At 48.6% G+C, this 144,179-nt stretch overlaps 1 protein-coding gene across 1 annotated transcript; it reads left to right on the top strand.

Moving 5' to 3' along the window:
• Nucleotides 1–23,981: 23,981 nt before the first annotated feature.
• Nucleotides 23,982–94,288, top strand: mchr2b (melanin concentrating hormone receptor 2b). The gene is made up of 2 exons (XM_072511948.1): nucleotides 23,982–24,515; nucleotides 89,205–94,288. Exons 1-2 carry the CDS (start codon nucleotides 24,100–24,102, stop codon nucleotides 89,842–89,844), a joined length of 1,056 nt encoding a protein of 351 aa, XP_072368049.1. The 5' UTR covers nucleotides 23,982–24,099; the 3' UTR covers nucleotides 89,845–94,288.
• Nucleotides 94,289–144,179: the final 49,891 nt, after the last annotated feature.

Raw genomic sequence — 144,179 nt, 5'->3', positions numbered from 1 at the left:
GGGAGGGGTAAGATTGCACATTATGGGATGCGACTGTCATGGAGAGCGCCAGGGTTTTCGTCTCCGCCAGTTCGAGCGTGGCCCCTTCTAGTAATCGTTCTCGGATGCGGTCCGACGCAATCCCCTTCACGAAAGCATCACGAACGAGGAGATTTGCGTGTTCGGCGGCCGTAACGGCCTGACAGTCACAGCCCCGGACGAGTGGAATTAGGGCCCGCCAGAAGTCTTCGATGGACTCACCAGGTAGTTGCGAGCGGGTGGTGAGTACATGCCTGGCGAAGAGCGTGTTTGCCTTCTGCGCGTAGTGTTCTTTGAGGAGTTCCATTGCTTTTGTGTAATTCGTGGCATCTTGGATCAACGGGAACACGCTGGAGCTCAGTCTGGAGTACAGGACGTTTATCTTCTGAGCCTCCGTTGGCTCGGGGTCCGCAGCCTTGATGTAGGCCTCAAAACATGCTAACCAGTGAGTAAAGTTTTTTCTGGCGTCAGGTGAGTGCGGATCCAGCTGCAGGCGATTGGGCTTAATTCTGATATCCATTCTGTGGAAAAATCTGACTGCAATAAATTGATGCGCAATCAATTGCTCAAAGACGCAGATTGGGTACAACTGTGGCTTTATTACAGTCAGATGCGTGGCCTCCTGCTGCAGCTGGCGAAATGGCAGGGCACTGGAGGCATGCATATTTATACAGTTCTTAGTGGGCGGAGCCAGCCGGCAGGGGCTACCGGCGAACCTGTAGTGCAGGTCCTACCTTACAACCCCTAATACAGTGGTTCACCACAATTATATTTTAGGTATTTGGCGCAGTCAGGGTTAAAAGCCTGTGTTAGTGTGTATGACTGTTGCAGAATTTTTAAAAATATCCTGGTTTAAAAGACACACTTTGGCTACAAGCGGTGCAATTAAATCATCTTAAAAGTTGGGCTCATGGCATTTTGATTATAACAATGTTTCCTGACGGCCGTGACTGGGACACTTTGCCAAGGTGACACTTAGTGCTGGTTTCAACAAATATGGACCAGTCAGAATGGCACATGGATGGGGGGTCTCCCAGGCCATTTGAGACTTCAGGGTAGTTGGGGACAGGGCAGGGTGACACCCTGGGACTCCCTCTGGAACCCAGGCACCTTGGCACTACTAGCCTGCTGTTATGGGTCAGAGTTTAGAGAACCCCAAAGTGCAGCATGGAGTTCAAGTGACCCACAACTTTTAATAGATTGTGGTGTGGGGAGCACATGGCGCACTCTACAGGTGTGATACAGCATAAATGGACAAGTGTTTTTTAAAACAAGACCATGTTTATCCAATCAACTCAAGTTAACCTTTTGAAAACAATCATTGGATATCTTAACACCAATTAATTCAAAGATAACCCCTAAAGACTAAGTAATCATTTCAGCTGTCCTTTTAACATCCAAAAGACTTAACCAACCTTCAAACAGGAGCACATTAGGTTACATTCAATATATACAGTGAGTAAAGGTTCAGCCGTGCTGCTGCTTTTGGTTACTTCAGCTACAGCCCCTTTGTTTCTTCATGCAGCTCACTGGAAACACACAGACACACCCAAGCTGCTCTCTCAAACTGAAACTCAAAAAGCAGAAGTGAGCTCAGCTCCCCCCACCCTCTGGCATCACTTCAGTAACATGATCAGCTCCATTTCATAAAGCTACATTGCTTAAACATCCATTTCTTAAAGGTACTCTCACATGACACTGCCATCCGGACAGTGCCAATCTGGCACTGCCAGGATTCTAGGGTGGCATTGCCAGGCTGGCAGGTGCACTGCCAGATAGCCTGAGTGCCAGGTTAACACCTCCAGAGATCATGCCCAGTGGACCTTACCAGGTGGAAGGGGGTGTTCCTGGGGGCTACCCCGAGGTTGGGGAAAGGGATGGGCATATCCGGGGGGACTAAAATGGGGGGGGGGGAACATCATGTCAGCCAGACAAAATGGTACCCCAATATGTGAGGAGCCTTTCCTGTTAGGCTCGCCAATAGTAAATGACTCAAGTGCAGCCTCGGAAGAGAGAAACTACCTGAGGCCAAAACAAAAACAGCAAAGTGCTGTTGAAAGTGCTGCAGCCGCCGAGAAATACCCTGCTAAATGGGCACAAAACCGAACATAGATTATTTCCCCATTGAATTACGTCCATTGTGTTTAGTTTAGTGAGATGGTGTAGTTAATGGAGAAGCCAGGGGCTGAAGCAGTCAGGTGTTGAGTTCAGATTAGATCTGTCTGCCAATGTATGGCCAGCCAGCATAAGTTGTTCATGATGAAGCTATGATTTCATCTGGTCTTCCACTTGGTAAATTTTACCCATTCTATTATTAAGTTTTTGCAAACACTGAAATACAAATCAAATGCTTGGAGGACCATCTCGTAAAAACTTGAAGTCTCATCAACTCCCTGTCTCACCATTATGCCATTGGCAAGAGTTGTAATTGTATAAAGTACTGATCTGATCCTTTTATTCCTTTTTGTGCCAATCAGAAGTGGTTCTATACCTGGAAAACCTCTTTCTCCAGTTGTCCCAGTACTGAGCTTGTTGTGAGCCTTCAGCACTTCAGAAAGGTTCTCGAAGTGGAAGTGTGGATTGCATGCTTGTACCAAGTTCTGGACTTGTGCTGACTCTTGGTGTTGTTTGCTGGTTCTGATCTATGCTCACTGCTGTTCGGACTCTGGGTCTGTGTCTTAGCTTGAACCTATTGCACATGTGATGCTCTGACTTTCTGGTAAGTCTGTTAATATGTTCCTCTTGTATTTTTAATGATTTCTTCATTTATCAGGTCTGTAGCTGCTTCTTGGAAGATTTTTTTGGATCATTTACTCGCTCTCCGCTACCACGTTTAATTGTTGTGTTGAGGGTCTAGATATAGTTCCGCAAGGTTTATCGACTTTCCTTATGTATATCTTAGGAACTCTGTACAAGGTTGGAATTCTCCACCTTTCATGTCTCTGTTACTTAGTCATGTAAAGTTACATTCTATAGTACATCAGCACCTGGTGATTCTGATGTTAACCCTTTACTCTACATCTTCCCCAGATCTTTATTGCAATTATATACATCCTCCTACCTCTGCAATCGCCTCTTCTAAAACCCCAGAATGTTGCTGCTGTATTGCGAGACAAAGCGACGAGGCAGTGTTAAATCACAACGGTGATTTATCTAACTATATAGAACTTTATATACAGATCAGTACAACTACTACACAGGTCTAGTCCCCTCGACTCCCAAGCATACTCTGACCAAACTCCAACAGCCAGGTCCATGCCGAAACACCTGATCGGCTAATGTTTGCACATTCCGTCCCGATAGACTGTGGGCCGGTTACGTAGCCCATGAAGGATCGCCCCTTCAAGTGGCCACACTACCACATTTGGTCACGTGTCCAGGGGATTTGTCAGCTTTTAATTTTAGTAAATTATTTACCAATGTTAATTACTTTAGGTACCTCACTTTCATTATATCCCTGGTTCCCCACAATTTCTGGTATGCTCTTCTGCTGTGAATGCAGACATGCTGAACGACTCTGCTATTTTCTTATTTCCCATTGTAATTTCACCATTCTCTGGCCATAAAGTTCAGTTGAATGGTTACGTGTCCACTGGCTTTGGAAGCCGCAAACTCAAACAACACTGGCTGCAACCCTGATGCGGTGCATGATCTGCCATTTTGGGGTGTCAATGTCTCAGTCATGCCCTCTCTTAATCATTCCAAATTGAGTATATGTTCAGCCGCCTGAGAGAACGGTGGCACAGTGCTTAGCACTGCTGTCTCACAGCGCCAAGGATCTGGGTTTGATTTTGGCCTTGGGTGACTGTGTGGCATTTGCACGTTCTCCACCATCTGCGCGGGTCTCCTCTGGACACTGTGGTTTCCTCCCACAGTCCAAACTTGTGCAGGTTAGCTCGATTGGTCATGCTAAATTGCCCCTTAGTGTCCAAAGATGTGCAGGTTAGGTGGGGTTACGGTGATAGGGCCGGGGAGTGGGCCTAGGTAGGGTGCTCTTTTGGAAGGTCAGTGCAGACTTGATGGGCCTCAATAGTCTAATTCCTTTCCCCCCCCCCCCAATATCCTTTGATCCCAATCACCCTAAGTGCTTTCCTGAAGCAATGGTTTCTCTGTCTTGGCAGCTCAGGGGGGCCTCTCTGATACTTGCTGGAGCCTGTCCAGATTCCTGATGGTCTGTTGCATCCTTTGCAACTTTACTCTCATGAGGGTGCAGCCAATGCACACCAGGACTTCAGAAGCCAACTCAGGAGGAAGAGGAAGAAAAAGAGGAAGAGGAGGAGGAGGAAGTAGGGGAGACAGCCAGGACAACTCCCTGCCTGATGAGCAGTCCGTGAATGAATACCCAGACTGGGGTTTGCATGAGATCTCATCCTAACATCACAGTTGCTCCCAGTTCCCCAGCTTCCAATCCATCTGAGACAGACCATCACAGCATCCTTGTTGGACAAGATTCTGAAATAAAACATAGGCACAAATAACATTGTGTAACATCACTATCCAACATTTCCAATAATCCATACAAAACTGAACTAATTGTAAGCATACATTCCCTGTCCTGCAGGTACTCTGCCTGTCCTAGTGCTTCTAAGCAGTACTATCCCAGTAAGGTCAGGTAATGTTGCCATAGTCCCAGGTGACCATAGTGTGCTTTCCCCTTTGAGGGCGAGAACTAACTGATGGTAGTTTAACCTGAGGATCACCACACCCAGGTGAGGGGCAAGTTTGAGAAGGCCGGCCTTCATGAGTAACCCCCCAGTACTATCCCAGTTCCTTCAGCATAGCTGCTGGAAAGCTGTTGATTTTTACTGGGAGAGACTGCAGATAATCTTGTTGGAAGACCTTAAGCATGCTGAGCTTTGTGGATCTGGCTTTGAACTGGTCGACCTTAACATGGGAAGTGGCAGCCTGGGCTGAGAGGCAGCCACTTTCCAGTGTTGGAGTGGAAGTGGTGGGAGTACAAATGCTATCTCCCTGAGAGCGGACACAATGTTGTGCCACTCCCCTGGCAGTGCCAGGAGAGGTTACTGGATTGCTGTGAAACCCTGCATGACCCTTTGAGAACTTTGAGCTGTCTGCAGCTATGGTGGTTGCATTTTGATCAGCAGTGGCACCAAGCATGGATCGCATGATATCAGACTAAATTTCCACAACAGCACTGAGACTTAGGTCAGCAAACATTGCATCCAAGTTGGGTTCGCAAACACTGATCACTACTTGCGCACTCTAAAGAATGGATTCCAAGCTCTGTGCCACGTTGGAGTCTGCCTCTTCCATGCTCCTTAACAGTGACCACAGGCTAAATGGTGATCAATGCCCAAGCCTCACAATTTGAATTGCCATTTGTATTCTCCTGTTCTCTGCACATTGAAGTCCTCACATAAACTCTCTTGTCTTTGATCTCTTCCTCTGGGGAGCTGGTACATGGACTATCCATCTCTCGTCCTGGCTGCAGGCCAATTGTGCCTGGCAAAACGCCAGGCACCAGTCCAGACTCAATATTACACCCTAAGGCAGTGTTTTTCAAATGTTTGTCCCACGTCGGCCGGCCTTCATGACCCACGTCAGCTGACGATCATGATCCATGCCTGCCAACCTTCGCGACACATGCCATGTCCACTTATCTTTAATGCTATAGGGGAGCCTGCTGGGTCCTCACGATCTCACACTCCAATCAGGTTCACAGGAGGAGATGGCAATGTGCATATCAGGTGCAGACTTCAGTCAATTCCTTTGTGCCTTCTTCATCTTTGTGAAAATGTAAAATCCACCCTCGCACATGTAGGTCGTTGTGAAGGGCAATAGCAACAAAATTCTTTTTTTTTTACCCAGCACTGGATACTCCTGGGAGATGTTACTCCAGAATGCTGACAGCCTCATGGGCTTTTGGCATGTTTTTAACGTGGTATCGCAGTTCAGATACAGCATTGCCACCTTTTCATTTGGAGTCAGCTGTAAGTTAATAACTGACTCTGGGATCTCAACCTCAAAAGTAATTTTTCACCCACCAATTCTCTTTCAAAATCTCAAACTTCTCCTCTCATATGCCAGTACTTCCCTGCATATAACACATATGGGATTTGCATCCTTATTTGCATTGGCACAATACACAAAAATATAACTCAAGAAATCGTCTTCATACGACATTGTTCCCGAGTTAAGTTTCTTCTTTGTAGGCTGTTAACCAGAGACCCTGGAGCTCTGTACAGAGCTAACAATTGCACTGCTCTGTCCTGTCCTGGACTCTCCTGGGCAACTCTCTCCAGCAGAATCAGTTATGAGATCCTGTCCAATAGGTAGCTGCCTATTTGTGTCGCTCGCCGTCTCTTACTTATAAGAAACTGAATCACCTGCACAGTCCACTTGCCTTTCCTGTCAGCAGCAGATCTGGCAGCAAAAGCATATGCATAGAGGGCGCTTGACGTCACGTGTACATGCAGGGTGCGTGACCTGCTCACTGCTGCCACATTTGGCCAGAAGACTGCACACAGCCATATTTCTTTCTCATTTAAAAGGTGGCACTGTCTTCTTGTATGGTTCACACCTTGTCCTGCATGAGAGAGGGAAGAATGCCAGTGAGTGTGCTGCAATTAGTTTGGCTGAAGAGCTGGAGCTATGTGGCAACAGCAAGAGGTATGCCCGAGGCTGGCAGCATTGGTAACCATGTGAGGGTGTGCTGGAGAGCCTGAATTTTAGGCATGAGTTTTAATTGTTTGGGATTGCTGATGGGTGAATAACGGGGTGGGGGGGATGCATTGAGCAATGTGAGATGTTGGTGGAACCATAGGTAAGAAATTCCTTTGAAGATACATTAGCTGACTTTTTAAAAAAATTGAGAGTACCAAATTCATTTTTTCCAATTAAGGGGCAATTTATTGTGGCCAATTCACCAATCCAGCGTATCCTTTTGGGAGTGAGGCCCACACAAACATGGGGAGAATGTGCAAAGTCCACACGGACAACGACCCAGGACTGGGTCCTTGGTGTAGTGAGGCAGCAGTGCTAACCACTGCACCAGCATGCTGCCCACATTAGCTGACCTTGACCACTTGTTTGAAATCATTTAACTTTTTCTGCCATTGCTGCCAGCTCCTTAGAGCTAGGTTCTGGGTATTGACCTCCCTGGCCACTTGCACAGATTCCTTGAGGGTCCTCCTCCTTTTGATATCCATTATTAATGCCTCTAATAATTTTTAATAATCTTTATTGTCACAAGTAGGATTACATTAACACTGCAATGAAGTAGCTGTGAAAAGCCCCTAGTCGCCACATTCCAGTGCCTGTTCGGGTAAACAGAGGGAGAATTCAGAATGTCCAAATGATCTAACAGCACGTCTTTCCGGACATTTGGGAGGAAAGCGAAGCACCTGGAGGAAACACGGGGAGAATGTGCAGACTCCACACAGACAGTGACCCAAGCTGGGAATCGAACCTGGGACCCTGGAGCTGTGAAGCAACAGTGCTACCCACTGAGCTACCGTGCTGCCCTTGTATCTATTATCATGTTCAATGACTTACAGTGCTTCTCTATGCCCTGTTATTCCATTTAGAACATAGAACATTACAGCGCAGTGCAGGCCCTTCGGCCCTCGATGTTGTGCCGATCTGTGAAACCACTCTAAAGCCCATCTACACTATTCCCTTATCGTCCATATGTCTATCCAATGACCTTTTGAATGCCCTTAGTGTTTGCGAGTCCACTACTGTTGCAGGCAGGGCATTCCACGCCCTTACTACTCTCTGAGTAAGGAACCTACCTCTGACATCTGTCCTATATCTATCTCCCCTCAATTTAAAGCTATGTCCCCTTGTGCTAGACATCACCATCCAAGGAAAAAGGCTCTCACTGTCCACCCTATCCAATCCTCTGATCATCTTGTATGCCTCAATTAACCTTCTTCTCTCTAGCGAAAAAAGCCTCAAGTCCCTCAGCTTTCCCTCATAAGATCTTCCCTTCATACCAGGCAACATTTTGGTAAATCTCCTCTGCACCCTTTCCAATGCTTCCACATCCTTCCTATAATGCGGCGACCAAAATTGCATGCAATACTCCAAATGTAGCCGCACCAGAGATTTGTACAGCTGCAACATGGCCTCATGGCTCCGAAACTCAATCCCTCTACCAATAAAAGCTAACACACTGTACGCCTTCTTAATAAGCCTCTCAACCTGGGTGGCAACTTTCAGGGATCTATGTACATGGACACCGAGATCTCTCTGCTCATCCACACTGCCAAGAATCTTACCATTAGCCCAGTACTCTGTCTTCCTGTTATTCCTTCCAAAATGAATCACCTCAAACTTTTCTGCATTAAACTCCATTTGCCACCTCTCAGCCCAGCGCTACAGCTTATCTATGTTCCTCTGTAACTTGTAACATCCTTCCGCACTGTCCACAACTCGACCGACTTTAGTGTCACCTGCAAATTTACTCACCCATCCTTCTACGACCTCCTCCAGGTCATTTATAAAAATGACTAACAGCAGTGGCCCCAAACAGATCCTTGTGGTGCACCACTAGTAACTGGACTCCAGTCTGAACATTTCCCATCAACCACCACCTTTTGTCTTCTTCCAGCTAGCCAATTTCTGATCCAAACTGCAAAATCACCCTGAATCCCATGCCTCCGTATTTTCTGCAGTAGCCTACCATGGGGAACCTTATCAAATGCTTTACTGAAATCCATATACATCACATCAACTGCTTTACCCTCATCCACCTGTTTGGTCACCTTCTCAAAGAACTCAATAAGGTTTGTGAGGCATGACCTACCCTTCACAAAACCGTGTTGACTATCTCTAATCAAATTATTCCTTTCCAGATGATTATACATCCTATCTCTTATAAACCTTTCCAAGATTTTGCCCACAACAGAAGTAAGGCTCACTGATCTATAGTTACAGGGGTTGTCTCTACTCCCATTCTTGATCAAGGGGACAACATTTGCTATCCTCCAGTCTTCTGGCACTATTCCTGTAGACAAAGATGACTTAAAGATCAAAGCCAAAGGCTCAGCAATCTCCTCTCTGGCTTCTTAGAGAATCCTAGGATAAATCCCATCCGGCCCAGGGGACTTATCTATTTTCACACTTTCCAGAATTGCTAACACCTCCTCCTTATCATAGGTATCATAGATATCATAGAATTTACAGTGCAGAAGGAGGCCATTCGGCCCATCGAGTCTGCACCGGCTCTTGGAAAGAGCACCCTACCCAAGGTCAACACCTCCACCCTATCCCCATAACCCATAAATCCCACCCAACACTAAGGGCAATTTTGGACACTAAGGGCGATTTATCATGGCCAATCCACCTAACCTGCACATCTTTGGACTGTGGGAGGAAACCGGAGCACCCGGAGGAAACCCACGCACACACGGGGAGGATGTGCAGACTCCGCACAGACAGTGACCCAAGCCGGAATTGAACCTGGGACCTTGGAGCTGTGAAGCAATTGTGCTATCCACAATGCTACCGTGCTGCCCGAACCTCAAGCCCTTCTAGTCTAGTAGCCTGAATCTCAGTATTCTCCTCGACAACATTGTCTTTTTCCTGTGTGAATACTGACGAAAAATATTCATTTAGCACCTCTCCTATCTCCTCGGACTCCATGCACAACTTCCCACTACTGTCCTTGACTGGCCCTGCTCTTACCCAGGTCATTATTTTATTCCTGACATATCTATAGAAAGCTTTAGGGTTATCCTTGATCCTACCTGCCAAAGACTTCTCATATCCCCTCCTGGCTCTTCTTAGCTCTCTCTTTAGGTCCTTCCTAGCTAACTTGTAACTCTCGAGCACCCTAACTGAACCTTCCTGTCTCATCTTTACATACGCCATTTGTTGGCCTATTCCTACTACCAAAGCCTTCCACAAACTGTTCAAGAAGCTCCTTTGCCATGAGTGCCCCTTCCCTTTAAGAGGGACAGATTGCCTTTAAGAGGTGCAAGATGAGGTCCCCTGCTGAGCTTTCAGCCAGCCAACAGTGTATTCAGCACTGTCCTGCAAACAACAATCAGTAGTCAATACAAAGTTTGCATGTTACCAGCCTCAACAGCAATGGCAAATGTATCAAAAATTCATGGAATGCATTTGATTCCCACATCCAATCTCGGGCCTAAAACGATTTTCCCTGCTCTGCCTCTAAGTTTTGTTATTTTCTTCCTCTTTACATGCTTGTAAAAGCTCTTAAAATGTATTTTATTATATTTCATGGTAGTTTATTCTCATATTCTACTTTCTCCCTGTATATCAATTTTCTGTCAATCCTTTTTTGAATTTTGAAATCCCCCCAATCCTCAGGGTGAAGACATTTTTTGGAATCATGAGGAAGTCTTTTATTTTAATCTAATACTATGCTAACTTCAGTGGTTAGCCATGACAGTGCCACTTTTCCAGTGGAGTTTTTGTCCTTCAACCAAATTAATGTTTATTATATCCTGATTTTTAAAAAACTGTTTGCCATTGCTTATCTCCTATCATATTTTTAAATCTAGTTTCCCAACCTACCTCAACCAATGTACCCTCCTGCCTCCATAATTGACTTTGACATAATTTATGTCCCTAGTGCCTGACTTAACTTTAATACTCTCAAACTTAATATGAAATGTTATCTTATGATCATGCTTCCCCAGAGGACACTTCAGTAGAAGGTTAGTTATTAACACTGTCTCTTTACACAATACTGCATCTAAACTAGCCTGTTTCCTAGTTGATTCTTTGACACATTGCTTTAGAAAATTGTCTTGGATGCTTTTCAAAAACTCACTGAGGTTTTTTTTTGTCAATTTCATCTACCCAGTCATAATTGAAGATTAAAGTCCTAAGTGATTATTGCACTATCACTGTAATATGCGGCATGGTAGCACAGTGGTTAGCACTGTTGCTTCATAGCGCCAGGGTCCAAGGTTTGATTCCCGGCTTGGATCACTGTCTGTGCGGAGTCTGCACATTCTCCCTGTGTCTCCGTGGGTTTTCTCCGGGTGCTCTGGTTTTGTTGCCAATTAATAATGATGCTCTTTAGAGTCTCCAGGTATCAAATGATACCACCACAAGGCTTTACCGGATATCGATCAAAGGACCACACAACCAGTTGGTCAGTTCAAGTTCAAAGATGGTTTATTTACACATAAGGTTTACTTCAACATGCAGCACAAAACACTACAAGTTAAACTACACGTAACAACTACAATAACCTATACTTAACTTCAGGGCAACCAGCTCTATGCAGATGGACAAGGCCTTTGTCCGAATCTTGCGTGGCTGGGTGGAAGAAGTGGCTCTGTTTCTGCTGGGCTCATCCGCCTGGTAGCGATCGTTGGTCTTGAATTTTTCTGTCTGGTCGTAATGCTGGACTTGGGTTGGCATAGGCTGGATCCAAGAGAGACTGAGCACATGGCTGTGTCTCTTCTTATCCCTCTGGAATTTCGTGCTCTTTGGGGCTGTCCTTAACTTGGACCCAATAATTCGACAGGCTTTGGTCACTGCCTTCGATTTTGGCCAATAAAGGGGCAGGTGCCTGGATGGCTGGGCGTGTCCTTAGCGGTCATTGACCTTGGCTGTGTGGGCTTCCTGAGTAAAGTGAGTGGCGCCGATTAGTCTGTATCTGTATCGGTTACCTGAGTACAATTCTTTCATTCTGGGGAAATGGGCCATTAGAATGCAAAAGAGCGGGGGTTTCGATCACGTCGAGCTATCTGGGTTGCAAACACACACACAAGCTCTGAGTCTGTATGAGTCCTTGGTTGGCCATAATTCCCATGGCCCTTTGCAGGTGGCCATCTGAGATGGCTACAGTTTTCTCCCACAAGGCCCGAAAGATGTGCTGTTAGGTGAATTGGACATGCTGAATTCTCCCTCTGTGTACCCGAACAGGCGCCAGAGTGTGGCGACTAGGGGATTTTCACAGTAACTTCATTGCAGTGTTAATGTAAGCCTGTTTGTGAAACTAATAAAGATTATTATTAACTAACGAACATCACTAAGACACATTGGGTGGAATTTAACGTGCTGGAAGGTGTCAGGTGAAGGTGGTGGGACCGTGAAGGGGGTTGGGGGGTGGGGTGGTACCTTCTCATCTCTACTCAGTTAAGCTCGAGGTGGGAAGGGTCCAGGATGGCCTTTTTGACCAAGGCCAATTGAGGCCCCTAACGCCATGGTAAAGGATGATTAGTGTCTTTCAGCAGGTCCCTTCCATGATGCTAGTGCATTCCCTCTGTTGGACTTAGGATGCCCTCTAAACTATAGGCATGCCAACCACAGTTTACCTGACGGCTTGCGTATATTGCATGGCCTCCATCCACCACCGGTGGCGCACTGAAGCCCCTAAAGTGACACCTCGCCTTCCATCTCACCGGGGCCTCCCTGACATGGCCCAGTGATTCTGTTCCTCTCACCTTTATCCAGGGGCTCCAGTGATGATGCTCCTCTTCAGGCATATTGCAGTACCATCAGTGGCTACCACTCTTAATGATGCCAGCATTGGATAGCTGCCAGCCTCTGATTGCCGCTAGTGGAGCTGAGGACCCCACCACCAGTCAATGGGACTCCCGGAAATGGCTGCAGAAGTGTTTCCACTGGTTCTTCTTCAATGCCATGGCAATTGAATTCTGTCCATTATCTGGTCATTGTCCCAGTCCAGATTTTATGGTCAGTGGTGAAGGATGGGTGCCCATCCCTGACCTCAAAGATAGCCTTGGTGAGGGATCCAATGATATCTATGGTCAGAATGTTTTTTATCTTGACATGCAGTTGATTGTGGCGTTGTTCACTGGGATTCCCAGCGTGGAGCTGCAGTGATGTCATCAAGCTGTGCAACTAACCAATTACATTAAACAATTCCCACAGACAGCCAACCAGGGAATGAAAAGCACTGATAATCAAATCAGTACTCCAACATTTACAGAGAACAAAATAAAGATTCAGACATACACAATGGATTGAGGTAGGTGCTGAAATACTATAAACAAACTACATTTCTTTAAAGTATTAGAAAATTGTAGTTTTAAAAAAATCTAGTAATTAATTATAATGGAGTCAGCCATTTAGCAATGTTCCACAATGTATTTACTTAGTTCCAGTTTTGTTGTTCAGTAAGTTATTCAGATCATGGTTAAAACCGTTTATGCCTCCTACTGGGCAGCGAATGTGGAGAAGGTGCGGAGCTGGGTAAGAGGGGTTGATTCCCAGCGGGTCAGAATGGAGGAGAGTTTGTGCAGGGGGTCAGGATTGAAAGCACTAGCAACGGCCCCGCTCCCGATAGCCCCGGGAAAGTACTCAGGGAGTCCGGTAATAATAGCTTCATTGAAAATTTGGAGGCAGTTCCGCCAACACTTCGGGTTGGGGGCAGGGTCAAGGGAAATGCCGATTCAGGGGAACCACAGATTTGAGCCAGGGAGGTGGGATGGAAATTTTAGGAAATGGGAGGAGAAGGGGATTAAGACACGAAAAGATTTGTTTCTTAGGGGTCGGTTTGCAGGATTGAAGGAGCTGGAAGCGAAGTATGGGCTGGAGCAGGGGGAAAAACCACGTTCATATGTTTTGGTCCTGTCCCAAGCTAGAGGATTACTGGAAGGGTTTTTTTAGGATAATTTCTAAAGTGGGCGGCAGGGTAGCACAAGTGGATAGCACTGTGGCTTCACAGCTCCAGGGTCCCAGGTTCGATTCCCCGCTGGGTCACTGTCTGTGCGGAGTCTGCACGTTCTCCCCGTGTCTGCGTGGGTTTCCTCCGGGTGCTCCGGTTTCCTCCCACAGTCCAAAGACGTGCAGGTTAGGTGGATTGGCCATGCTAAATTGCCCTTAGTGTCCAAAAAGGTTAGGAGGGGTTATTGGGTTACGGGGATAGGGTGGAAGTGAGGGCTTAAGTGGGTCGGTGCAGACTCGATGGGCGAATGGCCTCCTTCTGCACTGTATGTTCTATGTTCTATCTATGGTGCACGTGAAACTCCCGGGCCCCCGGGAGGCCATATTCGGGGTGTCGGACCAGCCAGGGTTGGAAACGGGTGCGAAGGTAGATGTTGTAGCCTTCGCCTCGTCGATCGCCCGAAGGCGGATCCTGATAGGTTGGAGAGCAACCTCTCCACCCTGCGCCCTGGCGTGGTGGGGGGACCTGTTGGAATTCTTGACTCTTGAGAAGGTTAAGTTTGAACTGAGGGGAAGGACAGAGGGGTTCTACAATTCATGGGCATTATTCATTATGCACTTTCAAGAACTGGATAACATCAAACATTAGTTGGGGTGGGTGGGTGGGAGGGCTGGGGGGGGCGATGGATGTTAATGGGGGCTATGGGGGATTCCTGATTCCTTTTTGTCAGTTGTTTATGTGAACATGTGGGTGAATGTTTTGGGTTTGGTGGGAGGATGGGATTGTTGTTATTGATATGGGGATTGACATATTTGTTACTGATTATTGTTTATTGTTGGTGGGTGTAAATTGGGGAGAAAATGCGAAAAAGGAGGAGAATAAAGAAATATTTAAAACCGTTTATGCCTCATCCAACAAGGCGTAGACTTTTATGGGGTTTGTAACAGTGATTGGAGTATGGAAAAGGCCAGGATCTGGCCAAATAATAGTTGGGTGGAGAGTGGAGGCATTGTCCATAGTGTAGCCCAGGTATATTCAAAGTGGGGGTCACGACCCACGGGTGGGTCATGGGCGGGTGTCGAGAGGATCGCAGAGCCAGCCATCGTGGCATTCCCAATCGCGGGAATTCCCGTGCAGCAGCCGGCTTTTAACAATGCCGGCTGCGAGCGGCTTTAAAAATGGCAGCTGCGACCAGCTAAAAAACTGGGGGCTTGTTTTTGACCACAGAATTGAATGCTTGGCAAGGGATATAATGACAGCCATGGGAAATCATCACATTGCCACCCTCTGTGTACTGGAGGGTGGCTCTCAGTTTTTTGCTGACCTTTTAGACTACATCAAAGCATTGAATCGAAACAGTGACCGGTCAATCCCAATGACGGTGGACTTCATATGCTTGAAGAGTTACTGTAATGATCAGTCAACAGGGGAGCTACTCAGAGTTTACGAACTGAGGTACAAAATCCACGCTTTCCTCCGCGAGAAATTGTCCCCTCTGGCTGATTCATTTGCTGATGAAACTTGGATACTAACCATGTCTTACCTCTCCCCCTCTGAACCGGATTGGAGTGAGATTGTGAGGACCAAACAGGCTCACCACTCGCATTAAAAGTAAGAGAAAATAGTTGGTCATGAAGGTTGGCCGGCGTGGGTCGTGAAGGTCGGCCGGCATGGGTCGCGAAGGTCGGCTGGCGTGGGTCGCGAAGGTTGGCCGGCGTGGGTCGCGGAGGTCGGTCGACGTGGGTCCCGAAGGTCGGCCGGCGAGGGCCGTGGAGGTCGGCCGGCGTGGGTCCCGAAGGTCGGCTGGTTGGTAAAAATGGGTCCCCGGAAAAAAACTTTGAAAACCACTGGTGTAGCCCATGGTGATGCACTGCATGGCAGACCACAACTTCAGGATTTCTGTATTCAACATACACATCAACGCCTGGGAGGCCCTTGCTCAGAAGAGACCTACTTGGATGAACCTCCTGATTCAAGGAACTCAATACTCCGAGGGCACGTAATGGCAAGAGGAAGCACGGAAAAGGAGCCTGAGAAAGGAATACCAGCGATCTAGAGTCAAGGACCAATCCCTCCTCCAGGAAATGCCTGCACGGTCGAAGATGCGGCTCTTGGATCAGTCTCATCAACCATGCAGCGACACACAGAACCCATGACCAGTAATACGGAGAATCTTAGGTGAACAATCGCACTCATTCGAGAGTGATTGCCAAAGAAGAAGATTAATCTGTCAGTGAGCCATCAAAATCTGCAGAAACTCTGGGACTTGATTGCTATTGGGAATTGGCTACCTCACATCCCACAGTCCAACACAAATACACTTCAAACATACTTCAATGGTGGGAGGGTACTTTGGGATTGCCCCAGGAAGGAATGGCAGGTGCCACATGAATGTTATTCTTTCTTTCCCAAAAGGCTCATTTGTAATTTGGAATATTTTTCTGTGTTCTGTCAAAAGCCAATAAATAAGGTCGAAGCTGTTTTGCACGATCTACAGGGCAAGTCGGTCGCGAAAATGAACGGGCTGGTTAGATAGCGGAAGAGGCAAAAACCGGTCAGGCACCAATCGGTTTCTGATCTAACTGGCCCGCTCCAGTCGGCGAGATAAGGATCCCACATGGCAAGAAACCAATAATCACCAATTAAGACAAATTTCCATCCCATTAACGGGAAGGACTCCCTATCAAACTGCCTCCCATGATTTAACTGCCTCTCCAGTGAGCGCTCAAATGCGGGTGCTGTTTCGTACACCTATTTTAAAATGTGAAGCTAGCGAGATGGCTGCTGTGCGGACCTGAGGAGACGAGCAGCCATCTTCAAAATCAGGCAGTCAGCCTGGGGGGACCAGGCCGCTGCCCAATGCTCGAGGGGTTGTGGAGAAGCCCCCCGATGGAGGGGGGGGGGGGAGATGATCTCGGTTGGGAGGGTGTGCCGCCATCGTAACGGGGGGTTGGCACTTGGCTGGGGGCGAGGGGGCCCAGCACCTGTGGGTCCACCATGCCACCCCACCCCCCGGATCATATATCCATATTGGGGGCAGCTTTTCCACCGAAGACCCCCAGGACAGAGCCCCGTCCATGGTATTATGGTAAAGCTCATTTAACCCCTGCCGACCAAGGAGGCCATCAGCCGCAGAGCTGAAGGCTATTGCAAATGAGGATTTGGCAATTTTAGTAATGTGAGCACTTCACAGCGGGTGGGTGTGTGGATCGGAACTGGTACCAGTGCTCCATTCAGGAAATGTATTCAGCAAGTGTCTGGGGTACAGGGTCTAGGGTCCGGTGCCCAGGGACCACATATGTGGCTGGGGGTACATGTGCAAGGGCTTGATGGCTAGCACCCTGAGGGTGACAAGGGATGTGAGGGTGGGTGAGGCTTGGGGAATCCAAGGGTGCGGGGGTGGAAGCCATTGCTGATGGTCGATCTCTCGCCCTCTCCAATTCCACATTATGGATGATATCTTGGACCCTGCAGAGGTTTCCCTCGGGGTGGCCCAGGTGGCCAGATGATAGAGAAGATGGCGGCAGCAGCGTCGACAGAGGCTTGAGTCGGCGGTCCATGTGGAGGGCCCTGCCCCTGAGGACCCAGCCGCCCATCAGGCAAGGGAGGGACCCAGAGGGGGAATGCTGGCGATGGCTAGTCCCTTAAACAGACAACGGACAGCATGTACCGCAGGAGGTCTCAGTAAGGGGATGTTGTGGCATCTGTGCCATGTCCTAGCGGACTTGGCACCACTTGTCGGAGAAGGATATCCGCTCCCGGTAAATGCCTCAGGATCATTCCCGGGCTCGAGCGGGGACCTGTGCGGCATTAACGAACCAACAGCCCACAAGTGCATCGGTGAATTCACGGTTTCCCGGTTTGTCCAGGCAGCCGTCTACTTCAATTTTGACCTGGACCAAACACATCAAGATGTCCGGGCAGCAGGATTCTCTGCCATGGCCAAGTTGCCCCAGTTCCAGGGGGTAATAGATGGCACGTCTGCCATCTTGCACTCACCGGGTTGCCCAGGAGTGTTCTTCACCAACAGGAAGGGATTGCACATAAGTTGGACATTTAGGGAGTGGAATCCCTTCCACTCCCTAAATGTCCAACTTATGTGCAACCACCACCTGAAGATCATGCCGTTACATCCTCGGACAGTCGGAGATCCCTGGCATCTTTGAGGGACATCCCAGGGTGACTGGATGGCTCTTGGGGGATAAAGGGTACCCAATTAGGATCTGGCTAATTATACCAGTATGGAGGCCAATGACCAATGCAGAGACTCGAAATAACGAGGCCTATGTGACCACGCGTGCTGTCATTGAGCGGTGCACTGGACTGCTTAAAATACGGTTCCAATGCCTCGACCGCACTTTGGTGCACTGCAGTACACCCCCCAGAGGGTCATACGCTTTGTGGTGGTTTGCAGTGCCCTCCACAACCTGGCACAGCACAGGATGAGAAATGCTGGAGGTGGAGGAGGAGGAACATGCGGCCACTTATGAGGAGGAGCCGGGCCAGGAAGGGCTGGAGGACAAGCCTTGGGTGGACCTGCTTGAACAGCCAGAGGGTTGGGAACATGCAGCGGTGAGGCTTTGACATGTCAAGAGGCCCAAGGAGGCCCTCATTCCCACCCGTATCTCATAGGACGTAGCTTTGTCCGCCATCATTTCTCTCCCCTTCCCATCCACCAGCCCCCTGCACCCTTGCCCACCCCACAACCACCCACCCATTACCTGCCCCTTCTCCCTCCCCCTCCCCCTATCGCCCTGTTCCACCCTCCCAGGGTTTGTGTTACGTCACTCCAGGGTGATGGGCTTGTGTCAGCACTGTCAGCGGGTCAATATACAAGCCAGGAGGGTGATGATAATGCGCTATGAGCTGAGCTCTGGTGCTCCTCAATCTGTACCACCGTCTGACTCCTGTCTGTCTGCTGACTGCGTGCTCACACTCATCACCTGCACACAGTGTGCCTTGGGCTCGGGGTGGGGGAGGGCAGGTCTAGTAGCAGAGAGCCCGGGGCCTGGGGTCAGGGAAGGGTTGAGGGCAACTAGGGGATGGGTGTGCAGGCCAGCCCGCAGTGCGGAATAACATTACAGAGGTTTCACATGTCTCGGGTATAACGTATTTTAATGTTGTACAATCGAGACCCCAACTGTCTCTCGCCCGCGATGGTGCCACCTCCCTCCTCCCCAGTACCCTCTCAATGACGACCTCTCAGGCGACCTGATAGAGGTCTACAAAATTATGAGGGGCATAGACAGAGTGGATACTCAGAGGCTTTTCCCCAGGGTAGGGGGGTCAATTACTAGAGGACGTAGGTTTAAGGGGCAAGGTTTAGAGGAGATGTACGAGGCAAGTTTTTTACACAGAGGTTAGTGGGTGCCTGGAACGTGCTGCCGGAGGAGGTGGTGGAAGCTGGGACGATAGTGACATTTAAGGAGCATCTTGACAAATACATGAATAGGATGGGAATAGAGGGATACGGACCCAGAAAGTGCAGAAGATTTTAGTTGAGACGGGCAGCATGGTCGGCAGGGGCTTGGAGGGCCGAAGGGCCTGTTCCTGTGCTGTACTTTTCTTTGTTCTTTGTTTGTTCTTTGATCCTCCAACTGCTTAGCCCTCAGTGCTATGCCAAGGTGTCTATGTATTTCCCCAGGATACACATTGGAGACAGGGGCAGCCTGCTGCTTACAGCGTCCTGAGCCCCTGACGGGCTTCCTCCGGAGGGCCTGGGGCCGAAGGATCCCATCCGGCTTGGCGGTGGCACATAGCTTGCTGTGCCACGCTGTTCCGCATGCTGATCCCGAGATGTGCTATTGTTCGGAGGGAATGGACTTGGGAGAGCTGATGACCACCATCATCGCCCATAGGGAGGTTCTGGGTCAGCCTCCAGTGGTCCTTCCTTCCAATCGGTGCGCGTAGAGCACCTTGGGGGTGGGGTGGGGGGTGTCACCTTGGGATGGAGTGGCAACTGGATTGAGCTCTGGATGCCCCTGCGTCATCTGGCTCTGCCATCCCCCAATATTTGTCTCATGATATCAATGCCCTCATCGAGCTGGCCATGCTGTGCAGTGCCTGATCTGGGACACAGTCCTCAGCAACTGGGGCATACTCTGGAGCGCCTTGGTAATGTCCACCTGAGACTGGAATATGCTCCGCAACACCCTGGCAATGCCCACCTGAGCCCGTAGTCTCTGAGACTCCTCTAATCGGCTATGGACCCACTGGAATTTCTCTGACATCCCCCTCTGAATCTCATGGCTGCATCCTCTCAACTTCATCAACTCCGAGATAGCCTGGTCCAGAGGCTCAGCACCTGACAGGGACTCAGCCAGGTCCTGGGGTCCACTGGACATTCCTGCCTCCACCTAATGAGCGTCTGCAACTGTGTGGTTCTCCGCTACTTTCGCGCCGACCAGTTGTGCCGCTCTGCGCAAGCAGAGAGCAGGGATGACAGCCATGACACATCAATAGTGGCATCCTTGGAGCTCTGCTTCGAGGCGTTCTCATGGGAGATGGGGATGGGGTAACCCCGGGTGGGCTGAAGCCATTAGATGGAGATCCTGCGGGAGAATGGATATGTGGTCAGTGGGAGGGAAGGATCATAATCCTGGCATGAACAGCTCAGGCGTGCTAGGTCATCTGGGTGGGGGCCAGTGGATACTCACCCCTGTGGTGGTGGCCAATCTCAATGTCGGTGACCAATCTGTCCTCCACTTCCAACACCTCCCTTTCCAGACACACTTTCTGCTTTGAGATTGTGTGTGTATGAGTGGGTGGGTGTGGGGGTGGGGGGGGGGGGGTGGGGGGGGGTGGGGGGGGGGGGGGGTGGGGTGTCAATCAGACTTCGGTCTCAAGCACCTAGAACATAGAACATAGAATATTACAGCCCAGTACAGGCCCTTCGGCCCTCGATGTTGCGCCGACCTGTGAAACCACTCTAAAGCCCATCTACACTATTCCCTTATCGTCTATATGTCTATCCAATGATCATTTGAATACCCTTAGTGTTGGCAAGCCCACTACTGTTGCAGGCAGTGCATTCCACGCCCTTACTACCCTCTGAGTAAAGAACCTACCTCTGACATCTGTCCTATATCTATCTCCCCTCAATTTAAAGCTATATCCCCTCATGCTAGACATCACCATCCGAGGAAAAAGACTCTCACTGTCCACCCTATCCAATTCTCTGATCATCTTGTATGCCTCAATTAAGTCACCTCTTAACCTCTCTAACGAAAACAGCATCAAGTCCCTCACCCTTTCCTCATAAGATCTTCCCTCCATACCAGGCAACATTTTGGTAAATCTCCTCTGCACCCTTTCCAATGCTTCCACATCCTTCCTATAATGCGGCGACCAGAATTGCACGCAATACTCCAAATGCGGCCGTACCAGAGTTTTGTACAGTTGCAACATGACCTCATGGCTCCGAAACTCAATCCCTCTACCAATAAAGGCTAACACACTGTATGCCTTCTTAACAACCCTCTCAACCTTGGTGACAACTTTCAGGGATCTATGTACATGGACACCGAGATCTCTCTGCTCATCCACACTGCCAAGAATCTTACCATTAGCCCAGTACTCTGTCTTCCTGTTATTCCTTCCAAAATGAATCACCTCACACTTTTCTGCATTAAACTCCATTTTCCACCTCTCCGCCCAGCGCTGCAGCTTATCTATATCCCTCTGTAACTTGTAACATCCTTCCCCACTGTCCACAACTCCACCGACTTTTGTGTCATCGGCAAATTTACTCACCCATCCTTCAACGCCCTCCTCCAGGTCATTTATAAAAATGACAAACAGCAGTGGCCCCAAAACAGATCCTTGTGGTACACCACTAGTAACTGGACTCCAGTCTGAACATTTCCCATCAACCACCACTCTTTGTCTTCTTCCAGCTCGCCAATTTCTGATTCAAACTGCTAAATCACCTTGAATCCCATACCTCATATTTTCTGCAGTAGCCTACCGTGGGGAACCTTATCAAACGCTTTACTGAAATCCACATACACCACATCAACTGCTTTACCCTCATCCACCTGTTTGGTCACCTTCTCAAAGAACTCAATAAGGTTTGTGAGGCACGACCTACCCTTCACAAAACCGTGTTGACTATCTCTAATCAAATTATTCCTTCCCAGATGATTATACATCCTATCTCTTATAAACCTTTCTAAGATTTTGCCCACAACAGAAGTAAGCCTCACTGGTCTATAGTTACCAGGGTTGTCACTACTCCCCTTCTTGAACAAGGGGACAACATTTGCTATCCTCCAGTCTTCTGGCACTATTCCTGTAGACAAAGATGACTTAAAGATCAAAGCCAAAGGCTGAGCAATCTCCTCCCTATCTTCCCAGAGAATCCTAGGATAAATCCCATCAGGCCCAGGGGACTTATCTATTTTCACACTTTCCAGAATTGCTAACACCTCCTCCTTTTGAACCTCAAGCCCTTCTAGTCTAGTAGCTTGAATCTCAGTATTCTCCTCAGGAACATTGTCTTTTTCCTGTGTGAATACTGATGAAAAATATTCATTTAGCACCTCTCCTACCTCCTCGGACTCCACGCACATCTTGCCACTACTGTCCTTGACTGGCCCTACTTTTACCCTATTCTTTTATTCCTGACATATCTATAGAAAGCTTTAGGGTTATCCTTGATCCTACCTGCCAAAGACTTCTCATGTCCCCTCCTGGCTCTTCTTAGCTCTCTCTTTAAGTCCTTCCTAGCTAACTTGTAACTCTCAAGCGCCCTAACTGAACCTTCATGCCTCATCTTGACATAAGCCTCCTTCTTCCTCTTGACAAGTGTTTCGACTGCTTTAGTAAACCACGGTTCCCTCACTCGACCACTTCCTCCCTGCCTGACAGGTACATACTTATCAAGGACACGCAGTAGCTGTTCCTGGAACAAGCTCCACATTTCCATTGTGCCCATGCCGTGCAGTTTTCCTCGCCATCCGATGCATCCTAAGTCTTGCCTCATCGCATCATAATTGCCTTTCCCCCAGATATAACTCTTGCCCTGCGGTATATACCTGTCCCTTTCTATCACTAAAGTAAACGTAATCGAATTGTGGTCACTATCACCAAAGTACCTCCAAATCTAACACCTGTCCTGGTTCATTACCCAGTACCAAATCCAATATGTCCTCACCTCTCATTGGCCTATCTACATACTGTGTCAGGAAACCCTCCTGCACACATTGGACAAAAACGGACCCATCTAAAGTACTCAAACTATAGAGTTTCCAATCAATATTTGGAAAGTTAAAGTCCCCCATAACAACTATCCTGTTGCTTTCGCTCCTATTCAGAATCATCTTTGCAATCCTTTCCTCTACATCTCTGGAACTTTTTGGATGCCTATAGAAAACCCCTAACAGGGTGACCTCTCCTTTCCTGTTTCTAACCTCAGCCCATACTACCTCAGTAGACAAATCCTCATCAAACGTCCTTTCTGCCACCGTAATACTGTTCTTGACTAACAATGCCACCCCTCCCCCTCTTTTACCACCTTCCCTGAGGTTACTGAAATATCTCAACCCCGGCACCTGCAACAACCATTCCTGTCCCTGCTCTATCCACGTCTCCGAAATGGCCACATCGAAGTCCCAGGTCCCAACCTATGCCGCAAGTTCACCCACCTTATTCCGGATGCTCCTGGCATTGAAGAAGACACACTTTAAACCACCTTCCTGCCTGCCGGCACACTTCTGCAACTTTGAAACCTTACTCATGACCTCACTACTCTCAACCTCCTGTCTACTGGAGCTACAATTCATGTTCCCAAGCCCCTGCTGGACTAGATAAAACCCTCCCGAAGAGCATTAACAAATTTCCCCCCCAGGATATTGTTACCCCTCTGGTCCAGGTGTAGACCATCCCATTTGTAGAGGCCCCACCGACCCCAGAATGAGCCCCAATTATCCAGAAATCTGAAACCCTCCCTCCTGAACCACCCCTGTAGCCACGTGTTCAACTCCTCTCTCTCCCTATTCCTCGTCTCGCTAGCACGTGGCACGGGTAACAACCCAGAGATAATAACTCTGTTTGTCCTAGATCTAAGTTTCCACCCTAGCTCTCTAAATTACTGCCTTACATCCCTATCCCTTTTCCTACCTATGTCGTTGGTACCTATGTGGACCACGACTTGGGTGACAACAAAAAAAAACAGCTGCAAACCACTTGTCAAAAGTGGATCTCTCACAAGCAGCCCTCCTGCCCTGACCGACGGATTCGATCAGCAGCCCCCTTCACCACCTCCCCCACTCGAAGAAGATAAAACAAGCGGCAGCGACTTTCCCAGACTCGTGTCACTCGCAAAGTCTTTCCAGTGGGCAAGGCAGCGCGGGGATCCCTCAGGCAGAGGCTGGTAACTGTGGGGGATGCGCCATTCCACACGATTGAAGCCGGCGCCGTGTTTCAGCTTCTGAAGCTGACCCCAGAACTTGATTTCGGAGAGGGTTTGGAATCTCCCTCCCAGCTCCTCTGGAGCGCTGGGCATGGAGAGCTGGAACCGAACCGGCGGAGGGAGCTGGCCGCCGGGTGCCCCTGGCGGCTGGGGGAGCGCGCCCAACCTGTCCTCGGAGCAGGGCGCCGGGCAGCTGCTGGACAACACCACCGTGATGCACATCCTGCCCTCGGTCTACGGCGTCCTGTGCATCGTCGGCGTGGGGGCGAACAGCCTGGTCATTTACACGCTGCTGGCCTGCAAGAGCAAAGGGGTGTCCGACATCTACGTGCTGAGCCTGGCCACCGCCGACCTGCTCTTCCTGCTGGGGATGCCCTTCACCATCCACCAGCTGGTCAGGGACAGGCAGTGGGTCTTCGGCCAGTTCATGTGCAAGGCGGTGACGGTCCTGGATGTCACCAACCAGTTCACCACGGTGGGCATCGTTACCGTCCTGTGTGTGGACAGGTAAGAAAACTGGGACGAGGTGGGGGGCGGAGGGGGGGGTTCAAGTTTCAGATGATCACCCACCCCAAATCTTTCAAGTTTATGAACCAGCGTTTGAAGTTGAATTGGAGAGTTTTATTGGACCCGAAGCAGTGTTTCTGTTCATCCTGTGGTGTGAAACGTCTGTGGACAGGAACTAACAAGACTGTCTAATTCATGATTAATATCCTCTTTCCCAACCACACCGGATCATTTATATTCATCGTTTATTTTGTATTATTATTGGATAGGGTTCGGGTATTGCACCTAAAGCCAACTCTGCAGCTTGTTTGGGATGACATGGGCTGTGACCTGGACACCGCTTTCTCAAAAGCAGGCTGCCAGTTTCGGTCTCTGGATCTGAGCAACACAGTGAAGCTCATCAGTTAACAGGGTCAATGTGAAGATTTTACTGCCTAGGACCAAGAAAGAAGCTTGCCTCTGCTGATCGAATTCGGATCCTCAAGCAGTTTCTTTACCAGGGAATCTCATGGTTAGGGGAGGAGGCGGGGTAAATTAAGGCCAGATTCTCTGTCTCGCATCGGGCTTCTTTCTTATTTTGTTTTGACTCACGAAGGAGTAATGTCGGCCGCTGTATACCGGAGGAGAACTTTTTGCAGTCAATTCTCTGCTCGGCTGTGTGGCCCCCTGGCTGATACTTACAGAATTTAAGATGTGGAGCTGCCGGCGTTGGACTGGATGGTGGGCACAATAAGAAGTCTTACAACACCAGGTTAAAGTCCAACAGCTTTATTTGGAATCACTGGCTTTCGGAGCATAGCTCCTTCATCAATAAACCTGTTGGACTTTGGCAGCACGGTAGCACAGTGGTTAGCACTGTTGCTTCACAGCACCACGGACCCAGATTCAGTTCGCAGCTTGGGTCACTGTCTGCATGTTCTCCCCGTCTCTGCGTGGGTTTCCTCCGGGTGCTCTGGTTTCCTCCCACAAGTCCCGAAAGACGTGCAGGTTAGGTGAATTGGACATTCTGAATTCTTCCTCTGTGTACCTGAACAGGCACCGGAGTGTGGCGACTAGCGGCTTTTCACAGTAACTTCATTGTAATGTAAGCCGACTTCTGACAATAATAAAGATTATTATTATCAACCTGCTGTTGTAAGACTTCTTACTGTGTCCAGAATTTAATCTTACAACACCAGGTTAAAGTCCAACAGGTTTGTTTCGATGTCACTAGCTTTCGGAGCACTGCTCCTTCCTCAGGTGAATGAAGAGGTATGTTCCAGAAACATACATATAGACGAATTCAAAGATGCCAGACAATGCTTGGAATGCGACCGGTGATTAAATCTTTACAGATCCAGAGATGGGGTAACCCCAGGTTAAAGAGGTGCAAATTGTATCAAGCCAGGACAGTTGGTAGAATTTTGCAGGCCAGATGGTGGGGGATGAATGTAATGCGACATGAATCCCAGGTCCCGGTTGAGGCCGCACTCATGTGTGCGGAACTTGGCTATAAGTTTCTGCTCGGCGATTCTGCGTTGTCGCGGGTCCTGAAGGCCGCCTTGGAAAACGCTGACCCGGAGATCAGAGGCTGAATGCCCTTGACTGCTGAAGTGTTCTCCGACTGGAAGGGAACATTCCTGCCTGGTGATTGTCGCGCGATGTCCGTTCATTCGTTGTCACAGTGTCTGCATGGTCTCGCCAATGTACCACGCTTCGGGACATCCTTTCCTGCAGCGTATGAGGTAGACAACGCTGGCCGAGTCGCACGAGTATGTACCGCATACCTGGTGGGTAGTGTTCTCACGTGTAATAGTGGTATCCATGTCAATGATCTGGCACGTCTTCCAGAGATTGCCATGGCAGGGTTGTGTGGTGTCGTGGTCACTGTTCTGAAGACTGGGTAGTTTGCTGCAAACAATGGTTTGTTTGAGGTTGCGCGGTTGTTTGAAGGCAAGTAGTGGGGGTGTGGGGATGACCTTGGCAAGATGTTCATCGTCATCAATGACGTGTTGAAGGCTGTGAAGAAGATGACGTAGTTTCTCTGCTCCGGGGATGTACTGGACGGCGAAGGGTATTCTGTCAGTTGTGTCCCATGTTTGTCTTCTGAGGAGGTCGGTGCGGTTTTTCACTGTGGCACGTTGGAACTGTCGATCGATGAATCGAGTGCCATATCCCGTTCGTACGAGGGCATCTTTCAACGTCTGTTGATGTCTGTTACGCTCCTCCTCGTCTGAGCAGATCCTGTGTATACAGAGAGCTTGTCCATAGGGGATGGCTTCTTTAATGTGTTTAGGGTGGAAGCTGGAGAAGTGGAGCATCGTGAGGTTATCAGTGGGTTTGCGGTACAACCGACAGAATACCATTCGTCATCCAGTACTTCCCCGGAGCGGAGAAACGACGTCATCTTCTTCACAGCCTTCAACACGTCATTGATGACGATGAACATCTTGCCAAGGTCATCCCCACACCCCCACTACTTGCCTTCAAACAACCGCGCAACCTCAAACAAACCATTGTTTGCAGCAAACTACCCAGTCTTCAGAACAGTGACCACGACACCACACAACCCTGCCATGGCAATCTCTTGAAGACGTGCCAGATCATCGACATGGATACCACTATTACACGTGAGAACACCACCCACCAGGTACGCGGTACATACTCGTGCGACTCGGCCAACGTTGTCTACCTCATACGCTGCAGGAAAGGATGTCCCGAAGCGGGGTACATTGGCGAGACCATGCAGACGCTGCGACAACGAATGAACGGACATCGCGCAACAATCACCAGGCAGGAATGTTCCCTTCCAGTCGGGGAACACTTCAGCAGTCAAGGGCATTCAGCCTCTGATCTCCGGGTAAGCGTTCTCCAAGGCGGCCTTCAGGACGCGCGACAACGCAGAATCGCCGAGCAGAAACTTATAGCCAAGTTCCGCACACATGAGTGCGGCCTCAACCGGGACCTGGGATTCATGTCGCATTACATTCACCCCCCACCATCTGGCCTGCAAAATCCTACCAACTGTCCTGGCTTGACACAATTCAAACCTCTTTAACCTGGGGTTCCCCCATCTCTGGATCTGTAAAGATTTAATCACCTGCTAATGGTCGCATTCCAAGCATTGTTTGGCATCTTTGAATTTGTCTATATATATGTCTCTGGAACATACCCCTTCATTCACCTGAGGAAGGAGCAGCGCTCCGAAAGCTAGTGACATCGAAACAAACCTGTTGGACTTTAACCTGGTGTTGTAAGACTTCATATTGTGCTCACCCCAGTCCAACACCGGCATCTCCACATCCAGAATTTAAGGAAGGGATCCTTGGAAGAGTGCCAACATCTGCTGTGGGACTCCGAGAATGCGCCGATAGAATCACAGAAGGGTCGTAGCGCTGAAGGGGCCCATCCTGTCTGTACTGGGTCTCCGAATGAGCGGTTCGCTTAGTACCACTCTCCTGCCTTCTCCACCTCAACCCCGCACATTCTTCCTTTTCTGATATCTATCTAATTCCCCATTGAATGCCTCCATTAAACCTGCTTCCACCACTCTCTCAGGCAGTTTTTCCTCATGTTGTTTTTGTTCTTTTGCCAATTCCTTTAAATCTGTGCTGTCTCATTCTGGAGCCTTTCATGGGCGGGAACAATTTCTCCCTGTCTGCTCTGTCTCGACCCCTCATGCTTTTTCAAGGAGGTGACTAGGTGGGTAGATGAGGATAGTGCTGTTGATGTAGTCTACATGGACTTTAGTAGGGCTTTCAACAAGGTCTCGCCTGGGAGACTGGTCAAGAAGGTAAGAGCCCATGGGATCCAGGGGAATTTGACAAATTGGATCCAAGATAAGCTTAGTGGCTGGAGGCAAAGGATGATGGTCAAAAGTTGCTGTTGTGACTGGAAGCCTGGTCCTGTGCTATTCTGCAGGGATTGGTGCTGGGTCACTTGCTGTCTGTAGTGTACATTAATAATCTGAATGGGAATATAGGAGGTATGATCAGTAGTTTCGCAGGTGACACAACATTTGGTGGTGTGGTAAATAGTGAGAAAGAAAGATTTAGATTGCAGGATGATATGCATGGGCGGAACAGTGGCAAATGGAATTTACCCATGTAAAGTGTGAGGTAATGCCATTTGGGAGTATTAAGAAGACAAAGAAATATACAATGAATGGTAGGACCCTCCAAAGGATCAGAGGGACTTTGGGGTGCATGTCCATAGATTATTAATGAACAGTTTGGCAGTGTGCCAACATTTGCCAGGGGACCCCAGGAACACGCTGCTAGAGTGCTGACTGCGGGCTGCATTAAAGTGGGAGTTTGGTATCTGAGGGTAATTAAGGGTTCATTTCTATCTAAAGTCTAGTCTTTATTTAGTAAATTAACTTAAAAGTTGCTGTTTGGGTTGAACCTTTTATATGGTGTTACTACTCTAATTTAACGGGGAAAAAGAAAAAACATTTTTGTATATGTGTTTTGTCATTTTTATTATTTTTTTGTTTTTGTAGTGTTTCTTTTCGTGAATTGATGACCTGTACGTTTATCTACATGTACAGGAGTTAAGCCAGCATCCGCCACTGACGCTGGCGTGGTGCTGGGTGTGACAACCAAGCAAAGAACATAAAGTAACAGATGGATAAAACAAAAGAGGGGAGTGCCCCAAAACAACGAGTGGAGCACAGCCCAAAAAGTACGAGAAAGGAATCAACAACTTGTCAAAAACCCGTCAAATTAAAGTGCGAAAATCGGGGTCAATAAGGCAATCCAACCCCTGCGGTGCCCACCGAGCACGGAAGGCCTCGAGTGTGCCCATTGACACCGCATTCACCCGCTCCAGGGACACACGGCCGCGAACGAGGCCATGGAAGATGGGCAGATAGTCAGGCTGGACGACGCCCTCCGTCACCCGCTGCCTGGACCTATAAATGGCAAGTTTGGCCAGGTCTAGGAGCAGGTTCTCGAGGAGGTCCCCCGCCCTCCCCACCCCCCTCTGTACCGGATGTCCGTAGATCAGGAACATGGGGCTGAAGTGCAACGAAAGCCCCAACAACAACGCTGTCAAGAAAACAAAAAAGGAGTGCAGCCTAAGACAGACAACATAAACGTGCTCCACGGTCTCCACCAGGCCGCAAAATTGACAGGTCTTTGGCAAAGCCGTGAAGTGATTTAAACGATGGTTGCATGGCACTGCCATGTGTAGCCACCCTCCACCCCAGGTCCCCTAGTTGTATGGGGAGGTCGCCTCCATAGAAGGACCTCCAGTGGGGACCTCCGCCGCCGGACGGCAACGAGGCACGCCAAGGCGTGTCCGGGTGGCGGCCGAGGAAGGTGTGCAACAGCAGGCCATACAGGAAACCCATCCGCGCAGTGCGAAAAGGCACAAAGGGTATTTCCGCGAGGCGGCTGGGGCTGTGGGGGGGGGGTTTCCGGGGTTTGGGACCAATGTGGAATTCCGTCCGAGCAGGGGTCCGCTCAGACGGGATGCCACAGCACAACCGCGCCGTCTCGAGTCCAAGTGTGCCCACTGGGCCGAGCACGACCGTTTTGAGGCTTGGATAGCATTGGCTGCGCACCGGACAGACAGCGCTCTGTGCCTGGCAAGCTCGTAGGGTGTCATCCAGCCCGCTTTTGAGTTTGAAGGTGTCTTTGAGCACTTGGAGCTCCTGAGTTATGAGATCCCTCCATTTACTCTGGCATATGTTCTGGTGGCCCATCCCATTCGGGTGTGACCGGATCCTCGTCGCTCTGTGTGTATCACATAGCCTCAGTTTTCCTCTCCAGACTTTTACTGGCTCTGCTGTCTTTTCGGTCCCTCGGGTTTTTGCCTGTCATGCCTCCTTCATTGTGGTGTTGTTGGAGGAGGGTGGAGGTTTTTCTTCTGCGTTTAATGTTCCATTTTGGACTAAAAGTGCCTAATTTGAAGTTTCCAGGAGGAGAGCCACCTTTTGTGTGTCTACTCAGCATATCCCCGTCACCAGAAGTGCCAGGTTTTCACATCTTGCATGCGAAATGCGAGTTCTGGCAAATCACGCCCAATGAAGAATCCTTGAAACTCACTACACTCATGTCTCCTGTAGGCAAATACCATTTTCACCGCATGCCCAATGGGATCTCCAGTAGCATCGGCTTACAGTAACACTGCAATGAAGTTACTGTTAAAATCCTCTACTCTCCACAGTAAGGTGCCTGTTCGGTACACTATGTGAGAATTCAGAATGTCCAGTTCACCTAACAAGCTCGTCTTTTGGGACTTGTGGTCGGAAACCGGAGCACTCGGGGGAAACCCACGCAGACACGGGGAGAACCTGCAGACTCCGTACAGACAGGGACCCAATCCAAGAATCAAACCCATAAAAGTTTATTATTATTATTGTTACAGACACATAATGGCAAAAGCCTGCTTCTGCACTGTAACAATTCTGAGCCTACTATATGCTTTATTAAATGCCCTCCTGTCACCTTCAGTGACTTATGCGCATATATAATCAAATCTCGCTTCTCTTGCATCCCCTTTAGAATTACAACCTTTGTTTTATATAATCCCTCCACATTCTTCCTACCAAAATGAATCAATTTACATTTTTTTGCACAATGAACTTCATCTTCATCGTACGAAGTCTTACAACACCAGGTTAAAGTCCAACAGGTTTGTTTCGATGTCACTAGCTTTCGGAGTCTTCAGTCTTTAGACTGAAGACTACCCAGTCTTCAGAACAGTGACTACGACACCACACAACCCTGCCATGGCAATCTCTGGAAGACATGCCAGATCATCGACATGGATACCACTATTCCACGTGAGAACACCACCCACCAGGTACGCGGTACATACTCGTGCGACTCGGCCAACGTTGTCTACCTCATACGCTGCAGGAAAGGATGTCCCGAAGTGTGGTACAATGGCGAGACCATGCAGACGCTGCGACAACGAATGATGGTCGGCGCAGACAAGATGGACTGATGGGGTTCTTTTGGTACTGTATGACTGTGGGATATCCTCTCTTTTTAGCACTGCACTGCTCTCCTTAACCAATACCTCTACCCCCCCGCCCCATTTATTTCTGCACCAACTTTCCCGGACACCCTGTACAGAGCAATATTTAACACTCAATTCTGCCCTTCTTTGAGCCAGGTTTCTGTTATATTTTAACATGGCAACCTGTTCCTGTAACTCATCATAGAATTTACAGTGCAGAAGGAGGCCATTCAGCCCATCGAGTGTGCACCGGCTCTTGGAAAGAGCACCCTACCCAAGCCCACATCTCCACCCTATCCCCGTAACCAGTAACCCCACCTAACCTTTTGGACACAAAGGGCAATTTAGCATGGCCAATCCACCTAACCTGCACATCTTTGGATTGTGGGAGGAAACCGGAGCACCCGGAGGAAACCCACGCACACATGGGGAGAACGTGCAGACTCCGCACAGCCGGTGACCCAAGCTGGGAATCAAACCTGGGACCCTGGAACTGTGAAGCAATTGTGCTAACCACTGTGCTACCGTGCTGCCCACAATCATCAATCATAATCAGCACACTCATTCACAAACATGCGCATAAAGCTCGATTTAGACTTTTATCACCTTCTCCTTCACTTTGATGCCACCCTAATAACTTACTACTCCCTACTCCAGTGCTATCTATTTCTCCCAATATTCCGTGCCCTTGGTACTCCTCTCCGATATTAACTCCGGTTCCCACACCCCTGCCAAGTTAGGTTCAATGCTCCCCAATAGCACAAGCAAAACACCCTGCAAAGAACTCAGTGGCCTGTACAGGTCCCATCTCTCCAGAGCCAATGTTTTCAAGGGGATTTTAGGGAATGTCCTGAAGAGAGAGAGAAATATATGTGTATAATCATATCGCTGAACTCAGAGACCAGTCAAGATGTTCAGCATTTTACCAACAGTAACATCCATTATTGCATCTAAACCCCAAAATAACACTTTTTCTCCTCCTAGATCAGAAATCTGACATAAAAGGAAGCGAATCTACTTGTGCCGGCTGAAAAAGAGCTATCCAGTCGAATCTTACTTTTCAGCTCTTGGACTGCAGCCCTGTAGGTCAGAGCACTTCAAGTGTACATTCAAGTGGTTTTTAATGTCATGAGGCTTTCAGTCTCTGTAACCCTTTAGGCACCGTCCTCTGTGTCTCCTTCTCCCTCTGATCTTTCTGTCTATTACTTTGAATCTATTCTCCACTGGTTATTGACCACTCTGTACAAGAAATTGATCCTTTCATTTCACGCTATCTAGACCCCCCACAACTGTATACACCTCAGTTAAATGTACTCAGCCTCTGTTCCAAAGAAAACAAATACAGCTTATCCAATCCCTCAGAGCCAGTTTTCCAGTCCTGGTAATATCCTCAAAACTTTCTTTTGTACCCTATTGAGGGCTGAACAATAACATATTTCTCTCAGTCCAAAGATGTGCCGCTTGATGCACGATCAATTGCACAAAGACTAAAGTTGGGTACAACTGTGGGTTTATTACAGTCAGATGTGAGGCCTCCTGCTGCAGCTGGCGAAATGGCAGGGCACTGGAGGTCATGCATATTTATACAGTTCTCCCTGGGCGGAGCCAACCGGCAGGAGCTATCAGCGAACCTGTAGTGCAGGCCCTACCTTACATCTCCCATTACAGTGGTTCACCACATTCACCCTCTATTAAAAATGAGTCCGGTGGGGATGATGTGAAACTACATATAATTAGTGCAATTATGTACAGTGGCAGGGAAAGAAAACTCCATGTTGACGGTCCGGAGTCCGTCAAAGGTTCAGCCGGTCCGGTGCTTTGGTGCTTCGTTGGGAGCAGCGTAGCTGTGGCGGCGAAGTCGGTGCTGGCGGTGGTGGAGGTGGCACCGATGGTGGTGGTGGCGGTGCTGATGCTGGCCAGTGATCGGGGAACACCGGGAGCGTGCAGAAGTCCTCTTCGTCCTCTTGTGCGGAAAAGGGGAGGGGGTGTGTGGTCTGGTGGAGTCAATATTGGCGGCGTGGTGGGGTGGGTGGGGGGGGCAAATTGGTGGGGGTGTGTGTTGGGGTGGAACCTGACGGTGCCAGGTCCCTGAGTGAGACAGTATCTTGGCGGCCGTCGGGGAACTCAACGTAGGCATATTGAGGGTTGACGTGGAGCAGGTGAATCCTGTCCACCAAGGGATCCGCTTTGTGGAGTTGGACGTGCCTACGGAGAAGGACCGGTCCTGGAGCAGCGAGCCAAGTCGGGAGCGACATCCCGGATGTGGACTTCCTGGGGAAGGTAAAAACACGTTCGGGGTGTGTGTTATTAGTGGCGATGCACAATAGTGACCGGATGGAGTGCAGAGCGTCAGGGAGGGCCACCTGCCAGCGAGAGGCTGGGAGGTTCCCGGACCGTAGGGCCAGCTGGTCAGCCCTCCAAACCCGTCCCATTCTCCCGTTCTACTTACCCGTTTCCCCGGGGGTTGTAGCTGGTCGTCCTGCTGGAGGCTATACCCCTGCTGAGCAGGAACTGACGCAGCTCATCGCTCATGAATGAGGATCCCCTGTCACTGTAGATGTAGGCGGGGAAACCGAACAGAGCGAAGATGGTGCTGTGGGCCTTGATGACGGTGACAGATGTCATATCGGGGCATGGGACGGCGAAAGGGTATCTGGAGTACTCATCGACCACACTGAGAATGTACGTGTTACGGTCAGTGGAGGGGCCCTTTGGAATCCACTCTGAGGTGTTCAAAGGTGTGGGAAACCTTCACGAAGCGCGCACGGTCCGGCCGGTAGAAGTGCGGCTTGCACTCCGCACAGACCTGGCAGTCCCTGGTGACTGTCCTTACTTCCTCGACGGAGTAGGGCAGATTGCAAGCTTTGACCAGATGGTACAATCGAGTGACTCACGGGTGACAAAGGCTGTCGTGTAGGGCCTGGAGTTGGTCCACTTGTGTGCTGGCCAATGTACCTCGGGAGTGGGCATCTGGGGGCTCGTTGAGTTTACCGGGGCGATACAAAATCTCGTAATTATAGGTGGAGAGCTCGATTCTCCACCGCAAGATTTTATCATTTTTGATCTTGCCCCGCTGTGTGTTATTGAACATGAAGGCTACCGACCATTGGTCCGTAAGGAGAGTGAATCTCTTACCGGCCAGGTAATGCCTCCAATGCCGCACAGCTTCAACGATTGCTTGGGCCTCCTTTTCGACGGATGAGTGTCGAATTTCTGAGACATGAAGGGTGCGGGAAAAGAATGCCACGGGCCTGCCTGCCTGGTTTAGAGTGGCGGAAAGGGCGACGTCTGAAGCGTCGCTTTCTACTTGGAAAGGTAGTGACTTTCCACTGCACGCATCCCGGCCTTGGCGATGTCTGCTCTGATGCGGGCGAAAGCATGTTGTGCCTCGGCCGCAAGGGGGAATTGGGTGGACTGAATGAGTGGGCGGGCCTTGTCCGCATAGTTTGGGACCCACTGAGCGTAACAGGAAAAGAACCCCAGGCAGCGTTTGAGGGCCTTGGGGCAGTGGGGGAGAGGAAGTTCCATGAGGGGGCACATGCGGTCGGGGTCGGGCCTGAGAAGTCCGTTTTGGACTATGTCGCCGAGAATGGCTAACCGGGTCGTGCTGAACACACACTTCTCTTTGTTGTAGGTCAGGTTGAGAAGAGTGGCAGTGCGGAGGAATTTATCAAGGTTGGCATCGTGGTCCTGCTGGTCATGGCCGCAGGTGGTGACATTATCTAAGTACGGAAAGGTGGCCCGCAAACCGTGCTGGTCAACCATTCAGTCCATCTCTCTTTAGAAGACCGAGACCCCATTTGTGACACCGAAAGGGACCCTAAGGAAGTGGTAGAGGCGACCGTCCGCCTCGAAGGCAGTGTATGGCCGGTCCGACTTCCGGATGGGGAGCTGGTGGTAGGCGGATTTCAGGTCAATTGTTGAGAAGACTCGGTACTGTGCAATCTGATTGACCATATCAGATATGCGTGGGAGGGGGTACGCGTCGAGCTGCATGTACCGATTGATGGTCTGGCTGTAGTCCACGACCATCCTGTGTTTCTCCCCAGTTTTAACCACTACCACTGCAGCTCTTCAACGGCTGTTGCTGGCTCAATAACACCCTCCTTTAGCAGCCGCTGGACTCCGGACCTGATGAAGGTCTTGTCCTGGGTGCTGTACCGTTTGCTCCTAGTGGCAATGGACTTGCAATCCGCAGTTAGATTGGCAAAAAGGGCGGCGGGATCGAGCTTGAGGGTCACGAGGCCGTTACGGCCGCTGAACACGCGAATTTCCTCATGCACGGGATGAGGTAAGGGGGGGGTGAGGCCCTGGAGGTTGCACTGGAAGTCCAGGCCCAACAGGAGTGCAGCGCAGAGATTAGGAAGGACATAGAGGCGGAAGTTACTAAATTCTACGCCCTGGACCGTGAGGGTGACTGTACAAAAGCCTTGGATCGGGACGGAGTGGGATCCGGAGGCTAGGGAGATCCTTTGATTGGCAGGGTGGACCGCGAGGGAGCAGCGCCTTACCGTATCTGGGTGAACAAAGTTTTTGGTGCTCCCGGAGTCCAGCAGGCACAAGGTCGCGTGGCCGTTGATTTTAACCGTCGTCGATGCGGTGGCCAGGTTGTGCCGGCAAGATTGGTCCAGCGTCATCGAAGCAAGCTGCGGGTAGCCATCGGATGCTTCGGGTGGCGAGCGTGTGGGGTTCCGATGTCGGGATGTCCGGAGACCCTGTGGGGAACAAGATGGCGGTGCCCATGGTGCGCACATTGAGGGATTGGGACAAGATAGCGGCGTCCATGTTGCGCATATTGCATGGTTGGGAAAAGATGGCGGCGCCCATGGGGCGCACGTGGCCGAAGGGGGACAAGATGGCGGCGCCCATTGGTCGCACATGGACCCGGGAGGAGAAGATGGCGGCTCCCATTGTGCGTCTGGCGTGGGGGAGGGGGTGATGGTGGGCGTGATCGCAGCGACTGCGCGGGCCTGGCACACCACTGCGAAGTGGCCCTTTTTACTGCAGGCTTTACAAACGCAGTGCGGGCCGGATAGTGTTGGCGGGGGTGCTTCTGCTGACCGCAGAAGTAGCAGCGGGGACCCCCGGCATGCGGCGCAGGCGTATTGGGAAGGCAGGGCCCCAGCTGAGGAGATCGTCGGCGGGGTCCCGGAGGGGTAGGAAGGAGTAGAAGGGTGGGCAGCGCGATTGCATGTTACGGGATGCGATAGTCATGGAGAGCGCCAAGGTTTTCGTCTCCGCCATTTCGAGCGTGGCCCCTTCCAGTAATTGTTCTCGGATGTGGTCCGACGCAATCCCCATCAAGATGGCATCGTGTATGAGGAAATTTGCGTGTTCAGCGGCCGTAACGGCCTGACAGTCACAGTCCCGGACGAGTGGAATTAGGGCCTGCCAGAAATCTTCGATGGACTCACCAGGTAGTTGCGAGCGGGTGGTGAGTACATGCCTGGCGAAGAACGTGTTCGCCTTCGGCGCGTAGTGTTCCTTAAGGAGTTCCATTGCTTTTGTGTAATTCGTGGCGTGTTGGATCCACGGGAACACGCTGGAGCTCAGTCTGGAGTACGGGACGTTTATCTTCTGAGCCTCCATTGGCTCGGGGTCCGCAGCCTTGATGTAGGCCTCAAAACATGCTAGCCAGTGAGTAAAGTCTTTTCTGATGCGGGCGAGTGCGGATCCAGCTGCAGGCGATCGGGCTTAATTTTGATATCTATTTTGTGGAAAATCTGACTGTAATAAATTGATGCACGATCAATTGCACAAAGACTAAAGTTGGGTACAACTCTGACTTTACTACAGTCAGATGTGTGGCCTCCTGCTGCAGCTGGCGAAATGGCAGGGCACTGGAGGTCATGCATATTTATACAGTTCTCCGTGGGCGGAGCCAGCCGGCAGGAGCTACCGGCGAACCTGTAGTGCAGGTCCTACCTTACATCTCCTATTACAGTGGTTCACCACACCGCTTAAGTGGGTTGGCCATGCTAAATTGCCCCTCAGTGTCTAAAGATGTGGGGTGATGTATTACAGGGATAGGGCAGAGTAGTGGACCTAGGTAGGGTATTCTTTCAGAATGTGGGTGCAGGCTTGGTGGGCCCAATGGCCTCTTTCTGCACTGTAGGAATTCTATTCTATTCCAAGTCACACCAATCTGCAGTCAGCCCTAATGCCTATTATGACTCCGTTTGGGTTGTATGTTACAATATTGTATCAGATGAAGTTTCTCATTCATTACTATCTTCCATGAATGACACATGCGACTAGCTAGGAGAAAGGCAAGGAATTTGCTAAATATGCATCTCGACAAGAGCTCCATCTCTATGTGCTATATGTAGGAACAGAAGCTTGGAAGTGTGTTCAGAAAGGTGATACATTGAAGAACTGAGATAATACTGATAAGCTACTTGAGTTCTGTTGTCACAGTAAATTTTTAAATATAATTTTGTCAGCACCTACACAAGATTTAAATTAAATTCCTTGCTAGTCGTATATAAGCCAGCAAAATATTGGCAGAAAGACCCGTAGAAATACCCAACAGTGCCAATTACTGAGTGTCAGGCAGCTGAAGGAATGGGAACTAAGGTGAGGAATCTTTATGCCAAGGGGGAATTCAGCAAGAAATGAGAAAGTAAAGAATTGAGAAATCCGTCCAAAAGGAATTGATCAGGAAGAATGAGGAATATCAAATTGAGAGACAGTGTGAAGCAAACAAGTGAATAACACATGAGGTTAGACATTGCTTCCGTGGCTTTAGTTGCTGCAGTTTTATTTTGTGATAATAACTCCTTTGTCATTCTTTTACAATTCCTTTGGCTGTCTGACACTGTGAGATCAGCAGTGTGGTTGGCACACAGCTCAATGTACACAGCTCCCTGCTAATTGCGATAGTGCAACCTCTGCGGTCAATATGCTTGGCTCCTCTTGTCACATGGCACAATTTCAGTCAGCCGGGAGCATCGTGAGTTGCCAAGTAGATTGTCATTCCACCATGTTAATTCGTTGTCAGCAGAAGACAAATAATTAAAAACACACTGCACGGCTGTGTTCAGTACGTGACCCGGGTGGGCTTTTTTGTTGGCTGGGATCACTCATCAGTCTTTACCCAACACAAGCTGCCAATGACAGTCTTTCCAATATTAGATTTGAGCTGGTAAAGTGCCCTCAGGCAACACACATAAATATTAAAGCTTTTATAAGACGATTAAAAAACTACCACTGACTTTTCCCCAGCATGCAGTCAATTGAGTTCTCCAGGATGAAAAGTTTGTCAAATCCAGAACTAATGATAACTAGATTGGAAAGATTGGAAAGAGCCAATTCTTCTTGGCTGGCTTGCCCCACAACTAGTATACGGCTGACCACATTTTAACCGGCATGAGGCAGGATGACCCCTCACCAAAAGGGAGCTCCAACTCCAAGAGCAGCTGGTCGATGGGAAGGCCAATAGCTCTCATGCCCCAGTAGCGCCAGAGGGCGTGGGACCGCAGCAAGGCTGAGAGGACGATGTTCAATGTTGGAGCTGAGGTGGACAATGATTCTGGGGCCAGATTGGTAGAGCCTAATGAGGGGTTGAGGGGATGTGTGGGGCATGAAAGGGCAAGGGGTGGATTCAGGGGGATGTTTCATACCTCTGGGATTTGTGATCCTACAATGGGTTTACTCCCCTGCCATTTGTAAGATTGTGGTGATAGGTGGTAGCAGGTAGGCACCGGGAATGGAACTGCTGGCCAATTTTACAGCCACCCCACCTGCCAATCTTGCGTTCAGGGTGGTGTGGAGGTGTGTGTACAATCCCTCCTTATGACACTATGGCTGAGATTCTCTGATGCGGCTCCGGGTCGGAGAATTGCCGGGGGAGTGCACAAATCCTGCCATGTTACTCTGACGCCGGGACTCCGATGCTCTGACCCGGGAAAAACCTCGCCAACAGGGATTGCGCCGCGCGGGCCGCAGAATCGCCAGAACTGGTGAGACGTGCTGGTCCCTGGGCCTACTGCGAATCTCCGGTCCGGATGGACCAAAGTCCTGCCGGCGTGACCTAAGCTCACGCCAGCGTAAATCAAGCATGCTTTTTAACAGCGTCAACCTGTCGTGCTGGCTGACGCCGACGAAGAAGGAGGTAGGGGTCTGTGTGGGGGGGCCGCCACATGTCGAGACGGCTAGGCTCGGGTGCGTTTGGCAGGGGCAGAGGCCGCCCAGGGCTGGGGGTGCCGGGCGGTTTCGGGGTTGGTGTCTGGGAAGGGTGGGGGTGGGGTGGGGTGTGCCGGTGATGGGGGGGGGGGGGGGGTGTTTGCATGGCCAGGTGCCACCTGTCAACAGTGGTGACCATGCAGCCCATGGCACCTGGTTGTGGAGGGAGGTATGTGCAACAATGATATGTCATGTACCCCCACCCCCTGCAGACCGTTATGTTTGGCCATCACCCAGCAATGTTGGCCGCCGTGGCGGGGGTCGCTGCCCTGCATGTAGCCCTATGGGAGCTGGAGCAGGGGCGTGCCAGGGAGGCAGCGGAGGCTGCCGCAGAGGAGCGTGCCGCAGAGGGGCAGGTGGCAGCCGCCCATACCGGAGGGCCACCCGCCTGACAGTACGATAGGAGGAGGAGGAGCCACGGTGATGGAGGCGCCCAATGAGGCCCCGTGTGTACCCGCGCCGCATGTCCTACCAGGACCTCATGGACTGGGTATGCAGGAGGAGACTCCGGATGAGGCTGGAAACCATCACCCATATCTGCCACCTGATGGCACACATGGCACCACGTGGGACTGGGGTGGACACCCTCTCCCGGTGGCAATGAAGGTTACGGTCGCCCTGAACCTTTATGCCACGGGGTTGTTCCAGTCGCTGAGTGGGGGTCTGTCCGACATCTCCCAGACATTGGTGCACAGATGCATCCGTGCAGTGACTGATGCCCTGTACAACATCGCAGACCGCTACACCCAGTTCCCTGTGGACCGCGCCCACCAGGATGCCCGGGCAGCGGGCTTTGCCACGGTTGCCAGGATTCCCATGGTCCAGGGGGCGAGCGATGGGGTGCACGTCGCCATGCGGCCACCAGCGGATAACAGGGCCATGTTCATGAACAGGAAGGGGACCTACTCCATGAACGTGCAGGTGGGTCTGTGACCACCGGATGAGGATCCTGCACGTTTGCGTCCGGTACCCGGGCAGTGTGCATGACTCGTTCATACTGGCTCAATCGTTCATCTCCGCCATGTTCAAGGGACACCCCCTCTCCCCCGGCTGAGGGGCTGGTTGCTGGGTGACAGGGGTTACCCGTTGCGGTTGTGGCTGATGTCGCCGATACGGAGGCCACAGATCGACGCGGAGACCCACTACAACGATGCCCATGCAGTGACCAGGGGTGTGGTCGAAAGGTGCATTGGGCTGTTGACGATGCGCTTCAGTTGCCTCAACCACTCTGGAGGGGCCCTCCAGTACCCGTCGGTGAGGGTCGGCCACATAGTTGTGGTCTGCTGCGTCCTGCACAATACAGCCCAGCAGAGGGGCGATGTGCTGGAAGCGGAGGAGGAGGAGGAGGCGGGGGAATACCACGAAGGGCAGGCCTCCCCAGATGAGGGATGTGGAGGTGGGTGGCAATGTACGGGACATACAGAATGGACAGGGACGTGAGGCTACCCACCGATACCGGTTGGGCCAGCTGGTATGGGACGAGTTGATAGCCGCACAGTTCACAGACTAGGGGGGGTGGGGGGGGGGAATCGCTGAGCATGGGCATGGACAGCACAGTACCGCATCACGACACCACCCTCACCCCCATTTCCTGGGGCGGCCCGGCCTGGATGGGCCAGGCTGCGCCTCGGGCGAGTGGGATGGCGTGCTGCCAGCCTGTTCTGCCCGTTACCCACCAGATGCACCTGGGTCGGAAGGGGGGGGGGAGTCCGAAGTGTTGCGGTCTTCCGGGACCTCCTCTGCAGGGCCCTGCACCTCCTCCTCCCTCGGGGTGCCCGATGGTCCCCGGAGCTCTCCATGGGATGGGGGTGCGAGCGGATCCAAAACCCGAGGCACCCCTGGCACCTGGAGCTGCCAGTCCTGGAGGCCCGCCCTGGTATCGACGAGGGTCTGCAAGTTTGCAGCCATGGAGCTCAGGGAGTTGGCCATCCCTGTCTGTGTCTGGGCGACGCCGGCCAGCACCTGGGCAACGGCGCCGATGCCCTCAGCGATGACATGCTGAGACTGGACCATGGCATGCTGAGACCAGACCACGGCGTTGAGCCCCTCTGTGATCTGCAGTTGGCACTCGCTCATGGCTGCCTGTGAGAGGGCAGCCATGTCATGGGCCACGGACACCGCCTGCACAGAAAGCCTCAGGCCTTGCATACCGCTACCCATGTCCGACACCGTAGGCGCCACACATGTGGTTTCGGCCTGGGTGCCACACATGACCAGCACCACTCTCTGCTCCTGCATGCGGGTGGACTCCTGCACCTGCGTCTGCAGGTGCTGCAAGCCGGCTGTCACACCCTCCACTTGTTCCATGGTCCCCGACTGCTTCGGGTGTATGGGTGTGGGAACTCCTGGAACCCGGGACCCGTCTGGGTGGCAGCCGGTTGCTGGGGCTGGGCTGCCCTCCGACGTCCAGCCCCTCGGCTGCTCCTACTCCACCTGCTGTACCAGTACGGCTGTGTTGTGCGCACCAGTGAATGTCCCAGATGTCTCATCACTTAAGTGCCCAATCAAGGTGAAAGTCTCTGCGATGATGGAGGGTGTAGGAGATAGCAGTGGCGTTCTGTGGAGATCGTCATCGGACCCGAAGACCGGGGTCCCCTGGGATGGTGTATCCTGTCCATCTGTCTCCTGTGTCTGACTGTCCTGTCTGTCCGTCCCCTGTGTCTGACTGTCCTGGCTGTCCGTCCCCTATGTCTGACTGTCCTGTCTGTGCGTCCCCTATGTCTGACTGTCCTGGCTGTCCGTTCCCTATGTCTGACTGTCCTGCCTGTTCGTCCCCTATGTCTGACTGTCCTGTCTGTCCGTCCCCTATGTCTGACTGTCCTGTCTGTCCGTCCCCTATATCTGACTGTCCTGTCTGTCCGTCCCCTGTGTCTGACTGTCCTGACTGTCCGTTCCCTATGTCTGACTGTCCTGCCTGTTTGTCCCCTATGTCTGACTGTCCTGTCTGTCCGTCCCCTATGTCTGACTGTCCTGGGATTGTGTGTTCTGTGTCTGACTGTCCTGGGTTTATGTGTCCTGTGTGTCGGTGTCATCGGTGTGGGTGCCCTGTGTCGTGGTGTCTTACGTTGACTGGGATGGCGGCTTGTTGGTGTGACTGCCCTCCCCGTCGCTGGATGAGTCCCTACGTCGTGGCCGCACAGGCACTGGATGGGGGTGGCCTCCAGCGGATGGCCCAGGTGGGCCCCCGGCTTGTGGTCGCCCTGGCACGGCCTGGGGGCGGTCTGCATCGGCAGGGACGGGTGGATCACCATGTGGTCCTGCAATACACAATACAGCATGCATGGATACGCAGACGGGGCTGAGGGGGTGGTGGGAGGAGGGGGGGAAGGGGGCATGGGAGGAGGGGGGAAGGGGGATGGGAGGTGGGGGGAAGGGGGGATGGGAGAAGGGTGGATGAGAGGAGGAGGGGTAAAGGGGAGGTGGGAGGAGGGGTGATGGGAGAAGGGAGGTAGAGGGGGGATGGGAGGAGGGGTGGGTAAAGGGGGGATGGGAGGAGAGGGGGGTAAAGGGGGGATGGGAAGATGGAGGTAAAGGGGGGATGGGAGGAAGGGGAGGGGTATAGGAGGAGGAAGAAGGGGGGTTGGGAGGACGGGGGAAGGGGGATGGGAGGAGGGAGGGAAGGAGGGATGGGAGCAGGAGGGGAGGGAAGGGGGATAGGAGGAGGGGGCAGGAATGGGGAGGGGCAGGCAAGGGGGGTCTTACCCAACCTCTGCATCCGCAACCTCCCGGTCCTCGGGTCGGTCTGCGAGGTCCAGGGCCTTCTGTTCATGAATGGTGAGAGGGGGAGCAATTCAGGTGGACCCCCTCCGGTCCTGGCATGCTCCCGATTGTTATAGGCGCACTTCTCCTGGGTGGAGGCGGGGGGGGGGGGGGGGGGGGGGGGGGCGGTGGGGGGGGGAGGAAGAGAGAAAGATCATTGTTAGGTGGACATATACTTGCAGTCCAGAGGTTGGTGTATGTTGGCATAGGTCCAGGGGCCATCCTGCCAATGCAGCTTGCATGGGTGGGTGCAGCCATGTGGGTCTCAGCTAGGGCTGTACCACCCATCATGCCGAGGGGGGGCCGTGCCACATGTGTGGGGAGTTGAGGGGTTGGTGCCATGGGCACAGTGGGCGGTACTCTGGATGCCCTGACTAGGCCATTGATCGTCTTGTGGCACTGGCTGCCTGTCCTGGGGGTTATCCCCACGGCGCTGACAGCTTCTCCCACCTCCCTCCACAGGCGCCGGCTGGTGTTGACTGTGACCCTATGGCCGTGTCCAGGGTACAGGGTCTCCCTCGTCCGCTCCATGGTGTCCAGGAGTGCCTTGATGTCCCGGTCCTGGGACCTCGGTGCTGCATTGTGCAGCGGGCGGCCATTTTTCCGCGTTGTTCGGTGTCTCTGCTGTTGCCATCCATATAACAGCGACGTGGCGCGCCGTCCATTATGCATCGCGCGTCTGTGACGCCGTTCCGGGTCGCACCGTCGCGCTTCCTGTGATGCCTGTGCTGGCCCATTGCATGCCGCAGAATATGCGCACTTTTGCTGGCCTTGACGCCGGAGTCGTTCGCGCCACTTTTGACGCAGGCGTCTGAACTTGGCCGCGGGATTGGACAATCCCGGTTTATGTCTGTAATACTGAACCTTAAGGTTACACTCGCTAACATTAGGTGCACTCATTTGTCTAAGTACTTGAGGATATTGAAGGGGGAAGGGCAGCATGGTAGCACAGTGGGTAGCATTGTTTTTTAAAAATAAATTTAGAATACCCAAAAATTTTTTTTCAAATTAAGGGGCAATTTAGCATGACCAATCCACCTACCCTGCACATCTTTGGGTTGTGGGGATGAAACCCACGCAGACACGGAGAGAATGTGCAAACTTCACAGGGACAGTGGCCCAGGGCGGGATCGAACCCGGGTCCTCAGCGCCGTCAGTTGCAGTGCTAACCACTGAGCCACGTGCCGTCCTGTGGGTAGCACTGTTACTTCACAGCTCTAGGATCCCAGGTTCGATTCCGGGCTTGGGTCACTATCTGTGCGGAGTTTGCACGCTCTCCCCGTGTCTGCGTGGGTTTCCTCCGGGTGCTCCGGTTTCTTTCCACAAGTCCTGAAAGACGTTCTATTAGGTAATTTGGACATTCTGAATTCTCCCTCTGTGTACCCGAACAGGCGCTGGAATGTGGCGACTAGGGGCTTTTCACAGTAATTTCATTGTAGTGTTAATGTAAGACTACTTGTGACAATAAAGATTATTATTAAATATAAAATGAACAAAGCACGATCCAATAACTTTAACTGGAACGTGAGTACTTTGCGGATAATAGTTGAGGGCTGGGTCAATCCTATGATCTGCTGAACACGCATTTGAAACAGGAGGTGAGAAAACTGGGGGAGGACAGAAAACTAAAGTGAGCAGCCATGTAATTATAGCAGAGATTAGTTTAACAAACAGACAACAAAAAGATAAAGAGAGAAGAAAGCCAAACTAACAGATACTGTTAATCTGCTGTTGGAGTATATTGGCCGGTATTGTGTTGTGAACAATTTCAAGTACCCCGTTATAGGGAATAAATGGAAGAAATTGGAATGTTACAGTATAGTTGCGTTACTTTAAATGAAAATTTACAATTATGAAGAAATACTTGGGAGGCTAATGCCTATTTGACGGGAATTGTCAAAGATCTTCAGGATTGTGAAACAGGATAATAAGGCGAATAATAAAAGACTATTTCTGCAGATTGACAAAATGGTAATAGTTAAGGCAATCACAAAAAGAATGGGTAGACACAAAAATTCATTATAGACCGTGATGGGTTTCTGGATTTCTCTGCCACAAACTGTTGTTGAAGCAGAGCTCATTGTCTTACAAAATAAAATTATATGGTTGCTTAAAGGTGATTGTTAAGGATACTTGTTTTTATTCATTCAAGGGACATGGATTTTGCTTGCGAGGCCAGCATTTATTGCCCATCCCAAATTGACCTTGGGAAACCAAGATAGTTTGTGGGTTGGAGAGGAACTTCCAGGTAGTGGGGTTCCCATGTATCTGCTACCCTTGTCCTTCTAGATGGTAGTGTTTGTGGGTTGGAAAGGTGCTGTCTAAGGAGCCTTGGTGAGTTTCTGTAGTGCATCTTGTAGCTGGTACTGTGCATCGGTGGTGGAGGGAGCGAATGTTTGTGGATGAGGTGCCAAACAAGTGGGCTGTTTTGTCCTGGATGGTGTCAAGCATTTTTGAGCAATGTTGGAGTTGCATTCATCCAGGCAAGGAGAGAGTATTCAATCACACTCCTGACTTGCGACTTGTAATTTGTGGACAGGGTTTAGGGTGTCAGGACACGAGTTGGTCTCCACAGGATTCCTAGTGTCTGACCTGTTCTTGTAGCCACAGCACTTATTTGGCTAATCCAGTTCAGTTCCCGGTCAATGACTGTGGGGGGGGGGGATTCAGTGATGGTAATGCCAATCAATGTCAAGGGGAAATGTTTAGATTCTCTCTTGTTGGAGATGGTCATTTCGTGGCACTTGTGTGGGACAAATAAGAATATGGGGAGCAAACAAAAGAGTGCGGTTAGTTTTGGTGTCTCGTAGGGAGAAACACAACTTCCTGATGGGCTGAATGGATTATTTCTTTGAATATAAAAAAGGAAAATGATTGTTGGCCCATCCAGTCTATCCCATTCAGCTGTGTTGCAAATAAACATTCTGTGCTGTAAAATTCTCTGATTCTGTCATAAGATTGCCATGTAATAAGTAGAGCCATGGACTGATTCTGGTTTTAGCCAATTGCCGTGGTTTTGTGGGGAATGAAAAGCACAAATGAAGTGAAGGTACAGCAGCAACATGCTCATGGTCACAGAGGTTTGTATAGGTCAACCTGACTTTAAAACTAAACGATGAGTGGTTTGGTGTTCATTTCTGTTAGGTGCAATAAAAGCAACTGCATCACACGTCAGCTGTCACCAGAGGAAAATGAAATTCAAGTAGATCAGAGCTTGGTGAAGACATGCTGACAGAATGCTAAAATGTGACAATCATATTAACTGCACTGGTGGGAACTGTGGAAGTAACGCAGTAACTGATAAATAAAGTGATCCCTTGCACCAACAAATTGGACAATTCTACCGTGCTAATTCAGATCAATAGACTAACTGTTACTTAAAGAACGTTTGGATTGGATAAGCAGAGGTGCTATTTTTCCTGATACTGAGTTGCACAGACCAGAAAGGTTACAGTTCTCGCCTGTACTTTCCACCAGAAATGATAATGGAGTAGAATTGAGGCCAGGGATGGGGGCCCATATTTGTACATAGGGCAGCTGGCTCATTGCCTCCCAGACCAATACCCATAATCCTCTTATCCTGGTCAATATTTATCCATCAAATGCTCCTAAAACAGATGATCTGATTGTTATTACATTGCTGTTTGAAGGACCTTGCTGTGTACAAATTGGCTACTGGATTTCTAACATTAAATGTTCTTAATTGGCTGTAAAGCACCTAGCAAAATTTCTGAGGTTGTGAAAGAGCTGTATAGATGAATGATCTTTTTTCTTTGACTTGGATTTCACTCAACTCCTCCAAATAACATGTATTGCTGGAGGAGCCTGCATGGTTCCTATTTATACCTTCCTCTTTGTGGGGCATGTGGAACATTCTTTGCCCAGAACCAATTCAGGTCCCCTTCCTCACCTTTTTTCCCCACTCTAGCATTGGTGTCACAACTTGTTCTTGTTCTGAAATGGGAATTTCACCAACTTTCCTTCCAATTTCTACTCTTCCCTCACCCCTCTCCAATTCTTCCCTTTCTTAATAACTCCTTCTCCCTGGGAGGAGATGGGCCATTGACCAATATCTACCTCAAAGCCACCGATTCCCACAGGTACCTTGAATATTTCTCCTCCCACCCCCCTCATGGGTGACAGGCACTCAACTATGTCTATTCCATTTCCTGTATTTCAGCTTTTACCATTCCACAGCCACATTAGGATTGCCCTTGTCCTCACCTTCCACCACATCAGCTTCCATATTCAAAGGATCATCATTTCCACCATCTGCAACATCATGTCACTAAGGAACATCTCTCCCCCTCTCTTTCTCCATTCCGAAGGGATAACTCCCTGTACAAAATCCTGCTCCAGTTTTCAATCAGCCTCAATAACCACCCATGCAAGTTCAGGAGATGCAGCACTTGCTCTTCTCCCTTCTCATTATTCCCCCAAACACTCCGTTCAGGTTAAATGGAGACTTTTGTGTACTTTGTTCAATTTAATACGCCATATTGGCCACTCAGCATACAATCTCCTCCACTTGGGGGAGACCGAGCGCAGATTGAGTGATCGCTTTGTGGAACACCTCTGTTCAGTCTGCAAGTATAACCCTGAGCTTCTGGGGGCCTGTCATTTTAATTCTCCACTTGTTGACCGAGACCTTGCTCCAGTCAATTGATAGACACAACTTTATCTTTAAATCAAATCCCGTCTTTATTGAACACAATATAAGATTCCAATACTGTGCGCTACTACAAGAGAGATTCTATCATGCACTGCATCAAAAACATAGAAATTATTCTACTTTCCTTTGTTGCTACTAGAAGTTGACAAGCATAGATTAAACTGTTAATACTTTATAATAATCTTTATTAGCGTCACAAGTAGGCTTACATTAACACGGCAATGAAGTTACTGTGAAATGCCCCTAACCGCCACACTCCGGCGCCTTTTCGGGTACAGGGAGGGAGAATTTAGAATGTCCAAATTACCTAACAGCACGTCTTTCGGGACTTGTGGAAGGAAACCGGAGCACCCGGAGGAAACCCACGAAGACACAGGGAGAACGTGCAGACTCCACACAGACAGTGACCCAAGTCGGAATTGAACCTGGGACCCTGGAGCTGTGAAGCAACAGTGCTAGACACTGTGCTACCGTGCCGCCCATAATCTAACTTCTAGTAAATTTCTGGAGGCCGACACTACCCAATTGCACTTGGCTGGGCACAAGTTAGAATCGGACTCTGTCTGCAAGCTGGAGGCTTCTTTCTTCTGCAGTGTTGTTCCTCAAAGTTACGCCAATGAAATCTCTTTGTCCCTCCTTTTGCAGATCTCGCTGGCACAGATCTCATGCTTCTAGTCATGTGCTCACAGGACAACACTAATCAGTCCCTGTCCTTTAGTCACAAATGTTCAAAGAGTTGTGACTTACTCAGGGGTCGTATTTCTCTTCAAGAGCATGACACACAGGGATCTGTGTTTAATCACTGTCTGTCCAAGGCATTGTCCAATCACTTCCTCTGCACTCCCTGACTGCACATCCTGTTCTTCACTGCAGACCCCTACTGTTTATGCTGATACAGAGTTAGCCTCTTTAACCATTAGGCTTTGCTGGTGTCTTGACTTTGCTGGTGCCTTTACGAATACCCATCAGGCTATAGTGTCTCTTTTAACTTGGCCAGATTTCCCAGAAGGCTTAGGACCAGGGTGACAAACTCCACCCTGACCTCTCTGATCTTGGCCTCCCACACTGAGGCTCAACAGAAGCTCGAGAAACAACATCTCATTTTTCGGTTAAGCATTTTTGAGTTCAGCAATTTCAGATTGTAGCCATTTTCGCTAGATGGCAGCTGATGATAATCATACAATTTGCAGTGCAGAAAGAGGCCATTCGGCCCATTGAGTCTGCACTGGCCCTTGGAAAGAGCACCCCATTATGCCCACACTTCCAACCTATCCCTGTAACCCCACCCAACCTTTTTGGACACTAAGTGCAATTTATCATGGCCAATCCCCCTAACCTGCACATCTTTGGACTGTGGGAGGAAACCGGAGCACCCGGAGGAAACCCACGCAGACACTGGGAGAACATGCAGACTCCACACAGACAGTGACCCAAGCCGGGAATCGAATCTGGGACCCTAGAGCTGTGAAGCAACAGTGCTAACCACTATGCTACTGTGCTGCCCCAGTTATTGATTCCGTTGTTCCCATTCACACCTCCTCTTTTGTTTCTTGTTCATTTACCATTCCCTTTTACCTTGCACCATCCTCCTTTTGCTATTTCATCTCCCCTGATTTCCAGTTTATTACCGGATCTTCCTTCTCGTCCTTTCTCCCCTGCCCATTTAACCCTGCCTCTGTAAATGCTTAAAACCTGTTACAACTCTAATGTTTCCAGTTCTGCTAACGGGTCATTGACCAGTAATGTTTGTTAGCTCTGTTTCTCTCCATAGACTTTGTCAGATATGCGCTGCATTTCCAGCATTTTCTGATTGTATTAACAAAGGATCTCCAGCTTACTTGCATCAAGCTGCCCAGCAGCATGATTTGTGTCAATTGTATTCAGCGGTTGCAGCTTTGAACTTTTCTGTCTCGTAGTCTCACCCTCAGCAACCTGAAATTGCTTCATGAACTACATTACCATGTCTGCACATTCAACATCTTCAAGCTTGCTTCCACAATCTTGCCAGCTATTTTTTTATCTTAAATTATATAAAATGTAAGCTATTTCTCCAATCTATTATTTCTGAATTGCAACATTCCATTGTCTATGTCCTGAAAAATATTAAAATTTGCAATCAAAGATCAATGCTGACAGCTCTCCTCATCAGATGCATGGAAACTTTTGCACACGATTTCCAATGGGGTGGTCGAGTGTGGGCATGTGCGCACATATATGGCCGGTGTCACTGTGTAGAACCAGGAGGCCAAGATGGGTGGTCAGCGGGTGCGCAGCAAGATGGTCGGCGTAATGGCGGTCGGTGCCTGGGCACCGCCCCACTCCTGTGGGAGGGGCACCCCGGCTGCTCGGCCTGTACCCTCCCTCCCCCAGCCTTGCGAGGGGCCCCCCACCCCAGCCAGCATGCCAGTGTCCGGGCCGGAAGCTCACAGTCACTCCACTCTATGTCCTACCTCCTCTCCCTCTCTCTCAGCAGGCATGACACCAGGATCACGATTTTTGAGACCACAAGTGAACCCACCATTGGGAACTCGGCCCATCGGAACCGGTGAATCGCGAAGGCACCGGAAAATAGAGGATTAGGCCTGCCAATGATATGCCAACGGTGTTTAAATGCCGCGAGGCGAGCGATGCATTTACGCCATTTTCGGGGTGCCTGAGGATCTCGATTTGTGTGTCGGAGGCTATTCTCTGCCCAATCGCATTTCGCGATTTTGCCGTTGGTCAATGGCGAATCCCACCCTGTATCTTTTCTATGGTATATGCCCCATATCTCTTTTCCTTATCCCTCTTTTATTGAATGAATATACAAGATGCCATATAACGACATTCTCCTCACGTGTTTTGAGTGTGTAAAATTAACTAACCCTGTGATGTTACCCTATCTTGAGTTTACTGTGGAGCTGATAGAATTTGGAACTCCAAACCACAGGGTTGGGGAAAATACACCAACACTTACAAAGGGAGAAATCAAAATCAAAACACCTTTCTGTTTCCAGAAGATAGTGAGAGGATTGTTTAAATTAAACCCCCTCCTGTTTGTCACACCAATCAATCAGAGTTCTCTTCTCGCAGTATAAATTGTTGTTGCTTTTACTATTGATATTCTTGTGAACAATCCCGATGAGTGCAAGAAGAAAACCTTTGACATAGTCTCTCTTTTTGCAGCAATACTGAACTGAGAGTTGTTTGGTTCAGACAGGATGCAGATAATTTTAACTGTTGGCGATGGTGTTTTGTGGGTAATATTGCATTCGCACTTGCTATACACCTCTACTGATCTTCTTTTCAATAACTGCATGAGATAGAAGGTGGGGCGGGGTGGAACTTGGCAATATCATCTGTTCTTTATCATGGTTGAAATGACCTCTTGAGAGATTCTTTAAACAGATCAGAGGAGCTGAACACCACATAAGAAATCATCACTCCTTTATATTACAACTTGCATTTTGTAATAATCATTCTTGGCATTTATATGTGGGCATTTATATGTGGTTGTATCATGTGAAAATGCCTGAAAGCATTTCACACAATGAATTATTCAGTGAAATGACTATTGCTATGTAGTGAAGATGTTCTGCATCAATAATGACTTACAAACACCAATGAGATAAATGATGAACTCCTCCAGAGTCAGTAAGCCTTCTGAATAGAATCAGACAACTATAGAATGGTTTCAGCTTAGAAAGAGGCCATTCGGCCCATTGGAGCCCATGCTGGCTCTCACAGTTAGCCCCACTCCTTTTGTCTTTGGCACTTATCTAGTTTTTGAAAGCCATGACTGACTTTGCCTCCACCATTCTCTCAGCAGGGCATTCCAGAGTGTGTAACCACTTGTTACATACAAAAGCGTCTCTGGTTATTTTATCAATTGTCTGAAATCTTTGTCCTTTCATTTATCCCTCCCACTATTGGGAACAGTTTCTCCCTTTCTCCTCTGCCTAGGCCCCTCAGGTTTTTTGAACTTCCCTATCGAATCTCCTCCTCCTTAACCTTCTTATCTTCAGGAAGGACAAGCCCAGCTTCACAAATCTTTCCATGTAATTTAGGTCTCTCCTCCCTGGAACCATTTTCTCCAAAGCCTTCACATCCTTTCGAAAGATTCAAGATTGGACATGTTGCTGATGTGATCTCCGAAACTGTTTTCATTCTTCTGAGGGGATTGGAGTGTAATTGGCCAAAACCTTTTTCTTATGTTGTGGGAAAAATCAACCACTTCAAGAGTCAGACTTGCTGTGTTCAAATCAGTGCAGTTTTATTGTTACACAAAGCTTTGGGAGAAAGCGTACGTACCCCGCGGTACGGTAGCCAGCCTTTCTCGTGGTTTGAATGCCAGTCATTCATTTTATATTTTGGGTTCACAATGGGCCCAGATACAAAACAATTATCACCTTGTTATCTTTAAACAGCCACTTCGGGTTCACAATGAGCCCAGATACAAAACAATTATCACCTTGTTATCTTTAAACAGCCACTTCGGGTTCACAATGAGTCCAGATACAAAACAATTATCACCTTGTTATCTTTAAACATTTTACAGATTGTACATTGCTATTTGTAAGCATTTTGCCATTTACAAATGGTTATAGTTAAAGAGGTTTTACAGGTTACAGGTAGCAGCAGGAAAGCAGTATCGATTGTCCCTTTGTTTTAGGAAATGGCCCAAGACATTCGTATTAGCATATCATTGTGTACACCTTGGCTGAAGTCAGCTTTATTCAAGTGGTGTCCCGTATTTATGTATTTCTTAAACTTCCTGTCTGGCTCCCTTTGTCCTGGATCTGTTCCTAGCTGTCCCACTGGCACCCTGCTGGGCTCCAGGCATCAGTTATGTCTGCTTTATTCTCTGTGTCTCCATCTTGTGTGTCAGGCAGCCATTTTCTGTGCCAAGTGCCCTTCTGAACCATTTTCCACTTCAACTCCTCCTTTTGGTCTGGGCTGTTGTCGCCCCAACAGCCCCGTAGACTAACACCACGGTACCTCTCATAGGTACAGGTCCGCAACTTCCCGTCTTTCTCTGCATCTCCTGGAGTCTTCGGGGAATATCGTGGTTTCGTTAAGGGTGACACTGGCTCCTGACACAACCTTTGTTACGGTACTACAGCAGATTTTTAGTCACCCAAAGCTAAGGCAGCACACCAGTGTGACCGATATGAACATGACCAGTCCGTGTATTAAATAGGGTCCCCAGATATTTCCCACTAGCCACTCTCGCCAGCTACTTCCTTTTGTGGGTCCCTGTCTGAAGTTATCCAGTTGTTCCCTGATATTGTGAATGGCCGCTGTAATATTATAGGAATCGTCTATGACATGGGTTATACATTTAACTCCTATGATTGTACACACTCCCTTGTTGGGCTAACTGGTAGTTACTGCATACCATGTCTGTTGTACATATAATCTGAGTTCAGCCATTTCTTGGTTGACAGCCTCTAGCGCTTTTGAGGTACTGTTTCCCAGGATTGTTAATCCACAAACAATTATATTTCTATTCTTAGAACTAATCACTCCTGCTGCTCCCCCCAGAGATAGAGTCCCGAGGAACCCGTACCCCAGGGATGATCCTAATGTGCCCGGGGTTTCCCAATCAGCGCAGAATTCCTTGCTGATAGCCCGGGTCACTATTCTTCTCCGAATATGTCCCTTCTGAGGGCATAGTACGGTGAGTGGTTCCCACTGCAAAAAGGCCTGGGAGATCTAGTGTTTCTGTCACGTGCGTTCCATTGAAGAGGAAGACGCACCCCTCCTTTGCCCGGTAGCATGTAGTGTCCTGATTATGAGTCTGCCTGTATTCCCAATTTCTCGGTTCCCCTGACTCCCCGTTTGATTTCACCACCTGGTAAGTATCAAATGGGTATGTCCATGTGACTCCCACTGCACTGCCCACACATGAGCTGTCTTCCTGCAGTTATGTTCATGCATTTTAGTTCATTGCAGGTGCAAGTAAACTGCCCTTTATTAACCCGACAATGCTGGTGGATGCACTGCGTCCGTGTGCAGGAATTATTTGTGGGGACCAGGGCATAGGCACATCCCCATCCCTGCCCTGTGAAACAAAGCGGATAGCTTGCTGTATCTTGACTAGCTTTCCCTCCCTCCTTTTGGAGCTCCCCACCCCCAGAGTCGGTGGGATTTACAAGATTCACACATCTCCCCTGTATCCCCTTTTTATACTTTCCGATTTCTCCCTTACAGGGTGCACCTGCTGTATCAACTATATATAAATTGCAAGGGATCCACCCAGGGGTGGCTACAAATAGGGCTTTTACCGACTGTGCTAATGGGTAGCATACAGTTCGATTCCCGTGTAAGTTTATGTGGGCTTTGTAAAATAGATTATCCTCTAGTCCAGTCAAATTTACAGTCGCGACAACGCAAAGTATCATAATCACACCCGTGGTTACACACATTTTTTCAACGAACAAGTATCAATTCTAACATTATAGTTTATAATCTGTCTGTATGCTTGGTAGCAGAACTGTTCTACACTTTCCTCGTGGTCTCCTCCTGTGTTTGCGGGAAAGCAATTGGATTAGTTCATTCATGTTCAGGTTAATACAATTTTAGCTAGGTTCAGTGTTTCCATGTTCCCTTCCCTCTTATGTCAATACAGGCACAGGTGTCTCCACTAATTATGACTTCATATGGCCTATTCCATTTTGGGGCAAATCCTGGCTTAAAAGGTAGTATTTTTATTAGGACGTGACTTCCCGCTGCTGGGACATCAGGGAATATTTCAAGCTCCCTTTGTTTGTCTTTTTGTTCCTGATTGTCTTTTACGAATTTTCGCATCCCTTTTAGCTGGCTGCTCAGTTCCGAAACATATCTCCTGATTCTGTCTTTTAGCGGACCTACATCGGTCCCACCTGTTATGATGCTTTCTGATAATTGCATCACCCGTCCTGTCATTAGCTCATAAGGGGTTAATCCGGTTGTCCGGTTTGTGGTAGCTCTTAGTCTCATTGGTTCCAACTCCATCTACAAGTTTGCTGACGATACGACCATAGTGGGGCGGACCTCGAATAACGATGAGTCCGAATACAGGAGGGAGATAGAGAACCTAGTGGAGTGGTGTAGTGACAACAATCTCTCCCTCAATGCCAGCAAAACTAAAGAGCTGGTAATTGACTTCAGGAAGCAAAGTACTGTCCACACCCCTGTCAGCATCAATGGGGCCGAGGTGGAGATGGTTAGCAGTTTCAAATTCCTAGGGGGGCACATCTCCAAAAATCTGTCCTGGTCCACCCACGTCAACGCTACCACCAAGAAAGCACAACAGCGCCTATACTTCCTCAGGAAACTAAGGAAATTTGGCATGTCCACATTGACTCTTACCAACTTTTACAGATGCACCATAGAAAGCATCCTATCAGGCTGCATCACAGCCTGGTATGGCAACTGCTCGGCCCAGGACCGCAAGAAACTTCAGAGAGTCGTGAACACCGCCCAGTACATCACACAAACCTGCCTCCCATCCATTGACTCCATCTACACCTCCCGCTGCCTGGGGAAAGCGGGCAGTATGATCAAAGATCCCTCCCACCCGGCTTACTCACTCTTCCAACTTCTTCCATCGGGCAGGAGATACAGAAGTCTGAGAACAGGCACGAACAGACTCAAAAACAGCTTCTTCCCCACTGTCACCAGACTCCTAAATGACCGTCTTATGGACTGATTTCATTAACACTACACCCTGTATGCTTCATCTGATGCCAGTGCTTTTGTAGTTACATTGTATATGTTGTGTTGCCCTATTATGTATTTTCTTTTATTCCCTTTTCTTTTCATGTACTTAATGATCTGTTGAGCTGCTCGCAGAAAAATACTTTTCACTGTACCTCGGTACACGTGACAATAAACAAATCCAATCCAATCCAATCCATTAGTATAGTGGGCAATACCTCTGTCCACACTTTTCCTGATGTTTGCATGGCTTTAGCTAATGTATTCTTAAGTGTTCTATTCATACGTTCCACCATCCCAGAACTCTGTGGATGATAGGAGATATGGAATTTTTGTTTTATCCCCATCAGCTTACATACTGTTTTCATCACTTTCCCAGTGAAGTCTGTCCCCTGGTCCGAATCAATTTGTAGGGGCACTCCCCATCTAGGGATTACTTCCTCTGCCAATATTCTGGCTACCGTGGTAGCAGTACAATTTCTGGTAGGGAATGCTTCTACCCACCGGGTGAATTGGTCTATGATGACCAGACAATAAGGTTTTCCATGGGATTGTGGTAGTGGCCCTGTGAAATCCATTTGCAGGTGTTCCCAGGGTCCCTTGGGTCTGGGTTGGTGTCCCATTTTAATTTTGATGGGTTTACCAGGGTTGTGTTGTGCACATTTCATGCATCGGTGGCAGTGTCGGGCTACGTCTCTTCCCATCCCTTTCCACCACCATTCTCTTCCTAAGCTGGTTATCATGGCCTCTCTACCCACATGCAAGAGCCCATGGTGTAATTCCAATAGGGTGTTCTGTATGCATTCCGGTGCTATCACCTTATCCTCTCGTCTCCAAACATTATCAGCCCCTTTGGCTGCACCCTGCGCTTCCCATCTCTCTCTCCTCACTTGGGGTGTTCCCCTGAAATTCCCTAATATCTATATTTTCTTCTACTGGTTCTGTAGCTGCTATTGGTAGCTCGCTAATTGTTTTTTTGTTCTAGAGCCAGTTGTGCTGCTGCATCAGCTGCTTGGTTTCCTTTGAAATTCAACCAATCCAGGTTGTCTCTTCCTGGCTCCTTCTGGTGCGCTTTAATTTTGATTACTGCGGCTTCTCGGGGTTTCTCACTGGCTTTTAATAGCACCTTAATTCTTTGCTGACGTTTGATAGGGATTCCGCCAGTGGTAATGAACCCTCTCCTTCCCCATGTTGTCATGTAATCATGTATAATTCCAAATGCATATCGGCTATCCGTGTATATGTCCACGGTTTTTCCCTCAGATAACTCTAGTGCCTGTGTGAGCGCCACTAGTTCAGCTACTTGCGTGGATTGACCTCCATCAATCCTTCCTGACCTTATGGTTTCCAAGTGATTGGTAAGTTTTCCTATTTTAGTTTTCCGACCGTCCTGTCTTGGCCAAATCAATTCTCCATTTCCACAATCTATTAAAACTTTATATTCCTTCTTTAAATCATTTCCCATTATTGTACCCTCGTTATTTTGGCGTACATAGAATCTCATGGGTATATACAAATTATTTATTTCTACTAATGTGGTTTTGCTCAGGTAGGCAGGTGTTTTGTTCCCTCCTATCCCGGTTAGGTGAATCATTTTGTTTGTATGGGGTAAGGGTAGGTTGGTAACAGATCTGGACGCTCCTGTGTCCACTAGCATCTCACATTGTCTGCCCCCTACTGGTGCAGACACATAAATTCTTCCCTCCTTTTTACCCTTGTGAGTGGGGGCTGCAGACAGTCAGCCCTGCTGACCTCAGAGGTTCCGTGATCCCTCCGGTTCTGTGGTGGTCCTGGATCGGGTCGGGGGGTCTCCCATGCTTCTCCCAACACACTGCCTCTGAGTGTCCATACTTATTACAGTGACTGCAATGCTTCCCACTGTCTCCCGGTCTGTCTCCTTTCTGTGGGGCCCCGCAATCCCTCGCATCGTGCCCTTGCCGGCCACAATTGTGGCAGGTCAGTTTCGGCTTGGCCCAGTTCCCGTTACTGGGGGTTGCTACTGAAATGAAATGAAATGAAAATGAAAATGAAAATGAAAATGAAATGAAATGAAAATTGCTTATTGTCACAAGTAGGCTTCAAATGAAGTTACTGTGAAAAGCCCCTAGTCGCCACATTCCGGCGCCTGTTAGGGGAGGCTGTTACAGGAATCGAACCGTGCTGCTGGCCTGCCTCGGTCTGCTTTCAAAGTCAGCGATTTAGCCCTGAGCTAAACAGCCCCTCTTCCTGGTCTTTCTGGTCTTGCTACTCTTTCTGGTCTTGCTCTGACCTGGGATGTCTCCTCTGCCTGTACACCGCTAGCCAACTCTACCAACACGTCGTAATCCTGGGACATAATCACTCCCATTTTTAGGATAGCCCTGGTGGGCACTAGAGAGTCCATCTTTAAAAGCTTGGATGAACGCCCGATTCCCACAGCATGGGTTCCCTTGCCCTGAGCACTCTTTGTACACGTGGAACAATCGTTCCCCGTATTCAGAAGCTCCTTCCCCTTTCTGCTGTCTTGTGGCAGTGATCTTGCTCCAGTTAGTGGGAGCGTTCCCTAACACTCTCTGGATTTCCGTTTTAAATTGGGCGAAGGGGTCCTGCTGTGCATCTATCGCTGCTGTTAAAGTGACGGCATGTGTCCACTGTCCCCCGTTATAATCCTGGGCTGCAGGAGTGGCGGGTCCGCCAGCTACCTGCCTCCACTTATCTGCTGGACAGGCTGCCCTGACCAGCTGGTGTACGTCTCTTAGGTGTAACTGGTGTCCTACCCAGATTGTGTCTAATTCTTCCCAGAATTTGGTGTTTGCGCTTCTCGGTTGTAATTTGCCCAGGGAAGCCATTATCTGCTGTCTCTCACCTGGGGTAAAGGGTTTATAATTCGCTTTTGGCTGCGCATCTGTTCCCCCTCGGGTTACTGGCGATAAATTGTATTCCAATGCACCCCACCCTGCGGTTGGCCCCTGCTGTGTGGGCTCGTAAGGGGGTAGGGGATCGGTTTCCCCGCTCCCTTGTTGTTCTCTCAACACGTGGTTGTGTTTCTCCAGTTCTCTTAATCTAGATTCTAATTCCCTGATCTTCTCTTTGTCTTCCTTCCACTTTTCAGTAGAGGTGCCTGCTTGTTCAATTAGTCCTGCTAACAGATGTACGAACATTATCCCTATCTTTTTAGTCTTGTTTCTCTTCTCTTTGTCTATCCAACCCCTCTGTTGTTCTAAGGTCTGGGAAGTGTCACAGCCATCCTTCATCTGTTTTATCAACGCTTGTCTGTCTGTCATATATGTCTCGATAAGAGAACCTGCAGATCCCCTTTTTATATCATTGCCTGCCATCTCGCAGACTTCAATACCCCCGGTTACTATGAGTAAAGTGTGCTCTCTACTGGAGGGACTTCACTACCCCCCAGCCACTATTACTACCCTAGCACCGTCTGTACGGCCGCAGCTGCCTCTTGGCAAAGTGTGCTCTCTACTGAAGGGACTTCACTACCCCCCAGCCACTATTACTATTCCAGCGTCACGCTATCGCTTCTGTCTCTCAGGGTTTGACTTATACTCACGGTGTCCACTATTGCCATCTTGGCAACGTGCTTCTCCACTGGAGTTCGGCTCTAGGTCAGAGTTGATCAGCTCCTTTTCCGCACCGCTAATAAGACATTTGACAGCCCAGTACCCAACTTATGCTCTACTTTCATACGAGAACTCTGCGTTTGTTCGCCACTACAGAGTTCGGGGTTAGCCGATTTCTGCCACTTGTGCTTCACAATCCTTAGTGCCTTTGGTGCCTCAATACCCACTTCAAATCCTGACCTTCACGTGGGAGATTCCTCCTCTTGACAGCCAGTCTAAGGCTGGGCGTTTGAGGCAGCACTACCTTGTCCATTGGTTGATCAGCACAAGCCACAAATCCTTAAAACTATCAGCAGTTAGTACCAAACTTGATCTATTATCATGTCACTGTACAGTCAAGACTTACATCACTATGCTTATCACGATAGGTACCTTATTTTAAACGGCACCTTTTGACCTGTCTGACTCCTGCAGATTCGAAACGATCTTTACCCTGGTTTTCCGATCGAGGCCTTCGATCGGAACTCACCAGAAGTAAGACCCTGCCAGACTACGCCAATATGTTGTGGGAAAAATCAACCACTTCAGGAGTTAGACTTGCTGTGTTCAAATCAGTGCAGTTTTATTGTTACACAAAGCTTCGGGAGAAAGCGTACGTACCCCGCGATACGGTAGCCAGCCTTTCTCGTGGTTTGAATGGCAGTCATTCATTTTATACTTTGGGTTCACAATGGGCCCAGATACAAAACAATTATCACCTTGTTATCTTTAAACATTTTATAGATTGTCCATTGCTATTTGTAAGCATTTTGCCATTTACACATGGTTATAGTTAAAGAGGTTTTACAGGTTACAGGTAGCAGCAGGAAAGCAGTATTGATTGTCCCTTTGTTTTAGGAAATGGCCCAAGACATTCGTATTAGCATATCATTGTGTACACCTTGGATGAAGTCAGCTTTATTCAAGTGGTGTCCCACAATTATGTATTTCTTAATCTTCCTGCCTGGCTCCCTTTGTCCTGGAACTGTTCCTATCTGTCCCACTGGCACCCTGCTGGGCTCCAGGCATCAGTTATGTCTGCTTTATTCTCTGTGTCTCCATCTTGTGTGTCAGGCAGCCATCTTCTGTGCCAAGTGCCCTTCTGAACCATTTCCTACTTCACTTATATTATCCTTGTCTGTTTTTCCAATGTTCTCCCCTCTCCTAAGGGATCACAGAGATTGTAAGAAAGCGTGTAGAGGTCGGAAATATGGAGCCCTGTTTCTCTGGGCATCAGGTGTGTGGGGCAAGTTGATGGCCTTTCCTTTTCTGAAAATTTCATTAGTTTGCTACTGTAGCTCCTTCAGGATGAATCCCTTAGTGTTTATGGTCCGCACATCCCCCGACTCCGGTCTTAAGATCCATTGTACACATACACAGTTGGAGATAGTTGCTACAAAATGAAATGTATGCAATCACATTCCAATAATTTCTGATTATAAATGCGATACAAACTGAGATATGCTTTTAGGAGATGCAAGTTAAAGGAGACAGCCATTAGCTTTAATTTTAGTTCCAGTTAGGAAATTGTGGTCATTTTCAGTTTCTTAACTTGATGGAAAACTTTGAAAGAAGCGATTAGAAAATGTTGAAGTGTTGGCAATTTCTGGCAGTAACTCCAACCCGAGTGACCCCTTTCAATCAGTGGGGCTGCTGAAAGGATGGGAAACCTGATATAAACATAGAGAAGCAGATGGTTAGCTCACAATTTCCCACATCAAGCTCACCTCAGTCAAGGCACAAATAATTGTTTCAAATTGAACCCTATGCTAAGTGACTTCCGAGTCTGTGCTAACTTGGCAGCTCTTTGCCTCAGTATAAGCAATCAATGGAGAGGCAAAACACAGATCAGGTTTCTTGGTCCTGATTGCTATCTGGACTTAATTCACAGCATCACAGAATGACAGAATAGTTACAGCACAGAGTGATGCCATTCAGCCTGTTCTTTCTGCGCTGGCTCTCTGAATGAGTAAAGCACGCCGCACCATATCCCTAATTTCTCCCCACAGCCCAGCAGATATTTCCTTCTCAGATAATAATCCAATTCCCTCTTGAAAGCCTCGACTGAACCTGCCACCAACACAATCTAAGGCTGTGCGTTCCAGAAATTAACCACACATTTATTTGTCTGGGTAGATAGTAATTGAAGATAGGATTGGACTATGAAAAAATTGCCCTCGGGATATGCATGTTGGTATGCCTCAATCTATTGGCAATTGCCTGCTTTGGCAATTACATTGTTAGGCCGGGATTCTTCAATGCTAGCGAGGGCGGAGAATTTGGTGCTCAGCCAAACATCCCATTCACTGCTGCAGGATAGAGATGCCCGCTGCTATGGATGGACAAAGAATCCCGCCCTTGAGCTATTTGCTTCATTACAGGCAGCTGATGATCATTAGCCCAACCTCCAAAAGAATATAAGTGGACACAACTTTAACACTTGGGGTTGGGGGGAACCATAAGGGGATTGTAACTCTACTGAGCTGTATGAAGAACAAACTTGCTGAAGGTATTATTTCTTCCCCATATGCTATCAATGATCTAAACCAAGGTTCCCAAGCTGGGATCAGTGCGCCGTTGGTGGTCTGCAAAGGGCTTTCAGGGGATCCGCGGAGCTGGTGGTTGCCATGTGAGCAGCAAAGGCTGATTTAAGCTCAGGAGAACCTGGTCATCCTATCAGCATCCACTGCTCCGAGAGGCCTTGCTCTGATCGGCTCGTTTGATTTCTTCCATCTCTCTGTTGCTGGGCAGAAAAACCAGTGGCCAACAGCGAGGGTTAGGTGGGCACTGGCAGAGAGGAGTTAGAGAGAAGTGGAAAAGAGCTGGGGAGAGGCAACAGCTTGGTCTACAGGTGGCATCAGGTCCTGGGAAGAGTGGGGGGGTGGAGGATTTGGGTCTCGGAGAGAGGGATGTGTGTGAAGGGGATGGGTTTGCGGGTGTGTGTGTGTGGAGGGGGAGGTGTGTGGGTGTGCGCTTGAGAGGGGTGTGGGTGTGTGAGAGGGTTACATAGATACATAGAAGATATGAGCAGGACAAAGCCTTTTGGCCCTTCGAGCCTGCTCCGCCATTCATCACGATCACGGCTGATCATCCAACTCAATAGCCTAATCCTACTTTCTCCCCACAGCCTTTGATCCCATTCTCCAAAATTTGAGATCCCCCCTCATTCTTCTGAACTCCAGCAAGAACAATCCCAATCTAGTCAATCTCTCCTCATATAACAGTCCTGCCATCCCTGGAATCAGTCTGGTAAACGTTCGCTGCACTCCCTCGAGAGCAAGAACATCCTTCCTCAGAGAAGGAGTCCAAAACTGCACACAATACTCATCACAATTTACCCTCCCACCTAACTTGGTATCATCTGCAAACTTTGAGATGTTACATTTTGTGCCCTCATCCAAATCATTAATATATATTGTGAATAGCTGGGGTCCAACACCGATTCCTGTGGTACCCCACTGGTTGCTGACTGCCAATTTGAAAAGGACCCATTAATCCCTACTCTTTGTTTCCTCTCTGCCAACCAGTTTTCTATCCACCTCAATACATTTGCCCCAATCCCATGCGCTTTAGTTTTGCACAATAATCTCTTATGCGGGACTTTGTCAAATGCCTTCTGAAAGTCCAAATATACCACATCGACTGGCTCCCCCTTGTCAGCTGTACTGGTTACATCTTCAAAGAATTCCAACAGATTTGTCAAGCATGATTTTCCCTTCATAAATCCATGCTGACTCTGCCACTGCTTTCTAAATGTTTCGCTATAAAGTCCTTGATAATGGATTCAAGCATTTTCCCCACTACCGATGTTCGGCTTACTGCTCTATAATTCTCTGCTTTCTCTCTACCTTTCCTTTTGAATATTGGAGTGACATTAGCTACCCTCCAATCTGCAGGGACAGTTCCAGAGTCTATAGAATCCCGGAAGATGACCACCAATGCATTCACTATTTCCAGAGCCACCTCCTTAAGCACTCTGGGATGCAGATTCTTAGGCCCTGGGGATTTATCCACCTTCAATCCCATCAATATCTCAGCACCATTTCTCTACTAATGTTGATCTCCCTCAGTTCTTCCCTCTCACTAAACCTTTCATTCTCCAGCATTTCTGGTATCTGATTTGTGTCCTCTTTTGTGAAGACAGAACCAAAGTATGTATTCAATTGCTCAGCCATTTCTTTGTCCCTTATTATGCATTCCCCTGTCTGTAGGGGGCCTACATTTCTCTTTACCAATCTCTGTCTCTTCACATATCTATAGAAACTCTTAGTGTCAGTCTTTATGTTCCCTGCAAGCTTCCTTTCATACTGTACTTTCCCTTTCTTAATCAATTCCTTCATCCTTCTTTGTTGAATTCTAAACTGCTCCCAATCCTCAGACTTATTATTTTCCTTGGCCAATCTGTATGCTTCTTTCTTCGATCGAATACTATTTCTAATTTCCTTTGTTAGCCCTCTTACCCCCTTTGCTTTTCTGCCAGGCAGGAATGAACAGTTGCTGTAGTTCCCCCATGCGTTCCTTAAATGTTTGCCATTGTCTGTCCACTGGCATCCCTTTAAAGTAACTCTCCCCAATCTATCATGACCAACTCACGTCTCATACCTTCATAGTTTCCTTTATTAAGATTTAGCACCCTCATCTCCGAATCAACTACTTCACTTTCCATCTTGATAAAAAATTCTATCATGTTATGGTCGCTCATCCCCAAGGGGTCTCTAATAGCCAGATTGGCAATGATTCCCATTTCATTACACAATACTCAGTCTAAGATGGCCTGTTCTCTACTTGGCTCCTCCACATTTTGGTCAAGAAAACCATCCCGTTTACACTTCAGGTATTCCTCCTCTACGGCATTGTGGCTAATTTGATTTGCTCAATCTATGTGAAGATTAAATCACCCAAGATCACCGATATTCCCTTTTTACATGCATCTCTAATTTCATGTTTAATGCCATTCCCAATCTCACTACTGCAGTTTGGGTGTCTATATATGATACCCACTAATGTTTTTTGCCCTTTGGTATTTCTCAACTCTACCCATACAGATTCCACATTGTCAGAGCTAATATCCTTTCTTGCTGCTGTGTTAATTTCCTCTTTAACCAGCGGTGCCACCCCACGACCTTTTCTTTTATGCCTGTCCTTCCTGAATACTGAAAACCCTGGGACATTCAGTTCCCATCCCTGGTCACCTTGCAGCTATGTCTCCGTAATCCCAATTATATCATACCCAGTTATATCTATCTGCGCAATTCGTTCATCCACTTGACTTTAAGTTTGTCTTTTTCACATTGTTTGTCTTGATCCCAATATTTTTCTCCATTGCCCTGTTTGAATTTTGCCCTTGGTTTCTCCACCTATCACTTTTCTTATACACTTTTTTACCTTTTGTTTTTGTCCTTGCTCCCTCTTTCTCTCACTCCTTGCATAGGTTCCCACCACCCTGTCATATTAGTTTAAACCCTCCCCAACTGCTCTGGCAAATAGCCCCCCTCGGACATCAGTTCCAATTCTGCCCAGGTGTAACATGTCCAATTTGTACAGGGGTGTGGGTGTGTGAGACGGGTGTGGGTGTATGAGAGGGGTGTGGGTGTGTGAGGGTGTGTGAGAGGGGTGTGTGTGTGCGTGTGAGGATTGTGGGTGTGGGTGAGAGGGGTGTAGGTGTGTGTGACAGGGGTGTAGGTGTGTGTGAGAGGGGTGTAGGTGTGTGTGAGAGGGTTGTGTGTGTGTGAGAGAGGGGTGTGTGAGAGAGGGGTGTGTGGGAGAGGGGTGTGTGGGAGAGGGGTGTGTGTGTGTGAGAGAGGGGTGTGTGTGAGAGAGAGGGGTGTGTGTGAGAGAGCGGGGTGTGTATGAGAGAGAGAAGGCTGTGTGTGTGTGAGGGAGGGGTGTAGGTGTGTGAGAGGGGTGTGGATGTGTGTGAGAGGGGTGTGAGAGGGGTCTGTGTGTGAGAGAGAGGGGTGTGTGAGAGAGGGGGGTGTGTGAGAGAGAGGGGTGTGTTTGTGTGAGGGGTGTGTGTGAGAGAGAGTGGTCTGTGTGAGAGAGAGGGGGGTGTGTGTGAGAGAGAGGTGTGTGTGTATGTGTGAGAGATGGGTGTGTGTGAGAGAGGGGGGTGTGTGAGAGGGAGAGATAGGTATGTGTGAGTGAGAGATAGAGGGGTGTGTGTAAGAGAGAGAGAGTGGGGTGTGTATGTGTGGGAGAGAGGGGTTTGGGTGCGTGTGAGAGAGAGGTGTGGGTATGTGTGAGAGAGAGGGGTGTCTGTGTGAGAGATTGGTGTGTTTCAACTGGGGAAGACCGATTTTAACAAGATCTGATATGATTTGGCCAGAGTGTACTGTGAGCAGACACTTTTAGGTAAATCTGTGACAGAACAGTGGGATGCATTCAAGAAGGAAATGGGGAGAGTGCAGGGCCAACATGTTCCAATCAAGAAAAAGGACGGGACCAACAAATCCAGTGAACCCTAAATATCGAGGGATATGCAGCATTGGACAAGAGGAAAAAAGGAGGCTTTTGACAAATATCGAGAACTCACTACAGCAGATGTCCCAGAGGCATATAAAATGTGCAAAAGGGAACTTAAAAAGGAAATTAGGAGGACAAAAAGGAGACTTGAAAGGATACTGGCAGGTAACATAAAAGAAAATCCTGAATTGTTTTATAAGTACATTAAGGGTAAAAGGATTACTAGGAAAAGAGTAGGGTCCATTGAGGACCACAGTGGTAATTGTTCTTTCCCGAGTCAGGGCAGAAGGTTTTTTGTTTAGTTAGGGCATCATGATTGGCACAGGCTTGGAGGGCCGAAGGGTCTGTTTCTGTGCTGTATCTTTCTTTGTTCTTTGTTCTGATTTGTGTGTGGAGCCAGAGGATGGAGGCAGGGTTCTAAATGAATACTTTGTGTCAGTGTTCACTGATGAGAGGGACGGTGTGGGTATAGAAATCAGGAAAAAGGAATGTGATAAAATTAAAGAGATTAACATAGACAGAAGGTGTTCTGAATGGTCTGTCTGCTTAAAAGTAGACAAATCTCCAGGGTCAGATGAAATGTATCCAGGCTGTTGGTTGAGGCAAAGGAGGAAATAGCAAGGGGGCTGGCAATAATTTTCAATTCCTCTTTGGACACCGGAGAGGTGCCGGAGGACTGGAGCACAGCCAATGTGGTACCATTATTCACGAAGGGAGGAAGGGACAAACTAGGAAACTACAAGCCAGTCAGTCTGTGGTGGGGAAACTATGAGAAGCAATTCTGAGAGATAGAATTAATGTGCATTTGGAGTGGCAGGGATTAATCGAGAACAGTCAGCATGGTTTTGTTAAAGGGAGGTCATGTCTGACCAACTTGATTGAATTTTCTGAAGAGGTGTCCAGTTGTGCAGGTGAGGGAAAAGCATTTGGCGTAGTCTACTTAGACTTCAGTCGGCTTTTGATAAGGTCCCACATGGGAGACTGATTTCGAAGGTAAGAGCCCCTGAGATCCAAGTTACTTTGACAAATTGGACCCAGAATTGGCTGAGTGGCAGGAAGCAGAGGGTGATGCTCGAAGGGTGTTTTCCCTACTGGAAGCCTGTATCCAGGGATCAGTGTTGGGGCCTTTGCTGTTTGTGGTTTATTAAATTATTTAGGTTTTTTTTTAGTACGGTATGTGGGCGTCGCTGGTTAGGCCAGCATTTATTGCCCACCCACAGTTGCCCTTCAGAGGGTGGTGGTGAGTTGCCTTCTTGAACTGCTGCAGTCCTTGAGGTGTAGGTATATCCACTGTGGTGTTAGCGAGGGAGTTTCAGGATTTTGACCCAGCGACCATGAAGGAGCGATGATATATTTCCAAGTCGGGGTGGTGAGTGACTTGGAGGGGAACCTCTAGATGGTGGGGTTCACAGGTATCTGCTGCTCTTTACCTCCAGATGGTAGTGGTCGTAGGTTTGTAAGGAACCTTGGTGAGTTACTGCAGTGCATCTTGTAGATGGTACACATGGCTGCCATTGTTCTTTGGTGGTTGATTGTTTGAATGTTTGTGGAAGGGGGAGCAATCAAGTGGGCTGCTTTGTCCTGGATGGTGTTGAGCTTCTTGAGTGTTGTTGGAGCTGCACTCATCCAGGCAAGTGGAGTGCATTCCATTACATTCCTGACTTGTGCCTTGTAAATGGTGGACAGGCTTTGGGGGGTCAGGAGCTGAGTTACCTGTCGTACGATTCCAAGCCTTTGACCTGCCCTGGTAGCCAGTGTTAATGTGGCTAGTCCAGTTCAGTTTCTGATCAATGGTAACCCCCAGGACATTGATTGTGGGGGGTTCAGAGATTGTAATGCCATTGAATGTCAAGGGGCAGTGGTCATTGCCTGGCACTTGTGTGGCACGAATGTAACTTGCCACTTGTCAGCCCAAGCCTGGATATTGTCTAGGTCTTGCTGCATTTGGACATGGACTGCTTCATTGTTTGAGGAGTTGTGAATGGTGCTGAACATTGTGCAGTCATCCACAAACATCTCCAGTTCTGATCTTATGATGGACGGACGGTCATTGATGAAGCAGCCGAAGATGGTTGGGCCTAGGACACGTCCCTCAGGAGCTCCTGCAGTGATGTCCTGGAGTTGAGATGATAGACCTCCAACCACCACAACCATATTCCTTTATGCCAGGTATGACTCCAACCAGCGGAGAATTTTCCCCGATTCCCATTGACGCCAGTTTAGCTAGGGCTCCTTGATGCCATATTCGGTCAAATGCTGCCTTGATGTCAAGGGCTATCACTCTCACCTCACCTCTGGCATTCATCTCTGTTGTCCATATATGAACCAAGGCTGTAATAAGGTTAGGAGCTGAGTGACCCTGGCAGAACCCAAACTGAGCGTCTGTCTGTGAGCAAATTATTACTGAGTAAGTGCCACTTGATAGCACTGTCGAAGACTCTTTCCATCACTTTGCTGATGATGGAGAGTAGACTGATAGGGAAGTAATTGGCTGGGTTGGATTTGTCCTGTTTCTTGTGTACTGGATGCACCTGGGCAATTGTCCACATTGCTGGGTAGATGCCACTGTTGTAGCTGTACTGGAACTGCTTGGCTAGAAGTGCGGCAAGTTCTGGAGCACAAGCCTTCAGTATGCAATATTGTTAGGGCCCATAGCTTTTGCAATGTCCAGTGCCTTCAGCCATTTCTTGATATTATGTGGGTTGAATCAAGTTTGCTATTTGTGACGTTGGGACCTCTGGAGGAGACCGAGGTGGGTCATCCACTCGGACCTCTGGCTGAAGATTATTACTTCAGCCTTGTCTTTTGCACTGATGTGCGGGGCTCCTCCATCATTGAGGATGGGGATATTTGTGGAGTCTCCTCCTCCAGTCAGTTGTTTAATTGTCCACGACCATTCATGGTTGGATGTGGCAGGTCTAGAGAGTTTAGATCTGATTTGTTCATTGTGGAACCGCTTGGCTCTGTCTATTATTTGCTGCCTATGCGGTTAGGACTCAAGTAGTCTTGTCTAGCTTCACCAGGTTGACACCTCATTTTTCAGTATGCCTGATGTTGCTCCTGCATACTCAATCTGCAGTCTTCATTGAACCAGGGTCGATCCCTTGGCTTGGTGGTAATGGTAGAGTGGGAGATATGCCGGGCCATGAGATTACATATTGTGATTGAATACAATTCCGCTGCTGCTGATGGCCCACAGTGCCTCATGGATGCCCAGCCTTGAGTTGCTAGATCTGTTTGAACACCATCCCATTTAGGACGGTGGTCACTTTTCTGGGACTTTGTCTCCAAGGACTGAGCGGTGGTCACTTCCCCCGATACTGTCATGGGCAGATGCATCTGCAGCAGGCAGATTGGTGTGGATGAGGTCAAATATGTTTTTCCATCTTGTTGGTTCCCTCACCACCTGCTGCAGTCCCAGTCTAGCAGCTATGACCTATAGGACCCCACCAGCTCTGTCTGTGGTGGGACTACCGAGCCACTCTTGGTGATGGATATTGAAGTCCCCCACCCAGAGCATATTCTGTGCCCTTGCCACCCTCAGTGCTTCCTCCACGTGGTGTCAACATCGAGGAATACTGTTTCAGCAGCTGATGGTGGCCGATACGTGGTTATCAGCAGGAGGTTTCCTTGCCCATGTTTAACCTGCAGCCATGAGAGTTCATGGGGTCCAGAGTCGATGTTGAGGACTCCCAGGGCAACTCCCTCCCAGCTGTATACCACTATGTCACCACCTCTGCTGAGTCTGTCCTGCCGGTGAGACAGGACATACCCAGGAATGGTGATAGTGGTGCCTGGGACATTGTCTGTAAGTTATGATTCTGTGAGTATGACTATGTCAGGTTGTTCCTTAACTAGCCTGACAGCGGTCTCAGCTTTGGCAAAGCCCCCAGATGTTAGTAAGGAGGACTTTGCAGGGTCGGTGTTGTTGTTTCCGGTTCCCGGTTCGATGCCGGGTAGTCTGTCCAGTTTAATTCCTTTTTTGTGTTTTTGTAGTGGTTGAATAGAACGGAGTGGCTTGCTAGGCCATTTTAGAGGGCATTTAGGAGTTGACCACATTGCTATGGGTCTGGAGTCACATGTAGGCCAGACCAGGTAAGGATGGCAGATTTTTTTCCCTAAAGGACATTAGTGAACCAGATGTGTTTTTACAACAATCGACAATGGTTTCATGGTCATCATTAGACTTTTAATTTCAGATATTTTTTTGAGTTTAAATTCCATCACCTGCCATGGGATTCAAACCCGGGTCGCCAGGTCATTATGCTGGGTCTCTGGATCACTAGTCTAGCGACAATACCACTATGCCATCACCTCCCCTTATGAATGTACGAGGGTTGGTCAGTACATTTATGGATGATATGAAAATTGGTAGGGTGGTAAATAGTGAGAGGATAGCCTCAGCTTACAGGAGGAAATAATTGGGCTGGTCAGATGGGCTGAACAGTGGCAAATGGAATTCATTCCGGATAAATGTGAGATGGTGCACTTGGGCTGGAAAACAAGGCAAGGGAGTACGTGATAAATGGCAAGGCAAGATCCTGGGAAGCACAGAGGATCAGAGGTACCTTGGTATGCAGGCACACCGGTTCCTTAAGGTAGCAGGGCAGGTAGATACAGTGGTTAAGAAGGCATATGGTATACCTGCCTTTATTAGCCGAGGCATAGAGTTTGCAGGGAGGTTCTGCTGGAACTGTATAAACGTTGGTTAGGCCACAGCTAGAGTATTGTGTGCAGTTCTGGAATCCACATTATAGGAGGGATGTGATGGCACTGCAAAGGGCGCAGAGGGGATTTACCAGGATTTTCCCTGGGCTGGAGAGGGTTAGTTATGAAGAGAGATTGGAGAGACTGTGGTTGTTTTCCTTGATGTAGAGATGCCGGCGTTGGACTGGGGTGAGCACAGTACGAAGTCTTACAACACCAGGTTAAAGTCCAACAGGTTTGTTTCGATGTCACTAGCTTTCGGAGCGCTGCTCCTTCCTCAGGTGAAGGTTCCTTCACCTGAGGAAGGAGCAGCGCTCCGAAAGCTAGTGACATCGAAACAAACCTGTTGGACTTTAACCTGGTGTTGTAAGACTTTGTGTTGTTTTCCTTGGAGAGGGAGTGCCTAAGGGGGGGGAGAGAGGGCAGGATTGGGATGTATAAAATTCTGAGGTGTATTAATAGAGTAGGCAGGAAGAAGCCTTTCCTCTTGGTGGAGGGATCAATGACCAGGGGGCATACATTTAAGGTAAGGGGCAGGCGATTAAGTGGGATGTGAGGAAAAACCTTTTCAACCAGAGGGTGGTGGGAGTCTGGAACTCACAGCTTGAAAAGGTTGGTGGAGGCACAGACTCTCATAATATTTAAGAAGTATTTACATGTGCTCTTGCGATGCCAAGGCATAAAGGCAATGGGCCAAGTGCTGCAAAATGGGATTAGAATTGTTAGGTGGTTGTTTTTGACCAGCGCAGACATGATGGGCCAAAGAGCCTTTCCGGATTTGTAATTTGTAGGCTGTACTAGCTTTGTGAGGTCTTATGAGCCACGGGGAAAGGAACGATTTACATCAGAGTCATCATTGGTTCATCATGGTTCGCTAGACATGATTTGTACTTCTTTTGTGGTAAACAGTCACAGAATACTTATCACATCCTCTGACCTGTTTTAGTTGCCTCAGTATTTATGTAGGTGCTCCAACTCTGTTTCACTTATATGGAAAACCCTAGGATGGTGGTGGACTCAGTGATGCTCATGTCATTAACTGTAAAAGAGGGGCTCTTGATGCTTGCATGGTGTGGATGGTACACTTGCTATTTCTCAGCCTAAGTCTCAATATTGTCCAAGTCTTACTGCAAGTGGACATGAACCGCTTAATTTTCCTAGCTCATCAGGGAACAGCTCGGGGAACAGCTCTACTTCTAACTTATTGGTGGAGGGAATGTCATTAATGAAGCAGCTGAAGATGGTTAGGCTTAGGACACTGTCCTGAGGAACTTCAACTATGATATTCTGGGATTGAGAAGGTTTACATCCAATGACCACTAAATACTTCCTTTGTGTAAGGTATGGCCCCAGCCAAATGACTTCAGTTTACATGGTGTCACATTTGGCCAAATGTTGCCTTGATGTTAAGGAGAATCACCCTCTATGCATCTTAGCAAGAATGTAATTCATCATTCATTGTTTAGGTTCAAACAATGGTTCCTTGGATGATATACCAGAAGACTTTTAGCCAAACTCCAGTGTGAGTCTTGGCACCCGGAAGATTGTCGACAAGGGAGAAAATGAAGAAGAATAGATAAAGTATCTCTTGCTAAAACTGCCCAATCAAACACTCAAATTATGTGAAAATTATGTGAAGTGCTCCATGTTACAACTTACTGAATGCAGCTCTCTGTATAATGAGCATGCGGATACTGTAGGAACTCCTAGCACAGATCGTGATAGATTTATTCATGTGAAAGAAAGATCACCAGGCAAGGTGCAGGGTACAACCAATTGTCAGAACTTAATGAGCCACGGGGAAAGGAACGATTTACATTAGAGTCATCATTGGTTCATCATGGTTCGCTAGACATGATTTGTACTTCTTTTGTGGTAAACAGTCTACCAGGTCACACTTAAATCCACAGGTAGATATGAAAGCAGGCAAATTGAAAGTACTCCTATCTGGATAATTGAAGGAGTGTCTTAACTGCTGAGAAGTGGGTGAGGTAAGTGTTTTAATGGCATTTGTCTACACAGCGCAAATGAGATCGCTCCCACTAGGGAGCATGGCTGTTGAAGGAGAAAAATAAGGGAAGAACATTTATCTGTCTTTGTGGCTAAATTGATACTGCAGTGTAGTCTGAGGCTTACAAATTATTGAAGTGCCGGATGCAATTTCTGGGCTGGACTGGGCTGATATCAACCAGCTGGCAGTGGCTCAAGAGGTTGAATGTCCTATTCACTGTCAGTATGTTCCTATGTTTAACCAGGGTAACAGTATGGACATTTTGACATTATTCTTGGTCCAGGACTAGGGAGGAGGACGTCTCCTGTTCTTGATCGTTGTTCAGTGACCCCCTATTGTAAGTGGCCCCCATTGTAAGTTTAAGTGTTTCAACTTTGATGGAGCCATTAGTGATTGTGTCATCTGTGCCATTCTCAGCAGAATGGAGATGGAAGGTATCTTCGGCAGTGCCATAAAGCGGCACTTACTCAGCAATAACCTGCTCACTTAAGTCCAGTTTGGGTTCTGCCAGGGTCACTTAACTCCTCACCTCATTACAGCCTAGATTCAAACATGGACAAAAGAGCTCAACTAAGAGGTGACGTAAGAGGCTTGACATCAAGGCAGCATTTGACCAAGCGTGGCATAAAGGAGCCTTGGCAAAACTGGACTCAGTGGGTATCAGGGAAAATACTCTCTGTAATGATATCTATATAGGTATACCAGTGAAGAGTTAATTATTACATCTCAGTGTAATTCAAACACTTAGAGGGCACCACTGGTTCCCAGTATAAATATCAGATTTCAGGGAATCTTGGGTAGTCTTAGCAGAGGAGAGGAATTTATCACAGCTCAAGGAATAGTTTAGATTAGAGAGAGAAGTAGCACGAGTACACCATTAGTTAATATTAGATGATAGATTACTCTGATAATAGTTATAGCTCTGTAGAGTGTGCAAACTCTATTTTATTTAATCGTTATTCAATAAATTAATTTTGCTTTAACATAAAGATTGTTGGTTTCTTTATCTATTTATCAAACCATTCTGGATATCATCTATTCATCAAACCATTCTGGATCACAAGACAAAGGAACATCAAAGTGTAATATAACACTCTCCACCGGTTTGAGTCGTACCTGGCACAAAGGAAGATGGTTGTTTTTGTTGGAGGTCAAGCATCTCAGTTCCAGGACATCACTGCAGGAGTTCCTCAGGGAAGTGTCCTCGGCCCAACCATTTTCAGCTGCATCATCATGCAGTCTAGAAATGGAGATATTTGCCGATGAGCACCATTTGTTACTCATCAGATACTGAAACAGTCAGTACCGCAAGACTTGAACAATATCCAGGCTGAGGCTGAGAAGTGGCAAGTAACATCCATGCCATACAAGTGCCAGGCAATGACCATTTCCAGCAAGAGAGAATCTAACCATCTCTCTTTGACATTTAATGGCATTGCTGTCACTGAATTGCCAATTGTCAACGTTCTGGGGGTTACCATTGACCAAAAACTGTACTGAACAAACCATATACATACTGTGAATGCAATAGCAGGCCACAGGCTGGGAAATCAATGGTGGTAACTCACGTCTGACTCCCCAGAGCCTATTCACCATCTACAAGACACAAGTCAAGAGTGTGATGGAATACCCTCCACTTGCCTGATAAATGCAGCTCCAACAAAACTCAAGCAGCTTTAAAAAAAATTTTTTTTAAATCATTTGAGATGTGGGATTTCCTGGCTAGGCCAGCATTTATTGACCATCCCTAGTTGCACTGGAGAAGGTGATCGTGAGCTGCCTTGAACTTGCATTTGGACACCAACTGTTTTCAATATCTGAGGAGTCGAGTGTAAGGTGCTGAATATTGTACAATCGCCAGTCAGTATCTCCATTTCTGACCTTATGATGGAAGGAAGATCATTGAAGCAGCTGAAGATGGTTGGGTATAGGCCACTCCCCTGAGGAACTCCTGCAGTGATGTCTTGGAGCTGAGATGTTTGACCTCCAAACACTACAACCATCATTCTTTGTGCTACATGTATTGCCCCTGATTCCCATTGACTCAAGTCACTTGGCACGTCATTTGTCACTTTGATTAAAAACTGTTTTGGTACTTTCAGGGGCAGAAACCTGATTGGTAGGATATAGAGTTCAGAAAAGATGGGAATTAATTTGCAGGGGTGACTACACAAACACTGGGTGGAATTCTCTTATCCAGCCCATGGCTTGTTTCATGGTGGGTGGGAGCAGAGAATCTAGCGGAAGTCAGAAATGCACCGCTGTAAAGATCGATTGAAGCTTTCCCAACGGCGGATGAATTGCAGGTCAGTTATCCCACTGGCTGGTGGCGTGAACACCACTTGCATCGCATGAATGCTCATTAAACCAGCTGTTTGCTAAAATCTCCCATGTTGTCAAACCTGCCAGCGGAAAATCACATTGGCCCATAAGGAGTGGAGTGCACAAGGCGGATCTCAATTCGCGCAAGACTTGAGGTGAGTGCATCATACATAGTCTACCTGCCAAAGGGCTGCGCTGAACACCACATTGCTGGGGCATTTATGCCATCCAGCTCCATGCCGATATTGTCTCTCTGGACAGCATTGTGCTGTGGGACTCATGCACCCTCCACTTTGACTGACCATGACTAGTACTACACCCGGTGTTGTGGACTGCAGGGCTCTTCTGCTCCCAGTGCCTGACGCCTTTGTCTGCATGGAGAGGACTTGCTGTGGCACTCATATAGCCTCCACTTTGAACCAGTTGATGTCCGACTGGGGTGTATGGTCTGAGTTGAGTGAGGGGCAGATGAAGAGAAGGGGGGCAATGTGAGAGGACGGCAAACAGAAGTGTGTCATGTTGGAAGACAGAGGGACAAGGAGGAGGAGAGGATGACAAATAATGAAGGCACAGGGAAGATGACGGGCCGGAAGCCTGACCCTGACAAGCATGCATGAAATGCAGACAAACAAGGGGGTCAAAGGATATTGCTAAGTTTACTAGAAAGGGATGCATGCAGACTCCGAAAATGTTGGGGGGTGTGGGTGCTTGTGAATCATAGTAGGCTGTTGAGGGAGGCCAATCTCTCCTTCGCCACAGAAGTGCTCCCTATCCTTCGGAGCAAGGTTGGCTACAGCCTAAGTGAGGGCGAGTATCGCCACCATTCCTCTCCCAGGTCTGGGCTCACTCACGATTATTGTACGCCAGCTTGGTCTGTCTGAAGGTCAAAGAAAGGCATGAGAACAGAGGGATGGAGAGCAGAGGGTGGGTTAAATGCATATGCCTGTATGTGGCGAACCATCCCCAGAATGGCCAGAGAATGGAATGTGAGCAACATGATAGATGGGTTGGTGATGATCTGAAGTTCTTCATAAGAGAATGTGTGTTGATGTATGCCCTTCTAATGGATCTGTGAGAGCCGTGAAGAGAGCATGGTACCATGATGAATGTTTTATAGTGGAGGGAGCTGACTTACCTAGTCAAGTGGATGAGGTAATTCATCTGCTTCCTGCACCGCGGGACACTTTGGGCCCAGTTACCAGCCGCTCTGACCTTCTGGGCAATGGCTTCCAAGCTGGAGAACTGGCATTCTGGTACTTCTTGGAGCGATCCCACAGGTAGAGGACATGCCTCTGCGCCCGAACTCCACAAACCAAGACCTCTAGGGCCTGGTGGCTGAAGCAGGGTGCTGCCTTCTTCTTGATGCTGGTAGCCTTCCTGTTCCGGCTGGATGCCATCTTTCGCAGTGGGCTGGAGAGAGTGGAATGTAGGTGTTGGGCTGGCATTTAAATAGGACGATGCTGGGACATTTGAACCAGTGGGTGGACGAATTCGCTCCTGACCCACCAAGTGATTCAGAGGATACTTACCTGTGCATAATTAACCAGGCTCCAAGCGCAGAATCGGGTGCGTGTTCCCGCCTTTTTGGCCAGCGGGGAACAGCGCCACTGGAACCGCCAGACTCCTCAATTAGACCAAGAAATTGGAGAATTCTGGACAATGACTGGAGAGAAAGGGGAGGTTGGAGATGGGACAGTACGTTTTCAAGACCAGGGAGGCAGAGAGGGACAATACCCGAAAGGGGAAAACTGTTTACAATATCAGCTAGTATGGGGACCAGGGGGCAAGTTGGATAATAAGCTATATTTATCTTTTCCTTCGCATTCCCGCAATGTGAAAATTAAGATTCATTGCACGGCCGCCCACTCGTGAGTTATTCTTTCCCAGAAACTATGAAGACGATCATCTCCCTCGGTTACATCTGCCCACGCTATCATATTCAAGCTTTTTCAATTGCAATCTTGCCGTCGCCTATCATTCGTTCCTGACTCAGCTCCGCCTTTCTGCTCGACTCTCGTCATTGTTGCTGGGGCTTGTGTCCCACATTCTGGGACGTAGCCTTCCAACTCAAATCGTCGATCAAACAAAGAAAAAAATTGCAAGCTTTGAATGTGTACAGTTGCAAAAAGCTGGGCCAGAGAGAGAGAAAGGATTGACATTTCTATAGCCGCAGTTTTGAGTTCAGCCTATCCTCAGTCAGACTAGAATGCCGATGACAACCACTGTTTAATTTGGAGCCAGACAGTAAGACTCCATCCAGAGATGGATATCAGTGTGCTGTTCCAATTAATATTGGAGCAGGGCATAATAATGATGGATTAGGAGAACCCCCTCTTTCTCTTGTCCTCCACTTTGTCACTTCTTTGCCTTTCTCTGTGACCTTTGCGTGACACAGAGGCAGAGGTGGATGTTGCTGGGTACAGGAAGAGCAGCTGGTGAAGCACGGCTGTCTATGTTCTATCTGTGCTTGCCTGGAAGTGAAAACGAAGAAGCTTGTTTTTGTTTCTATTGGTTTGACTTAATTTCACATTCCTCCTTAAGTTTATTCAGAAAATACAGATGACAGATTGAAGAAGCACTCTGTGCACAAGGGAGTGCTTTATGTCAGAATCAAAGAGGGCTCTCCCACTTCAGTGCTTTGGCGCACTTTGCTTCTCAAGTTGCACAGTGCTTTGGAAACAATAAATATCAATGCGCTTTGTAAATGGATTTCACTGTGAAGGGCTGCTATTTACACAGTGAGCAGCAGAAGCTGGAGATGAATTACTGTACGTCATTGTAGGATCCAGGCAAGAGGCCACGAGGAAGCGATATTGGATATGGAACCAAAAGGTTCAACACACAATAACAAGTTACACTCAACACTCCCCGAAGGGTCTCCCACGCCGACCTACACTTGGGTTGGCGGTTTTATGTCCACAGGGCTTCCCGGTTAAGGGTTCAGCCCCGCCCCCTCATTGGAGGAGATCATTCTGGTGAGGCCACGGGGCGCCAAATGGTCCAGACCCCGTGACCTCCATTCGGGCTAATTGCCTCTCAGGTGATGGCACCGACGGCAGTGCCAGAGGGAATGGCACTATTGGCCGTGGAACCTGCGGGCAGTTATCGAGCACCTCCTGGTTGCGGCCGTGGAGGTGGTCCACGTGCCAGTTCGACTCCCTGCTCTGCGCCCGTACTGAGGTGGAGACTGGTCCAGTCTGTTGTACCACAACCCCCGGAATCCACAAAGCTCCATCAGCAAAATTTCGAACACAGACCGCATCAACTGCGGATAATACTCCAACCGGTGGACATCTGCCTGAATCCGCGTTGAAGCAGCCCTGCCCGCTGCGGATCTTCCCTCCAATGATGGCCAACACGAGGCTCAATGGAGTGTGCAGCCATTGCCCCTGCCCCATCAACAGCTCGGGCCGCGCCAACCCAGTTGTGGCATGTGACATGGTCAAGAAGGACCAAGCAGGTCTCCATGGAACACGTGGTCTGCTTCCATAATGTTTATACCGCCCGTTCGGCCAACCCATTTGACGCCGGCTCCATTGAGCCTCGTGTTGCCCATCATTGGAGGGAAGATCCGCAGCTGGCAGGGCTGCTCCAACGCGGATTCAGGCAGATGTACGCCGGTTAGAGAATTCTCCGCAGTTGATGCGGTCTGTGTTCGAAATTTTGCAAGTGACGGATGCCGTTCGACTGCAGGAAGTCATCAAATTCCATGCTGGTGAAAACCTTCCCATAGTTTGAGACCAAGACCTCCGGGATTCCGTGGATGCAGAATGTTTAGCGGAGCTTCTCGACCATGGCCCACGACATAGTGGATACCATGCGGTAGATGTCCAACCACTTGGAGTGTGCATCCAAGTGGCTCTGCGAAATCGAGATGTAGCCTGGATCATAGCCTGTCTGGCCATTCCCGGGTTGGAAAGGTGCTGCTGGCAGCTGCTTTTGGTGCTCCTGGTACTGCACACACGGTTTTGCCAGTGTTTTAATATCTGCATCGATGTCAGGCCACCATACGTAGCTGCAGGCCAGCATTTTCATCTTTGAGACCCCAGGTGGCCATTGTGCAGGTCCTCAGAATGGGCCCGTGACCTTTCTCCGATACGACCACATGCAAACCCCACACCAGGAACCTGTCTTCGACATTGAGCTCTGCTGATTTCGTCGTGAACGCCCTCGGGTCGTCTGGCAGCACGGAATGCTCAATGCCATACAGTATGATATGACGGATCCTGGCCAATACTGGGTCCGTCTGGATCCAGGCATTGATTTGGGCTGTCGAAACAGGCAGAGCCATGAAATGCAAGGCCGCTATCACTTTGTTGGAATAAGCAGGCGCCGGCAGCTTGGTTGGCAACGGGAGGCGACTGAGGGCGTCCGCATGGAGAATCTTAATCCCTGATCTGTGTTCCAGGATGTATTTGAGGGCCGTAAATATCAATGCCCAACGCTTTCCTACAGGAGGAGATGAGGACGTACCCGCAAACACCGCGACAGATGCTACGAGAAGAACTACTGGACGCACCCATTCTAGGCAGAGGGAACTGTAGAGACATGTGCGAATGACTGATTGAGAGGGCCGACACTGTACTGGATGCGATGAGGAAGATATGGGAGGAAGACTTGGGGTTCGAAATAGGGCGGGGACTCTGGAGCGTAGCACGACATAGAGTCAACTCCACATCCACGTGCGCAAGACTGAACCTAACGCAACTAAAAGTGGTGCATACAACCCAGTTAACAAGAACCCAAATGAGTAGGTTCTTCCCGGAGGTGGAGGACAGATGTGAAAGGTGCCAAGGAGGCCCGGCCAGAATGTCCAATTCACCTAATAAGCACGTCTCTTGGGACTTGCGGGAGAAAAGCGGAGCACCCGGAGGAAACCCACGCAGACACGGGGAGAATGTGCAGACTCTGCACAGACAGTGACCCAAGTGGGGAATCGAACCTGGGACCCTGGCACTGTGAAACAACAGTGCTAACCACTGTGTTAGTTAGGTCCAGTTTCTCAGACAATTGCCAGTGGTAAGTTTATGGACTGCTGCTCGTACTTCATGGGGACCACCGGAGTACTTGCGATCGCCAACGGTTTCCCCCGTATAAGTTGCCATATGTGAGTCTAACTACTGGACTCTGAACCGGATGCGATCGAACGTGCCCCAACTCACCACAGAAATGGAGTCCCCAGTGTCCAGTTCCATCAGGATCAGGGAATCATTCACCCTGACAGTGACACAAATTGACGCCACTCTCGGTGCTGCAATGCAGTGCAAGCGTTGACGGTCATCAGCATCATTGTCTACAAAATGTGTCCTAACTCGGGGTCTGCTAATCCAGGTGGGTCTCAGCTAACAGTCTCTTCTGGGTGGTTGTATCCTGGATGCCGCACACCAACCTGTACTTAGTGTTTTGGACAGTGCCGCCCGAAAGTTGCAAAATTTGGCAAGCTTCCTCGGGCGGGCCAGAAAATCGGTCCCCCATTCCCCTTGGTGTTTGGTGGCGGTGTGAAATTGAAAATGCCTTACTATAATGGGTGGTTTCGGATTAAAATGTCCACCCACCAATGTGACCAGTTCCGCCCAAGACCGCATATCAGGTGCATCTGGGTAGGTTAAGCTATTTATGATGCTGCTGCATGTGGCGGTCCTGCAAACCGTGAGGAGGGTAACTGTCTGCCTTTTGTTCCCAATGATTGCAATCAAATGAAAAAAAATACTGCACCCGCTCTATGTACGGGTTCCAATTACCCGTATAGACGTCAAATGCCTCTAACGCCTCTGTGTAACATACCGTTTGCCTGGCCGGACGCCTCTTGATGCATTTGATAAGTGGGCCAGGTTTGGAGCAAATGGTGTCTCCAGCAACTCCACTTGATCCTCGTTGCCAGTGTAGGATCCAGGCAAGCGGCCTCGAGGAAGCGATGCAAAAACAGAAAATACTGGACAATCTCAGCAGCATCTGTGGCGAGTAAAGAGAACTAACATTTCGAGTCTGGATGACTCTTTGTCAAAGCTAGAGACAACTGGAAATGGGGTCAGATTTATACTGTAATGGGGGGATGGAGCAGTGGAGCTGGATATGGGGGCCAGCGATAGGTGGAGATGGACAAAGATGTTGAGGTCAGAAGACAAAAGGAATGTAAATGGGGGTGATTAAGGCTAAGAAGGGTGCTGATAGTGGCACATGAAGAAATTAAAATGTGTGAACGGCAGAACAAAAGTGAACAGTGTGTGAAGGGCAACCAGGAACAGTTTTCCCAAGTGAAGTGAGGGAAGGGGAATAATGGTGAGAGGAAAACAGATCAATGGAAGAAATAAAAATAAAAATAAATTGATAGAAATAAATATGGGGTGAAGGTGGAGGAGAGAGTTCACAGCCTGAAGTTGTTGAACTCCATGTTAAGTCCGGAAGGCTGTAACGTGCCTAATCGGACGTTGAGGTGCTGTTCCCCCAGTTTGCGCTGGGCTTCACTGGAACATTGCAGCAGGCCAAGGACGGACATGTGGACATGGGAGCAGGACCATGAAGCGCCACCTGACTTGAAAAGGGCCTGAGTCGGTGACCAGGGAGGAGGTAAAGGGGCAGGTGTTACACCTTCTGAGATTGCCTTGGGAAGTTGGGAAGGTGCCATGGGAAGGGGGTGAGGTGTTGGGGGTGATGGAGGAGTGGACCAGGGTATCTGGAGGGAACGGTCCCTGTGAAATGATGACTGGGGGAGCGAGGAAAAGATGAAGATATGAAAAAAACGGTATAATACATAGTTTACAGTCACCATTCCCCGAAGTGTCACCCACTCTGACCCACACTTGATCGGGGAAGATCGTATTCAGGTGAGGCCATGGGGAACCTAATGGTGCAGACCCTGTGACCTCTGTTCGGCTTATAACAGTCATCAAGGCTTTTGGATGCTTTATATATAGGCATTGTGATAATATGACGAGACTAGTAAGCCAGAGGCCTTGGGGACATGGATGCCAATTCCATTGTGGCAGCAGGTGCTATTTAAATCAAATAACTGTAAAACTAGTCTCAGTAATGGTAGCCATGATGACATGGCAGCGGAATACCTTCTGGAGACGGGACATATGTTCTTCAGGGGGCGTGGACCACATGATGATATCGTCCACGAACACACAAACCCCTTCAATGCCTTCCATTATCTGCTCCATGATGCGATTGAATATCTCCGATGCCGAGATGATGCCAAATGGCATGCGATTGTAGCAGTATCTGCCAAAAGGCGTGTTGAAGGTGCAGAGCTTTCTGCTGGACTCATCCAGCTGGATTTGCCAAAATCCCTGTGATGCATCCAAGTTGGTGAAGAAGCACGCGTGTGCCATCTCACTCGTAAGTTCCTCCCGCTTCGGGATGGGGTAGTGTTCCCGCATGATATTCTTATTGAGATCCTTGGGATCAATGCATATGCGCAGGTCCCCCGAAGTCTTCTTTACGCACACCATCGAGCTGACCCAGTCAGTCGGTTCGGTTACCTTGGATATGATGCCTTTTTGCTGAAGATCCTTGAACTGTGCCTTCAGGCACTCTCTCAGTGGAGCAGGGACACGTCGTGGTGCGTGGACCACTGGCTTGGCATCAGGTCGTAGCAGAATCTTGTATCGATACGGCAGTGTGCCCATCCCGTTGAACACATCTGGATACTGGGCGAGGATGTCATCGATGCCGGCGTGAAGATCCACATGGGAGGTTGTCGTGGTGTAAACCCTTTGAATGAGGTTCAGCTGCTTGCAGGCGTGCACACCCAGTAGTGATGCCCTGTCCAGCTTAACAATTTCAAAGCGTAACTGTGCTTGTGTGTGATGGCATTCCCGTTGTAATCCAGGAGCTTGCAGGCAGCTGGAAGGACCGTGGGGGGCTGCTTATTGTGTCTGAAGTCTGCCTGTGAGAGGAGGTTGGCAGAGGCACCTGTGTCCAGCTTAAACTGGATGGGGCAGTGGTTGACCTTCATCACTGCTCGCCATTCGTCCTTGGAATCCACAGCTAGGATGGATTGGACTTGGGATGTGTCTGGTGTGCATATTCACACGTTGTAATAATGCCCACACGGGAGGCGTTGTCCAGGCATTCATCATCTGGATCCGTTGCACTGCCAGGATCAGAATCCTATAGGCATTGTTGCACACTCCGGATGCGCCGTCGTCGGGATTGGGAGCGCTGGCTCCTGACTGGTGGTGCAGATCTGCACAGGGCTGCATAGTGGCCTGGCTTCCCGCAGCTTAAACAGCGTCTGCCTCTTGCAGGGCAGTGTTTCTTCAAATGGGCGGTGCCACAGTTCGAACACGTCATGACGCACTGTGCGTCGTTGCACACGCGGAGTGCGGTTCTCAGACATCTGTACCTGCGCAGTACGGGTTTCGGCCGCTTCATTATCCTGTTCGCATCGCGTGCGTCGGGCCCTGGGAAGAGCGGGCGAAATGGCCGCTTTCGTCAATGTTGAGGCGCTGCATGCGGAAGATGGCCTGCATACTCTCCGCCTCGTGGGAGGCTAGTCTACAATTTTCTGCCGTTTTGTACTGGGAATAGCGATTTTTAGCGTGCTCATGCACTGTGCATGTTTCAATTGCGACTGGCAGGGTCATATGCTTGATCTTCAGTAACTGCTTTATCAGAGGATCAGAGTGAACTCAAAAACTATTTGGTCTCTGATCATGGTGTCAGTGATATCACCGAAGTTGCAGGATTGCGCGAGCAGTCTAAGGTTAATTATATATGAGGTGAAGGATTCGTCTTTACCTTGCAATCGCTGCTTGAATATGTAGCGCTCAAAGATTTTATTGGTGTCCACCTCACAGTGGCTGTCAAACTTGTCCAGGATGGTCTGAAACTTCGTCTTGTCCTGGTCTTCGGCAAAGTGAAAGGAGTTGAATATTTCCAAGGTGTGATCACCCGCTGTGGTGAGGAAAAGAGCTATCTTCCGTGCATTAGACACACCATTGAGGTCTGATACTTCGACATAAAGCTGAAATTTCTGCTTGAATGTCCGCCAGTTGGCACTGAGATTGCCGGAGGTCCTGAGCTGGTGAGGAGCCTGAATCTTTTCCATTGTGCCGGTATACATTCGCTGGTCGTCACGGATCTTACTGAGTTGAACTAACTAGATTGAACAGACTCCTGGTATCATGTTGTGTTATGTAATTTGGAATAACACAAACTGCCACTTGATGCAGTTTTGAGCAAAAGATGCTCCAGACTTTGAAGTGAGTTCAATGTGTTTTATTGAACTATTAGCACAGTTCTCAATGAGTTCGACTCTCTGCTAATCTAAATGTAGTAACTCGGTCTAACTGAACCAGCCTAGCTCTAAGCCACGTGCTAAGGATGTGATGCTGAGGATACACCCTGTCTCACTCTGTAGATGTTGGTCTGTGGAAAGAGGCGGGGTGTGAGTGTCTCATCCCTTTTATAGTGAGATACCACCCCTGAGTGTCCTGACTGCTCATTGGTCGTGTCCTATTCTATGTGTTCATTAGCTGCATGTTTGCATATCATGACATTCCTGACCTTTGGATGATATGTTGAAGCGCATGGTTATGCTGCTGTCAAGTTGAGATAAAATAATAGGTGCATTGGGCGCGTATAAATTGTACACCTTTGAATTCAAAGAGGTTATAAATGGAATAATGGACATCTGGCAACAGGCCAGAATCTAATTCTTCAGGAGATGGTTCAGATAAATGACATGGAGGATACTAGATACTTCTAAGGGGAGTTTCAGGTTTGACACCTATCGAGGAATTCAGGTGTTCTATGTCTAACGGATTCCTGGAGTGAATTTCAGCTGGAATTTAATCTAGGAGATAAGTGCATTTCTATACAGAAGATGGGATACCTGGGAGTGTATTTCAGTCCACAATCAGATTGAGAGGCACAGATGTTTTATATACAGAAACAGCCTGGAATATAGTTGAAGGATTCAGACGGTTTAATACAGCTCTGTTTTTCTCTTTGACTTATCTATTCCTCCGGGCGCTCCGGTTTCCTCCCACAAGTCCCAAAAGATGTGCTGCTGGGTAATTTGGACATTCTGAATTCTCAGTCAGTGTACCCGAACAGGCGCCGGAGTATGGCAACGAGGGGATTTTCACAGTAACTTCATTGCATTGTTAATGTAAATGATTTGTGACAATAAAAAAATTATTATTACATCTACTTTCTCTCTTTTTTGTTCTGTCACTCAATCTGTCTCTGATGGCTAGTTGTAATCACAATCAATTAGGAAACAGCCCATTCAGTGCTTCGAGATCTCCAAACAGTAAGCATAACTTTAATTCCAAATGAGCTGAGTGATGATTGGCCATTTGGCCATTTTGAATTCCTCATGTGAAGGGTCTTTGAATCAAATTTCTGATTTAAAAAAAAAAGCATCAGGACATGCAAGTAGGGAGTTTACAGGCGACCTGGTGGAAGTGCAGTAAGCTGAGTTGCAGCTTGTGGGCAGAGGGTGGTTGATTACTGGTGCTTGAGTAGGGTGGGGGGGGGCGTGGTGGAGGGAGGAATGGGGCTGGATTCATCGATTGTCAGGCTATGTCCTAACGGCGATATGGGAACAGTGGCGTTTTACGACCGAGAATTCGGCGCATAACGGCCACCGATCCTCGGCTTGGTGGGGGGCTAGCAGGCAGGCAGCGTAGCGCACTCAGCTCTAGTAGCCGATACAGCCGGAGAAGTGCCAGTTCCATGGCCACGCATGCGCACAGCGGCGGCCTGCACGTGGCGCTTGCCGAGCGTCGACCCGGCCTGCCAAATAGTGCCCCCCCTTTGGCGGACTCGCGGCCCATGGACTACACCCCAACAATGCCCCCAGCCCCAGCCAAAGTCTCTCTTGCCTGTGGATCATCTCTCCCCCGGCTGTGGCGGCACTGTACTGAGTCTGCAGCCGCCACGCCGAGTTCCTGACAAATAATAGCATACCCAACCAATCCTGTCGGAAACGCGGCCGTTTGGGCGTGGAGCATCGGGGGGGAGGATCTCAGGCACACCCCGAGTACACCACTTTGGGGGTTGGAACATCGCAAAAGTGGCGGCACCCCCGGTTTTGATGCGAACAGTGATTTTCTGGCCGATTGTGGAACGCGATTTTGGCGCCGGCAACCGGAGAAACCCGCCCATGATCTCTGGGGTGGAGGTTCCATTTTTGTTCAGGGAGAAAAGAAACATTCTGATGATGTGTATGAAAGCTGGAAGGTTTAATGGGCTGAGAAGCATCCTCTCTGGCTGCATCACAGCCTGGTATGGCAACTGCTCGGCCCAAGACCGCAAGAAACTTCAGAGAGTCGTGAACACAGCCCAATCCGTCACACAGACCTACCTCCCACCCATTGACTCCATCTACACCTCCCGCTGCCTGGGGAAAGCGGGCAGCATAATCAAAGACCCCTCCCACCCGGCCTACTCACTCTTCCAACTACTTCCATCGGGCAGGAGATACAAAAGTCTGAGAACACGCACGAACAGACTCAAAAACAGCTTCTTCCCCGCTGTTACCAGACTCTAAATGACTCTCTTATGGACTGACCTCATTAACACTACACCCCTGAATGCTTCACCCGATGCCGGTGTTATGTCGTTACATTGTGTACCATGTGTTGCCCTATGATGTATTTTCTTTTATTTCCTTTTCCTTTCATGTACTTAATGATCTGTTGAGCTGCTCGCAGAAAAATACCTTTCACTGTACCTTGGTTACACGTGATAATAAACAAAATCCAAATCCAAAAGATGTATTCCCACTCCACCTGGCCCACAAACAGTGCTGTAAACTTACCTTGGTTACATTTGAGACACTGCCTCGTTAGGATATGTACATTAACCTGCATCCTGGGTAAAATTCCCCTTCATTGAGTTTGACAACAGAATGGAGTTGGATTAACATCAAGAAAGATTCGAGCATAAATGCCTCAGTTGCTCTGGCCAAATTTGCCAGAGAGAAACAGGTGGCGAAGAGGAACAGGTGGCTAGGCCAGAGAAGTGGGCAGAGATTTCTCTCACTGGGTCTTTGTTTGGTTGTGAGATCTTTGAGGACCACTTTCTTTTTGCCACCGTCCACGAAATCTAGGATATTTTCTGCACATTTGCGATCAAACTATCTGCAATTGAAATTCGAATTGGAAGAGGTTTAAGAAATGGGAAAATGTTAAAAAAGCAATCCCTTCCAGTACAACATTTACTGGAGTCTGGAGAGAAACCTAACATTTAAATACAAACTACAGATTCATGTGGTGGTTGACAAGCCAAATTACAATCAATAGTGGGCATTGGCTTTAGAACACCCCATTTCATGGTTGAAGTGGTACAAGATGAAAAGTAAATGTCCTAGGAAGCATATCGACATTATAGGCAGACTGGGCACACCACCATTATGTGGGCAATCATATCTGCAGGCCATTGCATTTTCTTGGTTCTAACTTTCAGTTAAGGCCTGAAACTGAGGTTCCATCTGCCTCCTCACCTAGAGGTAAAAGATTCCATGGTAGTATTTTGAAGGACAGCCCAGCAGTTCTGCCCATTGTCCTGGCCAATATCAATCTCTCGAACCTGGTCATAATTAAGTTGATGTTTATGGGGTCTTTCTGTGCACTAAAGTAGTTGCTGTGTTTCCTACAATACAACGGCGAATATGCTTCATTGGCTGTAACGGGCGTTGACGGGCGAGGAAGTGGCTATTAAGGATGGGACTATATTAGTGCTTTGGTGGGCTAGGGGTATGGGGGAGGGGGTATATCAATCTAGCTCTTCTCCTGTGGCACATCTACCTAATACTGCGTGAAGGGAATTGCCTCTGCAGGTTCTGCACAGTAGAGAGACAGACAGCTAGCTGTGTCAACTATTGCAAGGATGGCTACAGCCAAGCTGGGGGATGGCACTGACAGTTCACCAGCACCTTTCTGTTTCCACCTCTTTACGCCTTAGCAGGGAGGCCATTTGCAATGTCAAACGTTGTGCCACCCGCATCGGTGGCTCAACAGATGACTGATGCATTGCCAGGCGTTGCCAGTCGTTTCAGCTGCTTTCCGACTGACAGCAGAGGGAGAGTGTCCCAGGTGCCTGTTCTCAAAAATGTTCACACAACTCCTAACACTACGGTGCTTCTCAAGGTATCATGAATCTTGATGCAGGCTGATGGAGTGAGAGAGCTGGATTAACAGCAATAGAGATACAGTCAGTAACAGGGAGAATTGCAATTTAATCCAGCAGGTTCAGTTAATTTCCTCACTGTCACACTCCCAACACCTGCCTAAGCCACTTGTAGCAATCACCTTGGCATTCACTGTCCAAACAAATTCCAAAATGCCACTGGAAATGATTCTCTGTCACAGATTGTTCCTGTCCCTTTTCAACTGGCTGATGAATCTAGCTTTAATTAACTCTGTAATGTAAAGAAGGTGAATTCCAAAGCACCATTTCTGTACTATAAATGCCGCCCCATGGTGGGCTAGCTGAGCATAAATCTACGTTTGTAAAACCCTGCAGGCTTTACAAATAGGGGCTTTTTAGGGGCTGGTTTAGCACAGGGCTAAATCACTGGCTTTGAAAGCAGACCAAGGCAGGCCAGCAGGACAGTTCAATTCCCGTATCAGCCTTCCCGAACAGGTGCCGGAATGTGGTGACTAGGGGCTTTTCACAGTAACGTCATTTGAAGCCTACGTGTGACAGTAAGTGGTTTTCATTTTCATTTTCAAATTAGGGCATAATTACAGCAGTAATCCCAACACACTTTACCACAAGGACAGTGTTGCTGTAGTACTTCTACCATTAAAGCTCCTCCGACAGCACTTTCCAAACCTGCAAACCCTCCCATCTAGAAGGACAAAAACAGCAGATACCGAGGGATACCACAGCCTGGGCGTACCCCTCCAAGTCACTCAGCATCCCGACTTGGAAATATATCGCCGCACCTTCACTGTCGCCGGGTCAAAATACTGGAACTCCCTTCCAAACAGCACTGTGAGTGTGCCCACACCTTAGGGACTGCAGCGGTACAACAAGGCAGCTCACCACCACCTTCTCTCGGGCAATTCAGACAATAAATATGACACCGACATCCCAAAAATGAACTTTTAAACAAGTACTGCCAGCACAGGCTCACATCAGTTACTAGCAACAAAATTGTACCACCAAAACAGTGCTACTACATTAAAGCCAGTATAGCAGTATCAGAAAGATAATGTTACAGCACCTAACTCCAGCATAACTCTACCAATGGAATTGTGTTCCTACAGTAATCCCAGCATATCAGTAACATCAGATTCCAGCAGGCCAACAGAGTGTTACTGTATTAATCTGGCAAACTATGTATGGTACTTTAACTCTAACCAACAAATTATTTTTTTCTTCGACAGGTATATCGCAATAGTCCATCCCACTACGGAGAAAAGGACCATCTGCCGGACAGTGGTTGTGAATGTTCTCGTGTGGCTGGGCAGCTTGTTGCTGACAGTCCCAGTCATGTTATATTCCAGGACTATTCAGATGGGAGGCTCTGAAATATGTGTTCTGGACCTGCCTTCCGGACCGAAGGCTATGTACTGGTACACCCTCTATCAGTCCATACTAGGATTTATCATTCCCCTCATTATTATAAGCACTTTCTACTCAATGACTCTCTTTCATGTCTTTAAGTCGCTCCGGCGAGTGGGCAGGAAGCAATCAGTGCAGGCAAAGAGGGCGACCAAGACTGTTCTCATGGTGATAGCTGTCTTTCTGGTGTGTTGGTTGCCTTTTCACGTGATGCAGGTGCTCAACCTGACCTCCCTGACCCCCACCTCACTCTTTCATTACATTTACCATGTCAGCATCTGTCTGAGCTATGCCCACAGCTGCATCAACCCTCTTCTGCTCCTGTTCTTCACAAAGAATTTCCAAGAGCGCTTGTGTGGCAAGTTAAGAAAGAGCAACCTCACCTCGCATGTCAAGTTGACCACCACCAGGAAAGGCGGAACCTGCGAAAGTGTTGAAATAGAGTGTAAAAGCTCAGTGTAAGAGTTCTCTGAAAAAATGGCACACTCTGAACACCAAGGAGACATTTTCAGATCAGCACTGTTCCCACTAATCCAAACAGAAAATATTTGGAACCCTCAGCAACTGTGGAGAGAGGAGCAGTGTTAACATATCGAATCAATGGCCTTCCTCTCTCCACAGATGCTGCCTGAATGTTGCCAGCATTTTTTGCGTTTTATTCCAGGTTTCCATCATCAACAGTATTTTGCTTAATCAACAACCCATTTCCAATAAGTAAACTTATTCCAGTGTAAATTTGGTGTTCATCAAACTGAAGGATTTTTAGCCCTCACAATGGAATTCTGCCACTCCCAGGCACCCTGAGCTCAGGTACAGGGCTGTTGGATCCAGATTAAAGCACCTTCTAGTTTACCCCAGCACATGCCTGGAATTCAGATAAATAAACCTGCTGTGAGATATTTCACTCTCTCCCGGTATCAGCTATCCAACTGAGGTTACCGATTTGGTGATACATTGAACAACAGCCTTTGCACCTGCTCGGAACAGATTGACACTGCCCAAACTGACTTCACATAGGACCACGTTGGAATCAATGGCTCGAGTGACACTGGTCTCCCATTTTATGTAGGACCCTTCCAGCCAGCAGATAGTGACTTTCCTTTCATTGGTTGAGACATGAAGTAGATACTACCAGCAGGGGCTGGTTTAGCACAGTGGACTAAAGAGCTGACTTGTAATGCAGAACAATGCCAGCAGCGCGGGTTCAATTTCTGTACCGGACTCCCCGAACAGGTGCCGGAATGTGGCGACTAGGGGCTTTTCACAGTAACTTCATTGAAGCCCACATGTGACAATAAGCGATTATTATTATATTATGGGTAAAATGGACAACAGGTAGAACACTGCACTATCAAATGCCACACTTACCCCTGGTCCTATCTGTATTGGTAGCAGGGATGAGTCCAAAAGAATCAATTAAGACTTGGACCTGCTACAAACGTCAGACAGTTTATTGTTCTAACATCAGCAGGGAGCAAGTCGCCTGGGCACACCATGTGCTTCTCCACTGAATAAGGGAAATCGCTACATTTTATACAGTTACTCAGCCTATTTTGGCTGGACACAATCCAATCACAATGATTATAGATTACATACATTACTTGTAGATCCAATTAAATTAGTTTCTAGGCATGATGTGGTGGCAGATAGAGGTTCCCTCATGATGTTTTCTAAACTCCTTATCAGCTGTCCTTGGGTCTTCCTTATACATCACAAGCTCGAGACTCCCTTATCTTAACATCATTAAACTGGTTCCATTGGTAACAATTATTCAGAAGCAGCTGCCTGGGAGCGGTGGATAAGGGGGGTTCTGCTGAATGAGCCATTTCTGTGTGTCTGTGTGAACTGGCCCTTTAAAAAGAATGTGGCCAAGTCAGCTAGCTAAACCACATGATGCCTCACAATCTGCTACACTTCATTTTTAACTAGGATTGTACATTGTTAGTGTGTACCTAGAAAATAATATGTATGCACAATAGTATGCATTCAACATACATATATATATTGTAGATGCTTCTGCTCTGGGCCCACTTCAACATGAATTACAGTGTGTTACCGTGTGCAAAATGCCCACCTGTATATCTGTCGAAGTGCAAAATTTCCCATTGTATTCCCATGTCGTGGTTCAGTGAGAAAGTGGATGTGTGTAAACAGTCAAGAAAGAATGGTGAAAAGGGGGAACAGTTTCCTTTTGTTACTTTCTCCACCTTTGGTAGACTATAAATGAAGTGCTGAGGAGACTGAACGACATTCACTGAAACTAATTGGGAAAGGCAGAGAGACTGGGCAGGGCAAGTCTTAACTGGAAATGGACTGGGAAGAGAGGTTAGGGAGGAAAAAGAGGAAAAGGAAGGAAGAGAATCTCAATGCTGAATGCTGAACCAGGGATGTACTTCTGAGGCTGTATAAGGCTCTGGTCAGACCCCATTTGGAGTATTGTAAGCAGCTTTTGGCCCCGTATCTAAGGAAGGATGTGCTGGCCTTGGAAATGGTCCAGAGGAGGTTCACAAGAATAATCCCTGGAATGAAGAACTTGTCATATGAGGAACGGTTGAGGACTCTGGGCCTGTACTCGTTGGAGTTTAGAAGGATGAGGGGGGATCTTATTGAAACTTCCAGGATACTGTGAGGCCTGGATAGAGTGGACGTGGAGAGGATGTTTCCATTTGTAGGAAAAACTAGAACCAGAGGACACCATCTCAGACTAAAGGGACGATCCTTTAAAACTGAGATGAGGAGGAATTTCTTCAGCCAGAGGGTGGTGAATCTGTGGAATTCTTTACCGCAGAAGGCTGTGTAGACCAAATCATTGAGTGTCTTTAAGACAGAGTTAGATAGGTTCTTGATTAATAAGAGGATCAGGAGTTCTGGGGAGAAGGCAGGAGAATGGGGATGAGAAAATATCAGCCATGATTGAATGGCGGAGCAGACTCGATGGGCCGAGTGGCTTAATTCTCCTCCTATGTCTTATGGTCTTATGGAATGGCTTGAAAGTTGAAATAGTTATTGAAAAACAGGGCAGCACGGTGACGCAGTGGTTAGCATTGCTGCCTCACGGAGCTCAGGTCCCAGGTTCGATCCCGGCTCTGGATCACTGTCTGTATGGAGTTTGCACATTCTCCCTGTGTTTGCGTGGGTTTCGCTTCCACAATCCAAAGATGTGCAGGGTAGGTTGATTGGCCACGCTAAATTGCCCCTTAATTGGAAAAAATGAATTGGGTACCCTAAATTTATTAAAAAAAAGAAGTTATTGGAAAATTAAAAGACAGGCACACGATAGAGAAGATTGGAAAAAAAACTATGAACCCAGGACCTGCCTTTCAGGTGGGGTACACATGATGATAATGAGGATGAGTTAAATTATTTCCGAATGTTTCCCCACCAAACAGAAAAATACATCCATTAATACACCATTCAAAAATAAGAAGAATTAATATAGCTTTGGTCAGAGTGGGGTATACTTTTAAATTGCCATCTGGGTGTAAAGGGATGGGTCATCTGTTACTAAGAAAAAATGCCCAATTATCCTTTTCACAGAAATCAATGTGCCGTTTCTACAATGAGCAGCAGTTAATCGCTATAACTCAGCTATCAAGTTGAAAATTTACCCCAAGACGACTGAGAGCTTTGACATAATTGCACCTCATGTCAGGATATGAAGCTTCCCATGCTTGTCTCTAATTTCGCTGTTTTTTTGGTGGAAGCATGATCACTGATTTTAAAAACATTCTCCAACATTGGAGAGGGATTTTAGACCAATGCTGTAAAATGGTGTAATTTCAAGCTCGAGTTCATTAGTTAGTGACCAGGGAATAAGTGCACTTGCAGAGATGTTAGGCGAAGATAGAACTGGACTCCATTATAACTCAGTCGCCTGTCTGACTTCACACATGAAAAATGGTGACTATTTGAGAGCAGTCCGCACTTGTGGAGTTGTCTCCCAGCAGAAGCTGTTACCTTCAGAGTAAGTAGAGAAAAATCAGTGGAACAATTGATGAAGAAAAAATGCCAGCTCCACATAACTCCACCAAATTGAAATGCTCATTTGTTCTTCCCTGTCTGCTGACAAGCGGCTACTTTCTTGCAGAACAGGAGGCAGTACTCTGAGGGAAAGGGTTGTAGCATTCCCTCACAAGTGTGATTTTGTACTGAAAGTCAGTGGGGATATCTCTTTGGGAAGAAGAGACATTTTCTTTCACTGGAGGGGTTCCAGTGCTGGTAGAACCAGAACCCAGGAAGAGTCAGTGTCTTCAAAGGATAACATTGAGAAAAAAGAGTCATAGGCAACCTACAGTAACCTCAAACTGGTCTCAACACCACTACAATGCCTAATTGTGAGGTTCACACTCAAAAGGTCAGAAAACGTCATAGGAACAAGAGTAGATGATTCAGCCCTTTTGTCTGAGCTACCAATCAAATAGATATAACTAATCTGTTTCTGAGCCCCGTTTATCTGCCTTTGACCCTGATCCCTTGATATCTGTACAGAAGTCCATTATGACCAGTCTTGAAAATGTTCTCTGCTCCAGCCTCTACGGCCCTTTCGAGGAGCAAGTATCAGATTTCCACAACTCCTAATTTCACTCATTGCTTTTTCCATTTTCCCTCCGTTACATACCAATTAGTGAAGTGAATCGGTTTGCACTGTGCATTTTGTTAGTACTAAGGATGTCGTAATTTTTCTGTGAGTGTTTATTGACTGCAGTGTTCAGGTTTGATACATATATTAATCATTCGCAATCTATTGCCATAAATGATCAACCCCTTAATGTGCACACTTGTCTGTATATTTATTCATCAGATGGACCACATGCTGGCTTAAAGATTTGTGCACTTTAGTTTATGTAAACATTATTACTTGTTCAATTTCTGCTGTGACTGCAAAATGTTTTATTTCCATTAAAGGTTCGATCAATTTAAATAAAACATTTTTTAGGATGGCAAGGGTGTGTTGGCAGTGGTTGATTTAATCTGCATTCGACTGTGTTTACATATCGATAAATAGTAATTTCTTACAGGACAAATGCAATTGTGGGCAGGATTTAATGGCCCTTCTTGCCGGTAGAAAAAGGTGACCCCCCCTCCTGCAGCAGGTTCCCGACAGCACAGCCAGCGAGTAATGCGAATGCCCATTGACCTCAGTGGGTTACTAGTGGGTCGGGTATCCTGCAAAGTAACGGCGTGAACATTTGCATTCATTACCATGTCACGGATGCTCATTAAATTAGCTTCTCACTGGAATCACATGCCGCTCTCCAATCTTGCATCATGCCAGTGCCATGTCAGCCTGAATCTCATTTGAAAAAGAGTGGCGTGCACCTGTTGGACCTCAGTTTGTTTATGACTTTGAGGTGAGTGCAACATCTATAGCCTACCTGCCACAACACTGCGCTGGTCTTGTTGCGATGTCAGTGGAACACCACACTGGTGGGGGTGTAATGTTGGTCTGTCTCTGTAATCACATGGACAGCACTGTGCAGCGGTGCTCAGGCGGGGCTCAACACTCAGACCAGTTTTGCGACCGGGGGATGGGGTGTAGGTTTTGTCCACTCCAGGCGGCTGCCACCATTGACCTGAGGAACACAACTGTGCAGTGAAAATGGACGGGGTGGAACACTCAGTGACCAGCATTTCGACCGTATTTGGGGGGGGGGGTGAAGGGGGGTTGGTGGAGGGTGGGGGGGGGGAAGGAAAACAAGTAGACTGGGGGAAAAGGGGCAGGAAGGTGATGTAATGGTTTGGGGTTGCGAGATTAACAGCCACACTGGAGGCATAATAGGGGCAGGAAGGCTTTGCAAGAGGGTGGGTGGAGGGGGAATCATGCAAGGCAGAAGGGCAGATAATCTTTGCAAGGGTTTTGGGGGAGATGGGTAATGATGGCAGGCAGGGGGGAGATCGAGGAGTGGAATGTTGGAGCTTTTGTCTTGCAGGACCTGCTGGTGATGGGGCTGGTCTGCCCGGTGTCCCCGCCTCCAGTCAATGCCACAGCCTGAGCGCCCCCCCCCCCCCCCATGAGCCGAGCAGTGACGAGGAGAGCAGCAGCTCGGATGGCAGCCCTCGACCCAAGGTTCAGGACACCCCGGAGCTCAAGTTTGAGAATGACCCGGATTTCCCATCACAGCTGTCTCCAACAACCTCCACCATCCCAGAGACACTCACTTTGGTTGGGCACTTTAGTGAAGAGGCTCCTGGGGCACGATCTGGTTCGCACCAGACAACTGATCCAGTGCGTCAGGTGGAGGTAGGAATGCCGAAGGTGGGTGGATGGTAGGAGGTCAACCCGACCCCAGGACCTAGCTGCCGTCCAGATAGGTTTTGGGCTTCTGGAACGGACAGTCCCATCGATTGTGGAGATGCAGTCACCGAGCCGCAAACTACATGGGGGTTGTCGGCTAGCATCCAGCACCTGCAGGTTCAGTTGGAGGGGTCCAACTGCATGTAGGAGCAGGAGGTGGTGCCAACCATGTGTACCCCCCAGGCCAACACTGCACGGGTGGCGTCCACGGAAGAGGTATTGGGGGCGACGGTTTGGGCTATGGATCAGCATGTCCAAGGCCTGGGGCATTCTGTGCAGGAGCTGGCTGAAGCCCAGGACATGGTTGCCACCTCACAGGCAGCTAGAGCCATCTGGAAATTGCAGCGGCGCTCCTGAGCTTGGCCCAGTCACAGCAGGCCATGGCTGGGAACATCGGCGGCATTGCCCAGGCGTTGTCTAACGTGGCATAGACACAGAGGGAGGTAGCCCAGTTCCAGAGGGAGAGGGTGCAATCACTAGCTGATGTGACACAGACACAGGCGATGAATGATGATGTGGCGCAGTCAAAACAGATGATCCACTCCCTGTGCTCCATGGCCGCGAGCATGCAGACCCTGGTCAAGACCAGAGCGGGCTTCCAGGACTGGCAGCACGAGGGAGTCTCAGGAGTTAGCTCAGCTTGCACTCCCCTCCCCCGGTGTAGCCCGGGGGGCCATCGGGCACCTAAAGGAGGAGGAGGTGATGGGGCCATTGCCAGTCACTCCTGCAGGGGAAGTGCCGGAACACCGCAGCATCTCGGACTCACTCCCCCCGCCCCCCCAACTCCTGTCCCTGGTGCATCTGGTGGGCAGAGGGCTGAACAGGGAGGCACCACGCCACCTGGGACACCTGGGAAGCAGCCAGGCCCATCCAAGAATGGTCGCCCCAGAAGACAGCCGCCAACGGGACCCAGTTCGCAGGACGGAAATCACAGCAGGCTGCCTCCACTCCTGATGTACCACCTGGGGCTCCACCTTGGAGTAACATTAGGGCCCATAAGGCCAGAAAGTTAGACACCAGTTAAGTTGACACGAGTGCAAGGCACAGTTTAGTTATAAGGGCTAGGGCACAAATCTGTATATACATTGTCACATTAAACAACTGTTCACACTTTTACAACCTGCCTTAGTGCTCTGTCAGATGGGTGTGAGGGGTGGGCTGGTCTGGGCTGGCCAGAGAGGGGGTGCGGGTGGGGGGGGGGAATGGGTAGACGTTGTGGGTGGCCTGGGCTCATCACCGTCGCCCCGACCGCCCCCCCGACCGCCCCCAGCACCTTCACCTCAGGGGTTTGATGGCACAGTGTGATGCAATGGCCAGCTCACATGCAGGGATCACCCAGATGGACGCTGGAAAGTGCTACCGTGGGCAGGAGTCAGACGTTATCATACGATGCGGAGCACCAGAGCTCGTCGCAGCACGGGTTGTCATCATCCTCCATCCATGACCAGACCCGGTAGTACTGCCGACACAGGGTCTGCACCCTGTAGTGCGGCAGGTATGTATCACGGAGGGGGTTACAGGAGAGAGGGTGAGTGGCATACGGTGTCTGTGTCCCTGGCCAGTTCCTACCCCACCCCAAGTTGGTGAAGCTGGAGATGATCAGAGCGCCACGTGTGCGTTCCCTAGGTGCACACGTCGTGCGGCCCCCATGCCTGCCTGAGCCCCATGTCTTGTTCATACTCCCCCTCCCCCACATTCTCCTCACCGGCAAGGCCTGGTGTTCATCCTCCTCATCCAGCAGGTCGCCCCTCTGCTGCGCGATGTTGTGAAGGATGCAGCAAGCTGTCACGATGTGGGCGAGCCTCTCAGCATCATACTGGAGAGCCTTTCCAGAGTGTTCCAGGCACCTGAACTGCATCTTCAGGAGGCCGAAGCACAGCTCAACCACGCTCCTGGTTGCTGCATGGGCATTGTTGTAGCAGGTCTCGGCGTCGGTCTGTGGTCTCCGGACAGGTGTCATTAGCCAAGACCACAGTGGATAATCCCTGTCATCCTGTCAGCCAACCCCCTCAGGGGGCGTCTCGAACATGTCAGGAATCGTCGAGTGTGCCAGGATGAAGGCGTTGTGCACTGCCTGGGTATTGGGTGCAGACGTGCATGATGCGCATCTGCTGGTCCCATATCAGTTGCACTTCAGCGAGTGGAACTCCTTTTGGTTGGTGTAGAGAGGCCTGTATCTGCAGGTGCCTGTAGGGGGACATGCATCCTGTCGATCATCCCCTGTACTCAAGGAATCTCGGCTGTCGGAGAACCCCGCTGCCAGGGTATCCTGGTGGGCTTGATCCACATTGAAGTGGATGTATTGAGCCGACTGGGCATATAGGGCCTCTGTGACGGCAAGGATGCACCTGTGCACCGATATCTGTGAGATCCCGGACAGGTCCCCACTCGGCGCCTGGAAGGATCCCTTGGTGTAAAAGTTCAGGATGGCCACCACCTTGACGCCCACCAGGAGAGGGTGTCCTCCCCCATACCCCCGAGATGAAAGATGTGCCATCATCTGGTAATTATGTCGTCCTGTCCCTCTGCTGAGCCGGAGTCTTCGACGGCATGCCCGGTCCGGCAAGTCCTCGAATGACGGGCGGTACTGGTACACGGAAGGCCTCATGCAGCGCCTGCTTGGCAGCTCCTCCTCCTCGTCCTGTTGGGCAGCCGGCTCTCCATCCTGGGTGGCTGCCTCCTGCTCCTCTGCGGCAAGCTCCGCTGCTGCAGCTCCCTCCACCTTGAGCAGCACCAGCTTGTCAGCCGCACGGCATCCCCATGGATGAGGTGACCAGCAGGAAGGCCTCATTGCTGGTTGAATTCCAATACCCATTGTCTGCAGGGGGTGAAAGGCTGACATGTTAGCATGGTGGTTACCCCGTGCCCATCCAGGTCCGACAGGCTACATGGTGGCCCATGTTAGCACTGCGGACTCTGCCCCCCCATGTCCCCCACCCCCATCTCTGCACGGTGACCGGCACCGTGGGGGCGCTCATCCCTGATGCCAGGGGTATCATCGGCTGATGCTTCCCTTGCCTGCGGTATGCTCTGCAGCCTCCGCCCGGCGACCCCGTGGGGGAGACAGTGGGTATTGCCCCGGGGCGGGGTGGGGGGGGGGCTGCCTGCTGCCACGCCAGTGGTGGTGGAGGGGGGGGTATGGTGGAGGGTAGGATGCGGGGTTGGGTGGGTGCAAGGGGAGACCCATATGGTCGGTGTCACTCTGCAGAACCAGGGGCCAAGGTGGGTGGTCAGTGGGGTGTGCAGCAAGATGGCTGCCTTGCAGGCCGCGGTAATGGCAGTCCGTGCCTTGCCACCACCCCAGACCCGTGGGGAGTCACCCCGGCCACTCAGCCTGTTACCCACAGTTGCGCCTCTCTGTGTCCCACCTCCGCTCTCTCCCTCATCAGCCACGACGCCGGTTTCACGATTTTTAAAAGCACAAGTGAACCGTACCTTCAGGAACTTGGAGGTGGAGAATCGTGGGGGCCCCAGAGTATACCGGGTCAGGCCTGCTATTGATATGCAAATGGTGTTTACTCTATGTGCGTTCTGGACCGCATTGACGCCGCTGTCAAGGTGATGGAGAATTGCGATTTGGCGTTAAATCGGCACCCGTCGTGATTTCGGCGTCAGAACTTATTCTCCGCCCAATCGCGTTTCCCGACTTGGATGTCAGTCAACGGAGAATCCCGCCCCTTGTGTCAGCATTTCAAAAAGCAGTGATATTTTTGCCTGAACCCTGGCCAACATTTATTTCCTCAACCAACAGTGCGAAAGAATAGATTCTCTGGTAATTATCATATTGCTAGTCATCGGGAGCTTGCTGTGCGTAAATTGGCTGCAACATCTGAGGCACGATCAATTGGACAAAGACGATACTTGAATCCAACTGAGGCTTTATTGCTATCAGATGTGTGGCCTCCCAGAGCAGCTGGCGAAATGGCTGCTAGCTGGAGGACGTGCATATTTATATCCCGCCTCCTGGGCGGAGCCAGCAGGCAGGGACTACCGGCAAACCTGTAGTACAGATCCTACCGTACAACACCTAATACAGGTTCAACAGTGGTTTACCACATTCACCCCCTGTTAAAAATTGATTCCGGCGGGGGTGGTGGATAACTATATACAACAATGAGTTACTATTTACAAGATTTGAGCAAACAAATGTCCTTTGATGTCCGGTGGACCGGTCAGAGGTTTAGCCGGTCCGGAGCCTTGATGTTCCTCTGGGCGCGACGCAGTGGTGCCGGCGATGTTCGTGCTGATCTGGTCGAAGGTGACTCCGGGAGCGTGCCAAAATCCTCTTCATCGTCGGGCATGGGCAGAGGGGGGACGGACGGTCTGGGGGGGGGGGTTGCTGTTGTGAGCGACGGAGGAGGGGAGGGTGGTGCCGGAGGCGAAAGGGGTGGTGAAGGGGTGGAACCTGCTGGTGCCAGGTCCCTGAGGGAGACGGTATCCTGGCGGCCATCGGGGAACGCCACGTAGGCGTACTGGGGGTTTGCGTGGAGCAAGTGCACCCTCTCCACCAATGTGTCCGCCTTGTGGAGTCAGACGTGCTTACGGAGAAGCACGGTTCCCGGAGCTGTGAGCCAAGTCAGGAGCAACGCCCCGGATGTGGACTTCCTGGGGAAGGCAAAAAGACGTTCATGGGGTGTATTGTTAGTGGCAGTGCAGAGTAATGAGCAAACGGAGTGGAGTGCATCAGGGAGGACCTCCTACCAGCGGTAGGCCGGGAGGTTTCTTTACCGTAGGGCCACCTGGATGGCCCTCCATACTGTCCCATTCTCCCTTTCTACCTGCCCGTTTCCCCGGGGGTTGTAGCTTGTTGTTCTGCTAGAGGCGTTACCCCTGCTGAGCAGGAACTGACGCAGCTCATCACTCATGAATGAGGATCTTCTGTCACTGTGGATGGAGGCGGGGAAACCGAACAGAGTGAAGATTGTGTTGAGGGCTTTAATGACGGTGGCAGACGTCATGTCGGGCATGGGATGGCAAAGGGGAACCTGGAGCATTTGTCGATCACACTGAGGAAATATGTGTGATGGTCGATGGAGGGGAGGGGGCCTTTGAAGTCCATGCTGGGGCGTTCAAAGGGGCGGGAGGCCTTCACCAGGCGCGCGCGGTCTGGCCGGTAGAAGTGCGGCTTGCACGCCGCACAAACCTGGCAATCCCGGGTGATTGTCCTTACTTCCTCGACGGAGTAGGGCAGATTTTGTGCCTCAATGAAGTGGTACAACCGTGTGACTCCTGGGTGACAAAGGTTGTCGTGCAGGGCCCGGAGTCGGTCTACCTGTGCGCTGGCATATGTATCTCGTGACAGGGGGTCTGGGGGTTCATTGAGTTTGCCGGGACGATACATAATCTCATAATTATAGGTGGAGAGCTTGATTCTCCACCGCAAAATTTTATCATTTTTGATCTTGCCCTGCTGTGTGCTGTTGAACATGAAGGTTACCGACCATTGGTCAGTGAGGAGAGTGAATCTCCCGCTAGCCAGGTAATGCCTCCAATGCCACACAGCTTCAACGATAGCTTGGGGCTCCTTTTCGACGGATGAGTACCGAATCTCTGAGGCATGAAGGGTGCGGGAGAAGAATGCCACGGGCCTGCTTGCCTGATTGAGGGTGGCGGCGTCTGATGCGTCGCTTTCTACTTGGAAGGGCAGTGTCTCATCTACAGTGTGCATTGTGGCTTTGGCAATATCAGCTCTGATTCGGGCGAAGGCCTGTTGGGCCTCGGCCGTCAGGGGAAACTGGGTGGACTGTATGAGTGGGCGGGCCTTGTCCGCATAGTTTGGGACCCACTGAGCGCAGTACGAAAAGAACCCCAGGCAGCGTTTGAGGGCCTTGGGGCAGTGGGGGAGGGGTAGCTCCATGAGGGGGCGCATGCGGTCGGAATCGGGCCCCAGAACTTTGTTCTGGACCACATAGCCGAGGATAGCTATGCGGTTCGTGCTGAACACGCACTTCTCCTTGTTGTAAGTGAGGTTTAGGAGAGTAGCGGGGTGGAGAAATTTAGCAAGGTTGGCATCGTGGTCCTGTTGATCATGGCCGCAGATGGTGACATTGTCTAGGTACGGAAAGGTGGCCCGCAACCCGTACCGGTCGACCATTCGGTCCATCTCCCTTTGGAAGACCAAGACCCCGTTTGTGACGCCAAAGGGGACCCTAAGGAAGTGGTATAGGCGGCCGTCTGCCTCGAAGGCGGTGTATGGACGGCCTGATTTACGGATGGGGAGCTGGTGGTAGGCGGATTTCAGGTCTACCGTTGAGAAGACCCGGTACTACGCAATCTGGTTAACCATGTCAGATATGCATGGGAGGGGGTACGCGTCAAGCTGCATGCACCGGTTGATGGTCTGGCTGTAGTCCACGACCATTCGGTGTTTCTCCCCAGTTTTAACCACTACTACTTGAGCTCTCCAGGGGCTGTTGCTGGCCTCGATGATTCCTTCCCGAAGCAGCCGCTGGACTTCGGACCTGATGAAGGTCTTGTCCTGGGTGCAGTACTGTCTGCTCCTGGTGGCGACGGGTTTGCAATCTGGAGTTAGATTGGTAAAGAGGGAAGGTGGGTCGACCTTTTGGGTCGCGAGGCCGCCCACAGTAAGGGGTGGTAATGCCCGTCGAATTTCAGGGTAGTGCAGCGTAGAGGTTAGGGAGGAAGTAGAGGCGGAAGCCGGTGAATCCTATGCCCTGGACCATGAGCGTGAATGTACAGTACCCCCGGATCGCTACGCAATGGGATCCGGAGGCCAGGGAGATTTTTTGTTTGGCGGGGTGTATCGTGAGGGAGCAGCGCTTTACATATCCGGGTGTATGAAGCTTTCGGTGCTCCCGGAGTCCAGCAGGCAGGAGGTTACATGTCCGTCGACTTTCACGCTGGTGGATGCGTTGGTCAGGTTATGCGGACGAGACTGGTCGATTGACATGGAGGTGAGTCTTGGCAGGTCGTCGGGTAATGGGGCGGCTGGTGAGCCCGGGTCCTGGTACGCTGGTGGTGCCCATGTGCTGAGGGGTAAACAAGATGGCGGCGCCTGAAGACCTTGAGGTTTACAAAATGGCGGCGCCCATGGAACGCACGTTGCGGGGGTGGAACAAGATGGCGGCGCCCATGAAACGCACGTGTTGCGCGGAGGGGAAGATGGCAGCGCCCACTGGCTGCACATGGCCTGAGGGGGGGGGATGGTGGCGCGCATTGTCCATGACCGAGGGGGGGTGGGGGCGATAGCGGCTACTGAGCGGGCCTGGCACACTGCGGCGAAGTGGCCCTTCTTCCCACAGGCTTTACAAAGGGCAGGGCGGGCCGGGCAGCGTTGGCGGGGGTGCTTCTGTTGACCGCAAAAATAGCATCGGGGCCTCCCGGGGTTCGCTGGTTGGCGTGCAGCGCAGGCGTATTGGGTGGCCAGCGCCCCTGCTGGGGTGGCTGTCTGTGGGGTCCATGAAGCATAGGAGGGGTGGGACGCACGGTTGGGGGTGTAGGACTGGACATTGCGCAGGGCAACCGACATGGAGAGCACTAGCGTTTTAGTCTCTGCGAGGTCGTGCGTGGTCCCTTCTAGGAGCCGCTGGCGTATGAGAACTGACCCCATTCCAGTCACAAAGCGTCCACATAAAGGTCTGGTTTAGCACACTGGGCTAAATCGCTGGCTTTTAAAGCAGACCAAGTCAGGCCAGCAGCACGGTTCAATTCTCATACCAGCCTCCCCGAAAAGGCGCTGGAATGTGGCGACTAGGGGCTTTTCACAGTAACTTCATTTGAAGCCTACTTGTGACAATAAGCAATTTCGATTCCATAAGGAGGTCTGGATGTTCCTTGGCCGTAACGGCCTGACAGTCACAGTCCCGGACTAGTGGGATTAGGGCCCGCCAGAAGCCTTCTATGGACTCACCAGGGAGTTGAGAGCGAGTGGTGAGTGCGTGCCTGGCGACGAGCGTGTCCGTTTTCTGTGCGTAGTTGTCCTTGAGTCGAGTCATGGCTTTGGCGTAGTTCGACGCGTCCTGGATTAACGGAAAGACTTTGGAGCTCAACCTGGAATATAAAATCTGAATCTTCTGAGCCTCCGGAACAGGGGTTGGTGCCTCATTAGTATAAGCTTCGAAGCAAGCTAGCCAGTGCTGGAAGTCCTTTCTGGCGTCGCAAGAGTGCGGATCCAGCTGCAGGCGATCCGGTTTGATGCGGAGGTCCATCCTTAGAAACTGATAGCAATAAATTGAGGCACGATCAATTGGACAAAGACGATAGTTTAATCCAACTGAGGCTTTATTGCTATCAGCTGCCTCCCACAGCAGCTGGCGGAATGGCTGCTAGCTGGAGGACACACATATTTATACCCTGCCTCCTGAGTGGAGCCAGCAGGCAGGGACTACCGGCGAACCTGTAGTACAGGTCCTACCGTACAACACCTAATCCAGTTTCAACAGTGGTTTACCACAACATTTCCTACATTACAGCTGTAGCTGCACCACAAAAAGTGCTGAATTATCTGTCAAAAGCTTTGGGGTTATGAAAAGTGCTCTACAAATGTTATTTATTTATTTATTTTTATAAAATCTTTTTATTGGCATTTCCCATTACAAATTTTCTTTTTGACATTAACTGGATGTACCCTGCAGCAGTAATGGTCAGAATCACAACTGGATAGTATTGCGCAACTGCATCTCTGCAGCTATTTTGCTGCTGTTGCAGGTAGGCTAACAATCCACCCTGCAATGTACTGCAAGGAATTCCAAAGAACCATTTCTGTATCAGAAACACAAATCACAATGAATTGGTTCAGTATGAATCATAATCGTCCTGGAGCTGAGATGCAGTTGGCTCTATATTTATAAGAGCTGTTAAGGTGATAAATTTGCTGTTTGCAGGTTTGGATGATCTATTATTATCGTTTACAGCATTCTGCTTCTGGGTGATTGAGTAATTAGTTTCTGATTATGTGGTGTAATGACACAACATGGTTTCGGCCAATGAGTCACCAACTAATGAACACTACACTGTTGAAAGAAGCCTTTAGAATTCATCAACTGTGTGCAATTACAGAGGTCAGAACATCACTAACTGGTAGGTTAAGGTTTCTGGCTGTGATTTGCCAGTCCATTGTTTAGACCTGAATCAGCTGATAATGTACGATTTGCTACACCAAGCCTTTTGTGACCATCATTTCAGTGCAGGATCAGCACAAACTCTAGGGAAATCATGCTGAGTGTCTATTTTGTCCACATATGCGGCTTCTTTAAGGTGACTTGCATTGAAGTTACAGTGGGCAAATGGGAGAACTGTAAAGTGATAAATATGCAACTAATTTTCGCAACCTGTATATTTGGCCAAATCAAATTTTACAACTCACTGCTGATGAAAATGAGCCCTGTAGCATTAGGTATCCTCCCCCAAATATACTTTATTCCTAAAATTTGCAAAAGGGGTTATACAAGATTTCGACTTAAAAATTGCAGCAAGTGCAATGAAATTCAACTTGCTCTACTCTGAGCTGACTCAATACGATTATAATACTCTGGAAACCAAAGAGAAAATGCTGCAAAATCTCAGCAGGTCTAACAGCATCCATAGGGAGCGAAAAGAGCTAACATTTCGAGTCCAGATGGCAAAAGACTTAGAAAGTGGGAAATATTTATACTGTGGTGTGAGAGAATGAAAGATGAGTCATAGCCACAGAAACCAAGGGAATGGAGTGCTAATAATCACAGAAACCAAGGGGAAAGAGTGCTAATGGCAGCCCCCAGAGAGAACACTCTTTCCTCTTGGTTTCTGTGGCTATTAGCACTCTGTTCCCTTGGTTTCTGTGGCTGCGACTTATCTTTCATTCTCTCACCCCACAGTATAATTATTTCCCACATTCTAAGTCTTTTAGCTTTGACAAAGGGTCATCTGGATTCGAAACCTTAGCTCTGTTCTCTTCCTACAGATGCTGCCAGATCTGCTGAGATTTTCCAGCATTTTCTCTTTGGTTTCAGATTCCAGCATTCACAGTATTAGTATAATATTCTTGATATTTACAACACATATTACATGTCAGGCATGCAGCCTGTGAGCAAAACGGTTTCATGTAGAAGGTTATAAAAAGTGCAATAGATTTTGATGCTATGGATGTCACTTAAGGTGCAAAATGTCATCCTTGTCTGGCTGATGACTTCTGGTGCCTATGCCGATTGCCACCTTGGTGAGGGTGATAATATGGGTGGTATCTGAGAAATAGGCAAATCATGAGATCAGTTAGCACCAAATGCTGACTTGATGCCTGACCTGCCATCTTTGAGCCCACTGCTCTGGTTAGCCCCCTCTCTTAAACACCCACAGTGTGGGAGGAAACTCCGAACAATGCTATTTACAAGTATCACCATTCAACTTGCAGGTCAGTTGCTCAACACTGTTTACTGTCTCTTGCAGAGTTGGTGGAACTAATGGGTTGTTGGAAAAGTTGAGAAAGTTTTGTAAAGTCTGCAGGAAGCATTGCTAAATTGAGAAGACATTGGTTGTTATGTTATCATTGGGTACTTAGATAAATTCAAGTTAATCAGGCAGAGTCAACATGGTTTTGTGAAAGGGAAATCATGTTCAACCAATTTATTGGAGTTCTTTGAAGAAGTAACAGATACTGTGGATAAAGGGGTACTGGAAAATGTATTGTACTAGATTTTCAGAAGGCATTGATAAGATGTCTCTCAAATGTTATTATGGAAAGTAGAAGCTCATAGTGTAGGGGGTAAAATGGTGCCATGGATGGAATATTCGCTAGTTAACTGGAAACAGAGAGTAGCCATAAATGGGTCATTTTCTGGTCAGCATGTTATGGTGAGTGGTCATCATAGTAAGGTCGGGGAGGGAATAATAACCACAGAAACCAAGGGGAAAGAGTGCTAATGGCAGTCCACAGGAATCAGTGTCTCAAATCTGTGCAATTTATATAAATGATTTGGCTGAAGGGACTGATGGTATGATTGCTAAATTTGGTGATAACACAAAGATAGGTAGGAAAGTAAGGTGTGAAGAGGACATAAGGAGGCTACTAAAGGATTTTGCTTGGTTGGATGAGTGGGCAAAGATCCGGTAAGGAGTAGAATGTGGGAAAATGTGAGGTTCTCCATTTTGACAAGACAAATAAAAAAGAAGCTTATTGTCCAAATGGTGAGAGATTTAAGAGGTCTGAATTTTTCCTTATTCATTCAAGCTGATGTGGGATTCGCTGGCTCAGCCAGCATTTATTGCCAATACATAATTGCCCTTGAGAAGGTGGTAATGAGCTGTCTTCCCAGCAAGTTGATGCAGAGGGATCTGGTTGTCCTTGTGCATGAATCACAAAAGGCTAACATGCTTGTACAGCAAGTAATTAGCAAAGCTAATAGAATGTTATCATTCATTACAAGCGGAATTGAATATAAGAGAAGAGAGGTTATGCTACACTTAGACAGGGCATTTGCGAGACCACATGTAGATCGAGTACTGTGAACAGAGTATTGGTCACCTTATTTAAAGAAATATATAAATGCATTGGCAGCAGTTTAAAGAAGGTTTACTTGATTGGAATGTGCAAGTTGTCTTTTGAGGAAAGGTTAGACATGTTAGACTTGTATTCACTGTAGTTTCAGAGAGTAAGGTGATTTATTTGAAATATAAGATTCTGAGAGGTATTGACAGGGTGAATGCGAAGAGGATGTTTCCATTTATGGCAGAATCTAGAACTAGGGGTCACTGTTTAAAAATAAGACAGATGAGGGTTGTGAGGCTTTGGAATTCTCTTCCTCTAAAGGTGGCTGAGACTGAGGGCAGAATTCCCCCGTGATGGGGGTGGGAACATGGAATGTTTCCCGCTGTTGTGGCTAGCAAGGAAATATGCTAAATCTTCCCTCCCCGACCTTACTAATTATGCACCCGGATGTTTCATGCCATATTCAGTGGTGGAGCAGGCCTGGATGATGCATCGTCTGCTGTTGCGTCCGGGCGCCATATTGAAAATGTGTCCAACATCACTGACCCACTATTGAAGAAAGTCGATGGACCTCCTGTTATGACACCCTGGGCCAGTGCACAGTTCCACAGCCCCACAGGCCCCTGAGTCCCAACACAAGTAAATTAACCAATAATTTGTATATTTTCCTGACATCTCTGACCCTTGACTGCTCCAAAGACTTACAGGCACCAGATTTGTAAGTAAAACGTAATAACTGTTTGTTTATAACAGGAAACAAAATAAATATGTAAGAGCAATAATAGAACAATGGTCTGCTGATCTAATTATACCCCTAACATCGTCCCACTCTCCATCTATACACACACACAAGACAGACACACAATGAGGGAAGGCAAGGATCAAAATAATGGGGATAAAACTGGGAATGAGAGATGAGTATCTTCACTGCTGAGGTTGTGGCCTTTGTAGGCAGTGAGCTTGTTGGGATGCAAATGAGGTTTGCGCCGGCCTCTGTTTTCCGATCTTCCATGGCAGACACCAGCTGAAGATCCTTCTCTAAATTCACAATAGTATGAAAATGATTTCTGGGCCTCCCACTATATTCTCTCACCATGCCATCCATCGAACCAGCCAGAGGGGGCTTGGGAGAATTCTGCCCTCAAGTCTTCAACTATCTTTAAGGCAGAAGTAGACAGTTCCCTGATAAGCAAGGTGGTGAAAAGTTATCGGGAGGTAGGCAGGAATGTGTAGTTGAAGTTAAAATGAGATCAGCCATGAACTTATTGAACAATGGTGAAGGATCGAGGGGCTGAGTGGCCTGCTCCTGCTCCTAATTTGAATGTTCGAATGTATATATGTTTATTACTGAAATAGAACTTGTTCCCAGTCATGGTGGCTATAGTTTCTCCTTGGACTGCAGCACCAGAGGGAGATGCAGGAGAGGAGGATAAGAGGCTTACAGAGCGAAGAGGGGAATGGTTCTCATCAAGAGGTTTCCCTCACTTCGGATCTTCAGAATACACTTCTCCTATACTTAGGCCAGGAGACATGTGTTCAGCGGCTGTGCTGCACCAAGAACTTGGTCACAGGACGAATGCTGCCTCTTTGAATCAAACCTGCAGCCTGAGAGCAGGGCATGGATGGCACTGCCATTTGTGATCAATGTGGCCATTTTGCTGAAATTCTTTTGACAGCTGGTCTGTCCAGGCTGGGACTGGCAATATGGCAAATATCTCACTGTTCACCATCACTCACTGCAAGTGAGAGGTCACAGAGGCTCTGTATGCTAGAAAGAAGCAAGAGGAATGTGCATGCATGACTATGTAGAATAGGGGATTTCCACATGGTGCAAGGAGTCTTTGACTACATACATATGGTTTTGTGAGCGATGCTGTAATCACAAAGGATACCATTCACTCGATGTGTAGTTGGTGCACACATTGTGAATGGCTGTTATCCTGGCAGCTGTCTGCCATTTCAGCAATATTTTAGTTGTCACATTCAACCAGCGGGTGTGCGCTCTGCTATCCACTGTGCTCCTGGCTGATTACCTCGCTCTGCAACTGGACCACCTGTAGCTAACTTTCATACAATGAGAGCCATGCTACCATGAAGAATATCATCGGTAGACCATCGAGGTGCTTAAGCAATGACTTTGCTCACTGGACCATTTGGAAAAAATCCCTCAGTGTTCACCAGAGCAGATGTCCCAATTGATGTTGGCCTCGAAAAACTTATCTACAACTTGGCATAGGCTTTCCTCCCATGGTTTTGAAGTGGATGTGCAACCCCTCTACACATCCATCCCACACCAGGATGGCCTGAGAGCTCTTCGCTTCTTTCTCGAAAAGAGGCCCGGACAATTCCCATCCACCACCACTCTCCTCCGCCTGGCTGAACTCGTTTTAACAAAAGACCCTGCTCCCATGCCCACATATCTGCTCTTGGCCTGCTGCAAGGTTCCAATGAAGCTCAACACAAACTGGAGGAACAACATCTCACCTTCCAGTTAGGCACGCTACAGCCTTCCGGCCTGAACATCGAATTCAACAACTTCAGATGATCAGCTCTACCCCACCTCGACCCATTTGTTTTCATTTCATTTTAACTGTCTTTTACCATTTCTTTCTTTCTTGATATATATCTATTCCCCCCCCCAAACTTATCCACCTTTCCTTCACCTTTCTCTTCTTTGCTTCCCCCTTCCCCTCCCCCACACCTACAGTTCATCCTCTGATGTTAGTTTCCCTGCTGATTGACCTTTCACATCTTTTGTTCTCTCTGGGGACTGCCATTAGCACTCTTTCCCCTTGGTTTCTGTGGCCATTAGCACCTGGTTTCCCTGGGTTTCTGTGGCTATGACTCATCTTTCATTCTCACTCCACAGTATAAATATTTCCCACTTCCTCTGTCTGTTAGCTTTGACAAAGAGTCATCGGACTCGAAGCATTAACTCTTTTCTCTCCCTACAGATGCTGCCAGGCCTGCTGAGATTTTCCAGCATTTTCTCTTTCGTTTGCTTTTATCCAGTTTTGAAGTGGGGTTACTTCAATGATTTCATGTTAAGATTGACACCAAGACATGCATTAATAGCTTTAGAATAGACAATAGTTGTCAGAGCTCTTTCTATGCGTGATGGGAAAAATAGCCAACCCTGTAGCCAGAGACCAGCTAATATTCACAAGTTATAAAACTTAATGTCCTTCATAGTGTTGTGATATGCATCACTGTATATACACAAGGGGTTAATGTAAATACAGTACAACTAAGTAACCACTAGAGGGAGCACTAGAGATATATATAATAGACAGACAGGGAGTCAGGGGGGCACTCTTCACAGGAACGGCAGCTGGTGAGCAGGACACAGGCAGACAGCTCTCATGTAACATCTAGTATAAGCGCAGGAGAGAGAACAAACTTACACAATAAAGCATCTACTTCAACTGTAAGACTACGAGCTTTATTCAGACACAAGGAATAATACATGGTACCAGGTGACTCCAGGAATGTTTGCTAGTCAGATTACACAAGATGCAGACAAAGAAAGATCGAAAACACAAGGAAATTCATACCGGACATTTGACTTGGGGAGACTTCGCTGATTCAATGGAACTCGTTGGAACTCCACCACAGCTGAAAACAACCGGTAATTTAAGTCATACATGGAAATTTTTAAACAAATGTTCGAAATATATATCGTAGCTAATGATTTGAGCACGGCCTCTGAAGAAACGAAAATAGCACTGCTACTAGCAGGACATGAAGTTAGAGGAATCTATAATTGCTTTAATTACTTGAAAGGGGAAGACAACACCAAATTAGAAGTAAAATCCAAAAAAATTGAAGGTCACTGTAACACCAGTAACAATGCTGCTTTAAGACATTCAATGCTCAGAGACCAAATTGCATAGGGAATGAGTGATGCGAAACTCAAACAATCATTATCAGAACAGAAAGATTTAATGCTGGAAATCGTGATTGAAAAGTGCAGATAGCAAGAAAAAAATAACATTAAGTCTTTACCAAGAAAGAACACCAAAAAATTCCTTCTCCACGGATCTAAAGAAATTAAAATGGCATCTGAGCACATTTTAAACTGCCCGGGGAACAAAAGACGCAAATCTGCTTCTTTGCATGCGCAGGAAACCGCAGCCACGCATGCGCAGTTGAAAATAGCTGTTTTGTGCGAAAACCGTTCTGCGCATGCGCAAGCCGCACATGCACAATTGAAGAAAAAGCGCACAGTAAAGGAAATTCGATGTGCGCATGCGCAATCGATTCCTACGCTTTACGTCATGAGCATCATGACATCAGAGGACTCAGACCATGCCCACTTAAAAGGGAAATGCCCGAAAATCGCAAACAAGACTCTTAAAGGCACAAAACCAAACAATTCAACCTCAAAAGGCACAACATTGCCTGAACCTCTACCAGCAGTTGAAAATAACTTTCGCAGCACCCTGGAACAAGCAGTTTGCACCACCCAAAGTGAAGAGCACAATAACAAATCCGAAACCAAAGAAGATGATTTGTTCAATGAACATGAAGAGAACAATAACAAATCCGAAACAAACAAAGATGATTTGTTTATCGAAAAATACTACTCAGACATGGCTGAGTTATTCAGATATGATGATCATAGCATCAGCAACACGGTTGAAAAGCTCACTATGACTCTATTCATGGTAGATGAATCCAACACCATGATGCAATGGCAGATCGTCGATACATTGGATGACAGCAACCTGTCAAATACCCAAGAAGAAAACGATGCCACACAGAGAGTACTGACCGACTCCATTGAGAAAAGACTGCACGACTCCACAGAGAGAGCGATGATGCCTCCTCCAAGAGATCATTGACAGACTCCTGAATGGAAGCAATTAAAGACTCCAGAGCGACAACCATGAATGAACAAGACCATGAAGGTCTATCCACCTTATCTGAGCAACCAGAAGCAGGCTATGAAAGTCTACCAAGCTCACGTGAACAACAAAAAGACTATGAAAGTCTACCCAGCACACATAATCAACAAGAAGACAATGTAAGTCTACCCACTGTATGTGAGATAAGTGACGAAGAAATCACAATTCCCAGACAATACACAAGATCACAGCAAGACTGACAGATCTCAGCTCATCTGTACAAAAGAACTTGACAATCAAAAGCACAACCAGTCATGAGTCTAGTGAGACCGCATCAATTAAAACCTCATCTACTCTTGACAATCTACAAGAAACTGAAATTTTGATGACTTGACTCCAAAAGAGGAGCACCAAGGAATCAAAGAGGAACCAAATCAACCACAAATGACTGATGTCACCAAGATCAAGCAACACCAGATCATTCACACATACCTCAAGTCAAAAAGCTCAATGAAACATCAGGTACCACAAAGGACACGGATACCAATAACTTTGAAAATGACTCAAATTATCCACAAGGAACAGTCATTGAGCACAACGCAAATGACAAGAACAACAATGAAACAACAACTTGTACAACATGGTACAACCCGGCACATGGAGGACAATGTTACAGAACAGTTCAAAACAATGGCAAGAGTTCAAACATACCATAGGCATTGTTCACACAAAACAAATGTCATGACAATGAATTTCACGAGTTCATACTTGCTCCAAAACAAAGAAGCAACACAATGTCTACGGCAGTTGACACACAGAAAAAAGTCCACATCAGTCAACATAAGTGGTTCGACCATTCGAACACCTTGTGATGACTTGTTGGTTACTTAAACACAAGCACACTGATGACATTCACAAAGAAATTGCAATATCAACATCACCACGCCAACAACAGAAGAAGAAAAAAACTCAACCGAATAAATTCATAAAGTTGGACTCATACATTTTTAAATTAAGATTGGACTCATAAATATTAATTGGCTTTGTATAATCAAACTTGTACATATCATCATTTATTTACCTGTTTTGTACAATTTTATTTAACAAAGTACAGAAAATATGTAAAAAGAAAAGGGGGGATGTAGTGATATGCATCACTGTATATACACAAGGGGTTAATGTAAATACAGTACAACTAAGTAACCACTAGAGAGAGCACCAGAGATATATATAATAGACAGACAAGAAGTCAGGGGACACTCTTCACAGGAACGGCAGCTAGTGAGCAGGACACTGGCAGACAGCTCTTCTGTAACATCTAGTATAAGCGCTGGAGAGAGAACAAGCTTACACAATAAAGCATCTACTTCAACTGTAAGACTACGAGCTTTATTCAGACACAAGGAATAATACACATAGGATGGGTGAAAAGGTTTTTGAGCAATAAGAGCACAGACTGGGAGATCCTAGGTCCGAGGCATTCACAGCCTCCCATTGAGACAACAGAGAACATCTGCAGCCTGAATAATTCCACTCATTCAGTGTTTAACTGGAAGATGTATGAGACAGTAAAGCGAAATGTGATAATTAAAAGATATAAATATGTTACACAGCTTCGTATCGGAGAGAGAGACACCCTGTGGAATCAGGCTGTGTTCCACCTGGCTTATTTGCCGGCAATAAAGTTCTTGCTTGCTTGAATCTCACAAGATTCAAGATTGGTCTGTTTTTCACCACAATAGCTTTGGCAACCAACAGAGGAAGTGAAGGAATAGGAAGAGAAGAAGAAGGTGGGGGAAGCGAGAAAGTAGCTGGCACATTGGCATTCCGGATGATCTGTCCCATGAGTGCAACATTAGTTTCTGGTTTCCTGGAATTAATTCCAGGGGCTCATTGCTTTCCAACCTCACCATCCTCTTGCCCAAAACTCTGAAATAAAAACACCATTACACAACCATTCTGTACCAAATTTATCCAATAACACATTCAATGTCTCATACAATACTGAACTATTAGTGCCTGTTCTGTGGGTGCCTTTGTCTGGCCTACTGCTGCTACAGAGTGATACCTAATAGGAGGTTTAATAGTAATAATCTTTATTAGTGTCACAAGCAGGCTTACATTACCACTGCAATGAAGTTACTGTGAAAAGCCCCTTGCCGCCACATTCCGGCGCCTGTTCAGGTACAAGGAGGGAGAATTTAAAATGCCCAATTCACCTAACAGCATGTCTTTCAGGACTTGTGGGAGGAAACAGGTGCACCCGGAGGAAACCCACACAGACACAGGGAGAACGTGCAGGTTTGTTGGAAGGCTGCTCACTTTCACTGGCATACTGCAGGTGGCCATGCAGAACTTCCTCAAGCAGCCCCAGAAGCAGAGGCACCTCATCATAGGCAACAACAGTCTGCGCTGGCTGGCTGGCTGACAGGCAAAGGCAAAGTAACTGGTGGAGTGACAGCCATGGGAAGGAAAATGCTGTCATTCTGAGGGAAAGAACAGCAGGTTTGTACTTAATATAAAATCTGGCATTCCCTGGGGTAAACCTCAGCAACCCCCGCAAGCTGTTGGAGGACATGCTGTTAGACTGATAGAGATCAAGCAAGCTGTTTTGAGCGTTGAAACTTGCAGCCATGACAGCAGTAGTCTGTGGATGGCGGGGACCAATCTGGTCTTGCATGACAAAGGTCAGAGATTTGATGACCTCAGTTTGAACTTTGACTGCAGCACTCAGACACTGGGTGGCTGCTGTCTCTAACGCAATGGACATTGAGACATCATCCACTGGATGCTGCATGCAGCTGGGTCTGAATATGCTGTTATGGAGTTGGACACCATTTGCACAGTGGAAAGGATGGGCTCCAAGCTCTTTGTGGAGCCCAGTGCCAAGTTAGAAGCAGGTTCCTCCATGTTCCTTTAGAGTGACAAGAGGCTCTCTGCCAGGTACGCCAATGCACTGAGTATTTCTGTGTGCATGCCTATCAGCTATCACCATTCAAATCCTCATGTGAGTCCTCTGCATTCTTACAGGGAGTTGGCACATAAGCTATTATTTCCCCCAGCTTGGCCGCTCCATAACTCACCGTGTGCTGACCCTATCTCTTTGCTGCCCTCTGAAGTATGCACAATGCCAGGACTTGAGCTTGTGATAGCGAGAGAGCTTTTCTCACTCCATCTGTTCTTCCTCTAGGCCTTCAACCTCAGGCATCATCTTTCTATGCTACCTATGTCCGAATGCTTAGAGTCGGCAGGTATTGAATGATACCACCACAAGTTTCAACCGACTATCGACAAAGAGCCAAACACCAGTTAGTTAGTTCAAGGTCAAGGGTACTTTATTTACACACAATTAGTCATGCAACATGAACACTACTAGTTAACTACACCTAGCAACTAAGACAACCTGTACTTAACTTCAGGCACCCGGCTTACGTCAGAAAACAGTGGCCGCTGTTCAATTCTGGATCTCTCAAGTTCTCTCGACGGAGTAACTGCTGATCAGCTGGGCTCATCAATCTGGTAGCGGGCGTTGAACTTGGACTCGCTTCTGGTGTTGCTATGATTGGTGATGACCATGACCGGTGTACCAAGGCCAAAAGAGAGCGAACATATGGCAAACTCTTCTTCTTATACTCAGGGGGTTTTCGCGCTCTATTGGGCGGTCCTTCGATTTGGGCCTTACAAATTGGGTGATCCCTGATCACTCCGTTCGATTCCTTCACCAATAAGTGGGTGGGGATCTGGATGGCTGGGCGTGTCCCAAGCGGTCACTGACCCCGTTGCTTGCGTTTCCCTGAACAGGGAGTGGCGCCAAAATGTCTGGGACTGTCCCGGTTGCTTGAATACCAGTCCTTTGTTTTGGGGAAGATGGGCCATCAAATGCTAATCAGCCTGATTAACATGCTAATGGGACGGAATTTCGATACCGTCTGGACCTTTGCTGACAAATCTGCATTTCAGGCTCTGAGCCTGCCTGATTCTTGGCTTGTCCATTTTACCCGCCAGTCTTTGCGAGTTCCTCTGCACCTAGTTGGAAGTGGCCATCCCAGATGGCTACACATCCACTGCATCAAATAGGATTGCTGCTTGGAACAAAATGGCATTTGTGTAGGTGCATTGGCAAGAACATTCCATCATTCTCGATAACTTCAGAGATACCATTGGCCATGGCTTCAGTGACAGCAGCTCTGATTATTCCAAATGTCTTCTCCTCCCTGGACATTCAACGTATGCAGCCACGCTTGCCCCCGACCAGTTTACTGCCATGGGTCACCTTGTCCTGCAAGAGAGAGGAAAGTGCTGAAATATGTTTTGGTGCTTTGCCTGCCACAGTTGAATAGCTGCCAGATAGAGAGTGCAGAATCCAGCAGTGCTAAGTGTGTGAGGGTGAGGTGAAGCCTATGAATGTGAGGTTTGAGTTGCAGTTAATGTAGATGATTGGTAGGCGAGGGAAGGGAGAATGGTGAAAGGAGCAATGAATGTGGCTAATGGTGCAGTGGGCAGGATTTGATATTGTAAGGGATTATCAGGGGACTGAGACCTCACACTGGATATTTTTTATAAATTATATATAACGATTTCCTCATGGCTAATTTCTAAAATTTTAAAACCTCAAAATAGCTGAAGCTATGTCTTTCTGTGATCTGGAACAAAAGGAGCTATCAGGTTAATATAGAAGAAATTAGCACCTTAGTATCTCTGATGAGGCCCTAACGAACTCCCTGTGGGCTGCAGAGACCAAATTTAAAGAGAATTATACATAGTCCATCTGCATTTCAGAACCCTGGCTGGCCAATCAGAGTCTACTCGGACAAAGAACCCTGCAAACCTTCTTTGCAATGCTTAATGGCTGGGACATTTAACAATCCCAGTGACCCAGGTGAAGAATACACATCCTACCAAAAAGTGCAGTGGAGAGATGAGAATCATGTGATCTGAACTATTAGCTGGGGGAACCAGTTGTACTGGTTTGCTGCACCACAAATTCAGTTTGCCATTTTCACCATTGACAGGCAGCAGTACAAAAAGGGACCAAAGCAGAAAATACTGGACAATCTCAACAGGTCTGACAGCATCTGAGGAGAGAAAAGGGAGCTAACGTTCCGAGTCTGGATGAGATTTGTCAAAGATGCTGTCAGACCTGCTGAGATTGTCCAGTATTTTATGTGTTTGTTTCAAATTCCAGCATCTGCAGTAATTTGCTTTTATCTTAGTACAAAAAGGGAATCTGTCCAGTTTGTGTAAAGTTAATTTAAGAAGTAATTTTGTAAATGGAATTGTTACAGTGGGAATTATTCCTTAATTGCCCATTGGAAGAACAGATTTCATCCTCGGTAATGGTTTGGCTTGATCAAATGGTATGGAGAAAATAACGTGTTAACAACTATATTGCAACAGGCATTTGATCATGGGGACCTTAACAAACATTTGGGGCGGGATTCTCCGACCCCCTGCCGGGTCGGATAATCCCCGGGGGGCGGCGCGAATCCCGCCCCACTGCCCCGGCGCCGGCTGCCATATTCTCCGGCGCCGTTGTTCGGGCGGGGGCGGGATTCCCGCCACACCGGTCGGGTGCCGTTGACAGCGGCCCACCCAGCAATTCTCTGGGCCCGATGGGCCGAGCGGCCGTCCATCTTTGGCCAGTCCCACCGGCGTGGGTTACTCAGGTCCCACACGGCGGGACCTGGCAGGTGGGTATGCGTGGGCGGTCCTCGGGGGGGAACATACCCTGGGGGGGGGTCCACGGTGGCCTGGCCTGCGATCGGGGCCCACCGATCTGCAGGCGGGCTTGTTCCGTGGGGGCACTTCTTTCTTCCGCGCTGGCCCCTGTAGGGCTCCGCCATGGCCGGTGCGGAGAAGAGAACCCCCCGCGCATGTGCCAAAATACGCCAGCGGTTCCGGGCCTACGCAAGATCACGCCGTTCCTTCGGCGCATGTGCGAACTCGCGCTGTCCCTTCGGCGCCGGCTGGTGCGGCGGCAACCCCTCTGGCGTCCACCTAGCCCCGAAAATGTGGAGAATTCCGCACTATTGGGGGCTGTTGACACCAGAGGGGTTGGCGCCGGTTCTCCCGCCGGCGTGGGGACATAGTCCCCAGAAGGGAGGTTCCCGGCCTTGAAAACTACTGTGGAGAAAAATGAGACACTTACTGCAGAAAACAAGCAACTGAAGTAAAATCTGATTTTCACAGATGATCAACTTTCACGTTTGAAAGAGGAGTTTGCGAATGTAAAAAGAGAGCTGATGAGAACAATTGAGAATCAGTCAGGAAAAGTGGATCAATTGACTGACAACTTGAACTACCTGAAGGATAAACTTGAGAAAGCAAACTTGGAAAAGGTTGATCTTCAGTTAAAACTTGATAAACTTCAAGCATCAGAAGTATTAATAAATTATCGTGAAAAATGTCGTGAACAAGAAAAGGAGATTCTGGTAAATCAGAATATTTGGTTGATTGCAGAATTAAAAAGCAAAACTAATGAGCTGTTATAGCTTTGTTGTGAAAAGGACAATGAGATTTCTGAACTTCAGAGCAAAATGGAGGAATTTAAAAAGGAGATGGATGGTATGGGGTGTTTCAGCTCAACCGTTGTTCCTATGGATAAAAACTCAATGTTGAATTGTGATCGAGCTGAGGAAATAACCGATTCAAGTAATATTACTGATGTATCAAAGTCAGTAATGGACAATGAGAAACTGGAATCGTAACACAACCTCATCATAAAAGCCAACTCTACTGGGAAAGCAAAATATACAGCATCAGTTTTCAGCCTGCTGACTTCTGTGAAGAACTATCTCACTGGACTTTGGTTTGGGACTGGACACTGGGATCTCGTGAATAATGATTTTCTCTGTAGTCTCCGCACTGTAAATCATTCTTTTCTCTATCCATCTTTAATCGTGTGAGTGCACAGGGAGCTATGAGGAGACCTACCCTCCTGCGTTTTGATTGTGTGCAAATAAATGAACTCTTTACGTTCACCCATCCCACGTATGCCTTGGGGTTATTAATAGAAACTGGACCACACCAAAATTGAGGGGTTGAGAAATATGTCGCCACTTATGAAATGAAAATCACTTATTGTCACGAGTAGGCTTCAATGAAGTTACTGTGAAGAGCCCCTAGTCGCCACATTCCGGCGCCTGTTCGGGGAGGCTGGTATGGGAATCGAACCGTGCTGCTGGCCTGCCTTGGTCTGCTTTAAAAGCCAGCAATTTAGCCCAGTGTGCTAAACCAGCCCCAAGGGACAAATCAAAATCAAAGCACCTTTCTGTTCATGGAAAGGTAGTGAGAAAATAAATCAGGACTGTTTAAATCAGCAACCCCCCCCCCCCCCCCCCCCCCCCACCTTTCCACTCCTGTCCATAGCAGGATGCATTAACTGACCTTAACCACTCATGCAAGTTCATTAAGCTTCTTGCAGCAATGCATGCAGGTCCTCATTGTCAGACAAGTGACATTGTTCACCAGGGTCACACACTTCCACTGCCTGTGACCACTCATCTAAAGGAGATCCTGCCCCACTGAGGATTGAGAATCTCTCTCTCCTCTGGTCCACCTCCTGCAGCAGTGACTCCATCGAATCATCTGAAAACCTGGGGGCATGCTCTTTGTCCTGCTGCTTCCTGTAGGTCTTCAACCCCTGTCCAAACATTTTGATGCCCTACTGCAACCAGAACAAACCTTGCCTTTAAGATGTACAGTGTAGTTTTCAAGAGCACAGGCTAATTGAAATGGGAACCCCTGCATTGGTCGGGGCCCTGTGCTGGAGCTCTGTATGTTTCATTGAAAGTATATGCCTGCTAGTATATTACTGGCACCGAGCAATTATATATAGGTGTGAACCCTCCAGCTCCAGGTTTCAGTCTGCCTGGGCCCCAGCTCCCCGGGCCCCAAGCTGATGCATTATTGGTCAGGATTCACATGCTCCGCTGCGATTGGACACTGAAGAGCCAAATGGGCCACCGAGCCCGCCCCTTAAGGGGACCAGCTACCAGACTCATTGTAAAGCACCCTCCAATCGAATGCAAAAGAAACCCATTGAATGTAACACCACCGAAACAGAGTCAAATTAGAGATTCGATCAGCAAAGACAAGGGGCGGGATTCTCCGGTCACCAATGCCGAAATCGCGTTGTCGAAAGACCAGAGAATCACCATTCGCGCCAAAATCAGGGGTGGCAGCGCTTTTGCGATGCTCCGCCCCCTCCAAAGCGGCATACTCTCGGAGTACGCTGCACGCCGTATTGATGGTCTCAGGAGGTTGCCTGAGGCCCTCTCCCTGATGCTCCGCTCCCGACCGGCCGAGTTCCCGATGGCTTGGGTCTCTCATGCTATTATTTGTCGGGAGCTCGGCATGGCGGCTGCGGACTCAGTCCAGCGCCACCACAGTCGGGGGAGAGACGATCCGCGGGCAGGTGGGACTTTGGCAGGGGCAGGGGGCACTGTTGGGGGTTGGTCCGGGGACGCGAGCCGGCCAAAGGGGGGGCACTATTTTGCAGGCCGGGTCCGCGCGCAGCCGGCACCATGTTGCATGGACCTGTCAATTCTCTAACCGTATCGGCAGCTAGAGCCGGGTGCTCTACCCTGCCTGCTAGCCCCCACCAAACGGAGTATCGGTGGCCGCTTTGTTCCGAATTTTCGGTCATAAAAGTTCACCATTCCCACGCCGGTATCAGGACTTAGCCTGAAAATTGGAGAAACCAGCCCAAGGAGTTACAGATGCTCTCTGAGTATGTTATCCAGTAATGGCCTGATAAGATACTGCAAACACAGCCACCAATATGGCAGCACTGCTCTACCAGGAGCGGCATCTCACTAGAAGATGATGTTTTGCTAGCCAGAGACAGAGTAATCCTACCCAAAGCATTGCAGGAAGAACCTTTCCTGCAGATGTTACATGATAGCCACATCGGAATAGATATGTGTAAGATCAGAGCCAGATCAGCTGTATACTGGATAGGCTTATATAAAGACATTGAAATATGCTGCGGGATTCTCCATCGGCAGGATCCACTGCTTCGCTAGCAGCTTACCCACGCCCACTGGTTTCCCCATTGGCTGTCTGCAGGAATGGAGAATCCGCTATCGGCGGGGGTGCACCACGCCGGAAATTGGAAATGGCAGGACGGAGAAACTCGCCCATGGTCTCTACATGCAATTGATGCCAGAAGTACAGAAACACATGGCAGAAAGAGGAGGTACAAATTGCTATTAAAATACCGTGCAGGTTAGTGATGGGCAACAGCGGTCCTGGGGCCATAAGAACAGAAGCCCATAAGACATAGAAGCAGAATTAGGCCACTCGGCCCATCGAGTCTGCTCCGCCAGAGAATCATGGCTGATATGTTTCTCATCCCCATTCTCCTGCCTTATCTCCATAACCCCTGATCCCCTTATTAATCACAAACCTATCTATCTCTGTCTTAAAGACACTCAGTGACTTGGCCTACACAGCTTTCTGCATCTGAGTTCTGAGTGCGGCCCACGAGACATTCTGTTGGCTGTCGTCCATGAGCAGGGTTGCCACATTGCACTGATTTCTGTCCAACTGGCTTTTTTCTTCCGATATGAAATGAAATGAAAATCGCTTATTGTCACAAGTAGGCTTCAAATGAAGTTACTGTGAAAAGCCCCTAGTCGCCACATTCCGGTGCCTGTTCGGGGAGGCTGGTACGGGAATTGAACCCGCGCTGCTGGCCTTGTTCTACATTACAAGCCAGCTGATATGACTAAAGTGATACGCACATAAAGCAAAGGCAAGTGAAGTGAGACAAATACTGATAACGCACAACAGGTTATTCATGAAGACTCCACCTTCTCAACCTTGCTCCTCACCTGAGGTGGTGCTGATCCTCAGGTTAAATCACCACTAGTCAGCTCTCCCCCTCGAAGGGGAAAGCAGCCTATGGTCATCTGGGACTATGGTGAGTTTACCTTACCTTACACACAACATTGACTATGAGAGCCGTGCGCTCCCTCTGCATATCCAAAGTGTAAATATTTATTTTGTTTTTATCATTTGAAGTTGATGATGGTTCTATTCATACATAAATGATAAAGCATTTCTGTAACTCATTATAAAATATTTGGTGTGTATTATGTGTATTTAATCTTTTTCAAGGGTCATAGTTAGTGAACAAGCCTGATTACAATCTTTCGGCCCATTGAGATAAAGGAGGGCCACTCATGCAGCCCACTCACTCATCCAGGTTGCCCATCACTGACCCAGTTCATGGCAATCTGTGCGAGCTGATTTATTCACACACAATCAGGAATGGTATCTCATAGTCACAGACTATTAACATTCCCTTTTATCTGGAAGATGAAAGACTTGGGACACAAACTGTCAACTCAGCAGTTCTAACGGCTGAACAAGAAATTCCTGAAAGATTAATATGCAATAATAGCACCCAGTTCACATCCAGGGAAGCTCAGAAATGCCTTGAACAGTATGATTTCAATATCACCACATCATCACCTCAATTTCAACATCACCACACCATCACCACACTACCCTCTAGGACACGGGTATATAGAAAAATAAAAACAAAAGTCAAAAGAGCCCTTGAAAAGTGCCAAGAGACAAAAGAAGACCCAAACCTTGTGTTATTGTCACCCTGACCCACACCGCTCGAGGTTGACATAAAACCACCTGCAAGGTTGTTGAGTGGAAGTAAATATAAGACTGCTCTTTCAAGAAAAATGCATCCTCTAAGTGACCAGGAGGAGGTGAGACAACAACTCACTGAAACACAGGAAAGAGCAGGTCAGCACTTCAACAAGAAAAAACCTGACCTGAGCTGTTGAAAGGACAAAGTGCATACATCCAGGATGCAACCCTGAAGCTCAGCAAAGGTTGTGGCTGAGCTGAGACACCAAGGTCAAACATCACTGAGACCGAAACTGTCAAGCAAATGAGAACAAACAGAATATATCATTCAACCTATACCATAGCTGCGAAACAAAAAAAAGACCATCAGCAACATCGGAAACACGGAAACATTAATATCTAGCAAGACAACATGAACAACATCACAAGAAATTCATTCCATATTAGCAACGGCAAGCATGACCCCTGGAACACCAGAAGTAGCATACACAAGATCACCTGTATAGTGTGTTAACTCAACACTAAGGGCAAAGAATGTAAAATTTACAAGGTGGAGGCACAATATCTTACCACTTAAGCGATACTGTGAATAATGGCCGTGATTCAGCCACTGTGTTACGCCTGGTATGGATCGGGAGGTACCAGATGAATAGCAGGAGAGTGCAAAATTAAGATTTGCGCCCGCCGCAAAATATTTTGCGAGTCACCCGGTCCATCCCCGATGGCGACTTCCGCATCTTGCCCAGAAATGGTGAGAATGTCATTAAGCCTGATTTGCATTAATTTCAATATCACTAACGAGTTTGAAGTCAAATGCAGCAGCCTCCCAGGAGTTACCCGACTCCCCATCGAGAATGGCTATGGGTGTCATCTAGTACTCCTTTACAAAAGCATGAAGCAACGCAATGGCTACTGAGTACAGTAACTTCAGACTCTACGTCCTCCCCTATCTCTGCGCTGCCCTGTTACTAGGTCTCGATTTTCAGTGCCACTCCAGAGCCTTACCCTGAGGTTCGGCGGACCCCTGCCTCCCCCTTACCGTCTGTGGCCTCACGACCCTTAAGGTCGACCCTCACTCTTTGCGAACCTCACCCCGGACTGTAAGCCCGATGCCACAAGGAGCAGATGGTAGAGTGCACAGGACAGGACCTTTATCAGGTCGGAAGTCCAACGGCTTCTGCGGGAGGGGGTCATTGAGGCCAGTAACAGCTCCTGGAGAGCTCAAGAGGTGGCAGCTAAGACTGGGGACAAACACCGAATGGTCATCGACTACAGTCAGCCGATCAACCGATACACGCAGCTCGACGCGTACCCCCTCCCACGCATATCTAACATGGTCAACCAGATTGCGCAGTATCGAGTCTTCTCCACAGTTGACTTGAAGTCTGCATACCACCAGCTCCCCATCCGCCCGGAGGACCACCAATACACTGCATTCGAAGCAGACGGCCGCCTCTACCACTTCCTCAGGGTCCCCTTCGGCGTCACCAACGGGGCCTCGGTCTTCCAGCGGGAGATGGACCAAATGGTTGACCAGTACGGTCTGCGGGCCACCTTCCCGTATCTGGATAACGTCACCATCTGCGGCCACAACCAGCAGGACCACGACGCGAACCTCCAGAAATTCCTCCATACCGCTAAACTCCTTAACCTTACCTATAATAAGGAATATTGTGTTTTCCGCACAACCCGCCTAGCCATCCTTGGCTGCGTTGTGGAAAATGGAGTCCTAGGCCCGACCCTGACCGCATGCGCCCCCTCCTGGAACTCCCTCTCCCCCATTGCCCCAAGGCCCTGAATGATGCCTGGGGTTCTTCTCATATTACGCCCAGTGGGTCCCTAATTATGCGGACAAGGCCCGCCCACTCATCAAGTGTACAGTTTTCCCCCTGACGGCTGAGGCCCGCCGGGCCTTCAACCACATCAAGGCGGACATCGCCAAGGCCACGATGCATGCGGTCGACGAGACCCTCCCCTTTCAGATGGAGAGCGACGCATCAGACGTGGCTCTGGCCACCACCCTCAACCAGGTGGGCAGACCCGTCGCTTTCTTCTCCCGCACCCTCCATGCCTCCGAATTTCAGCATTCCTCTGTCGAAAAGGAGGCCCAAACCATTGTGGAAGCTGTGCGACACTGGCGGCATTACCTGGCCGGCAGGAGATTCACTCTCCTCACTGACCAATGGTCGGTTGCCTTCATGTTTTGTAATACACAGCAGGGCAAGTTTAAGGACAAGCTTTTGGGGTGGAGGATCGAACTCGCCACCTATAACTACAAGATCTTGTATCGTATGAGGAAGCTCAATGAGCCCCCAGATGCCCTACCCCGTGGTACATGTGCCAGCGCACAAGTAGACCAACTTCGGGCTCTCCACAATGACCTCTGTCACCCGGGGGTCACCCTTTTTTTTCATTTTATCAAGGCCCGCAACCTGCCTTACTCCATCGAGGAGGTCAGGACGGTGACCAGGGACTGCCAAGTCTGCGCGGAGTGCAAACCGCACTTCTACAGCCAGACAGGGCACACCGGGTGAAGGCCTCCCGCACCTTTGAGCGCCTCAACATGGGCTTCAAAGGGCCCCTCCCCTTCACTGACCGCAATGTGTACTTTCTCAATCATTGCGGAGTACTCCCGTTTCCCTTTCGCCATCCCATGCCCTGATGTGACTTCTGCCACGGTCATCAAGGCCCTACACAGTATCTTCACCCTGTTCGGTTTCCCCACCTACATCCACAGTGACCGGGGATCCTCCTGCATGAGTGATGAGCTGTGTCAGTTCCTGGTTAGCAAGGGCATCGCCTCGAGCAGGACGACCAGCTACAACCCCCTGGGAAACGGGCAGGTGGAGAGGGAGAATGCGACGGTCTGGAAGGCCGTCCTGCTGGCCCTTCGGTCTAGGAGTCCCCCAGTCTCCTGCTGACAGGAGGTCCTTCCCGATGCACTCCACTCCATTCGGTTGCTCCTGTGCACTGATGAGACCCCTCACGAACGTGTGTTTGCCTTCCCTAGGAAGTCCACCTCCGGGGTCTCGCTCCCAACCTGGCTGACAGTTCCTGAGCCTCGTCCTCCCCCGGAAGCAGGCGAGGAGCCACAAATCGGATCCCCTCATCGAAAAAGTCCTCCTCCTCCATGCGAACCCACAGTACGCCTACGTGGCTCACCATGACGATCGACAGGATACAGTCTCCCTCCATGACCTGGCACCCGCTGGTTCCCGATCCACAATCACCACTAACCCTGACCTGGTACCGTCCCCTTCCCCTCCGGTTGCCAACCCCGGCCCTGCACCGTTCGCCCCCCCCCCCCACCAGCGACCCTCACCAAAACCCCCACCCCAGCAGCACCCATCCCACCACCGGATCCACTGCTGGGTGACGAAGGAGAGGACAACACGTTCCCGAAGTCGCAGGTACCCACATGGCGTCCACACAACAACCGGGACTGAGGCGATCGCGGCGGTGGGTCAAAGCCCCCGACAGACTCGACCTGTAACGTTACTTCACCCCCGCTGGACTCTTTTTTTAAACAGGGGATGAATATGGTAAACACCACTGGTTATACACTACGTGTATTGTGGTACTGCCACTGTACTACAGTCAATACAGTGAACCCCGGCCTGCTGGCTCCACCCAGCAGGCTCTGTATAAAAGTGTGCACTCTCCTGCGCTGCCTCCATTCTGGTTCCAGCTGCAGGAGGCTTAACATCTAGCACAGTAAAGCCTCAATTGTTCGCCATTTCATCTTGTGGTCATTGATGGTACATCAATATGAAGGCACCATTGTCCAGAATATGGATAAAGCAAAGTCAGCAGAAAACCTGTAAAAACCAGTCTTGATAATAGCAAAAAATCGCATTCCATAGCATACACAAATATTCAAACATGAAACATTCAGAACTTATGTTGCACATTGAGGATTGACAGTTAACCACTGAATCAAATGTATTTGATTCTCACCCAAACTAATTAGGATGACATAGAGGTGTAGACGGATGGTTTCAGACTGATAAAATTCTCTTTAAACATGATGGTCCGCACGGCCATCTTTATTCCGGGATCATTCTATACTTTGATCTAACTATTCGCTGTGTCTATTTTCATATTTTCACTTTTGCACACTAACTCTTGAAGTAAATGCAAGCTGTTTTGTCGTAATCAACAAACCATTTCTGTATTATTTTGAAAGTTAAATTGTTTATAAGTTACTTCTCTTTAAGTCCTTTGCTAGCCGGACTTTATTGAGAATAGATATAAGTTTCTCTCAATTGTAATCAAGAAGAGACAATAAAAAATTCTTATTTGCATCCGAGACGTTTAACTCAAATTTCTACTGAGTTTTAGTGTTGCAAGACTTCACTAGGTCCGCATGGTAGATCTCTACAACTCCCTTTGACCGTGAACAGCCTCTAGCTTCACATCTGAAGGCTATTTCAAATGAGGAATTAGCCTTGTTGGTTGTGAGAGCACATCACGCTCCTGAACTCCAAAGTGCCTCCTCGAAGCACATGTGCAATGTCTCAGAGGATAATTAGTGCACTGCTTGACCAGCAAACTTTGATGCCTGAACAATGTGACTGTACTCTAGGAGTGTCAGCAACATAGAGGCAGCTTCCAACAATCAAACACTAAAGAGTAGGGCTTCACCAGTGAGGGCCCTTTTGCGGCCAAAGAGTAAATGTCAGGATGAGTGGAGGGACAGCTGAGAACGGCCTCCTGAATGTTGTTGGTAGAGATCTGGGGTCTAGGGGCTCCTGATCTGGCCAGGAGTCAGGCTCACTGGATGGCACTGTAAGGGAAGGTGGGAGAGTCATGGTAAGGGTGGGGTAGCCTGGGGCATTTGAGGGTCCCGGGATGGAAGCCAGGAACAAAAATGTTTGCTGATGTGGATCCCACAGAGACTGCCTTCACAGTGCTTGTGGCAGCCGAGGGGGACAGATGCCGTAGAAGGCAGCAATGCCAATGCAGGTTGGAGGTGGCATCACATGTGCAGGGGACCGCTGCACACCCTGAAGACCCGATGGCTGCAGAGGGGGCTAGAAGGGTTGGCCAGCGATAGCTCAAGGTGTGCAGGCGTCTTTGGGTCTTTCATGAGCTGACGGATGGCACATGCCACAGAAGACTCCGTCTCTACAGGGAAACAGTTGGCACCTGTGCCACATCCCCGCAGACCTGGCATTCCGTGGAGGAGGATGACAACCGCTCTCGGTGGCTATGAGGGTCACTTCAGCACTAAACGTCTCTGTCACCAAGTCATTCCAGGGCTCGGGCGGGGACCTGTGTGGCATCCTGCAGTCATCAGACCTGAGGTACATCCGAGAGGTGATGGATGCTATCTATGCCCGGGCATCACATGATATCACCTTCTACCTGGACCATGCCTACCAAGATGTCCCGGTTGCAGGATTTGCCGTCATCGCCAGGATGCCTCATCCAAGGGACGATCCAGCAGAGGGCAGCAGAGCAGATCTGCTGATTGGCTGTTGTAGGGAAAATTTGCATCAGAGCATTGCAGTCACTGTATCCAGAAGGTGTACCTGAGCAAGACCCCTCCGTGTTCAAGTGAAGCCAAGCATCCAGCAGAGGGCAGCAGAGCGGAGATGCTGATTGGCTGTTGCGGGGAAAATTTGCATCAGTGCATTGCGGTTACTGTATCCAGAAGGTGGTTTGCGGAGGAGCTTTTGTCAAGTGACAGTAGGTAAGTGATTGGCTGGTGACTGGTAAGTAGTTTTTCTTTTCCCTGAGGTGCGTTGATAAGGTAGGGTTTTGCTGTTTCTATTTTTTTTTTATCGTGTGATTGGTAACAATTTTTCTTTTTTTTTCCTTTTTCATTTATCTATTATTTGATATTATAGTTGGACTAAGTTAAGCTTAAGATTAAAAATTGTAGGAGATCTCAGACCCGTGTTATGCTCCTCTTGCTCAATGGGGGAGCTCAGGGACGTATCTGATGTCCCTGGCTCCCTCACGTGCGGGAAGTGTATCCAGCTGCAGCTCTTGTTAGACCGCATGACGGCTCTAGAGCTGCAGATGGACTCACTTTGGAGCATCCGCGATGCTGAAGAGGTCGTGGATAGCACGTTTAGCAAATTGGTCACACCACAGATTAGGATTGCTGAGGGAGCAAGGGAGTGGGTGACCAAAAGGCAGAGAAAAAGCAGGAAGGCAGTGCAGGTGTCCCCTGCGGTCATCTCCCTCCAAAACAGATATACCGTTTTGGATACTGCTGGGGGAGATGGCTCACCAGGGGAAGGCAGCAGTAGCCAGGTTCATGGCACTGTGGCTGGCTCTGCTGTACAGTAGGGCGGGAAAAAGAGTGGAAGGAGCTATAGTCATAGGGGATTCAATTGTAAAGGAAGTAGATAGATGGTTCTGTAGTCGAAAATGAGACTCCCGAATGGTATGTTGCCTCCCAGGTGCACGGGTCAGGGATGTCTCAGATCGGCTGCAGAACATTTTGAAGGGGGAGGGTGAACAGCCAGTTGTCGTGGTGCATATAGGCACCAATGATATAGGTAAAGAACGGGATGAGGTCCTACAAGCAGAATTTAGGGAGTTAGGAGCCAAGTTAAAAAGCCGGACCTCAGAGGTAGTAATCTCAGGATTGCTACCAGTGCCACGTGGTAGTCAGAATAGAAATGAAAGAATAGGCAGGATGAATGCATGGCTTGAGAGATGGTGCAGGAGGGAGGGATTCAGATTTTTGGGACATTGGGACCGGTTCTGGGGAGGTGGGACTACTACAAATTGGACGTTCTACACCTGGGCCGGACTGGAACCAATGTCTTTGGGGGTGCTTTTGCTAATGCTGTTGGGGAGGGTTTAAACTAATGTGGCAGGGGGATGGGAACCAAATGAGGAGGTTAGTGGACAGTGAGGAGATAGTAACTAAAGCCTGTAAGGAACTAGATCATGATGTCAGCATAACTAAGGGGAAGAGTAGACAGGGAGCAGATGATGAACACAAAGGGGCTGGTGGTCTGAGGTGCATTTGTTTTAATGCAAGAAGTGTAGTAGGTAAGGCAGACGAACTTAGGGCTTGGATTAGTACCTGTGAGTATGGTGTTATTGCTATTACTGAGACTTGGTTGAGGGAAGGGTATGATTGGCAATTAAATATCCCAGGGTATCGATGCTTCAGGGGGATAGAGAGGGAGATAAAAGGGGTGGAGGAGTTGCATTACTGGTCGAGAGGATATCACAGCTGTGCTGAAGGAGGGCACCATGGAGGACCCGAGCAGTGAGGCGATATGGGCTGAGCTCAGAAATAGGAAGGGTGCGGTAACAATGTTGGGGCTGTACTACAGACTTCCCAACAGCGAGCGTGAGATAGAGGGACAAATATGTAAACAGATTATGGAAAGGTGTAGGAGCAACAAGGTGGTGGTGATAGGAGAGTTTAATTTTCCCAACATTGACTAGGATACACTTAGTGTCAGAGGTCTAGATGGAGCAGAATTTGTAAGGAGCACCTAGGAGGGTTTTCTAGAGCAGTATGTAAATAGTCCAACTCGGGAAGAGGCCATACTGGACCTGGTGTTGGGGAATAAGCCCGGCCAGGTGGTTGAAGTTTCAGTCGGGGATTACTTTGGGAATAGTGATCACAATTCCGTAAGTTTTAGAATACTCATAGACAAAGACGAGAGTGGTCCTAAAGGAAGAGTGCTAAATTGGGGGAAGGCCAACTATACCAAAATTCGGCAGGAGCTGGGAAATGTGGATTGGGAGCAGTTGTTTGAAGGTAAATCCACATTTGATATGAGGGAGGCTTTTAAAGAGAGGTTGATTAGAGTGCAGGACAGACATGTCCCTGTGAAAATGAGAGATAGAAATGGCAGGTGAAATTGTGAGACTAGCTAAGAGGAAAACAGAAGCATACATAAGGTCTAAGCAACTGAAGGCAGACGAAGCTTTGGAAGAATATCGGGAATGTAGGACCAATCTGAAACGAGGAATCAAGAGGGCTAAAAGGGGTCATCTTTAGCAAACAGGGTTAAGGAAAATCCCAAAGCCTTTTATTCATATATAAGGAGCAAGAGGGTAACTAGAGAAAGGGTTGGCCCACTCAAGGCCAAAGGAAGAAAGTTGTGCATGGGTTTCCTCCAGGTGCTCCGGTTTCCTCCCACAGTCCAAAGATGTGCAGGTTAGGTGGATTGGCCATGATAAATTGCCCTTAGTGTTCTAAATTGCCCTTAGTGTTGGGTGGGGTTCCTGGGTTATGGGGTTAGGGTGGAGGTATTGACCTTGGGTAGGGTGCTCTTTCCAAGAGCCGGTGCAGACTCGATGGGCCGAATGGTCTCCTTCTGCACTGTAAATTCTATAAAATGAAATTTGAAATTATGCGTGGAGTCAGATAAAATGGGTGAGATTCTTAATGAGTACTTTGCATCGGTATTCACCGAGGAGAGGAACATGACGGATGTTGAGGTTAGGGATAGATGTTTGATTACTCTAGGTCAAGTCGGCATAAGGAGGGAGGATGTGTTGGGTATTCTAAAAGGCATTAAGGTGGACAAGTCCCCAGGTCCGGATGGGATCTATCCCAGGTTACTGAGGAAAATGAGAGAGGAAATAGCTGGGGCCTTAACAGATATTTTTGCAGCATCCTTGAACACGGGTGAGGTAGCGGAGGACTGGAGAATTCCTAATGTTGTCCCCTTGTTTAAGAAGGGTAGCAGGGATAATCCAGGTGATTATAGACCGGTGAGCCACATGTCAGTGGTAGGGAAGCTGCTGGAGAAGATACTGAGGGATAGGATCTATTCCCATTTGGAAGAAAATGGGCTTATCAATGATAGGCAACATGGTTTTGGGCAGGGAAGGTCATGTCTTACCAACTTAATAGAATTCTTTGAGGAAGTGACAAAGTTGATTGATGAGGGAAGGGCTGTAGATGTCATATACATGGCCTTCAGTGAGGCATTTGATAAGGTTCCCCATGGTAGGCTGATGGAGAAAGTGAAGTCTCATGGGGTCCAGGGTGTACTAGCTAGATGGATAAAGAACTGGCTGGGCAACAGGAGACAGAGAGTAGTAGTGGAAGGGAGTTTCTCAAAATGGAGAACTGTGACCAGTGGTGTTCCACAGGGATCCGTGCTGGGACCACTGTTGTTTGTGATATACATAAATGATCTGGAGGAAGATTAGGTGGTCTGATTAGCAAGTTTGCAGATGACACTAAGATTGGTGGAGTAGCAGATAGTGAAGGGGACTGTCAGAGAATACAGCAGAATATAGATAGATTGGAGAGTTGGGCGGAGGAATGGCAGATCGAGTTCACGCCAGGCAAATGCGAGGTGATGCATTTTGGAAGATCCAATTCAAGAGCGAACTATACGGTAAATGAAAAAGCCCTTTGGAAAATTGATATACAGAGAGATCTGGGAGTTTAGGTCTATTGTACCCTGAAGGTGGCTGCGCAAGTCGATAGAGTGGTCAAGAAGGCATATGGCATGCTTTCCTTCATCGGAAGTGGTATTGAGTACAAGAGTTGGCAGGTCATGTTACAGTTGTATAAGACTTTGTTCGGCCACATTTGGAATACTGCGTACAGTTCTGGTCGCCACATTACCAAAAGGATGTGGATGCTTTGGAGAAGGTGCAGAGGAGGTTCACCAGGATGTTGCCTGGTATGGAGGGCGCTAGCTATGAAGAGAGGCTGAGTAGATTAGGATTATTTTCATTAGAAAGACAGAGGTTGAGGGGGGACCTGATTGAGGTCTACAAAATCATGAGAGGTATAGACAGGGTGGATAGCAAGAATCATTTTCCCAGAGTGGGGGACTCAATTACTAGGGGTCACGAGTTCAAGGTGAGATGGGAAAAGTTTAAGGGAGATATGCGTGGAAAGTTCTTTATGCAGGGGGTGGTGGGTGCCTGGAACGCATTACCGGCGGAGGTGGTAGAGGCGGGCACGATAGCATCATTTAAAATGTATCTTGACAGATACATGAATGGGCAAGGAGCAGAGGGATACAGATCCTTAGAAAATAGGCGACAGTTTTAGTAGAGAATCTGGATTGGCGCAGGCTTGGAGGGCCGAAGGGTCTGTTCCTGTGCTGTAATTTTTCTTTGTTCATTGTTCTTAATGGCATGCATGTCACCCTGCAAATTCCAGGGCATCGGGAAGTGCCCTATATTAACAGGAAGGGGTTCCACTCACTGAATGTTCAGATCATGTGTGACCACCGCCTCAGAATCATGTGCATGTGTGCCCGCTACCTTTGGGAGCGTGCATGACACCTACATCCTGGGGCACTCAGAGATTCCCAGTGTCTTTGAAGACCATTCCAGTATGACGGGTTGGCTCGTGAGGGATAAGGGATACCCGCTGAGGACATGGCTGATGACGCCAGTGTGGAGGTCTGAGACTGAGGAGGAGACCCGATATAATGAGGCCCAAGTTGCCATCTGTGCTGTCACTGAGCGGTGCATCAGGCTGCTCTAGATGTGATTCCAATGCCATTACCGCTCTGCCCAGAGGATCTCCTGCTTTGTGGTGATCCGAAGTGCCCTCCACAATCTGGCACAGCAACGGACGACATTCTGGAGGAGGAGAAGGATGATGATGAGGAGGGTTACGGGGATTGTCTGAGGAGGAGGAGGCGGACCAGGAGGGGCTGGAGGACAAGCCGAGGAAGAGCTGCAGGATGGAGGACAGTCTATGGCAATGGTCCGATGTGCCAGGAGGACCAGGAAGGCCTTCACCGTCTCCAGATTTTCCTAAGACGAGGCTGTGTCCATCAGCTCAAAAAGCCCCCTTCCTCCCCCCCCCCACCATTTCCACCCCACTTCAACCCTATACACCCCATTCCACTCCAAACCCCCCCCACCCCCCATCACATTGCCTCTCCCCCGACAATCCTCTCCAAGGGTCTGTGTAGCATCACTCCAGAATGATGGGCCTGTGTCGGCACTGTTAGTGGGTCAATATACAAGACAGGAGAGTGATGATCACCCGCTGTGATGTAAGCTCCGCCTCTCTTCAGTTTCTGTAAAAGTCTGTCTCCTGTCTTTCTGCTCACACCCTTCCTCATGACAAAGTCAAAGAACAAAAAACAAAGAAAATTACAGCACAGGAACAGGCCCTTCGGCCCTCCCAGCCTGCGCCGATCCATATCCTTTATCTAAACCTGTCGCCTATTTTCCAAGGATCTACTTCCCTCTGTCCCCCGCCCGTTCAAATATCTGTCTAGATGCATCTTAAATGATGATATCGTGCCCGCCTCTACCACCTCCGCTGGCAAATAGTTCCAGGCACCCACCACCCTCTGCGTAAAAAACATTCAACGCACATCACCCTTAAACTTTCCCTCTCTCACCTTGAAATCGTGACCCCTTGTAATTACGGGCAGCACGGTAGCCTTGTGGATAGCACAATTGCTTCACAGCTCCAGGGTCCCAGGTTCGATTCCGGCTTGGGTCACTGTCTGTGCGGAGTCTGCACATCCTCCCCGTGTGTGCGTGGGTTTCCTCCGGGTGCTCCGGTTTCCTCCCACAGTCCAAAGATGTGCGGGTTAGGTGGATTGGTCATGATAAATTGCCCTTAGTGTCCAAAATTGCCCTTAGTGTTGGGTGGGGTTACTGGGTTATGGGGATAGGGTGGAGGTGCTGAACTTGGGTAGGGTGCTCTTTCCAAGAGCCGGTGCAGACCCGATGGGCCGAATGGCCTCCTTCTGCACTGTAAATTCTATGATTGATTGTAATTGACACCCCCACTCTTGGAAAAAGCTTGTTGCTGTCCACCCTGTCCATCCCTCTCATAATTTTGTAGACCTCAATCAGGTCCCCCCTCAATCTCCGTCTTCCCAACGAAATCAATCCTAATCTACTCAACCTCTCTTCATAGCTAGCACCCTCCATACCAGGCAACATCCTGGTGAACCACCTTTGCATCCTCTCTAAAGCATCCACATCCTTCTGGTAATGTGGCGACCAGAACTGCACGCAGTATTCCAAATGTGGCCTAACCAAAGTCCTGTACAACAGTAACATGCCCTGCCGACTCTTGTACTCAATACCCCGTCCGATGAAGGCAAGCCTGCTGTATGCCTTCTTGACCACTCTATCGACCTGCATTGCCACCTTCAGGGTACAGGGAACTCCCAGATCTCTCTGTACATCAATTTTCCCCAGGACTCTTCCATTGACCGTATAGTCCGCTCTTGAATTAGATCTTCCAAAATGCATCACCTCGCATTTGCCTGGATTGAACTCCATCTGCCATTTCACTGCCCAACTCTCCAATCTATCTATATTTTGCTGAATTCTCTGACAGTCCTCATCGCTATCTGCAACTCCACCAATCTTAGTATCATCTGTAAACTTGCTAATCAGACCACCTATACCTTCGTCCAGATTATTTATGTATATCACAAACAACAGTGGTCCGAGCACGGATCCCTGCGGAACACCACTAGTCACCTTTCTCCATTTTGAGACACTCCCTTCCACCACTACTCTCTGTCTCCTGTTGCCCAGCCAGTTCTTTATCCATCTAGCTAGTACACCCTGAACCCCATACGACATCACTTTTTCCATCAACCCGCCATGGGAAACTTTATCCAATGCCTTACTGAAGTCCATGTATATGACATCTACAGCCCTTCCCTCATCAATTAACTTTGTCACTTCCTCAAAGAATTCTATTAGGTTTGTAAGCCATGACCTTCCCTGCACAAAACCATGCTGCCTATCACTGATAAGTCTATTTTCTTCCAAATGTGAATAGATCCTATCCCTCAGTATCTTCTCCAACAGTTTGCCTACCACTGACGTCAAGCTCACAGGTCTATAATTCCCTGGATTATCCCTGATACCCTTCTTAAACAAAGGGACAACATTAGCAATTCTCCAGTCCTCCGGGACCTCACCCGTGCTCAAGGATGCTGCAAAGGTATCTTTTAAGGCCCCAGCTATTTTGTCCATCGCTTCCCTCAGTAACCTGGGATAGATCCCATCCGGACCTGAGGACTTGCCCACCTTAATGCCTTTTAGAATACCCAAAACTTCCCCCTTCCTTAAGCCGACTTGACTGAGAGTATTTAAACATCCATCCCTAGCCTCAACATCCGTCATGTCCCTCTCCTTGGTGAATACCGATGCAAAGTACTCCATTAAGAATCTCACCCATTTCCTCTGACTCCACGCATAAATTCCCTCTTTTGTCTTTGAGTGTGCCAATTCTTTCTCTAGTTACCCTCTTGCTCCTTATATACGAATAAAAGGCTTTGGGATTTTCCTTAACCCTGTTAGCCAAAGATATTTCACGACCCCTTTTAGCCCTCTTTATTGCGTGTTTGAGTCTGCATTGGGGATCTTTGATCTTGGACAACTGTGTTGAGGTGGGGATGGGTGTTGGTCGCAGAACTGGAGACCTCCGTAGTCTCTGTGGTGGTAGGTCGCAGTTTCTCCTCAGTGACTGGACCACGCACTGTAGTGCCTCAGCAATGTCCATCTGCGTATGGGACATGTCCCTTAGTGATTGGGCCATGGTGTCAAGGCCCTCAGTTATGGATGTCACAGACTGAGCCATGCCTTAGACACCGCCACTCAAGACGCGGAGTCTTGAAAAGTAGAAAAGTATCTCCCTCTTGTTGGCAGAAAGCTGGCGTCATGCTCCAGGTTTTCCAGTGCGGTCACAACCCTAGTAGTGTTGGCCTTGATGCCACGCATTATTGGAACCATCTCCTGCACCAGCTGCCTTTGGCACTCCTCCAATCAGCCTTGCAGTCACTGGAATGTCGCTGACACACCCTCCTGAATGTCATGGCTGTGCCTCTCATCTGTACCAGCTCTGGGAGAACCTTGCCCAGAGGCTCGGCATCTGGCTGGGACCCAGCTGTGTCCTGGGATCTAGCTGATCTCCAACTGCTGCCTCCCTTGGATGTTCCTGCCTCACCCTGATCTGCATCAGCAACTATGTGGCAATCACAAGATTGTGCCCCAGAAGCCTGTCCACTAATGTTGCCCACCAAGCTGTGTGTCTGCACTGATGGAAGGTGCAGGTGATAGCTATGAAGCCTCAGAGCTCTCTTCTGAGGTGACCTCTTGGGAAGCAGTGGGGGAACAACTCTGGACGGCCTGGCCTCATCAGATGGAGGTCCTACGAGACAATGGACATGTGGTCGGTGAGTGGGAAGGATCATTTTGTCTAACTCACTTGAGGCAGGTCATCTAGGTGAAGGGGCAGTGGATCCCCACCTCTCTGGCGCAGGCAAACTCATTGTCGGTGACTGCTCTCTCCTCGGACACGCTTGATGGTTCAGGGGGTCTATAACAGATGGTAAGTGTGGGCACCACATTTGGTCATGATGGGGCTGTGCTGGGTGGGTGCCAGGGGGCTCTGAGGAACAAGCACAAAGATTGGGTACGAGGTGTCAGACAGTGAATTGGGGTTGGGTGTTTGAGGGGTGGCAGGCGGTACTGATGTCAGAGACATGGTAGCTTACCCTTGCAGCTCATTGGAGGTAATTTGTCTTCTTCCTATATATTGGCCAGCGGTCCTCCTTGTCATGTTGCCCGCACTGACAGCCACTGCCTCCAGGTAGCATTGCTGACCCTGCTGCTGGTCCTCTGACCCCCCTCAGGGGAACATGGTGGATTGCTTCTCATCCACAGCATCGAGAAGCCTTGTGAGGTCACCATCCCCAAAGTGAGGAGCAGGTCTGCATGCTGCCATGCTTGTGTGTTGACTGGGATTGAGTGCTGAGGGAGTGGTGAAAAGTAGAAAAGTAGCTCCCCCTTGTTGGCGGCAAGCTGTTGAAGCACGACTCGGGGGAATCAGATGATGAGGGAGCCAGTAATGTCGAGAATCTCATGGGGGCTCATTTTTGCCACTGAGTAGCGTTGAGTACGGGCTGTCACAAGACACCCCGTCAAACACGCCCAAAACCATGGTTTTAAATGTTTCCGTTGAATCGCACTTCTGGGTTTTTTTGTCATTTAAAAAAAATATTTCTCCTTACCAGATATAAAAATCCTGAATGGTGAAAATGCTGGATCAACTTAGTAGGTCTGGTAGCATCTGTGGAAAAAGAACCAGAGTTAATGTTTTGATTCCGTAAGCACGGAAGATGTCAGACCTGCGAGTTGATCCAGCATTTTCTGTTTTTATTTCAGATTTCCATCATCCGCAGTATTATGCTTTCATTTTAGTGGGTAATGAATCCTTGTGCTTTCCAACTCTCCCGGGGGGAGAGGCAGTATGCCACAAGGGTGAATGTGTTGGCTGATTAACGACCGAAGCATGGGGCGTATCATGTGACACAATCTCCACGAACATAATTAATCACAGTTGGCAACCTTATTTGTAGGTTCCAAACGTAAGATGCCAAAGCTCCTACATTCAATTGCTTTTGATTCTTATGAGGACCCACAGCTGAGGCCTTGTTCTCAGTTCTTATCTTCATGCATACTACAATATAGAGCTTTGCTTAATGCAAAAAACTAAAAGCAAATTGGCTCTGCGCTGTGACCTTTGTATAAATTTGCACTTCATTTTCTATAAAACTGCATTCATTAAATTTTTCTGCGCAAGCAAATGGCAAGTGGCTGTGTTTTGCCTGAACTAAACTTGTAAGCAATCCTTTCTATTTACTGAGAATTATGTCTCTTGAAAATTAAGAGCATGATTGAGATCATGAAAGTACCTCTCACATGGCCAGATATCCTACGGATGTTTATTAGAATCCAAAGACTCCCTTTAGTGCAGAATGAGGCCTTTCGGTCCTTCAAGTCTGCACTGATCCTCCGAAAGAGCACCATACCTAGACCCACTCCCCTGTCCAATGCCCATAACCCATGCATTGATCATGGCCAATTGACCCAACCTGCACATCTTTGGGCTGTTATTGTTGCATTCTTATGAAGAAAAGTCACACAGTCAAGGCATGTTGTAGAACTGTATCACAGCAACAAACTGGTAGCTTCTGGTCCACAACAGATGCCGTGAGTGTGTATTAGGAAGCTCCGCACTCAAAGCCTGTGGATTTCCAAGCCTGCTTGGAAAATTGCAGCTAAGGGAGTGCAGGATTTCCCAACGCATGCTCCCGGGCATTGCCAGGGATGCTGAAGTGGAAAATCCTAACCAATGTCTGCAGGAGAGGAGAGACAAGAAGCTAAAAAAAATAGTAAAGAGAGCATTGAACACTAAAAGCAAAATGAAGAACTTCAAAGGCTCACATTCGATATGCAGAGTTTGCAGGGTTGGTAAATTCTCTAACTCTGCCGCGCTGTTGTGAAAAAGTGCTGTGCAGAAGCCAAGGGGGTTCCAGTTGGATGCCTCTTACTGGAGCCTGCTCAAAAGAAAAACTTACACTTATACAGCACTGTTTTTTTGTTTTGCTTCCATTTGGAAGAGAAAGAGAATGAAAAAATAAGTAGGAAGAAGAAGAAAAAGATGGAAAAAAAACCTCCCTACCCCCTCCCAAAACTAAGAAAATCAACAGCAATCATTTGACAGATATACTTTCAGATGCTATAATATATGCAACCTAATAAGGGTCAGTTATACGAAAGTAAAAAGCTGTAGTTCCTCAAAATAATCTAGGAAAGGTTGTCAATCCATCAGTGGAGCCTCTTACAGTGTACGTTATCTTCTCCAGTTTGATGTTCTGCATAAGATCACATGTCACAAAATAGGGTGGGGAGACTGCCTCCAATTTAATAGAATAAAGCATCTAGCCCATAATGCTGAAAATGTGAGTGCATCAGTCTGAATCTTTGTAAGAGGGATGCCATCCAGTTATACGCTAAAGACGGCCGTAACAGGCGAAGGTTCAATGTTATTGCTAAAAATATGTGAGGGTGACGTACATTGTTTTGTCCAAAACAAAGCCAATTTAGGACATGACATGTACATACAAATTACATTGATCACAGCTTGGATTAAAAACTGGATAAATCTTAAGATGATTTAACTTTGGATAGATGGACACAGTGTCAGATTTGAAATCATAGGCACCATGCCTTGCACATAAGGTTATTTGTGCAGGAGAGAGAATAGGTATAGAGCCTTTCTTCACCTCAGGATCAGCCACATCGCTTTACAACCAGTAATACTTTTGACGTGCAACCACCGTTTTAATGTAGGGACCTCAGCAGCTAATTTGTGCACAGCAAACTGCTACAAAGGCAATGTGACAATGGCCAAATAACCTGTTTGAGTGGTGTTGGTTGAGCAATAAATATTGACTAGTGTACGGGAAAGAACTCCCCTCCTCTTCTTCAGAATAGCACCATAGGATCTTTTGCGCCCACCTGAGATGCCTTGGTTTCAGTTTCTCGCCTCTGACATACAGCACTCAGAACTACACTGGAGTGTCAGCCTGGATTTTGTGCTCAATCTCTAGGCTTAAAATTGCAACCTAGAGGTTGGTGTTCTTTCACTGAACCAAGGCTGACGTAAACACCCTGATGGTTCCTGTTTGCACATGTAACTGATACATGGAAAGAGGAGCAAAATGGATAGAGGCTTACTTCAGATAACATTTTAAGAAAGATGAGGAAGATTTCTAGTTTCATCCTTATCCAGGGTCTGTGCTAATCACTCTCATATACTTAACTGCAAAGGATCTTGCCTGACAGTTCGCTAAGAAAAGGTGCATTGTTGGGATGTCCAGATTTGACAGATTGTTGATTATGATTCTTGTGGTGCACACATTGAACTAATAGGTCAGTGGGCTGCTATAACTGCCTGTCATTCTTAAGCAGATGTGATCTAACCTTATTTTGGAATGAGGGCTGGGGCAAGAAATTCAGGACCATAGAAACACTCTGGAGTATGAATTATGGAGTTCTCATTGAAATTCAGATTGAGCCACTCCACATTGGCTGCAGCTGCACAATGGTTTCAAAACTGGAGAATTGCTTATCTCTACAGAGCCCATTACAAACAAGAGGAGCCAAATGTGTGACTGGATTAATGCCATTCATTTCAAACTCCCTTTCCTTTCTTCAGCACTCAATTAAAAGTGTTTAGCATACATCTAAATCAGAGGCCAATTGCAAAAGAAGTGGTGAAATTAGCATTTAATCACGCCCAAACCACTTGTGGCCTGTCAATCAACTCAATCATTAAGGCAATCATTAAATCAGAACAAAAGGCAAAACACTGGGACTGCCGGATACAAACACAGAAATGCTACTTGGGCTGCTTTTGTCAAGAGAAATTAAAGAGGTTCTGGCTCAAATTTTTAATTGCTCTCCAGTCACAGGGTAGGAACCAGAGGACTGGAGGACAGCTAATGTGGTTCCACATTTCAATAACTGTGGTAGAGACAAGCCAGGGAATTACAGACCAGTGAATCTCACATCGGGGTAGGGAAACTACTGTAGAAAATTCAGAAAGACAGAATCAATCTCCACTTGGAGTGGCAAGATTTGATTAGGAACAGTCAGTATTGCTTTGTCAGAGGGAGGTCATTTGCCTAACAAACTTGATTGACATTTTTGAGGAGATGACCAGGTGTGTAGATGAGCGTAGTGCAATTGATATAGTTTATATGGATTTCAGCAAAGCCTTTGACATGTTACCACATAGAACAAAGACCAATACAGCACAGGAATAGGCCCTTCGGCCCTCCAAGCCTGTACCAGTCATGATACCAACTTAGGCTAAAACCCTCAGCACTTCCTTGTGCTGTATCCCTCTATACCCATCCTATCCATGTATTTGTCAAGATGCCTTTTGAATGCTGCTAATGTATCTGCTTCCATAACCTCCCCTGGCAACGCGTTACAGGCACTCACCAAACTCTGTAAAAAAACCTGCCTCGCACATCTCCTCTAAATTTTGCTCCATGGACCTTAAACCTGTGCCCCGTGGTGACTGACCCTTCCACCCTGGGAAAGAGTGCCTGGCTATCCACTCTATTATGCCCCTCATAATCTTGCAGACCTCTATCAGGTCACCCCTCCACCTCCGTCGTTCTAATGAAAACAGTCCGAGTCTATTCAGCCTCCAGACCAGGCAACACTCTCGTAAACCGCCTTTTGTGAGGGCCATGAAGAATCCATCACGAGTTGAAGGATAGAAAGAAATAAAATTTATTTACAATAACATATATATTATACAGCAGCAACTCCCTTGCTGCTCACTCTGCTCTAGCCAGTTCCAAACTGGCCAGCTTTATTCATGCAGGGAATCTGCCAATGATTTCTCCGCCCCCCTCATTGGGGAAGCTCATACTCCCAAAGGATTGTGGGATTGTCATTAGTCCCCAGCCAATGGTAAGCAGGCAGGTTATAACATCCCTCCCCCCAAAGTCCAAGGAATCTACCGAAGACCCTGGCGAGGAAGGGCGTCGGACTCGTTTTGCCGCAGGCCGGACACCATTTGCACGAGGCGTTGGATCGGGCAGCGTGTAACGAGATGGAGAATGACACTTCCGTGATGAACTGCGTAACGGTTGTACATCCATGGCCCATGGGCCCGAGGATTCCCACTCTGAGGCATCCTGTGTCTCCATCTCAGAGTCAGAGTCCGCTGCCTCCGTCATCTCGGTGTCTCTATCTCCACGCGGTTCTGCAATGACCTGCGCAGGCTTTGAGTGAGGCACCAGAGGAAGATTGTGACGAATTGTGCCTGGTCTCTGTGGCTGTAGAAATGAGCTTCGGGGGTGGGGAATCTTTGGAAGGGGTGGTCTTCTAGTCTGAACGTGGTCTACATGCTTATGCTGGAGACGACCCTGGGCTTGCAGCTGGTAAGAGATAGGACCCTTTTGGCGAAAGATTATGCCAGGGACCCACTGGGCACCACCAGCAAAATTCCGAACGGACACTGGGTCACCTGGCGCAAACTGCCAAATCGGCTGATGCCGAGAAAAACCCTGTCCCTGCCGTCCTTGTGTGTGGCATACCTTTGCGCCAATGTCCGGGAAACCATGCTAAGGCGGGTGCGAAGACTCCGGCCCATTAGGAGTTCCGCGGGAGCTACTCCAGTTACCGCATGTGGGGTGGTATTATATGAAAACAAAAAACGAGCCAGTCTCGTGTCCATCGACCCGGAAGACTGCTTCTTTAGGCCTCATTTGAATGTCTGCACTGCGCGCTTCGCCAACCCATTTGAAGCCGGGTGGTATGGGGCGGTGCGGATATGGCGTATGCCATTCATCTTCATGAACACCGCAAACTCCTCACTTGTGAACGGAGTGCCGTTGTCCGTGACCAGCACCTCGGGGAGGCCATGCGTACTGAAAGACAAACGCATCTTCTTGATTGTTGCGCAGGACGTTGTGCCTACCATCTTATGCACCTCTAACCAGTTAGACTGGGCATCGATTAATAGAAGGAACATGGATCCTTGAAAAGGGCCGGCGAAATCCGCATGCAAGCGCACCCAAGGCCACACTGGCCATTCCCAGTGATGTAGGGGCACGGCTGGCGGAAGCTTCCGATGCTCCTGACAAATGGAGAAGTTTTGGGCCACCTTCTCAATGTCGGTGTCGAGGCCTGGCCACCAAACATAACTCCGGGCCAACATTTTCATTTTGGTCACACCTGGATGCCCATTGTGCAAGTCTCTTTGTATCAGCTCCTGTCCTTTTTCTGGGACAATCACACATGTCCCCCACAAGGGGATACCGTCTTCCATGCTAAATTCTGACAGCTTGGAGGAAAATGCCCGCAACTCGCCTGGGAGCTGTCTATGCTGCCCACCATACAGGACTATGTGTCGAACCTTTGACAGGACTGGCTCCATCTGGGTCCACTCACGGATCTGTGATGCCGTGACAGGCAAGGTGTCCATAAAATTTATGGTTGCAACTACCTTACCGGTCGTGGGGGTCGACATGGGGCCGGTCGATAAAGGCAATCGGCTCAGTGTGTCGGCATTCTCTATCTGGGTTCCTGGTTTGTGCTCCAGGGAATACTCAAAGGCAGCGAGAAACAAAGTCCAATGCTTGATCCGTGTGGAAGCAATGGGCGGTATTGGCTTATCCTCTCGGAAAAGTCTCAGCAGAGGCTTATGATCAGTCACGATAGTGAAGTGGCGGCCATACACGTACTGGTGGAAGCGTTTCACCGCAAAGACCACCGCCAGGCCATCCTTCTCGATCTGCGCGTACTTCTTTTCCGCTGCAGTCAACGTGTGGAGGCGAAAGCTATCGGCCACTCGGCCCCGTTCTCCATCTTGTGGGACAGGACGGCCCCAATACCATACGGGGAAGCATCACATGTGATGAGCAAAGGCTTTCCAGGATCATAGTGGGTTAGTAACCCAGACGACGACAATTGTTATTTTACCCGCCAGAAAGCGGTTTCTTGCGGCTCACCCCAAACCCAGGCGTAATTCTTCTTTAGCAGAAGGTGCAACAAGGCCAGCATAGTTGCCATATTGGGGAGGAACTTCCCGTAATAGTTTACGAGGCCGAGAAAAGAACAAAGGTGCGAAGTGTCAGTCGGGGCGGGGGCCTGTTTAATTGCGCGCACCTTCTCTGCGACGGGGTGCAAACCTTCGTGGTCCACCCGATAACCCAGGTAGGCTACTTCCTTCGCCTGAAAGACACACTTTGTGCGACATAAACGGACTCCAGTCTCCAAAAAGCGCCTTAGGACAACCTCCAAATTTTCCAAATGTTCCTGCTCTGACGTCCCTGTAATCAAACCGTTGTCTAAGTAGACA

The sequence above is a fragment of the Scyliorhinus torazame genome, chromosome 7, assembly GCF_047496885.1.
Source record: "Scyliorhinus torazame isolate Kashiwa2021f chromosome 7, sScyTor2.1, whole genome shotgun sequence".
Classification (NCBI taxonomy): domain Eukaryota; kingdom Metazoa; phylum Chordata; class Chondrichthyes; order Carcharhiniformes; family Scyliorhinidae; genus Scyliorhinus; species Scyliorhinus torazame.
The sequence above is the reverse complement of the archived record's forward strand: the minus strand, read 5'-3'. Positions and strand labels throughout refer to the sequence as shown.

Excerpts from the sequence above, each read along its gene's own strand:
- mchr2b (XM_072511948.1), top strand. The coding sequence starts at position 24,100 with ATGGAGAGCTGGAACCGAACCGGCGGAGGGAGCTGGCCGCCGGGTGCC. Across the intron at positions 24,516-89,204 it reads ACCGTCCTGTGTGTGGACAG|GTATATCGCAATAGTCCATC; the intron begins GTAAGAAAACTG and ends TTTCTTCGACAG.